The 127,862-nt window shown below is 39.1% G+C and overlaps 2 protein-coding genes and 3 long non-coding RNA genes across 10 annotated transcripts; 4 read left to right on the forward strand and 1 right to left on the reverse strand.

Moving 5' to 3' along the window:
- The first annotated feature begins 4,375 nt into the window (after positions 1 to 4,375).
- LOC137238137 (uncharacterized) lies at positions 4,376 to 5,631 on the forward strand. Its single transcript, XR_010949118.1, has 4 exons — positions 4,376 to 4,591; positions 4,648 to 5,088; positions 5,147 to 5,273; positions 5,346 to 5,631. It is a non-coding gene; the product is annotated as an uncharacterized lncRNA (long non-coding RNA).
- A 114-nt stretch (positions 5,632 to 5,745) lies between these two features.
- LOC137238136 (uncharacterized) lies at positions 5,746 to 9,730 on the reverse strand. Its single transcript, XR_010949117.1, has 4 exons — positions 9,614 to 9,730; positions 6,854 to 9,553; positions 6,623 to 6,795; positions 5,746 to 6,569 (listed from the first exon to the last, which is right to left on the reverse strand). It is a non-coding gene; the product is annotated as an uncharacterized lncRNA (long non-coding RNA).
- Positions 9,731 to 23,417: 13,687 nt separating this feature from the next.
- On the forward strand, positions 23,418 to 25,688 carry LOC137244876 (uncharacterized). Its single transcript, XR_010951219.1, has 3 exons — positions 23,418 to 23,681; positions 23,735 to 24,001; positions 24,064 to 25,688. It is a non-coding gene; the product is annotated as an uncharacterized lncRNA (long non-coding RNA).
- An 18,730-nt stretch (positions 25,689 to 44,418) lies between these two features.
- On the forward strand, positions 44,419 to 74,890 carry LOC137238138 (ribonucleoprotein RB97D-like). 3 transcript variants are annotated; one of them, XM_067762782.1, is made up of 6 exons: positions 44,419 to 44,603; positions 44,660 to 44,892; positions 60,188 to 60,432; positions 60,647 to 61,336; positions 61,415 to 61,606; positions 74,683 to 74,890. In XM_067762782.1, the coding sequence occupies exons 1-4, from the start codon at positions 44,526 to 44,528 to the stop codon at positions 61,333 to 61,335; spliced, it is 1,245 nt and encodes a 414-aa protein (XP_067618883.1). In that variant the 5' UTR covers positions 44,419 to 44,525; the 3' UTR covers position 61,336; positions 61,415 to 61,606; positions 74,683 to 74,890. The 3 variants fall into 3 exon arrangements, with proteins under 3 accessions (XP_067618883.1, XP_067618882.1, XP_067618881.1); XM_067762781.1 differs by lacking the exon at positions 74,683 to 74,890 and adding an exon at positions 62,837 to 68,541 and having other exon boundaries at positions 60,647 to 61,360; XM_067762780.1 differs by lacking the exon at positions 74,683 to 74,890 and adding an exon at positions 62,837 to 68,541.
- Positions 74,891 to 91,431: 16,541 nt separating this feature from the next.
- LOC137238141 (ribonucleoprotein RB97D-like) lies at positions 91,432 to 115,369 on the forward strand. 4 transcript variants are annotated; one of them, XM_067762790.1, is made up of 7 exons: positions 91,432 to 91,467; positions 92,566 to 92,666; positions 92,733 to 92,965; positions 94,476 to 94,720; positions 94,781 to 95,359; positions 96,122 to 96,258; positions 97,006 to 103,624. In XM_067762790.1, the coding sequence occupies exons 2-6, from the start codon at positions 92,613 to 92,615 to the stop codon at positions 96,223 to 96,225; spliced, it is 1,215 nt and encodes a 404-aa protein (XP_067618891.1). In that variant the 5' UTR covers positions 91,432 to 91,467; positions 92,566 to 92,612; the 3' UTR covers positions 96,226 to 96,258; positions 97,006 to 103,624. The 4 variants fall into 4 exon arrangements, with proteins under 4 accessions (XP_067618891.1, XP_067618892.1, XP_067618894.1 ...); XM_067762791.1 differs by lacking the exons at positions 91,432 to 91,467; positions 97,006 to 103,624 and adding an exon at positions 113,029 to 115,369 and having other exon boundaries at positions 91,480 to 92,666; XM_067762793.1 differs by lacking the exon at positions 91,432 to 91,467 and having other exon boundaries at positions 91,480 to 92,666; positions 97,090 to 103,625.
- Positions 115,370 to 127,862: the final 12,493 nt, after the last annotated feature.

Here is a 127,862-nt window from a genome sequence, read left to right on the forward strand (position 1 = left end):
TTATTTTTAAGTTTTCGTTCTTTGCTACACAATATCACTACCAAGGGTTTACATTTTTTGTTCCCATTAGACTTTGAAAATTTTTTGTTTAATTTAGTGCGGTGCATATATTGTGGTGAATGTTAGCAATTTCGGATGCGTCACTGTGCTGCTAGTAAATAGATGGTACACAACAACAGTAAGATATATACACACATAAATAAAAGGCAACGAAAAATATTTCACATACAGCGAAGAGAAAATTCCACACACAAATAACCATCAGCTAGCAGTGAAGAGAATACACACACACGTAGACGGCAATTAAGTGTGCATATTGCCTTATATAAACTACAGATATACATGTACGTAGCCAAAGCCAATGAGAGGTACAGAAACGAGTAATTAATAACCAACAAGTCTAGACCCTGGGAGAAATAGGTGAACGAGGCGAACTGAGAGTATAAGAGCAACGCGGTGCAATCTATGGAATCCATGGCGCAACGATACAAGGTGGCAGCATGGAACAGCTGATTATAAACTTTTTTTATATGATTTGATACATCAACTTCCGGCGCAGTACGATTTTGACATTTGTCCATCGAATTTACAAAAACAAAGTACATGGAATTTTTATTTATGTTTGTAGGTATGTCACCATGCTGCCACCTTGTATCATTCCGCTATGATGGAATCAGTATCAAAGATGACTTGATACGAAACTCTCTAGTTTTTTTCTCTCTCACGAGGGCGAAGCGGGTGCCAGAACAAAAATGTGCCGGCTAAAACGAAAAACGGGCCAAATTTTCGGTAAACTTTAGTTTGACCTACAACTGTAGAAATGCGTTCAAAAATTATGGGAAAAAAGATAAAAATACTTGTTTTAGTGTAAATATTATTGGTTCAAAGGCGGATGGTAAATATTATTTCGAATTCAAAAGTTATCACTAAAAACAGGTTTTGTAAATATGAAGTCCCGATGCAACCAGTCCATTTTGATAACAGAACCTGGAACGTCAGACATGTAAGATAAGCCCTATCTACTAAATGATGTTAACTATTATATCCTAGATCCGATTTACTCAAATTTCGAAAGAATATTTGGTTTTCACTGTGAGTTAAGTGCGTTACAATATTTGACTAATTAATTTAATCAAAATGTAAATTTTACTTAGATTTGTTTATATTTAACTCTAACTAGTCGTATTATTGTAAAATAAGTTTAAAGAAAGGAATATTTTCGACTATCATTTTATTAAATGGTTGAAACTATAAAATCGCCGAAATGTATGTCAAAAATCCCCATAATCAGATCTATTCATTTTTATTTGGAGTGGCATCATTGACAAAAATGTGCATTTTGACAGCGCTCTCTCGAACCAAAGAGTCGCAAATCCATTCATCCATGGCGGAACGATATAAGGTGGTAGCATGGGACAGCTGATTATAAACTTTTTTATTTGATTTGATACACCAACTTCCGGCGCAGTACGATTTTGAAATTTACAAACAAAGTACATGGAATTTTTATTTATGTTTGTAGGTATGTTACCATGCTGCCACCTTGTTTCGTTGCGCCATGCATTCATCTATGATCAGTATGATTTTAACACGCTATACGTGAAGTGCGCGGGTATTGTAATTGTGAAGTACTACTACTACTGAAGAGTTGTAAATAAAGGACATTTTGCTATCGGTACTGAATATTTGAGTTATTTATTCGACAGTTCAGAGATTCGAACTATAACAGAAGGTGTAGAAAAATCAGGAATTCGTTACAATATATAACAGGACAGCCTCTATGCCAAATCCTCAATGGCTTCATATTTACAGTCTGCAAAATTTTACATTTTCTTCCCTAAAAAATTTACCAAGTTTCTATTTTTTGTCACACAGTCAAGCAGCAAATCATATTGCGTCACTTTATGACTAATGAATTATAGAATTTTTTCGATATGGGTTTTATTTAAGTGGGCGTGGTCGCGAACTGATTCCGGTTATTTTCTAATGTTTTTTTATAATAGTTAGTACAACCTTTATGCCAATTTTCAATATGATATCTTCAACGGCTTTTAATTTTTGGCTTAAAAACTTTTAAATATAAGTGCAGTGCCAGGCCCATTTTCTAAGATGTTACTTATTTCTAATTTTTCTTCATAAAGTCAACCAACATATCAAGTTTCGTCCTTTGTCTATCTTTGGTAACAATTTACCGCATAATTGCCATTTTCGATATAATTTTTTTTTAAAGCGGGCGTTGTCCCCAATTGTTAATTTTTATAAAGTGAATGTATAATAGCAAGGACAACTTTTCTGCCACATTTCAACATGAAAAGAAGGAAAAAACTCCCTTTCGTGCGGTTTCTTTAACATAATGCCTAACTGGCCTTGACAAATGCGCCGTGCGTTCTGCCTTAAGGGTTAATTAAACTTCCTTAACTCTAACGCCATATTCGTAACCATAACCATCTCCAATGTGATCGATTAATGGTGCTTTAACCTAAAAATTGGGAAAATTTTATAAAAATGAAGAAAACGCAAAAAATACAAACATGTTACACCAAAATAAATCCCTTAGTAATAACGTATCCAAAACAATGAATAAAATCTACAAAAAGTTATTAAATTCACCAACTCAAATATTTTTAGGTTATGGATATGGCGAGAAACCAAGAACCAATTGGTTGGCTATGGCGTTAGCGTTATGGTATGGCAACATTAATCGATTACGTTGATTTCCATAAGGTAGGTTCGATCAGCTGTTTTATCTGGTTATGGTTATATGGTTATAAGTCACCATTAATTGGTCCTTTATATGGACAAGATAAATAGGCAAAAAATGATGTTCCTGCGGTAAATGGTAACAAGACGAAGTACTTGCTGATAACCAAGAAACAATCGGCGCGTTCGCCCCTTGGCAATTACGTCACTGTTCATGGATATAAATTCGAGGATTCCGTCTATTTGGGAGCCAGTTAATGCCGTTAATGCAATAAAACGCCAGCTTAATCATACGAAGAATAACTCTTGTCAATAAGTAATCCTTTGGGCTGAGACGGTGTCGAGAAAAGATGAGATAGCTCTTGAGTGTTCCATAGAAAAGTTCCCCGGAAGATTTATTGTCCTGTCCGTGCTGCCGACGGTGAGTATCGAATATGGCATGACGATGAGCTGTATGAGATTTATGCAGATACGAAGATAGTGCAGGGAAAAGCTTTGCCGACTAGGGCATGTTATGCGAATGGACGAAGACGCTCAGTCTACACCACAGCTTGGAAATCGCTTAGGCGGTTTAACATCAATTAATGATTACTAAATTTATGACTCACTACATTCATGCATCTAAAAGAAACGATATATCGAAAATATTTTTCAAAAATTACCTATGTATTTCAGTATTTGTTTAAAAACGCCCTATACAATTTTTTTTTTTCATAAACGCCCACCCAATGTTAAAGAGTATTGATTTTAATAACAGGTAGGGCGTTTTTGAAAAAAAGGTCCTAAATAGGGCGTGCTTTACCCGAATTCTAAGTTAGAAAGTTTTAAAAACAAATTTTGAAATAGGGCGTTATTTAAATGTTTCTGAGATAGGGCGTTTTCGAAGTACAACCGAGAGAGGGTTAATGTTATATTCAGCAGTCGATATGCTTTATGCATGGCGGAACCAGGAACAGGTGGGCCGCCTGAAATAAGCTGATTGGTACTTTTTTGGTATGATTTGACACTTTAACTTCCGGCGCAGTACGATTTTGATATTTGTCCATAGATTTACAAAAACAAAGTACATGGAATTTGTATTTATATATGTGTGTATGCAGTGGCGTAGTGAGGAGGGTGAAGCGAAGGGGCATCTTGTCCAGTGCGCTACTCACAGGGGGCACCAAATGGTCCGCAAGGCAGAACTTCCTGTATAATTTGTATTTTTATTATAACTGATTTTTGGAAAATATTGATTTCTGGAAAAAAATTTGTATACTAAAAACACTTGCGACAGATTGTTAGAGTAATTGAAAGCTTATCATGCCTATTACGGTATCCGACGAATGCCACTCACGCCATTGTGAATGATGACTAAGTGTGATATCTTCTGCATAAACGCAAAATTCCAAAGGGATCAGATCACCTGATTTGTAAATGACTATCGCTGTCTCATTCTGTATCTCTTTCTATCACCCACTGAAAATAGGCGCCGCCATATTGAACAGCCTGTCAAAACGCTGAAAAGTAGCCATATTGAACAGCCTGTCAGGCAGTTGACAGATAAGATAAACACTTAGTCACCATTCACAATGACTCACGCGAATGCCATTCGATTCGCACTCCCCTCACTTGTTGAAATTCATTTCATTCTCATAAACGTCGGATGACTGCTTTACCCACTCACATAGCGGAATGTGTCAAAAGCTGTTTGACATTTCTTTAAATAAATCAAAATTGTTTGTTGCGATTAAATTGTGCGTGAAAAATATAAAATAGAAATATAAAATAACAAAGTATGGATTCAATTGCTTTTTATTTTGACATAAATGAAGCAGAAAACAATACCGCATGCGTTAGATCTGTGAGAAATAGGGCACCGGACATTTTTGAGCTGGCAGACATAGATTAAGTAGGTAAATTAAGACAATTTTAATACACATGCGAGTGTACATTTTTTATTTAAAGGTTTGTTAAACAATTTCGAGTCAATAAAAACGCTTATAGAAATCTGTTAAGCATATTTTGCAGTAATATTCCTTCCGTGATTAAATCCACAGCAATAAGTCGCTAACAAAAGCTTTCTTTATGTCTGCAATATTAGCCGAAGGAAGCTAACAGAATGCAGTTGGTAAAGACTACATGGTAGGAATGGCTCAACGAACAGTGTCGAAGGTGTTTTCAGATGTTCTTGCAATTATGGAAAGGGAATTGTGCGAAAAGTGGATTAGTTTGCAAATGAATGACGAGGAGCAAATGGAATCCCGAAGTAACTTCTTCAACAAATCCAAAATTCCTGGTATTGTTATGTGCATTGATGGTACGCACGTAAGGATAGCAAAACCTTCACGAGCGAACTCCCATTTATTTTATAATCGAAAAGGTTTTTATAGTCTTAACGTACTGGTTGTAAGTGTGCTAAATATTTATTGTATTACCCTTAATCATAATATTTGATTATAAACAGCGTATACGGTACATTAACGCGAAATAACCTGGGTCAACACACGACTCATTCGTTTGGTCTAACAGTGACGTATAACAATTCTTCCAAGCTCAGTACGAAAGCGGAAATAGAAGTCTTCGTCTATTAGGTATAAGAAATCTTTATAATAATTTACTGTTCAACGATAACTTTATATCAAATATATATATATGTGACGCAGGATACGGTCTTGCATCCTGGCTTATGACCCCTTTTCGCAACCCTGCACCTAATACTCCTCAAATCCGCTTCAACAAATGGCTGGGCGAAACATTATAGAGATAACTATTGGTGTTTGGAAGAACTGGTGTAGATGTCTTCTGTCTGCACCGCAACTTCACTACTCTCCTGAGAAGGCTGTGCAAATAATCAATGTAGCTGCAGCACTTCACAATTTACGCATTCACTACAATATTCATGATGAATATCTCGATAACGTAAATAATGAGGAGGACGGAGAAACTCATTTTCAAGAAATTGAGCAACCGGAAAGGTATTATAGTGAAGCAGTTGAATTACGAAATCAAATGCTTCAAAGTTTTTTGTAAACAATTTATGTTATTATAAATAAAAATACTGCCTTCATGGCCATGTAAAATATTTACTATACTTAAATTATAGTACATTGCAAATTTTATAAATTATGCCCGTTTTTTGTCTATTTTCATTAATTAAAAAAATTAATTTCATTATAAATAAAAATACTGCCTTCATGGCCATGCCAAATATTTTATACTATATACATACTTTTTTTAATACTATTTTTTAAAATTTTATTGTACTAGGATGTGGAAGGGAAGGTCGTAGTAGCGCACTATTCACTCTTTCAAGCTCCAGTTGCAAGAGTGGCCCCTTCACTTGAGTCTTGTCCCGCAATAATGTTTCAGTTGCAAAGTTATGCCTTTTAGTTTCTGCAACTAAGTCCGCTAATACCGAGCAGATTTGTTGAGTGTTCCTGTTCAGGCTGCTTATATTTGTTTCAATATTTTTCATGGTTTTGGTCAAATCGTCCACTTTTCTTTTTTGTGACCTCATTGCAGATGACACGTTATCGTGGAACTTCTTCTGCAAATCAATTTGCGTTTTTAACAACGTCATCTGGCTCCTTCTTTGTGGTGTTCTCTGCTGTGGCTGCGAAGAGCAAGCTGCAGGAGTGTTTTGGTTGCCGTTTTCTTCGTTCCCTGCAATGCCAGTTTCTGCGTTGCTCACCGCGGCGCAGGTTCTGTTGTGTGCCAAAGTGTCTGCCAGAAACTTCTGCTATGGCGTCACCAATACATACCAGCTGCGCAACTTCCTCTTCCAAGGCAGTCAAATTTATTGTGGTGTTTGGTCCACCACCTGTTGCTAGCATTTGGGTGCGATTGTGGGACATTTTCTTAATGGAAGATTTGGAATCTGACAATACCTGAAATTGAAATGAGTTTAACAAAATTTTTTATATGTAAAATATTTTCTTACTTTTTTCCACTCAGCAATGGACTTTGTTGGAGGTCCCAATGCATTTAAGTTGGTGCCTAGGGATGTCCAAAACACTGTCTGGCGGCTGCTTGGACATGTTTTTGGCGATGTCCTCGTTGAGCTTCATCCTTTCAACCATCAAAGTAAACTGTTCGCGATTTGTGTTGCGACTTCTGTTTAAAAATATAACTATTACATAAATTTTACTAAAAAATATAAAAAATAACTAACCTTTTATTGAATTTTATTATATTTTAACTTTATTGCGCGTTATGTAAAATTTTTCTTTTCAATCCGCAACAGTTGTTTAGCGAATGACACTTAGAGCAAATGACAGCTATTGCGTTTCTATTGCGGTTATCGGAATGCAGGGAATCACCGAACTGCTTTATCTACAAAGTTTTATTCGCGAGCTGCATTGCCGATCGGTTATGAGAATACCAGATCTTCTCAATTCGAATGGCATTCCCCGCGGATAGGGGTGTATATCTTTTTTTCTCACCTTCAAAGTTACGATGGGCAGGCCCGACGAGAGGGGAGGGGAAATGGGGGATTCCCCCGGGCCCGGGACTTCTCAGAGGGCCCGCGATTTAGAGGTACTAAGACATTTTTTTAATTCAGGAGAGTTTTTAGTTGTTCCATGTTCAAGTTTTTAGCCGAATTTCAAAAGCAACGAATATTGATCATGATTTTTGCCTGGGCCTTCGAACAGTGAGGAGACAATAAAGGCATCAAACAAAAATGTATGTTTACATGAATCCGAAATCGTAAAGTTTTCGTGGTGACACTGATTAAGGTTCATCTTCAAAAAGTCTTCCAACAATACCACCAACTCGATATCAAAGTCCAGATTATTTAAACGACTTCGATACCGGTACCGTGAATAATGAGTTATTGCGACCTGAAGAAGTCAACGAAATAATTCATCGAGGTCACCAAAAGTGTCCTGTTATTTTTCCACGTGATTTTCGTGAAGAGGTATTTCCTACCTCGTTGGTAAACAGAAACTTGCCAAATGGAGAGAAAGTGGAGAGAGACTGCCAGCAGCAATGCTTTTAATTGCCTACCATGTCATCTGTTAAGCACCAATACTTTAAGTCGACCTAAAATTTGTTGTCCTAGCGGATATTTGTAATTTCAGGTATGGAAGAAGCTATAAGATAAACTGCCATCACACGAAAATACTCAAGATCACATTAAATGTTATATTCAATGGCGATCTTTACAAAACCTAATTCAAAAGGAGGCTACAATTGATATACTTATAAATGAGCAGCTCATCACTGAAACTCAAAAGTGGAAAGAAATTTTATATAGAATTTTGGACACTATTTTATTTTTGGGTGAAAGAGGCCTAGCTTTCAAAGGCGAAAGTATACATCTTGATGAACGAAACGATGGACATTTTTTGGGCATCTAAGATCTCATAAGCCAATATGATCCGATACTTAGAGATCATTTGGAGAAGGTAGGATTTCACAACAGCAGCACACACGTTTACAAGTTCATTATCTTTCCCCAGACATTCAGAACGAGTTTATAGAAATGTGTGCAAAGCACGTGAGGGCAACTACATATATTAGATCAAGGCAAGAGAGCCAAGTATTTTGCTATTATCGTTTACATAGATGCCTGTTGCTAGTCACGTGGACTACGTTCATTTTGCGCAATTCGAAAGCAACAAATTTTACAATTCAAGAACGGTTTTTGGCTTTCGTGAATTGTAACCAAAACACTGGTCAGAAAATCGCTGATCTAATTTGCCATACTCTAGGTAAACATGATATCCCATTAAAATATTGTCGTATGAAAGAAAGCACTACGTCACACTCTCGACAAAAACTCGAATGCTGATTACTCGCCTTGTGCAACCCACAGCCTCAATTTTGTGGTATTGATGCTGCAGAATGTTGTACGGCTGCAATTACTTTCTTCGGAGTTGTACAAAAATATTTTACTATTTTCAGCAGCACTCCACAACGATGGGACATCCTCAAAAAAATGTACCGAACTCTCTTCATAGTCTTTCAGCCAAAAGCCTAATTTGACTGCGCAAGCATACGAAGATGTTACCGTCATTCTGGAGTATATCAGCAAGCTCGAATGTATCTTGCTGTCCTCAATTTGGTTAAAAATACTGACTACCATTAATGAAAGAAACGTGGTCCTCCAAGCTAGAGATCCGACGTCTAGAGGCTTTATTACCTGATTTGATTTCAGGGTCCAATTGAAAACAATTTTAAACGAATGCAAAACAGTTACTATTCAATTGAACATTTCGCCAAAGTTTCCGGACATTCGAAAGAGAAACCCCAAAAGACGTTCTGAAGATAATTTAAATGAAATGATTACGGATGATTCAGAGTCTGATTTTAAAAACAATACATTCCTGGTGATCGCTGATTCGGTTATCAGTGGCATTACTGAACGATTTGCAGCTTTGAGAAATTTGAGCGAGACGTTTTCCTTTTTGCGGCAATTTGAAGACATGGATGAAACTACGGCTTGGGCGTGCGCAGCAAAATTTGTCGAAAAATACAAGTCGGACATTTCTCAAAGCTTAGAATACGAAATAATTCACTTGAAACATATTTACGAAGCAAATTTTGATAAAGGTCTGTCACCATTGGAATTGCTAAATGCCATCTACATATGTTCAAAATCTGGACACAATTTTCCCCAATATTTGTGTTGCTTTACGTATCTTTTGCGCTATACCTGTCACTGTAGCTAGTACACAACGTTCCTTCAGAGTCCTTTCAAGAATCAAAAACTATCATAGATCGTGTTCATCTCAAGCGCGAGTTTCAGGTCTTGCCACGCTTTGTGTTGAATCCGTTTTGGCAAGACAGTTATACATATTTGTATATTATTATAAAAAATTTTGCAGCGAAAAAAGCAAGAAAAGCCACTCTTTGATATCCGAACCTTCTATATTGAATAATTAAAATTTATAATCTGTTGTGGTAATTTTTGCTTTTTGATACTCACGAGTGGACTGTATACAAAATTCAGAACTACGCTGGTTCAATGTTGGTTGAATACTTTTTCAAACTCGTCTTTTATTTCTGCTTTCTTACATTCTAAGAATACATTTTTACATATCTGTTGGCGTCTATTTTATGCAAGGTTGTATTGATGAGTATTATAACTTAGGCACACTGAATTCATTATTCGAATTAGATAGTTAATTCATGTATACTTGATTAATTTCATATTAGATTAATTGAATGTACTATAAACAATGACGAATGCAAACATAATCATCATTATATTTATCAGAAATGTATTAAAATGTTACCAAATAATTAGAAAATATTATTTGAAACAATATGTGGCTGATGAAAGAGAATTTTATTTCAACGTTACAATAAAATAGTATAAATAGTAAATATTCTGTGTTAATTTTATTTTCAGCTCTTATTCCAAAAATCATTTAGTTGATGTGGCAATATTTTTTTTTATGTAATCCATCAAAAATGATTAATGCATGAGACGTCATTAATTCAAATTAATCAAATGTGGTAGTGGATTTTTATAGGGGCCCGTAAGTTGTTTAGTCCCGGGTCCGGATTTTCTCTCTACGGCCCTGACGATGGGAATTATTTAAAAATGCATGTCAAAGGTGAATCTGAAACACGATGGAGCGCCAAATTACAAGCGTCTAGAGAATGTGGTACAACACTTAGAACAATTAGCAGGGGATACTAACACCACATGTAATACCAGAAGCAAAGCTACAGTTCTGTTGCTAAATATGCAAAATTTTAGTTTCATAATATTAGTTAATTTCTGGTATGAAATCCTAAGAGGATTGATCGCATCCAGCTCAGATTACAAGATCCGTGGATGAATTTTAGAGAAGTGTATCATGATCTTACGTCATTGGGGACAGAACTATCCGAAATTCGAGACATTCTCTGTGAAGAAGCAATAGAAAAACAAAGCCTCTTTGTGAAAAATGGGAAAGCATCGCAAAAAGCTCGGAGAATCGGCTAGAGATGTTGGTCTTTCCGCAGAATGTGAAATGTGTCGCTTTATGAAAAGTCTTCTTCTTCTGATCATCTCCAATAAGATTTAAATGACTAAATTACTTTATTTTAGATCTAGGATTTCTCTTTGACGTTGGAAATTTGTTAAACAAGAATAACAACGACTTAGAAAGAAATTGTAAGTACTTGGGTGAATTTTATAATACAGATTTCGATAGAACAGATCTTTTTATCGAAATATGTGACTGCAAAATATTACTTCGCAGTAGAAAAGAAACTGAACCTAAAACTCCGTTAGAATTACTTACTTTTATAATCTAGTATGGAGAAGATAGTTTTCCAAACTTGCGACTGGCACTTCAAATACTCTTGACTATCTCAGTATCAATTGCTAGCTGCGAACGTTCATTCAGCGAATTAAAACAGATTTTGACATATTTACGATCAACGGATGGGGCAAGGTCGCCTAACTGACCTAAAATTATTAAAATACTTTTGTCTGGGTGCAAGGAAACCTCACTACACTACTTGTCCGTCATGGTTTTATTCACATACTGTTTGCTCAACTTTTGTTCAAAATTTTGTATATTAAAATATTATTGAATAAAATATCCCTCGTACTAGATTTGAATACGTCTTGGTTTTAGTGCATAACTATTTTTGTTTGAAAAGTAGAAAACACTTGAAGTTTTAATAGGAAACCATACTGTTAAAATTAAAACTACGTTCAAAGTGTTAATTTAACAAAAAATTTAGATTTTAAATTCAAACCGAATTTGGTTTAGTCATAAATGTAGTGCAAAAAGATCTTAAACTTAGGCTAAAATTTTTATACTCAGCTGAGCAGATCTCACAGAGTATATTAATTTTGTTCGCATAACGGTAATCCGTAACGGCATAAACTAATCGAGATATATATCAAAATGATCTGGGCGAAAAAAGAAATTCATTTAGCCATGTCCGTCCGTTTGTCCGTAAACACGATAACTTGAGTAAATTTTGAGGTATCTTGATTAAATTTGGTATGTAGGTTCCTGGGCACTTATCTCAGATCGCTATTTAAAATGAACAAAATCAGACTATAACCACGCACACTTTTTCGATATCGAAAATTTCGAAAAATCGAAAAAGTGCGATAATTCATTACCAAAGACAGATAAAGCGATGAAACTTGACCTTATGACGTAGAATAGAAAATTAGTAAAATAGCGATATCTCAAAAAGGCGTCCACCTATAGAACTAAGGCCCATTCCCTTTTAAATAATCATTAACACCCTTCATTTGATACCCATATCGTATAAACACATTCTAGGGTCACCCCTGGTCCACCTTTATGGCGATATCCCGAAATGGCGTCCACCTATAGAAATATGGCCCACTCCTTTTAAAATACTCCTTAATACCTTCCATTTCATACCCATGCCATACAAACACATTCCAGGGTTACCCTAGGTTCATTTTCCTACATGATGATTTTCCCTTATTTTGTTTCCCAAGCTCTCAGCTAAGTGCATTTATCCAATACTTACTCTTAGGCCGATTATGTATAAATAATCCAGAGAAAAGAGGGTGGGCCATACATAAGGACAGGTACTCAGTCCAAATAGGAATTACAACCAAAGCAAATAAAACTACTTAAATGGGATGGAAAATTAAGGCTTTTTTGGATAGTGGTCAGGAAATTCTAGTTTTGAGCCACTGTGCGCTGTCACAATGTTTTCCATTTCTTTTGATCGCTTGCGTGATTTTTTTCTGGGGTCAACTTAAATGTAAATATCATTGTATGTAGGCAGTGTGCGTCCAAAAGCTAAAAGCGTTATGGACAATTTGTATATAAAAATTCCAGATGCAGATTGTGGATGCGAATTAAAAAACACATATGTATGTACGTACGTGTATATGTATGTACATAGTAAATACACATCACTGAGAATCGCAACATATGCCATAGACCCGCTTGAAATTGTAGCGGGAGTGCTGCGGCAGTGGTGCCTCCATGAAAAGCTACCCAGCAAAAAAAAACATCGGCAGAGGCTTTGAGGGAGTGTTGCGGATGTGGGCATCCTTTTGCCGGATATAATTCCGGGAACGATTTTTTACCCCTTCAGGTCTGTTGATTTCTGGTGCCCTTTCAAACAGGCATGCCTACCGTGGAAATATTTTAAGCCGCTTAATTCGTGGTATATTTTTCACGATCTACCTCTCTTAAGGGTCTGCACGGTTCAATAAAAAATAAGTACATATTACAAATTATGTTACCACCGAAGCCTTAAAATTTCTGTGACGAGCTCACCGCGAAATGGTGCTGTGACTCGCACAGAGGAACACCCGGCACAACAGTTACGAGAGGCTGAAGGGTACCTCGAATACTCTAAACCAAAAGGGCAAGGGGAGGACAACGACGTCACGACGAAAGTGCTGGAGGGGGACAAACAGCCCAATGGTGCTGCGAGTCCTACATATAAACCTCCAACACAGTAAAGTGGCGTCGAGCGAACTCCTCCTAACCCTTGAGGAGGGTTCGTTTGACGTGGCGCTGATCCAGGAGCCGTGGCTCTCATCGGGAGGAAAGGTTTCTGGACTTAGCGCGCGCGAATTTGGCGTTTACTATGCGCAAACGGAAGGACGGTAAGGAAACAGCTGCATTCATATATGCTGCCTAATTACACTACTGAGGACCTCGTAGTGGTGGCCGTTAAGCAAAAGAATAAGCAGGCATTTATCCTGGCGTCCTGCTACATGGCCCATGCTGCGGAGGTTCCACGGATGGAGTGCAAAAGGCTAGTACAGGAGGAAGGGCGCAAAGGGCGGTTGGTCATAGGCGTAGATGCAAATGCGTACCACAATGCGTGGGGAGGAGCAGATACGAACGAGAGAGGCGAATCTCTTTTGTTACATCCTGCAACCCTATTTACAGATAGCCCGCAGGGGAAATGTCCCTACATACATTGGTCCAGCATCCAGCAATGTTCTGGGTATTACATTGAGCTCCGAGCGTCATATATCAAGGTATGATTGGATGGTTCTTGATAGACCATCCTTCTCCGACCATGCGTATATCAGCTTCAGCATCCCCCTTAAGAGGGTAGAGAAGGGAGGGGCCTTTAGAAACCCTAGGTCAACAAACTGGACTAAATTCCAGAAAGAGGTAGAAACAAAACTGGGACAACCCAAAGAGATTGCCAATGTGGAGGAACTGGAGGAGTCGAATGAATTCCTTACAAGGACGCTTATGACTGCGTATACCAAAGCTTGCCCTATAAGAAGATTCAGAGGAAAAGCAAAGCCGCCATGGTGGAGCAAAGAGCTGAGTCTTTTAAGAAGACAGGTAAAAGAAATGTTTAAGCTCGCAAGGACCGCTGAAAGCGGAGCGTGTCGGGACGAGTACAGGGATTTACTGAGGATCTACAAGCGTGAAATTTCCAGGGCGAAGAGAATCTCATAGAAAAGTTTCTGTACGGACATAGAGTGCTCCAGCGAAACAGCATGTTTGAAAAAGTCCTAGCAAGGGGAAACATAGTCCAGGGACTAATAACGAAAGAGTACGGGGAATGGTCACTTAATAGTGAGGAATCCCTTGAGGTGCTTTTTGACACACATTTCCCATCGGGAGACGGTTCAGAAGAGCCCGCAGACATCACTCACACTTCGATCACGGAGCGGGTAGTGCCGGGCTTGGTGACCGATACCAAGATCGAATGGGCAGTGAAGACGTTTTCTAAGTTTAAATCGCCGGGCCCAGATGGTATATTCCCGGCCATGCTACAAGTTTTAAGTATGGCGGTCGTGGAATGGCTTAAAATAATATTCGATGGGTGCATAAGGCTGAATCATGTACCGCACTATTGGAGAACTGCTCGTGTAGCTTTCCTACCAAAGGCGGGAAAGATCGGTCACGTTTATCCCAAAGACTATAGACCCATCAGATTAACATCATTTCTGCTTAAAACATTTGAGAGGCTGATAGATGTGTATATAAAGTGCAACGTGGATGAAAAGCTGCTCTCCACAACACAGCGTGCGTACACCAAAGGCAAGTCGGTAGACATCGCATTGCATTGGGTGGTAATAAGCATAGAAACATTTCTGGAATATAAGGAATATGCTCTAAGAGTCTTCTTGGACATTGCCAGGGCTTTCAATAATGTTTCTAAATGGGCGATTATGGATGGTCTTAATTACATTAAAGTACATCCAGCCTTAACCAGATGGATCGGCTGCATGTTAAACAGCAGGAAGATTACATCACAATGGGGATTGTACGAGGCCACGAAATCAGTGGACAGGGGAAGTGCTATCACCTCTGCTGTGGACCCTGGTCATCAACCAACTTACGGCTTACGCGGATGACGTGCCTTCCAACGATTAGCGCTTTGATTGATCGGGCGTTTCGGGATATTCATATCTGGGCATCAATTGTCGGGTTGAAAGTTAACGCGGATAAGACAAAGAGGTACAAGGTCCCAAATTAGATCAGGCCTAAGTTAGGAAGGGCGACCCTACAGGAGAAACTTTGCACAAAGTATCTAGGAATAGTCCTAGACAGTAAGTTGTCACGGAAGCTGAACGTGGAGGAGAGGGTGAAGAAGGCTTCAACGGCACTTTATGCATGTAAAAGAATGCTGCGGTACACGTGGGGCTTATCGCCCTCTCTTTCTCATTGGGTTTTTACAGCGTTTGTAAGCCCTATCCTATACTATGGAGTTCTTGTTTGGTGGAAAGCCACACAAAAAGCAACCTTCCTCAAAAAATTAAAGGGGGTATGCAGACTATCAATGCTTAGCATTACGGCAGCCATGAAAACAACCCCGACAGCTGCACTGTATGTCATTCCGCACATTCCACCTGTAGACTTGGTAGCAAAGAACATATCGCTAACAACTGCAACCAGGCTCGGTGCCTCGGGGCAGCTTGAGCGCCGACAATACGGCCATAGTAGTATAGCGTCATCAATCCCAAGACGAATAGACTACCTGATTCCTACTGGCTGCCGGATTTCTGTAGCGTTTTCCAAGCGGAAATAGTAGCCCAAGCTGCAATCGTGTTAACTTTTATATTGATAGTCAAGCAGCAATTAAAGCAATAATCTCGCATAGCACAGCATCTAAATCCGTGTTAGAGTGTAAGCAGTCCCTGGAGAGAATCGGGACAGGGATAAGCATACATCTATATTGGGTCCCAGGGCATATGGGAATAGATGGGAACGAAAAAGCGGACGAACTAGCTAAAAAGGGCGCACTCTTTGAAGCTTGCTCCATAGACGTCCCAATTAGACTGGGCGAAATTAAGCGAAAGCAAAAGGTGCTGACTGGACACTGCCTTCTGGCGTGACATGCCTTTAAATTAGGCTTGATCAGTGATAGCAGATGTAGGAAGTGCGGGCTGGAGGAGGAAACGATCGAGCACGTTCTGTGCTCTTACCCTGCGCTTGCCAGGCTAAGACTTCAGCTATCAGGAGTGATACAGCTGTCAGATCTAGAAGCAGCAAGTGGCTTAAATCCTAGGAAGCTTCTAGTATTTGCCAAGAGGGCGGAATTATTTTATAACATAGGTCCTGGTTTTTGATATGGTTTTTCAGTTTGGTCGTTAAAACAAACTTCTGGTAACACTACAGACTCAATCAGTCTATGTTAGGTCCTCATGGACCGGCCAGTTCAACCTAACCTAACCTCACTCCAAATAATACACTGAGGGAAATTTCCTGTCTGTCAATTTCGCTATTGATGACGTATTTCATATATATTTGTAAGTTATTCTAGAAGTCATCCCGGCGCAGAGATCCTGGGCCAGATAAATTATTTCCGAAGTAAATGCGAAAACAACGATTTAAGCCAGATAATCCAGATTGAAGTCTGGTTCAATTTGTGAGCCAGATAATTTGTTAATTCTTGCCTTTAGTTTGGCAGCGCTTCCTTTAATAGATCTACTTACTACGAGTATATTAGACTGGGTCGAAAAAAAAAGTTGCTAATGTCCGCCCCTAAATTTGAAGATTATGTTGAGAGAGTTTCGGAAAAATTTTTTTAAATTTTTTTTGATCCTTCGAAATACAGCCAAAAAGGTTTTTTCGTTGTAACTTGGTTATTTGACGTTCGATTTCGTAAGCCGATATCTATTTTTTGGAGGCTAAGTTCGAAAAACGGAGATAGTACGTTGTTTACTTAAGCCTCAATCTCTACAAAAAAGTAGGTTTTGTCCAATACCCAGAAAAAAAGTTGATTTTGTCGCATAGCGTTATTATTATAAATACGAAACAATAGGTTGACTCAATTATTTACTTTGACTTCCCCTATTCATGATATTTGGCATATCTTTATTAACTTTTCAATGCAAACCCTGCAATTTTTCCTCCAAAAATATCATGAGTTTCAGGTCTAAGTATAATAAGAATCAGATAAAATAACAGTTGCAATAAATATTGAAAGTGCTATAACTTCTTTGTTTATTATTTTAGTAATATGGTTTCAAAGCAACATTTTCTTCAATTTTTAAGTACTTTCGTTTGGTAAGGAAAAAAACATACATTAGGGTGGGGGGGGGGGGGGGGTAAAATTTGTTTAGCTGACCTAATCATGTGAAAACGACTTCATAGCTCAAAAGGACATTAAACGGAAATGTGGAGCTTCTCAAGGCCAAAATAATGACTTACCAATTTTAAAAATCGGACATCAAATAACCAAGTTACAACGAAAAAACCTTTTTGGCTGTATTTCGAAGGATCAAAAAAATCTTTTCCGGAACCCTCTCTACATAATCTTCAAATTTAGGGGCGGACATTAGCAACTTTTTTTTTTTGTATGGGGACCAACCCAGTCTAGAGTATATGCTAAATAAACACATGTGTATAATAAAATAATTTTAAAAAATGTTTACCTTTCATTTAATTGTCTGATCAACGCCCTAGATTGATGAAGAGTGTGATGACTAGTACCTAGAACCTACCTAATTATTTTCTAGGTTTTAGTATTATTATTACTTAATGTAAGTATTGTTTTCAATAAAACCTTTAACTTAAAAATGTTTTTTAATTATTTTATATTCAAGTTTCTAGTCTTTATTTAATTGCCTATTATTTCTCGTTCTATTTAGTTCATTTACAAGGACTCTTTCGCGACAATTTGTTACAATCAAAGTCCTCAATACATAATCCCTCCAAAGACTTTACTCGACTCAGCGCCACGTATGCTTGCCCCTCCTCGAACACCAAAGTATTTTGATGTCACTTCTACCGGACTGTATGTAATATTTGTTCCAAATACGAGCCAAATCGGACATCATAGGTCGCTTTCTATTCATGTATGTATTATGTGTTCCAAATATGAGCCAAATCGGACCACAAATACGATTTTTGTGAATATTTCGATCCTTGCGCCACCTAGCGGCGATTTTTTTCATAGGTCGCTTTCTATTCATGTATGTATTATGTCTTCCAAATATGAGCCAAATCGGACCACAAATACGAGTATTTTTAATATCGAATTAAATCAAGCAGATCCTTGCCGCACCTAGCGAAATTTTTTATTCATAAAGCAATTTCTATTTCTGTATGTAATATGTGTTCCAAATATGAACCAAATCGCAACACATATACGATTTTTTGAAATATTTCGATCCATGCGCCACTTATCGGAGTTTTTTTTTCTTGTTGTAACGATTTTACTTCCAAATCCTCTTATTTGCAACCCTCTGCCAAGTTCGAATCAGTAAACTGTCGAATAAATAACTCCAATATTTAATAATGCAAAATGGCCTTTATTGAAGTACTTCACAATAAAGAACTCTACTATTGCCCGACAGATTGCGCGCTTAATCAAAACTGATTGTAGCGCCTCTACCTTTGGTGCTTTTATACTCTGTGATTTCCTCGTTGCATCTTCTAGGCGCTTCCAGAATTTACTTAGTTACTGCCATATAATTATAACTACAGATGCACGTGTGTAGCTCTCATATGCGCGCGTATTTGTGAGCGACACTTCCACAATTACAATTGCATACTTTCGCGAGCATCTCAGATAAGATGTCTGCATGTGTTTCTTCATCTTCTCTCCGCTGCGTGTACGTACATATGTGGAGACATAATGATTGATTCGTTTATGTAGATACATAATGATTGATTTACGGATGTGCATACAAGGCGCTGCTTAGCATCGGCTTAGAGATGGCAGTACCCCTTAGTGTTGCTAATATTCGTAACACTGCCCTCCACCTAAGTCTGATCGTCCCGATCAGACAAATCTCCCGATCTAAACGCCGCTAACATCTCCAAATGTACCACTCTTCTACTCCGTGGTTTCCCAATGGTTTGTATGCGGTAGATGATATCATTGATATTCTTCACAACCTTGTATGGGCCTTCCCAACTCCACCGAATCGTCGATGGAACACCTTTCCGCCGGTGAGGGTTGTATAGCAGTACCAAATCTCCCTCCAAGAAACCTTCCGAATTAAAGTTCTTATCATGCCAGTGTTTGATCTTGCTACTCATTACCCTGGGCCGTTCCCTCACACTCTGTTGTTTGGCCAATGAACTACTTCGCAGAGCTTGCGCTTGACGGATTAAAAATAAAATAAATGTAAGGCGCGATAACCTCCAAAGAGATTTAAGGCCCAGCTTCTCTTCCAATTTGCGTCGTGCTCCTCTTGATTTTCCCTACAAATTGGCCATACGGGACCTACATGTTTTATGCCGACTCCGAACGGCATCTGCGAGGCAGATGAGTTTTCACTGAGAGCCTTTCATGGCTTTTCATGGCCAAACACTGCCGAGGGGCGACCCCGCTTAGAAAAATTTTCTTCTAATTGAAAAACCGTATTTCTAAAGTTTTGATGTTGCTTTGCCCGGGGTGTGAACCCAGGGCATACGGTGTGGTAGGCGGAGCACGCTACCATCACACCACGGTGGTCGCCATAGGCGCTTGTCGGATTGGCTTCGCATAATCAGTATCGTTCCTACGTTTCACAACAGTAGTGCCCTCCGGCTTGAAACTACCCTCGCATTTTTTCTGGGAAATTCGTTGCTTCGTTTTTGTGCGTCCATTAGGTTTTGTCAACGCCAGTGTTTCTCTCGCAGGTACTTTTGATTTTTCTTTATTTGGCCCATTCGATCTATCAACCTTTGCCTTTGACTTTCGTGGTCTTTGTCGAGTCTCCACCAGTACTCGATTACTACTGAACCCTTTCTGCAAACTGAAGTTAAGTGGTATATCCTGGTTCTTATAATGCATCACCCTTCTATGCATATCGATCTTGATGTCATGGTTAACCTAGAAGGCCACTCCCAATATGACTTCATCAACGATCTCCGCCACAAGGAATTTGTGTAGAACTGTGACCTTTCCAATCAAGACTTCACATACCACTTCTCACTGGACTTGGTTATACTCGCCAGCGACCGTACGCAACCTTGCTCCAGGTAACGTTTTTACTCTCCTGTTGACCAAGTCAGATCGAATTAAGGAATGAGGTGCGTCCGTATCTACAGTCAGTACACGTTCTTTGCCATCCACATTCCCTCTGACGGTAAGACTGCTCGATTTTCTACTAATTTGCGACACAGATATCACAGGACATTTAATAGCTGGAGCTAGCTCTCGACCTCTACATCTTACTCGCTCTTGCTCATCCCCTCCAGCTTTGTTATTAAGACCACCCATGCTGTTGAAACCACTAGGATCAAGACCGCAATGACGTGCAATGTGACCGGGCTTCCCGCATTTGAAGCACTTGATAACTTTTTCACTCTGCTTTTGCGCTCCTTTCAGCGCCTCCAATATTGCGTCTACCCAATCTGGCCTTTCTATTTCCACACGGCGTGCTTTGAAAACTGGCTTACACAGAAGCGACGCTGTTTCCTGAATCAGAGCCTGTGATACCGTTTCTGCGAATGTTGGCTTTTGGTTTGCGTATGTAGCTCGCTTTGTTTCGACGTCCCGTATGCATTTATAAAACTCTGAATCTTTACCCTTTCAGTGTATTCCACGGGTGCGTCCGCATTCGCTAAATGTGCCAGCCTTTCAACATCCGACGCAAACTCTTGCAATGTTTCGCCAGGCCTCTGGAAGCGGTTCAGTAACTCCATATGGTATATCTGTCTCCTATGCTCAGTTCCGTATCGTTTCTCTAGAGCGCCCATCAATGCTTCATAACAGTTCCGTTCGCCCTCTGGAATGGTTTGTAAAATCTCAGCTGCAGACCCTTTCAATGCCATGAACAGTACAGCAACTTTATTTTCAGCATTCCAGTTGTTCACTGTTGCGGTCTTCTCAAACTTAAAGACCTGGAAAGGAACAGAGCCGTCAAAGGATGGTGTTTTTACCTTTGGATTGCTCGCTGAAACTGCTGGGCGATTTAGTTGCAACTCCTGTATACCACCTCTCCACCTCGGCTTCGATTTTTTTCTCAAACTGCGTTATTTTCTCGTCCATACGCGCTTCGAGTTTTGATGATATACGCGCCTCTTGCGCTTCAAGTTGTACTGTTATGCGCGCCTCTTGCTCTTTCAGTTGTGTTTCCATCTTTGATGTTATTCGTGTCTCTTGGGATTCCATCTGTGATGACATATACGTTTTCTGTTCTTCCAGTTGAGTTTCCATCTTGGATGTTATGCGTATCTCTTGCGATTCCAGTTGGGATGCCATATATGTCTTCTGTTCTGCCAGTTGAGATGACACTGTCGATGTTTGAGCAGATATTGCAGCTAAAATCATGTTGAAGTCTGTGCTCGTAACTGTCTGAGATGTTTCATTTTTCTCTTTAACTTTTGTTGTCTCGTCGACATCAAGATGAAAGACATACTCTTCCACGTTAATTCCTTCTGCTTCCATTGCCTCTCGCTAGTCGTTCCTGAAGTTCGACTTTAATGCCGGTTGTATTCAATCCACGGCTCTCCAACTCCTTCTTCAGTTACTGGATCTTCAATTCACTGAACTTTGCCATGTCCTTGTTGTCCTTTGGAATTTATTCAACAATTCCTCTTCTGACACCAATTTTAACAATATTACTTGCAAATCCTCTTATTTGCAACCCTCTGCCAAGTTCGAATCACAAAACTGTTGAATAAGTAACTCCAATATTTAATAATGCAAAATGGCCTTTATTAAAGTACTTCACAATAAAGAACTCTACTATTGCCCGACATATTGCGTGCTTAATCAAAACTGATTGTAGCGCCTCTACCTTTGGTGCTTTTATACTCTGTGATTTCCTCGTTACATATTCTAGGCGCTTCCAGAATTTACTTAGTTACTGCCATATAAATATAACTACAGATGCACGTGTGTAACTCTCATATGCGCGCGTATTTGTGAGCGACACTTCCACAATTACAATCATATGCTTTCGGGAGCATCTCAGATAAGTTGTCTGCATGTGTTTGTTCATCTCTTCTCCGCTGCGTGTACGTACATATGTGTAGACATAATGATTGATTCGTTTATGTAGATACATAATGATTGATTTATGGATGTCCATACAAATCGTCTTAGATATGGCAGTACCCCTTAGTGTTGCTAATATTCGTAACATTATTATAGCGTGGTCATCGGGTTCCAAGTTTCAAGCTTGCAGCTTATCGGGAAGCTACTTAAATTTTAATTATAAAATTCATATACAACGGCCGGCCGATACACAGAGTCATGCTAAATAAAACCGTTTAAAAATAACACGAGCACTGCTTTTTAAGTCTCCCAAGGATCCAAAGCATTCCCGTAAGAATTAACGTGATACGGAGCTTGGAAACTTGCTGGATGATGGCTGATGTTGTTAAATCTTTCTTTATATTTTATGAAAAGTCAGTTCGCAAAACTTCAAAAAAAAAAAAAAAAAAAATCAGGACCGACCAGAAGTGACAACGGATAACCGGAGGTGTATTGTGCATAAAACAAGTGTGATATTTTAACCGTCAACAGCCTGACAACAACCCGTTTTGTAGCGAGTCATTCAACCACTGCCGCGAGTCTTCAATAATTGCAGCGAGATGAGTCTCCTAAACATTATTTGAGTAATGATAAGTGTTTTTAATGTATCAAGCTCACAAATGCGTTTAACGCAATCTTATGCATGATCAGTAGATTGTAATTCTATGGAAAACCGTAGATTGGGCGGCACTGGCACCATCTGACATGAAAAGGTAGCCAACTTCCAACTTTTGTTGCAAGCAATGCATAAGAAGAATTCGACACTTTCTTTGGCTAAGGTTTCACATTTTGCTACTGGAATTATTTTTCCCACTTGTTGGTACTTTTCTAACTTTTTCACCGTAAATAACTCAAATTTAACAAATGAAAAGGAAACAAAATATGTAAGCAAGTATTTTTCTTGTACAGTGAAAATCTTTGTATCATTGCTGCGCGAAATTATGTCTGGAAATAAACTCATATATATGAAAAACTTCATTGTAGCTCGGCCATAATTGATTAAACCATAGCTCGATAAAAAAACAAACATTTATCAAAAACCAAAGCAGTTTATAGGAGGAACTAGTGGAAACTGTTTTTTATAACTCTGGTACAGCATTAATATTACATTCACACAGACCTCAAATGCGTATTTCCAAATGAGTCATTTGAAAGCGTTTACATTGGCCTCATTCGCGCTTAACCTTCCCTGCAAGACTCGACTGCGAGGACTCCAATCCCCAGCAAGAAAATGATAATTAATTAAACAATATAAAAATAAAAAAAAAATAAAAATATCATATATACAAAGCAGTTTCTGGTAGATTTGTCAGTCTGACATTAAAAAAATTGTGGAAACTGTTATTTATAACTCTGGTACAGCACTAAGTCGTTTAACCATTCCTGTTCTCACCGGGTTTCTTTTAGTAAGAAAATGTGAAAGCGTGTGTAGATCGCTTTTGTGGATTGCCATTGCAGGCAGAATGCGATCAAATGATTCATTTGGGAAATGCGATTTGTATGACAAAATATGTCACATTTACAATTGCTCACCCAAAATTACGCATTTGGTGCTGTGTATGTGGTTTTTCCGCCTATACCCCTCATTCGGCCGACGATTTTTACAACTCATTTTGGTCGACGCAGTCACCCCGGTGAATGTTTAATCGAAGGTAAATATCTACATTTTAGGTGAAAATATGTACTATATATTTATGCTATATAGAGCATTATCGGATGCGGATATTGAGACGCTGCTTCTTGGTGATGACGATAATGTTGAATTTGGCGATGTCAACGATGGTGAAGGTGATGAATGGCTACCAGGTGGCGAAATTGCATCGGATGCTGAGACAAGGGATGTGATTGACGAAGTGGGTGATTAATATTATTGGGTCGCAATTAGTGTATGAAGCGCCCGATGGAACTCAGTGGTCTCAGAATCCATCACCAAGAGGTCAAACTCGTAGCCACAATATACTTAGACAAAGAGGTCAGCCAATGAAGTATATATTATGTGCAAATAATTTTTTGTTTGCTTTTAATTATGTTTAGGTGGGCCTGCTTGCCAAGGAGCTATGAGCCGCTTGGATGGATTTAATTTTTTGTTTTCCGATGTTATGAAGGATATAATAGTACGCTACACAAACAGAAAAGGCGAGCAGCTGGCTTAAATATGGAAGCGGAAACATCAACTGTCGCCCCCAAAAATATAGGAAAAAACTGTCAGTATTGAAATGGATGCATTTTATGGAATTTTATTAGCTTGTGGTGTCCATAAGTCTAGCATCGAGACGATTGATGATTCATGGACTTCTTATTCATTCCACTATACCGTGCTGCGATGAGCAGAAATAGGTTCAAAGCTATTCTCCGCACTATTCGTTTTGATGATAATAGAATACATGAGGCTCGAAAGGAAACTGATAAAGCAGCTCCAATATCGGAAATTCGGATGGTTATGAACGAAAACATGCAGAAGCATTATCGACCCCACAGTAATATAACAATTTATGAGCAACTTGATCCATTTCGTGGTCGAGTGGCGTTCCGTCAATATATCCCCTCAAAACCAGTAAAATATGGCATAAAAATATTTTGGGCGTGTGATGCGGAAACCAGCTATCCCTTGTATGGTATATTATATTTGGGGCCGCAACCTGGGCAGGCAACATCTTCTAATTTAGGTGAAAAAATTGTGCTTGAGTTGGTGCAACCATGGAAAAATAGCGAACGAAATGTTACCACGGACAACTTCTTCACTTCATTGTACCTTGCCTATGAGCTAAAGAACGTCAAGCTCAGTTTAGTTGGCACTGTCCGTAAAAACAAGCGCTTAGTTCCTAGAGAACTGCAGTTTGATAAATCTTCGCCTTTGGGTGAATCTAAGTTTGCGTTCCGCAATGAAAATGTCCTCCTGAGTTACAAAGCCAAAGCCAACAAACATTTTTTTTGCTCTCTACCTTGCGCAATAATGCATCAATCGATTCTGCCTCAAACAAGCCTGAAATAATTCTCGAATACAATCGTATAAAAGGTGGTGTCGATACAATGGATCAAATGCTCGGAATTTAAACAAGCAAAAGAAAGTCTCATTGGTGGCCATTGACTCTATTTTTCAATATGTTGGATGTAATGACATTAGGTGGACACATTATTTATAGGGATAATTATGTAAAGAGTCATGTTAGTATCAGCCGCCGAACTTATCTAAAAGAACTTTCTCGTGAATTGATCACTGGGCCTATCAATGGGCGAGCATCTAACCCCCGAATCCTGCAGCATTATCACATACTTACCGCTATGGAGGATGTTCTGAATACTCGTTTATCTCTGCCGTTTACATCGGAATCGCAAATTGAGCAACGTGACGAAACAGATCGAATGAAAATCAAAGGCTAGTGTTATGTTTGTCAACAAATGAATAAAAGACAACGGAACTCCCGGAAAGTTTGCTTAGTTTGTAAAAAGCCAGTGTGCCAGAAGCGCATTCAGCCCATTGTCAAATGTGTTCAGTGCAGAGAATAAAGTTTCTATTTTTTATATAACTATGTTCTCATAAACGATCCTATGCCAATAATATTTTCATATGTACATATCTTGCCTGTAATTGGTATTTACTCGTGGTCACACAGGTGACTACGTCGGCCAAAAAAAGAATAAAAGTTTTCAACCCGTGACAGTTGTCTATGACTAAAATTATGAAACCTTATTTTGTATTTTTCCTACTTAAAATTCATTAACTTAGGATGTTACGGAAAATGAGTTAAAAAAATTTATTAAAAATATGTTTTTTTGAGGGGAGAATATTGAATAGTCACCCCGGTGACGCGTCGGTCGAACTAGGGTTACATGCCAACCTAATAAAACCTCACTGCGTTTTTTTAGCGTACGCAAACAACCGGCGTTTTTAGCCCGAACCCAAATAAGCTGGCGTTTCGACAATGTAAAGCATGTGTGCAAACGTCAAATCTAAATGTCACGCAGAACAAAAGTTGGAAATCGAGTTAGGTTTTCACGCAGCAAATTCAATTTGGGTTGCTCACATACAAGTTGTATGTGCATGAGACATTTTTGACAGAAAATGACTTGCGTGCGTTTATATTAGGTTGGCATGTTAGCCATCATCAAGTGGGTTACGCTTCCCAAGGCAGTCGGTTCTATGCACCGGAGCGACTCGGGATTTTTCCCGACCAAGGACTGTCATTTCAGTGTAACCCCATTTAATTTGTTGCGTCCCTCCCACAAATTGTCATCCTCCCAGCAGCTCCTTGCAGCGGGACTGCTCCATATTCTCTTGCTCCGGGAAGGTATCGAATCCAATCCGGGTCCGTCTCCTGACCCCTGAGACCCCTGAGAAATGGTTTTGTTGCATCTGCCGGAAAGAATCTTTTTAGGACGGTCATACTCTGTTCAGTGTGTCTCGTGTAAGGGATGGTTGCATCGGACAGGTTGTTCTGGGCTTGATCCCAAAACCCGACGTCGACGTAACTTTTATAAATCTTTTGTGGCTCCTTGCTGTTCACGCCCAAGGGCGTCCCGTAGAGTACGCCTAAGCGCCCCCCCCCCCCCCCACTACCTGCCAGCAGCCCCCTTGCTCAGAAAGCCACAAAGAGTACCTGCTGCTGCTCGCGCCCCACGGCGCCAATAACTCAAACAGCTGCCACCACTCATAACTACTATCTTCGTAGTAGAGTCGGTAGCAATGCTGAGCATCAGCCCCTGCCACCGTCTTCTTCCCCTACTTTTCCGGAAGCAATCATGTAGGTCAGGGAAACAGACTATTAGTCCCTACCTCCGTTTGCACCGTTTGCCAGCACAGAATATATATGTTTGCGACATCCGCCCAAAGCAGCTCCTGCCTTGGGTGGTGCCACTTTCCTAGATGTTCTGGTCTCCGCGATGGCAACCCCCCGACGGGTTTCAACGTGCCATGTTGCCAGGTCGCAAACCCAAATCATCCGGGTACCCCAATGCTTGCCCAAGGACGCCCAGTCTCAGAGCCACAACAGCAATTGCGTCCTAGCCCTCCTCAACCCAGGCGTAGTCACTCGTCACTTACCCCCAGAGTGGCGACGTCTCCCCCTATGCACTTCAGAATTCTGCAGTTAAACTGTAATGGACAAACTGGGAAGATTACGGAGATAGTCGATTTCATGAAGCGACACAACATCCGCATTGCTGCGATTCAAGAGACTAAACTCACAGCAAGATCTGCATTGCAGACCTGCTCTGGGTATAATGTCCACAGAAAAGATCGCGAGAGCGGAAATGGAGGCGGCCTTGCGTTTATCATACACCACTCTGTGCAATATTATATATTTGATCCTGGCATCGACCGCAGGGACAATGTCTTAGAACGTCAGGGCCTATCTGTCCGGTCAGGCGATGCAAACCTAGAAATCATCAACATCTACATCCCTCCTTCCACCTGTTGCCCCAGTGGATACCGCCCTAATATCAGCGCCTTACTCACTGGCAACAATCGCATTATCTTAGGCGATTTCAATGCCCATCACAATCTATGGCATTCAAATTTTCGGGCGGACAGTAGGGGTGAGATGTTGGCGGATCAAATAGAAGAAACGACGTTCTGCATAATAAACGGAGACGCCCCCACACGTATGGTAGGAAGCTGTCACAGTTCGCCAGATATCTCAATCGTGACCACAGAACTCGTAAACTGCGTCAACTGGCAGCCGATGGTAACATTGGCATCCGACCACCTGCCTATATTTATTTCGCTCGACCGTACCGCCGACTTCATCTTCACAGAAAAACGCACTTTCATAAACTTCAAAAAAGGAAAGTGGGACGAATATAAATCTTTTACAGACAACCCCTTTGCTGCCCTCCCTATCCCGACTGATGCCCGCCAAGGAGAGCGTGCCTTCCGCAAGGTCATTGAATCCGCCTCGGCACGTTTCATTCCCGCTGGAAGAATTCCCGAAATTCGGCCCCACTTCCCGGCGGAGGCCGCAAACTTAGCGAGAGAACGTGACCTTATAAGACAGCTTGATCCAGGCGACCCCCAAATAAGGGATATAAACCAACGCATCAGATTGCTTGTGGATGAACACAAGCGGGCGAAATGGGAGGAGCACCTAAGAGGTTGTAACCTCTCTACCGGTGTGGGTAAACTTTGGTCCACCGTAAAGTCCCTATCGAATCCGTCTAAGCACAAAGACAAAGTTTCCATAGCCTTTGGCGATAAAGTGCTGTCGGATGCAAAAAGATGCGCGAGCGCTGCCGACAATATATAATGCATTCTACGGTCGACAAAGATAGACGGAGGGCCAACAGACACGTACATAAACACAAATTGAGAACTTCACCAATCACCATCACCGCTAAAGACGTTGAGGACGCCATTGGTCACGCTAAACCATCCAAAGCAGTGGGCCCAGACGGCATAGCCATACCGATGCTTAAAAGCCTAGGGAAAGAGGGTCTCAAATATTTAGCGCATGTCTTCAACCTGTCTCTTTCCACCTTTGTCATACCCGAAAAATGGCAAATGGCCAAGGTGGTCCCGCTACTAAAGCCTGGGAAACCAGCTAACATAGGAGAGTCGTATCGTCCGATATCTCTCCTATCGCCAGTAGCAAAGACGCTTGAAGCCATTTTGCTCCCCTATTTCCAAGCAAATTTGCAGCTAGCCTGTCATCAGCATGGCTTCAGAAAAATCCATAGCACTACCACCGCGCTAAATGCCATTAGCACCCAGATAAATTGCGGTTTAAATCAAAACCCCCACCATAGAACAGTACTCGTAGCGCTAGACCTATCAAACGCTTTTGATACGGTCAACCATGGGTCGTTACTGCAAGACCTGGAAGGGTGTACCCTTCCCCCATGTCTTAAAAGGTGGACCGCAAATTATCTGGGTGGTCGGCAGGCATCGGTGTAATTTAGAAACGAAACATCAAAACCAAGAAGAATTAAAAAAGGGGTGCCACAGGGTAGTGTCCTTGTAGTTATTGAAACTACGTTTTTATTTTATAGTAAAAATTTAAATTATATTTTTTTAAACCGCCTAAAAGTATACGTCAATATTTTTTTATTTTTTTTACAACAACCAAAATTTTTGAAAATTGAAAATCATTATTGAAACTTAAAATATTGATAATACATTTAAGAATTAAAAAGTTCAAAGTAACTAAAATACAAAGTCCCTCGCGAAGGGCAGACATCTTGCCGCGATGCGAGGGCTTAGTCGCTGACCACGGGACTATGCCACCCAGTAGGATGCAGGTTCACATGGATCTCCATGGCTGCGGTGGCCTAGTCCTGGGGTGAGCGATGACCAAGATCTGTCCCCTCCCAATCCAGGGTGTTATGCGGCACCGTGCCCATTGGATGGTTTGCAGCCGGGAGGTTAATCTGGCTGTATTTGTACGGAGCCTCTCTGACACCGGGCCGCCTCAGAGAGTAAAAATGGTCTTACCGCGGTAAGGGGCTCTGCCGTGGCGGACGACACTTTTCCCCCTTTCAATAAGGTGACCCTAAGCTGGCCTCGTCTAGCAAGGGGTCGTACGAACAAGATGAACAACAAAAATATAAAAAAACAAACAAATGATAATCCGTTCTCCTCCACAGGGAGAAGGACAACAGCATTGGCATCCATACGCCCTAGTGAACGAGGGAGGGCTACCAATGGTACCAACGCTAAAGTGAAGAGCGACTTGGTGGGGGGCGGCAATAGTATGGCGGCGAAGGGAGTTGCGCTGGTAACGGCGAACCCTGACGCGCCTGCTGTTGTCGGACACCGACCAAGCGCCGGAACGGCAACCTTTTTTCCCACGGCTGTGGCAGGGGTCTCTGGACCTGGCCACTCCGAGCCAAGGGAAAACGGGGCCGCAACAGCTACTTTAACCGGGGGAGCGACTGCGTTGGAAACGACGGGTCGGCTCCCCATGGACGACAAGAGGGCAACCTCAGTCAACACAGTCTTAGGTGATCGGACGGGGGCAAGCACCAGTATGGCGGCGAAGGTAGTTGCGCTGGCAACGGCGAACACTGACGCGCCTGCTGATGCTGGGCGCCCGTCTGACGCCGGTATGGCGACTGTTCTCCCCACGGCTGTGACAGGGGTCCCACGATCTGGTCACACTGAGCCAAAGGAGAAAGGAGCCATAATGAAGACATCATCCGGGGGTACGACCGCGAGGGCAACTACGGGTCGGACCCCTTCTCAAGAAGATTCCCACAAGGGATCGTTCCACAGGAACAAAAGAAGGGCTGCCAAAGTCCTGTCAAGATATGAGGGTGTTCCGCTGGAAACGCTGTCAGAGAACGCCAGGAATTCGGTGGAAAGGGCGCGAGCTCTACTGCCGAATTTTCGGAGTTCTCTGCCAACAAGCGCAACCCCATATAAACGTCAAAGGTCCGATGAGGATATCAAACCACCGCCGAAAAGGCACCAGAATCACCCCGCGGTAGCCAAACCCAGCTTTGCCGAGGTAGCCAAGGGCCGGATCCTTATAGGAATCCTGGACCGAGGGAATGACCGTGGTGCGATCCCTAAAGACCAGTGGCCGTACGTCCGGAATGAAATCGGCAACGCTGTTCTCGACGTGCTGATGGAGTCTCCGGGTAGTCCGCCGCGAGGTTCTGATGCAGGATGGTACCAGGGCCAAATCAAGGTACTCGCTTGCGAGGACGCAAGGTCTGTTGCGCTGTACAAGGCAGCAGCCGCAAAGCTGGGACAAGTCTATCCCGGGGCGATTATCGAGGTCGTTGACTGGAAGGACATTCCGGCTCGGCCAAGGGCCAGGGCATGGGTTCCAGCGGTTCCAGCAGAACCTGAGAGAATTCTCAGGATGCTGCAACTGATGAACCCGGCTCTCCCAACGCAGGACTGGAGTGTCATCCAAGTCGAGGACGCTGTAGGACCTAGGAGACAGGTCGTGTTAGCCCTGAATAAGGAAGCTCTCGAGCCCCTTAGACGGAGCAAAGGAAGAGTGTTTTACGGCCTCGGGGAGGTCGTAATTCACGTATACCGTGGGGACGCACAGCGCGCATCCCTTTCGAGTGCCTCTTTCGACACGGACATTGAGGCACCCGAAGTGGAAGCGGAAATCTCCGACGCCGAAAGCCTGGTTTCCGCCACGTCAAATTGCGCAGGGGCTCTGGGCAATTTGTCGATGGAGGATGCTCTGCTGGATAGCGACGGAGAGGATCCCAACATCACGGTGATGGAGGCAGGGGAGTCTGAGCAAGCTCATGCTGAGGTTGCTCCAGATAAACCTGCACAAAAGTAAGGCAGCCTCGGCTGCTCTCATCAGTCACCTTTCTAAAGGCGACGTCGAAGTGATCCTTATCCAAGAACCCTGGGTGAACAACTCAAGGATTTGCGGATTGGGGGCCACTGGGTTTAAGCTCATCCGAGCTGCAGATGAAGGTAAAGTGAGAACATCATTTTAGTAAAGTCTGAGCTAAATATCTTTCTCTTGCCTAATTATAGCAATGGTGACATCACAGCGGCCAGTTTGTCAAGCGGAGGCACCCAATTAACGCTAGCCTCCGTTTATATGCCGTACGACGCAGAGGAACCTCCTCCGCAAAAGACGGTAAAGGATCTGGTGGCCGACTCAAGCAAAGGCCATCTGTTAATTGGGACAGACGCAAACGCCCACCACGTGCAGTGGGGTAGTTCCGACATAAACACTCGGGGTGAGTCACTTTTTGAGTACCTTTTAACAACTAACCTTGTAGTTTGCAATGTAGGTAATGAACCAACTTTTATTACTAAAAACCGTAGAGAGGTTATTGACCTCACTATTTGTAGCGAAAGCGTTTATGGGTGGGTTAAAAAATGGCGTGTTCTTGAGGAACATTCCTTTTCAGACCACCGCTATATTGAAGTAATGTTAGAGTTCTTCGTCGATCAGCCCATTGCGAGACGTAACCCACGTAATACAAACTGGGAACTACATAATGAGCTGTTAGCAAGAGAACTACCAGAACTGCCCCCACAAAGCCTCTCATCAACGATGGAGCTAGAGGGTCTGGTAGAAACCTTCACATCGGCTTTCTCAAAAGCCTTAGAACAGGCCTGTCCATTGCCAAAACCGCGCGGTAAGCGTAAACCTCACTGGTGGTCCCATGATCTGGACCTACTTCGTAAATCCTGTAGAGAACAGTTTAACAAAGCCAAATTCTTCGATAACGGGTCACAATAGCTAGAATACAAGGACAAACTAAGAACCTACAAAAAAGTTCTGAGACAAGCGAAGAGAACTTCATGGAGAAACTTCTGCACTGGAGTCGAAAGTGTCGTGGACACATCCAGGCTACGGTGCGTGCTTTCTAAGACGCAAACAGCTATTAGCTTTCTGCGGAGACCGAATGGTACCTGGACCAGCACAGAAGGGGAAACTCTAGAGCTGCTCCTGGACACACATTTCCCGGGAAATATGACAATATACCCATCACTGAATATACCCATCACTGAGGAGAGAGTGAGGAGAGCAGTCAAAAGTTTTAAACCTTTTAAGGCTGCTGGACCAGACGGGATTGTACCCGCTCAACTTATCTATTCTTTGGAGGTATCAGTCAACTGGCTGCGGCACATATATACCGCTTGTTTGGCTATGAACTATATTCCGTGTGCATGGAGGAGCGCCACGGTCATATTCATTCCTAAGGCAGGCAAAGCCTCTCATTACGAGCCGAAGGACTATAGACCTATCAGTCTTTCATCCTTCGTACTCAAGACCCTAGAGAGAATAGTTAGCGATTTTCTCACTACAAGCATTGATAGGAATCTCATTTCGGACTATCAACACGCGTACACCAAAGGTAAATCTACGGAGACTGCGCTACACAACCTAGTCTCTACTATAGAAACATCCTTGTTCGAAAAGGATTATTGTCTTGTGGCCTTCCTAGACATTGAAGGAGCATTCAACAACATAAGTCCAGACGCCGTTAACATTGCTTTAACTGATCTGGACGTAAATAGACCCCTAGTGGGATTAATTGATCAACTGCTCAGGGGAAGGAAAGTGCTCTCCTCACTGGGGAAGGTTGAGGTAACACGATTTGTCGCAAGGGGCACGCCCCAGGGTGGTGTCCTTTCCCCCTTACTATGGAACCTAACGGTAAACTCGCTATTAAGAGATACTAGTTGGGGGAGCGGGAAGGTCGTGGCATATGCTGATGACCTAGCGATTATCTACAGAGGCAAGTTTCCTCAAACTTTGTGCGACTTGATGCAGGTAGCATTGCGAGAGGTTTCCTTGTGGGCTTCCCGATGTGGACTCAGCGTCAACTCCGATAAAGTAGAGCTTGTCTTATATACCAAACGATACAAAATACCATCGTTGAACCTACCTGAACTAAATGGGGTGCGCCTAAGCCTGGCAGATAAAGCCAAATTTTTAGGCGTAGTTTTAGACAAAAAGCTGAACTGGAAGGACAACGTTATCCAGCGACAAAAGAAAGCGTACATTGCATTATATACGTGTAAAAGAGCCATTGGCAAAAAATGGGGACTCACCCCCAACATATGCAGATGGATTTATACCGCGATTATCAGACCCATACTGCTGTATGGGGTAGTCGTATGGTGGCCAGCCTTGAGCAAGGCGTCAAACCTAAACTTGTTGGGTAAAGTCCACAGATCCAGCATGATAAGCATAACCGGGGCTCTAAGAACAACGCCTAGCGAAGCTCTTCAGGTCATTCTTGACATCTTTCCACTGGATCTGGCTGGTCATCGAGCAGCGGAAACGTCAGCCCTGCGTCTAAGGGAGTTGTCGTGCTGGAACAACAGGACCACAGGACAATCAAGTATACTAAACAAATACAGTTTTCTCCCTCCTAGCACGGATCGCTGTGCGACCACAACAGTTGCGGAAACCAACTTTAAGATAAACATACCCAGCAGGGATGACTGGACGGAGTCGGACAAGTGCTTTGCTATGAGCAACAGCATTTCCATATACACGGACGGCTCCAAGCTAAACGGGAGAGTTGGGGGTGGAGTATACTCAAGGGACCTTGACCTCCAGCTCTCATTCAGACTACCCGACCACTGCAGTGTATTCCAGGCAGAAGTTGCAGCCATAATGGAAGCCGCAGCTAGGATAGGGACATACATTGTCGGAAAGGAAATGTTTATCTTCAGCGACAGCCAAGCTGCCATAAAATCTCTGGGCTCCCACTCGTTCAATTCTGAACTAGCACTAAACTGTCGCCGTGTACACCTCACATGGGTCCCTGGACATAGCGATATCGAGGGAAACTGTATTGCAGATGAACTCGCTAGGCAGGGTACAACCAAGCAGGTTCTTCCTGGACAAGAACGCTTAGGTATGCCCCTGTCCACATGCAAGCTAATGCTAAAAGAGCACATCTACCGTCAAGCCGACGAAAGATGGCTACAAACACCAGGATGTCGAACGTCGAAAGAAACCTGGCCTAAATGGGATCCTAAAAGGTCCCGTCACGTTTACAACCTAAGAAGGGGTACAATTTCCACACTTGTAGGGGCACTAACGGGTCATTGCCTCATAGGTAGGCATGCAGAAAGGCTAGGAGCGCCTTATCGTCGTTGCTGTAGGAGTTGTAAAGAAGATGAGGAGGAGGAAACGGTGGTTCACCTCATCTGCAACTGCCCAGCGCTAAGCGGAGCACGGCAGCGCTTTCTGGGAGCTCCATTTCTTGATACTATGAGTCAGGTTGTGGAGCATGACGTCAAGGACCTGGTAGATTTCATCAGGTCCTCAAAATGGTTCGAAGAGGAGAGGTAACGGTGTTTCTCGTGGTATCACAACGGGCCTAGTACTACTGGCCTAAGTGTGCCCTCGGGCAGCCACCCCAACCTAACCTAACCTAAAATACAAAGTTGAATAAAGATTATAAGAACCCTACATTACTCCCGTATTTAGTGTTTTCTTGTGTAATGTTTTTAGTACTAAATTGTGTTTCGGCATGAATAAACCATGCTTCCGGACAATTAGTCCAAAATTGTGGTAGTTTTACTGAAACTGCCAAAATTTCATTTTGAGTAACATTTGTATATGGATTTGTAATTTGTTGTTGAGGAGTGTCATTTGGTGTATTTATAAATGAATCATTTAGTTTATTAGAAAGTGTAGATGTTTGTGTATTATGTTGTGGTGAACGAAACATTATTGAATTAAATGAAGAGAGTTCACTAGCAAAACACTAAAATTAACTAGTAATTCTATGAAAAGAGAGTTTACAATAATAATAATAATAATATATCTATATTTTAGTATACATACATAAAAGATGATATTTTTATTCAAATACTTGCGAATATTTAGTTTGTTGCCGTAACTGATACTTATGCAATGGCTTTTGATGGTGTTGTGCTTGCAGTTGTTCCCGTTGCTACTGCTTCTCCTTTAAGTTATTCGAGAATAATAATTCCTTTGATTGTTTTTTTTAAACGTTTGAAGGTTTTGCCTATGAATGATGATGATGTACGGTAGCAATTGTTTGAAATTGGTTGGATGATAATGTTTTGACGCCACTTGAGTACTTTTAAATTGTGTTGGCTGTTGATAATTTCACAATGGAATTGTTGATTTTACATTTAGCTTATTGGATTAAAGTAACTGTCAAATAAATCTTCCAACTCCTTATCTTCTGGCTTTAATTCCTCAATATCATATCACTTCTGCTAAATAATCTCTTTATTTACTCTTCTTGTTGAGTGTAACCGTAGCTACGAAGCCAAACGAAAGGCTAAGGGACAAAACTTACATCTGTGTATATTATCACCCAGATGTAGACGTAAATGCGGATTCAGTGCACTTTTTTGTAATATTTGCATTTATATTGTTTTTCACCGGTATGAATACGCATATGCTGGTTTAAGTACGCAGCATATATAAATCGCTTATCACAAAGATCACATTTATTGGCCTTTTCTCCGCTATTATATAGTTTATATCTATTTAAAACCGACTTTGTTTTAAAATTTTTGCACTGGTATTGGTATTGTTCGTTCTTTTCACGTATTTTTTTGTATCCTATTGTGATTTGTTAAAATGCAAAAATTTAACTGCACTGCAATGTTTTTGTTTCACAGACTGGCAGGATCGCCAATTGTAGTTATTGAAACTACGTTTTTATTTTATAGTAAAAATTAAAATTATATATTTTTAAACCGCCTAAAAGTATACGTCAATATTTTTTTATTTTTTTTACAACAACCAAAATTTTTGAAAATTGAAAATCATTATTGAAACTTAAAATATTGATAATACATTTAAAAATTAAAAAGTTCAAAGTAACTAAAATACAAAGTTGAATAAAGATTATAAGAACCCCACAGTCCTATCCCTACTTTTGTTTAATTTCTACATATCTAAGCTACCTTCATCACCGGAAGGAGTCACAATCGTTTCCTACGCCGATGACTGCACAATAATGGCCACCGGTCCAGGCCCACAGATCGATGAGCTATGCAATAGAATAAACGGCTACCTCCCTGATCTCTCCAGTTTTTTCGCCTCGCGAAACCTGGCATTATCACCGACTAAATCTTCCGCGACCTTATTTACAACATGGACGTCCCAAATGTCGACCATTTTGAAAATCCACGTCGATGGCACTACGCTACCGACTGTCCTACACCCCAAAACCTTGGGTGTGACGTTTGATCAGGGTCTACATTTTGGTGAGCACGCAGCCGCAATTGTTCCGAGAATTCAGAGCCGTAACAAAATCCTCAAATCCCTCGCTGGCAGTACTTGGGGAAAAGATAAAGAAACGATCATGATTACATACAAAGCAATTAGCCAGCCGATTACGTGCTACGAGTCACCCATATGGTCGCCAAGCCTAAAAATTACCCACTGGAAGAAGCTACAAGCCTGCCAAAATACTGCTCTCATAATCGCCACGGGCTGTCTTCTTATGTCCCCAGAACACCGTCTGCATAATGAGGCGAGAATATTCCCCACCAGGGAGAGAAATGAGATGCTGACCAAACAGTTCCTGTTGAATACCCAGAAACTTGAGCATCCCAACAGACATGTGATTGATGAACCAGCATCGCCTAGGGGCTTAAGGAGTCATCTCCGTAAGCATTTTGAGGAAATACGGCACCTGAGAACCCAGCCGTTTGAAGCGAAAAAACACAAGCAGGTCCTTGGTGAACTCCACAAACAGGCGTCGGACCTTTATGCCGGGAATTGCCCGGTGAATCCAGTACTCAAAGAAAAGTATCCAAAACTCGCGGAAGAGGAACGCATACTCCCCAGGGAAACGCGTGTCACTCTTGCTCAACTTCGTTCTGGATACTGTAACAGGTTAAACTCTTACCTATCCAGAATCAACCCCGACATGCAAAATGTATGCCCCGCTTGCAATGTGTCCCCACATGACATCAACCATCTCTTTAATTGTAATGTGAAACCAACGCCTCTATCACCCCTTTCCTTATGGTCCACCCCTGCTGAAACAGCAAGTTTCCTTAGACTCCCGTTAGAGGATATTGATGACAATTGATCGGTCGCGGCTGTTAGGTGGGGCGAAGCACTGCTACAACAACAACAACAACATCAAGTGGGTTATCTACCTCCGTATCTCGCCCAATTCATAGTGTACCTATACCAAGTGTGTTCACTAAGCGATAAACGTCAAAACTACAAACAGCCTCGCTCACCTGATGGAAATCTCAGGTCTAGAGTCGCATTTTTAGTCTCAACGACAACATTTTTGACTACCAATCGTATGGACTTTTTCAATTTTTCAATCATTCGGAGCATTCGGTAATGGTATCCATTTTGAATTCGCTGTCATTCCGAATCCAGCGAGTGCCTGTCAGAATGCTTGACAGATAAGTCAACACACTTGTACTTGTACACTATGGCCCAATTCTCACGGGTATGCTCTGGATCATTGGGGGACTTCAGAAACAGAGGTAGGAATATTTATGTACACATGAGTTATGATAGGCAGATGTCGATGTTGTGTTTCATTTAACACATAAAGGGCCAATTAAACTTCCTTAACCCTAACGCCATAGTCGCATCCATACTCATATCCATTACCATCTCCGATGTGATCGATTAATGGTGCCTTAAAGCCAAATTAAACTTCCTTAACCCTAACGCCATAGTCGTAACCATACCCATATCCATAACCATCTCAATGTGATCGATTAATGGTGCCTTAACCTAAAAATCGTGAAAATTTCATAAAAATGATGAAAACGCAAAAAATTACAAATATATTCCACAAAAAATAAGTATCTGAGTCATAACGTATCCAAAACAATGAAGAAAATCTAAAAAAAATTATTAAATTCACCAACTCAAATATTTTTAGGTTATGGATATGGCGAGAAACAAAAACCAATTGATTGGCTATGGCGTTAGCGTTATGGTATGGCACCATTAATCGATTACATTCCTTTCCATAAGGTAGGTTCGATCAGCTGATTTATCTGGTTATGGCTTTATGGTTATAAATCACCACTAATTCGCCCTTTAATCTAAAAAACGTGAATAATTCATAAAAATGTAGAAAACGCAAAAAATTACAAACATTTTCCACAAAAAATAAGTCTCTTAGTCATAACGTATCCAAAACAATAAATAAAATCTAAAAAAAGTTATTAAATTCACCAATTTTTTTTAGGTTATGGATATGGCGAGAAACCAAAAACCAATTGGTTGGCTATGGTATGGTTATGGCGTTAGTGTTATAGTATGGCACCTTCAATCGATTACATTGATTTCCATAAAGCTGGAGTCATTGGTGCCGTATGTCGTATCGCTGTATCCGTATCCCTAACGTAATCAGCGGTTTATCGTTACGACGGTAAACCAAAACCCAATTGGTTGGCTACGATACGGTTACGACCTTAGCGGCACCAATAATCGATTGCATTGATTCTCATAAGGTTGGTCGAATCAGCTGTTAAAAGGTTACCGATAAAGCACCAATGTCTCCAGATTAAGACACCCTCCAAAAACGCTCCACGTCATTTTACTAGTCATTTTACGGTCATTGTGACTTTCTGCAGCGGTTATATTCATAGTCATTTTTGCATGGGCGGATTAGGTTTTGTGACGAAATTTTCCGTTTCGTTCCTATTAATGTGATCGTGCATTCCGCTCCCACCTATAGGATGTGAGCATAGTACTGTGCTGCTCACACACGTCACAATGCTCGTCAAATGGCGGTCATTTTTCCGTCATTTCACTCTACATTTTCGAGTCATTTGACAATCAATTTTACTGCGGTTTTACCATTTATATAACCGCCATATAACGTGAATTTTACCTGCAGATTTACTTTACGTGGAGCAGCCATATGAATAAAATATGAACCAAAAAAAATTGAATTTTCAATATTTATTATTTTCAATATTATTATATATGTACATGAAATTGGAACTTATATTAATCCAGTTCATATAAAACAGAAGAACTTTAATAATAAATAAACTCGCTTAATTGGTTTTTGTTTTCCAATTGAAATCTCTTCTAAGCGAGCAAAAAAATAATATTAAGCTTTAGAAAAAACTCCAATTATTTGAATAATCTACAACTTAAAGCTTAGTAGAAATTCAGATCAAGAATATTCAAAGGTGTCGTGGATCCGATTGCTGTCGCAATTGAAGAACTTAAAAATGTACGACTATTTATTGAATTAGACTTATTATTGTTAAAAATCTAATCATTCAAGCAACAATTCTGCAATCCTTAGCAGGAGTATTGATTGGTTTCAAATCTAATTCCGACAGCAATCGTATCACATCCCTTATTATATATGTACGTGATATTGCAACTTAAATTAATACTGTTGATATAAAGAAAAGAAAATACTTTAACAATAAATAAACTCTCTTAATTGGTTTTTGTTTTCCAATTGAAATCTTTTCCTGTGCAAGCACATCGCTAACCTGTGTTGGCAAAAGATATGATTATACTGTCTTCGATAGATAGTCGGACGAGCCGCTACTCGGCGAAGTAGAGATGACCGTTGTGTCGGTGGCAGCTGTTACAACAGCAGTTTCTAACTTTACACCATCCGTACAGTGTTATGAATGCTTCACTGCCTTTTCCAATTGCTTGGCGCCAGCAATTTTGCTGTTTGTAAAGCTTTAGCTGTAATGCAAATATATAGATGGGTTAAAGTGGTTTTCGTATGTTATTCAACAACTCACCCTATACCATCATCACAGCCTCCTCATCGATTTTGAATATGTGTACTGTTTCAGTATTCAGACCCAGTTCGTGCAACCGATTCATTCATATACTGTGGGTATTTGAGCCGTAGACGCAATGGAAGATATTTTGATTCTTTTTGAAGTGTAACATTTGTAAACAGTTGGGTTTCTCTGCTGTCACCATCACCACTAGAGAGCTATTGAAGAAACGCTCGACCAAGATAATATGTGAGATTTACACGCATAGATTTCTTCCACCTTTTCACAGTTATTGAAGGAGAAAATGCGAAAGCCATATTTACCATCCAATATCGAAATAGAACTGTAGAGGAAGAAACATTTTATAAAATTTAATAAAATCAAAAAATGATAGTTGTGCTAAAATGGGGTAACGTATTGTATGTTAAAGTATAGCGAAGTCTCAGCGGCTTTGTCCTGGTGAAAATTGAGTTTGAATAGGTTTTATTCTTCATTCTTAGAAACATGTACGAGGGTACCTGGTAAGATATTAAAAATCCTCAACGCTTTTTTTGCTATAACTTAAAAAAACTCATATTCAAACTTCTGCTTAACTTCTACATTTCAATAGCTACCTTTACCACCAGTTGTCGCTAATGCTTCTACGCCTATGCTATTGTTTCCTACATCGATGAGCTTTGTAATAAAATAAACAGCTATCTCCCCAATCTCTCCAGTTTTGTCGCCTCGCGAAACCTGATATTTTCACCAACCAAATCATCGGTGACCTTATTTAAAACATGACCGCGCCAAATATCGACCATATGGCATTACCCTACCTACTGTCTTACACCCTAAAATTTTGGGTGTGACTTTCGATCAGGATATACATCTTGGAGAGCATGCACTAGCAATTGTAACGAAAATCGTCGTTGGTGTGAGGGCTTAGCCGATCTCCATAGCGCCCGACTATGAGGAGGAGCTGTTTAGGACTGGCATCTACGCCGTTTCGCCTCATAGGAGGGCGGCGGGATGTCGGTGACCAAGAACTGCCAACCCCCTAATCCAGGGTGTTATGCGGACCGTGCCTATTTGACGATTTGTAGCTAGGGGATAAATTCGGCTGTATTCGAACGGAGCCTTCCCGATACCGGACCACCTCGGGAAGTATTGATGGCCTTACCACAGTAAGGGGCGCTGCTGTGACTGACGGTTCTTTCCCCGTATATAATACTGGACCGCTGAGCCCGCCTTGTCGGGCTGGTGGTCGTACGACCAAGCTGAACGACTCATTACCTAATTTTCATAAGGACGATGATAAGAAGAGGACTGAGCCGCAAGCCAAGGACGACAAATACGCATTAAGCGATGAGTCGGACTCGGGGAGCGAGATTAGTGCTAATTCAATGAACTCCGTGTTGGAGAAGCACACAAATGAAAAAGGAGTAGAAGAGTGGAGAAGGGTACGGAGCAAAGAGCTCTCTCGAAGTACGGTGCAGTACTAAGAATTGTACAACGCTTGGGAGCAGTGGTGGACCCAACGAAGAGGAGATCGAGCGCTTGGCATGGGCTCATGAGGCGGTAGAAGTAGGTCGAAGGCAGTTCAAAAGGTTTGCTGCGAGAAACCCTCGGTTCTGCAACCGGTATGAGGAGGAAGAAGCGTCGAATGGCAGAATGAAAAGGCAACGTTCGGCGGAAGGCGACAAGCCTGCTTTCAAGAGGCAGAAAGGGCCCAGTCCCAGAGCCGCGACGCAGGGCAGTCCCATAGACAAGACAAGTAGGCCCAAAGCTGTAAGACAGATGGGCCCCAATAGCGAGGTAGCAACTACCTCGAAGGCTGCGAGTCAGAGGGAAGTTCCAACTATGGAAGTAGGAGATAAGCCAAAGGGAGATAACGCTAAGACTCCGACTTTCTCGGAGGTACTAGAGGGAGCTAAGACTCCGGCTTTCTCGGAGGTGCCAAAGGGAAATAACACTAAGACGCCGGCTTTTCCCGAGAAGATGAGTGATGTGGCAAAGCAGTCACTGACTGTGGCGCTGGTTGATCGTAGCAGACCTTTCGAACAGATGACTAGTGAAAGGTGGAGATCTGTATAAAAGGAGCTTATTAGCTTAATGCTTAAGATGATGCTCCGTCCAACCTTTGATTCGGGGGATGGTATAATGGTATGAAGATGATGGAAGTGGTTCCAAACCTCCAAAGGCAGGGCACGAACGCACGTTTTGAGATGGTGGATAAAGCGCAAATCCCCAAGGTACCAAAAGTTAAGGTATGGATACCATGCGTGATGAAGTCGGAGGATACACTGCGACTTTTGCAGAATCAGAATCCGAACATACCGACACAGGATTGGAAGGTACTTACTGTATCTCGGCCTACGGAGGAAGGTCAGTTATACATCTTCCAAATAAACAAGCAGGCGGAGGATATATTGTACGCGCAGCTTGGAAAAATGTCCTTAGGTACAGGCAAAATTTATATGCGACTCAGGAAAAGAAGTCGCGGGTATTAAAGTCCTAACACGCTGGACGTGGGCGAAGTCGAAAAGGGCCTCAAAAGCCTAAGGGAAAAAAGACAGGTGGAGGTAGCCCACGTCACCCCGAATGTGTTAGAAGGGGACTAACAGCCAGATGGTGCTGTGAGTCGCACAGAGGAACACCCGGCACAACAGGTACAAGAGGCTGAAGGGGGCTTCGAACACTCTAAACCAAAAGGGCTAGGGGAGGACGACGACGTCACGATGAAGGTGCTGGAGGGGGACAAGCAGCCCATTGGTGCTGCGAGTCCTACAGATAAACCTCCAACACAGTAAAGTGGTGTCGAACGAACTCCTCCTCCTAACGCGCTGATCCAGGAGCCGTGGCTTCCATCGGGAGGAAAGGTTTCTGGACTTAGCGCGCGCGGATTTGGCGTTTGCTATGCGCAAACGGAAGGACGGGTGCGAGCTGTAGTAATGGTAAGGAAACAGCTGCATTCATATATGCTGCCTAATTACACTACTGAGGATCTCGTAGTGGTGGTGAAATCGCCGGGCTCAGATGGTACATGTCCGGCCATGCTACAAGTTTCAAGTAGGGCGGGTGGGATGGCTTAAAATAATATTCGATGGGTGCATAAACTGAATCATGTACCGCACTCTTGGAGAACTGCTCGTGTAGCTTTCCTACCAAAGGCGGGGAAGATCGGTCACGTGTATCCCAAAGATTATAGACCCAATATCTTAACATCATTTCTGCTCAAAACCTTTGAGAGGCTGATAGATGTGTACATAAAGTCCAACGTGGATGAAAAGCTGCTCTCCACAACACAACAGGCGTACACCAAAGGCAAGTCAGTAGACACCGCATTGCATAGGGTGGTAATAAGCATAGAAAAAGCCCTGTAATATAAGGAATATGCTCTAGAAGTCTTCTTAAGCATTGCCGGGGCTTTCTAAATGGGCGATTATTGATGGTCTTAATTACGTTAAAGTACATCCATCCTTACCCAGATGGATCGACTGCATGTTAAACTGCAGTAAGATTACATCGCAATGGGGATTGTACGCAGCCACGAAATTAGTGGACAGGGGCACTCCGCAGGGAGGGGTGCTATCACCTCTGCTGTGGACTTTAACACCAAATAACTTTTAAATTATAAGTTTGCGCACTTTAAAATATATATATATGTGATCTGGAGAACTCTCTCTTAATTTTAAATCTTTCCGGAGATATTCCATTTAAAACTCTCAAAATTGAAAAAATTTTCGACCACCAAATGTTTTGCTGTCTCTGCTAAATTAGAAATGGCGGATTTTTTTGCACGCAAAAATGACGTATTTTGCTATCCCTATAAAAATAATAGGTGCGAGAGAGCACGATACATTGTGGGAAAGCTAAATTTGTCAACATGCTATTTCATCTGTCTGTGTGCGTTTTTGGTCACACGATTTTTGCAGGGTAGGTTCAATCAGCTGTTTTCTCTGGTTATGGTTTTATGGTTACAAGTCACAATTAATTGGTCCTTAAAAAGGCTAAAAGCTGTGTAGCGGCATCTATTTTTGAGTTAATAAGGGTAGTATTGCCAAACAAAAACCAAGGAATTATCAAATTATTTGGTTCTCAAATTAAATCAGACTTCTATCTGGATTTATCGGCTCTACTCGTTGTTGTTGCATTTACATGCAAAATTGTTTACCTCGCGCCGGATCATTACGACAGGATGATGACTTTTGGTTGCATGTGAACACGTGGCAATGACCTCATATATTGACAGTTCCAAAAATATTTGTTCAATCTGGCAGCTTAAACAACCATTTTGTTCAATTTAGTATCGATAGCTGAATTTTTTCCAGCATTGAATTTGAGATATTTTAATAAATCTTTCAAAAGAATTAAAAATTAAAATTTACTTAAAATGGCTGTAAATATAAAAACAGAAACTGTAGACCTTACGGCGGAGATAGTAAACAATTTGCAACAGCTGGAAGATGAAGTAAGTTTCTCAACATTTACATACAAAAGTGTACAAATTATTGAATTTTTTTTCAGAGTGAAATCAACGAAATGGAGCATTTGCGTAAGCTATTTATAGGCGGGCTGGCTCCACAAACTACCGAAGATAATCTCAAACAGTTCTATGGACAGTGGGGTAGAGTTGTAGACGCAGTTGTAATGCGTGACCCTTTAACAAAGCGCTCTAGAGGTTTCGGCTTTATTACCTATGTCAAGTCGGCAAGTGTTGATGCAGCACAGAAAAATAGGCCACATAATATCGACGGAAAGTAAGTACACGTTTTATTTAAATCGGATCCATCATAAAAGCGGTACTTTACGTATTATTCGGTTCGATACGGACTCGATAATTCCCATATTTGAGAACATAAACTCATGGTAGATCACCATACTGTGCAAATCGCTTTCGGCCGCACTCTCAAACATCACATTCGGCCGGTAAAATACCGGCCGCTCGCCCATCGATCATTGTCTGCGTTTGCGCGGGTCACGGCAAAGCTTGTGGGGTTTTAGGAATTAAAAAAAAAAATGTGTTAATTTTAATCGAAAACTATTACAGCAGTGTGTTTATAAAATGGTAGGACTATCCAACTTCTTACTTCGTCCACGTATCTCTGCTATGCGTCAAAACAACTATGATGAGAGACTTCTAACGCATGTTGTTGGTGTTATTGTTGTTGTAGCGGTAAGGTTGCTGCCCGAAGGCTTTGGGGAGTGTTATCGATGTGATGGTCCTTTGCCGGATACAGATCCGCTACGCTCCGGTAACAGCACCATTAAGGTGCTAGCCCGACCATCTCGGGAACGATTTATATGGACACATTAAACCTTCAGGCCATACCTCCCTCCCCACCCTCAAGTTCCATGAGGAATAACATTTTAGGCAACAAAATCATAAATCTTGAGAGCATGTTGTTGTTGTTGTTGTTGTTGTTGTTGTTGTTGTTGTTGTTGTTGTTGTTGTTGTTGTTGTTGTTGTTGTTGTTGTTGTAGCGATTAGTTACTCCCCGAAGGCTTTGGGGAGTGTTATCGATGTGATGGTCCTTTGTCGGATACAGATCCGATACGCTCCGGTAACACAGCACCATTAAGGTGCTGGCCCGACCATCTCGGGAACGATTTATATGGCCACATTAAACCTTCAGGCCATCCCTCCCTCCCCACCCCCAAGTTCCATGAGGAGCTTGGGTTCGCCAGAGCCTCGTCTGTTAGTGAAACGGAATTCGCCGCTCGAAGGTGAGGTTGACAATTGGGTTGGAGAAGCTATATATTGCGCTACACAACCCCTTGAATCCCGAGAGCATAATAATAACTAGCTTATCCAGAATATGAACAAGTATACAACAAGTTTTTTAGTTCAAACAAGGAAACGAAATCTCAATTTACTATTTCAATATGTTTTCAGTGGAAAATGGGTGCAGAACTCAAGCGTTATTTATTATAAAAAACAAAAATTAAATATGCCTGTAAAATAACTAAATTTATTTAAAAACAAGGTCGCAGGCCAAAATTTGGAATAAAAAATCTCCCGTTTATTCCAAATTTTCAGTTCTTTTTTGTAAAATAAATACGGGCGTTATTGCACGGCACGTGAAAAATTATTTTATATTCATATTTCATATTTATTTATTTAAGTCTATGATTACAAAAATCTTACAGACTAGATTCCATATGGATATATGTGTACATATGTATATGGATAGTACTAAACTATTTAGCTTAAAACATAAAATAATATTATTTTAAAGCAAGTTCGAGATATACAAAAGTCAATGCAATGATTGGAATTAATAGAGTTGATTACACTTAGAGCGAGTGTGTTTGGAGCATTCATCGCATAATTAGATCTTAACTTTTCAATAGTAAACACATTATGTTGGCGTAAGTTACGTGTTGGCACATGAAAGTTCAATAATGCAAGAAGTATTGGACAATCGATAATGACATTAACGATATCATAAATGAATATAATAGAAGAAATTACCCTTCTACTCTCTAATGTATGCAGATTAATTAATTTACACCTGGATGTATATGAAGGGATCGGCAGGTCAAAATTTATGTCAGATAAGCAATATTTCATAAATACTTTTTGAACACGTTCAATCCTTTTACTGTGAATCTCATAATATGGACACCAGATTATAGAACCATATTCCAGCCTTGATCTTACAAACGCATTATAGTATATTATTTATTATATGGGTCTCTAAACTCTGAGCCATTTCTTTTTATAAATGCCAATAAAGAATACGCTTAGGGATTATAAAATTTAAGTGTTCAATGAACATAAATGGTGAATCAAATACGATACCTAAGTCTCGAATTTTATTGACCCTTACCAAAGGTATATCAGAAACGTAATAAGTTGAAATCAAATTCTTATTTAATTTAGAAAACGTAACATTGTAACATTTACTGACATTGAGAGCAAGCCTATTCCTGTTGCACCAATCATTAAAAGCAACTAATTCTGTTTGAAGTGCAAGAACATCAGACTCATTTTTTATTTTGAAAAATATTTTCAAGTCATCAGCGTAAAGAAGATGACCGCTCTTTTTAAAGCAAGCACTGACGTCATTAAAAAACATTATAAAGAAGAGCGGACCAAGGATGCTTCCTTGAGGCACACCCGAAGTAGCCACATATGGCGCTGACTTTACATTATCGATAACAACAAAATTGATTCTATTGGATAAATATGAACTTATCCATTGTAAGAAGGTGGAATAAAACCCCCAATGCTGTAGCTTAGCCAATAATTCTCGATGAGATACTCTATCAAAAGCTTTGGATAAGTCAGTATGTATGTATGCAGTCGACTTGGCAACCATCTGTGTACGCTGAAATGTAGTAATTAGAAAATACTGAGAGATTACCGCTTCCCAAGGCAGTCGGTTCTATGTACCGGAGCGACTCGGGATTTTTCCCGACCAAGAACTGTCATTTCAGTGTGACCCCATTTAATTTGTTTCGTCCCTCCCACAAATTGACATCCTCCCAGCAGCTCCTTGCAGCAGGACTGCTACATATTCTCTTACTCCGGGAAGGTATCGAACCCAATCCGGGTCCGTCTCCTGACCCCGGTCCTGAGAAATGGTTTTGCTGCATTTGCCAGAAAAGAATCTTTTTAGGACGGTCATACTCTGTTCAGTGTGTATCGTGCAAGGGATGGTTGCATCGGACAGGTTGTTCTGTGCTTGATCCCAAAACCCGACGTCCACGTAAATTTTATAAATCTTTTGTGGCTCCTTGCTGCTCACGCCCAAGGGCGTCCCGTAGTCTACGCCTAAGTGCCCCTCCACTACCTTCCAGCAGCCTCGCTGCTCAGCAAGCCACAACAAGTACCCGCTGCTGCTCGCGCCCCACGGCGCCAACAACTCAAACAGCTGATACCACTCATAACTACTACCTTCGTAGTAGAGCTGGTAGCAATGCTGAGCATCAGCCTCTGCCCCCGTCTTCCCCCCCCCCCCCCCCCCCCCTCTTTTCTGTCAGCAATCGTGCAGGTCAGGGAAACAGACTCTTAGTCCCTCCCTCCGTTTGCACCGTCTGCCAGCACAGAATATATAGGTTTGCGACATCCGCTCAATGCAGCTCCTGCCTTGGGTGGTGCCACTTTCCTAGATGTTCTGGTCTCCGCGACGGCAACCCCTCGACGGGTTTCATCGCGCCATGTAGCCAGGTCGCAAACCCAAATCATCCGGGTACCCCAATGCTTGCCCAAGGGCGCCCAGTCCCAAGGCCACAACAGCAATTGCGTCCTGGCCTTCCACAACCTAGGCGTAGTCACCCGTCACTTACCCCTAGAGTGGCGGCGTCACCCCTCATGCACTTCAGAATTCTGCAGTTAAACTGTAATGGACTAACTGGGAAGATTACGGAGATAGTCGATTTCATGAAGCGGCACAACATCCGCATTGCTGCGATTCAAGAGACTAAACTCACAGCAAGATCTGCATTGCAGACTTGCTCTGGGTATAATGTCCACAGGAAGGACCGCGAGAGCGGAAATGGAGGCGGCCTCGCGTTTATTATACACCACTCTGTGCAATATCATATATTTGATCCTGGCATCGACCGCAGGGACAATGTCTTAGAACGTCAAGGCCTATCTGTCCGGTCAGGCGATGCAAATCTAGAAATCATCAACATCTACATCCCTCCTGTCACCTGTTGCCCCAGTGGATACCGCCCTAAAATCGAGGCCTTACTCACTGGCAACAATCGCATTATCTTAGGCGATTTCAATGCCCATCACGACCTATGGCATTCAAACTTGCGGGCGGACAGTAGGGGTGAGATGTTGGCGGATCAAATAGAAGAAACGACGTTCTGCACAATAAACGGAGACGCCCCCACACGTATGGTAGGAAGCTGTCATAGCTCGCCAGATATCTCAATCGTGAGCGCAGAACTCGTAAACTGCGTCAACTGGCAGCCGATGGTAACATTGGCATCCGACCACTTGCCCATACTTATTTCGTTCGAGCGTACCGCCGACTTCATCGTCACCGAAAAACGCACTTTCATAAACTTCAAAAAAGGAAAGTGGGAAGAATATAAATCTGCAACAGACAGCAGCTTTGCTGCCCTCCCTATCCCGACTGATGCCCGCCAAGGGGAGCGTGCCTTCCGTAAGGTCATTGAATCCGCCTCGGCACATTTCATTCCCGCCGGGAGAATTCCCGAAATCCGGCCCCACTTCCCGGCGGAGGCCGCGAGCTTAGCGAGGGAACGCGACCTTATAAGACAGCTTGATCCAGGCGACCCCCAAATAAGGGATATAAACCAACGCATCAGATTGCTTGTGGACGAACACAAGCGGGCGAAATGGGAAGAGCACCTAAGAGGTTGTAATCTCTCTACCGGTGTAGGTAAACTTTGGTCCACCGTAAAGTCCCTATCGAATCCGACTAAGCACAAAGACAAAGTTTCCATCGCCTTTGGCGATAAGGTGCTGTCGGATGCGGAAAAATGCGCGAGCGCTATCTGCCGACAATATATAATGCATCCTACGGTCGACAAAGATAGACGGAGAGCCAATAGACACGCACATAAACACAAATTCAGCGCGTCACCAATCGCCATCACCGCTAGAGAGGTTGAGGACGCCATTGGTCGCGCTAAACCATCCAAAGCAGTGGGCCCAGACGGCATAGCCATGCCGATGCTTAAAAACCTAGGGAAAGAGGGTTTCAAATATTTAGCGCATGTCTTCAACCTGTCTCTCTCCACCTTTGCCATACCCGAGAAATGGAAAATGGCCAAGGTGGTCCCGCTACTAAAGCCTGGGAAACCAGCTAACGTAGGTGAGTCATATCGTCCGATATCTCCTATCGCCAGTGGCAAAGACGCTTGAAGCCATTTTGCTCCCTTATTTCCAAGCACATTTGCAGCTAGCCCCTCATCAGCATGGCTTCAGAAAACTCTATAGCACTACCTCCGCGCTAAATGTCATTAGCACCCAGATAAATTGCGGTTTGAATCAATACCCCCACCATAGAACAGTACTCGTAGCGCTAGACCTATCAAAAGCCTTTGATACGGTCAACCATGGCTCATTACTGCAAGACCTGGAAGGGTCTACCCTTCCCCCATGTCTTAAAAGGTGGACCGCAAATTATCTGGGTGGTCGGCAGGCATCGGTGCAATTCAGAAACGAAACATCAAAACCAAGGAGAATTAAACAAGGGGTGCCACAGGGTGGTGTCCTATCCCCACTTTTGTTTAATTTCTACATATCTAAGCTACCTTCACCACCGGAAGGAGTCACAATCGTTTCCTACGCCGATGACTGCACAATAATGGCCACAGGCCCAGGCCCAGAGATCGATGAGCTATGCAATAAAATAAACGGCTATCTCCCTGATCTCTCCAGTTTTTTCGCCTCGCGAAACCTGGCATTGGACTAAATCTTCCGCGACCTTATTTACAACATGGACGCCCCAAATGTCGACCATATTGAACATCCACGTCGATGGCACTACGCTACCGACTGTCCTACACCCCAAGATCTTGGGTGTGAGGTTTGATCAGGATCTACATTTTGGTGCGCACGCAACCGCAATTGTTCCGAGAATTCAGAGCCGTCATAAAATCCTCAAATCCTTTGCTGGCAGTACCTGGGGAAAAGATAAAGAAACGCTCATGACCACATACAAAGCAATTAGCCAGCCGATTACGTGCTACGCGTCACCCATATGGTCGCCAAGCCTAAAAACTACCCACTGGAAGAAACTACAGGCCTGCCAAAATACTGCTCTCAGAATCGCCACGGGCTGTCTTCTTATGTCCCCAGAACACCATCTGCATAATGAGGCGAGAATACTCCCCATCAGGGAGGGAAATGAGATGCTGACCAAACAGTTCCTGTTGAATACCCAGAAACCTGGGCATCCCAACAGACATCTGATTGACGAACCAGCACCGCCTAGGGGCCTAAGGAGTCATCTCCGTAAGCATTTTGAGGAAATACGGCACCTGAGAACCCAGCCGTATGAAGCGAAAAAACACAAGCAGGTCCTTGGTGAACTCCATAGACAGGCGTCGGACCTTTATGTCGGGAATTGCCCGGTGAATCCAGTACTTGAAGAAAAATATCCAGAACTCGCGGAAGAGGAAGGCATACTCCCCAGGGAAACGCGTGTCACTCTTGCTCAACTTCGTTCTGGATACTGTAACAGGTTAAACTCTTACCTATCCAGAATCAACCCCGACATACAAAATGTATGCCCCGCTTGCAATGTGTCCCCACATGACACCAACCATCTCTTTAATTGTAATGTGGAACCAACGCCTCTAACACCCCTTTCCTTATGGTCCACCCCTGTTGAAACGGCAAGTTTCCTTGGACTCCCGTTAGAGGATATTGATGACAATTTGTGATCGGTCGCGGCTATTAGGTGGGGCGAGCATTGCTACAACAACAACAACAACAACTGAGAGATTAGAAATTGTTGAACGTCCTGGAACAAATCCATGCTGATTTGGGGAGATATGCCGCTGAACTAACGACATTAACTTTCCCATAACCACTTTCTCAAACAGTTTCGATATAACGGGCAATTTAGAAATTGGTCGATAATTTGAAACATCACTCTTATTATTACCATTCTTGAGAACTGGTTCAATATAAGTAATTTTCCAATCATCCAAAAAAATTCCTGACTTTAGGGACAAATTAAAAATGTACAACAAGGGTTCCGCAGCCGAAACCATACATTTCTTTAGAAAAGAGATGAAAATTGTTGATAGTCGCACTGCTTTGAACTCTTGATAGTCCTAATATTTATAATAATATCATCTATGTCAAGAACTAATGTTGGGAAGTTAAGACAAGATGATATGTTATTTGGCATAACACTATTGTCACTCGGAGCGTCACTAAAGTCGAGATTCGCTTTGAAAAACTCTGCGAACAAATTTGCCGAGTCATAAGTTGATGTTGAATTTATACCTTGGTAAGACACAGACCGCGGAATAGCTGAAGATGATCGCTTAGAACGAATAAAATTCCAAAACGACTTTGGATTGGATTTGGTGTTATTCTCGAAGTTATTAATATACTCATTGTATAAGAATTTATCAAGGCAATTGAACTCCTTAACGTACTTTAAGTATTCTTGCTTGGCGGAATATAAGATACACTAACATGAAGAATACCGGTTTTGCCTTTTATTGAAATTATTAATTGGTCTATAGCAGTATCCGCTATATTAAGAGGAACCTGAGGCGAATGTATTTCTTTCTTAACAGCTATTAAGACTCCTCCTCGAGAGAGAGACCAGTGCTTAAACTATTTCGATATTTGCGAAACACATTGTACATATTCTTATCAAAAAACTCATTATCATGAAAATCTTCAGTTAACCACGTTTCCACGAGAACAATTATATCATAACCACTCTTACAAGTAGCGGCATAAACAGTTGAAGCTTTAGTCCTCATTCCCGACTTGTTTTGAAAATAAATAGTCAAAGATTTCTTTGTAGAGCGAGCACTACTATTCAAACATGGAATAGTTGACTCTACACTTAGATTCACTTGAAAAGTTTTTTCACTATGCAAATCATCGTGCGTTATGGCTGTTAAAAGCCCCTGAGTATAAGAGGGCATAGAATATACCCCGACAGGTATGAATGTCGTAAGAGGCGACTTAAATACCCAAATGATTTTTTGTGTAGCACAACCAAAGAGAATAAAGATAAGAGGCCCCACGACCCCTCCGAACAATTACTTTTTAATAATTTTTACACATTATAACTTTATGTATACTGACCTTGACCCATATTACAAACTCGAATGGGTCAAATAAGTCGAGGGCTTACAAAGTGAGCAGTGCCACTCTCCGCCGTGTCACTTCCGGGATCATTTCTGGATGGTTTTCGCGATCCGTCCGGGGTAATTTCGGGATCTTTAAGGGATCATTTGTGAATAGTTTTCGGGATCCCGTTGTTGTTGATGTTGTTGTTGTTGTTGTTGTTGTATGAATGATAAAGACACTCCCCGAAGGCTTTGGGGTGTTATCGATGTTGATGATCCTTTGCCGGATATGGATCCGGTTCATTCCGGTAACAAAGCACCAATAAGATACTAGCCCGACCATCTCGGGACCCCCAGCGAGTTAGGGGATCAGAATATACCCGCGGTAGGTAAGCCTGTCGTAAGAGGCGACTAAAATACCAGATTCAAGGGGCTGTGTAGCGCAACCCTTCAGGTTGCCAGCGCAATATATAGCTTCTCCAAACCCAATTGTCAACCTCACCTATCCGCGGCGAATCCTGTTTCACTAACAGACGAGGCTCTGGCGACCCCAAGCTCCTCATGGATCTTGGGGGTGGGGAGGGAGCGAATGGCCTGAAGGTTTAATGTGGCCACATAAATCGTTCCCGAGATGGTCGGGCTAGCGCCTTAATGGTGCTATAGTACCAGAGCGTACCGGATCTGTATCCGGCAAAGGACAATCACATCGATAACACTCCCCAAAGCCTTCGGGGAGTAACCTTCTCGGTACAACAACAACAACAACTACCATCTCGGGATTATATGACCACATTAAACCTTCTAGGCCATTACGCCCTCCCCACCACCTAGTTCCATGAGGAACTTGGGGTCGCCAGAGCCTCTGCTGTCAATGAAACAGGACTCGCCACGGGTAGGTGAGGTTAACAATTGAGTTGGAGGAGCTATATATTACGCTGGCAACATCTTGAGAGGGTTGCACTACATCAATTTGGTATTTTAGTCTTCTTTTACGACAGGCATACCTACTGAGGATATATTCTAATCCACCTAACCCGCTGGAGATCTCTGCCATCGCGTGGGGGTTATTTTGGGACTTTTTTGGGAATAGTCCGGGATCATTTGGGAATGCTTCCGGATCACTTCTGGATGGTTTACGGGATCCCGTCAGGGTCATTTCGGGATCATTTAGGAACCCTTCCGACATCATTTCTGATTGGTTTTCGGGATCCGTCCGTCATGCTGTCGGGGTAATTTGGGGACTTTCTGGACTGTTTTTTATTTATTATTACGGTCTTTCAGACCTAGTTTAGGTTAAAATAAGAGATTAACATAAATACACATGTCACATTTAGTGACGTACAATATAAAAAGAGTTTTTCTTTGAACTTACTAATATTTTCACAGTCTTTCAAATCAGAAGGTAACTCATTGTACATTTTATACCCTAAATATTCAAGAGACCTTTTGGCGAACTCAGTTCTTATTCTAGGCAGTCTTATATTATTGCAATTTCTATTTCCATAATTGTGGATTTCATGATTATAATGTATTTTACTACTCAGGTAATTCGGTAACATTCCTAAACTAAGTGTATAAATTTCAATGTGAAATAACTAACTGACTGTTTAATACTAAGCCAGTTTAATCTCTTGAGCATTACAATTTTTGGCGTTCTTGGAGGACATTTTAAAATAAATCGCATTGCCTTGTTTTGCTGTATTTGAAGTTTCTTAATATATACATATATTATTACTTAATAGCAGAATAGTAGGACAATAAATAAAGTGTGGTTCAATGATTGAACGATATACCAATATTTTATGACTTTTGACTGATATGTTTACATGTTCTATACATGAAGCCTATTTTCTGTGCAATTTTCCTTTCCAGATAAGTTACATGCTCTCCAAAATTTAGATAATCATCAATCAAAACTCCTAAATACTTAATTTTATCTACTCTTTGGATTTCCATGTTTTTTACCTTCAGCGTAATATTATTAAAACTATTGTTACCTATGATATTAGTGTTTTTACAAAATATCATGAACTTAGTTTTTTCGACATTTAATTTCAGTTTTCTAAGGCAGTTTCTTGTACTTTCAGCATGGCACATTCTGCATATTTTTCACTTATGATAAGCAATGCATCATCCGCAAATAGACGTATTTTACAATATTTTAAGCATCTTTTGATATCATTGATATACAATGTAAACAATATTGGCGCCAAGGCCGAACCTTGTGGTAAACCAATGTTAACATCCACCACTGATGAAACCTCCTTTCCAATTATCGTTCTCTGTTTTCTGTCACCCAAATAACTCCGCAACCATTCCAACGCCTTTCCTCTTATACCAATTTTAAACATAACGTCCAATAGCTCAGATCTATCGACAGTTTCAAAAGCCCGTTTTAAATTCAAGAAGACAGACACCGTAAATTTTTTGTCCGCCATGTCTTCTTTCCAATCTGCAATTACCATATTCAACGCTGTTTCACAAGAATGGTTCTTCCTGAATCCCGATTGTTCTGGGATAATCACATTGTGCTTCTCTAAGTATGCCACAAGTTGATCCTTCACCGCTGGCTCCATAATTTTTTCATCTGTAGGTAACGTGTTAATTGAACGTAGTTCCTCAGGTTTCATTGTATTTTTTACTTTTTCCACAGGTATTATTGTAGAAATTTTCCAGTAACTAGGTACAATGCCGCTGTTTAAGGATTCGTTAATTATATCTTTGTAGAAATTAGCAGTATATGCCATGGCATCTTTAACGACACCCTCCGATAAAACTTGTCGCCGCCATATTTGTTTTTAAGTGATTTTGTGATAATAATAATATCGTCCACTACAATGTCAGTAAATTTAAATGTTTCAAATGGATTACTATGATATGCGCTTATTTCATCCCCATTTACAATTTCTTCGATGCTATCATTAATTTCAACAATACTTTGTAAAAAAAGTTATTTAGGGCATTAGCTATATCATATTCATTTTCCAGGCATTCACCGTTAATTACAATTTTAGTGATATGTTTTTTAACATCATACGGACGAGGTCTTTTAGACACTTCCACATACGTTTCATATCGCCATTGTTATTATTTACTCTATCTTCCATGTATTTCTTTTTTTTTATAAATTATGGTTCTTTTATATATTTTTCTTAATGACGTAATATTCGTCCCAAAGTCCAGTATTTCGAGCAGTTTTATAAGATTCTATTTTTCTTTTATGCAGGTTTGTTAATTCTCGGTCGTACCACTTATTTCTTATCTGTATTTGGGTCCTCTTTATATAAGTCAGTGCTTGCATAGCCTCAGTTAAAACGTCGTTCAGGGCTTTTATTTTAGTTTCTACTCCGGAAATTGACATAAAGCTGAAATCGCATGTTCGTAGCAATGTTAAAAGATTTTCAGCACTATAGTATTCCCAACATGTAACAGTAGCACACCTTCTCATGTTACAAAGCTTTGTTGTTGGCACTTCGAAGTGAATTGTCTCATGGTCAGAAATGCGATGTTCACCTATATTCACTGCTTTAACTTTATCATTGTTACTGAATAGCAAATCAATTCTTGTAGACGAGTACTCTGTTATCCTCGTGTCGAAGTTTATGCTTTGTATCATTGCCATTTGTGCAAATAAACTTCTTAGCTGGTTTGAGTATGTTGACGATACATTTACATTGATATTAAAATCACCAATTATTAAATTATTATCCGCCTCCTTGAGATGTTCAGTGATGATTTCATTTAGATAAGTAATAAAGGTGGAGTCACTGCTACTTGGTGAGTGATATAGTACACCGATTTTCCATTTTAACGCGCATTTGTTTATTTTTACAATAATGCACCACACATTCATGTTGACAGCTTTATTACAAACTATGCTAAATTGTATATTTTCATACACATACATGACAACACCGCCAGTATGCCTACTTTGAGAGTCGCAACGAATGCATTTGTAGGTCGGAATACTAAGTTCAGAATCCAAGATATGTTCTGTTGTACACGTTTCCGTACATAACACAATACTTGGTCTTATTTCAATAAGACGTTCCAGTTCGATTTTATTTGCTATAATACTACTAATATTAAGATAAATGCATTCCAAGTTGTATATATTGGTATCTCGATTTAAATAATATTTTGACTTTTGCACTGCAGTAAAGATTTTCTTTGGTTGCTAATAAACAACTTTCCTTTTCCTTGCATCTAACTTTTGTTGGTATACGGGACAAGACGGACTTGTTTGCTCGTATGCAGTTAATGCACTTGTTTACTGCATCCTTTATGCATTGTGTATGTTTATGCTCACCCAAGCATTTTGTGCATACTTCCCCTTCCTTGCAGTCAGCCGCTTTGTGATTGAAGCCTTTGAATTTAAAACAACACAATACCTGCACTGCATCATATACTCGGCAACGTTCCCAACCTACATTAAGCCTCTCTCCAGCTAGTACATTTGCGAACGCTTCAACATTCATTTCTATCACAACATTATAATAGTTTTTCGCGTTCTTTTTCACTTCATATTGCTTAACAATTTTGATGTCCGTTTCACTTAAACAAATGTTTTGTCGTTTAATTCTTTGCACCAGTTCCTTGTCGCTATATTTGAAATTTATACCAGTCACCATGACTGCTGGTTTCACTTTTTTGGGAATCTTAACCTCATAGTTATTTCCCAGATTGTTCTCAATGGCATTTTTTATTTTGCCACGCTCATGGTCATTTTCGCTTTCAACAATAACAACTCCGCTTTGCCTTGCTACTATATTAGTTATTTGCAGCCCTTTAGGATCAATTTTCGAGCTTAGGTTAGTTTTGGTTATTTCTATAGTTTGCCTTTTATTCGGCTTGACAATTAAGGGATGATTCTTTCTAATATCTGGCAACACTTCTTTTTTTTGTCCATCATTTTTTGTTATTCTGTCGCTAAATGCAACTTCCACTGCTTTTAAAACTTGCTTTATTTCTCTTTCATGTTTCTTGAGAGCATTATCAAATTCATTCCTGTACTCAGATAATTGTTTGCCATTTTTGCTCACTACCATCTGCATATCTTTTAAAATGTCATCTACGTTATGCACATACTGCACACAATCAGTACACATAAATCTAAGCATCTCACATTCGTCTAATTTATTAACACTGTATTGGTCTATGCCAGAGCATTTTGGTGCTAAATGATAATATTTCCCACACACCCCTTCGCAACGAATTTTTGAGACTTCTCCACGTATTGTACTTTCGCACTTGTCGCATTTACTCTCCATTTTTTATATAGAATGAATATATGTATATGTATGTATCACACTTTGTAAGTGTATGCGTTTTGCTTTCTTTATTTAGTCACTTTCTCGCAAATATATTAAATTTAAAAAATCAAACTTTATTTGGTATAATATTCTTGAAACCAACTTCTGATTCCGCTTTTTGAGTCTCTGTCTCACACATTATTCTTAAAAAGTATTTGAATATAGTTTTACCATTTTAAAATGTAAAATTCGAGGAGCAGAAATAAACACAACCGTACCGGTTTGCGACCGATCAATTAACCGACTGTTTCGGGATAACTTGCGGACTCTTCAGAGATTAATTCTGGATGGTTTTCGGGATCCGCACGGGATCCCGTCGTGGTAATTTCGGGACTATTTTGGTATTATTTTGGTACCCTTCCGGGATCATTTCTGGATAGTTTTGGGGATCCGTGCATGATCCCGTCGGGATAATATCGCGACTTTTTCTGGACTATGTCACCCTCGGCATAATTTCTGGATGGTTTTCGGGATCTCGTCAGGGTAATTTCGGGACTTTTTGGGGATCATTTCTGGATGGTTTTCGGGATCCCGTCGGGATCATTTTGGGACCCTTCCGGCATCATTTCCTGAAGGTTCTCGAGATCCCGTTAGGGTCATTTCGGGTGTTTTCGGGGTCATTTGGGGACCCCCCGCATCATTTCTGCATATTTTTCGGGATACCGTCCTGTCGGAGTAATTTCGGGATTTTTTCTGGACTATGTCGGGGTAATTTCGGGATCATTTCTGGATGGTTTTCGGGATCCGTCCAGGAGCCCGTCCCGTCGGAGGAATTTCGGGATTTTTTGTGGACTATGTCGGTAATTTCGGGATCTTTTCTGGATGGTTGTCAGGATCCCATTAGGGTCATTTCGGGCTATTTTGAGACCTTTCCGGCATCCTTTCCGGATGGTTTCCGGTATCTCGTCTGGATCATTTGGGGGCTATTTTGGGATTATTTTGGAACCCTTCCGGGATAGTTTCTGGATGATTTACGGGATCCGTCCGGAATCCCATCAGGGTTATTTTGGAACCTTTCCGGGATAGTTTCTGGATGATTTTCGGGATCCCATCAGGATAATTTCAGGACTACTTTGGGATCATTTTGATACATGGGGGGGGGGGGGGGGGGGGGGGGGGTTAGCACCAATTCGATTCAAGCTACATACATATGTAGTTAAAAAGTTTTAATTCTGAATATCGAGTGGCAACGTTTAAGTTTTTGCTATGTTTATTGAAATCCCGTTATAGGTCAAGAAGCAGCTTATGCGTTTCAAAGTTCGGTTTGCAAACAATTTCGCGGAGTTGTTGAAAGTGTCTACACGATCTGACTGGAATATTGATCTTAATTTCGCCAAGCAAAAATGGGCTAGAAAGTGTTCCTCTTATGATTTTTACTATAAAAATTCACCAAGCATCTTTCTACGGCGATGTTACGTAGGCATCTGCAAAGATTTTAATCGGAGTCGATGGGGCGGAAGATTCAGTGACATATGCCAAAGTAAGTGTAAAGAAAAAATTGATTTTGGACCGATTCCAGTTTATCACAAAGATTATCGAAGAATACTCCAATATAAGCCTCACCATTGATGTACAGAGGGGTGTAGTAACGTATGGATCGTTTAATTGTCTACATCATTGCTCCAATTCGTTTGAAAAAGCCATATAAGCTTTGCCGGAAACTTGATGCACGCCGATTCTCCCTTTCGTTGGTTTTCTTCACGGTTTGGGGGTTTATTGAAGATTTTTCGGTAGAGGATTTATTATTATTAGATCTGGCCCCAAAAAAATTGGTTTTACTATGAAGAAAATCTTTTAAATATGAATCTGAATTTGAAATCTGAAATTATTCATCTCAGATGCGCCAAAACTGTATGTTGAAATGAATTTCTCTACCGGCCCCTTGTTCGTCATTATTTTCCGAAACCAGTAAAAGTTACATCAAATTGAATAGTTTACCAATTCCTATGGCTTCCTTATAATGATAGAAAAAATTTACTCTTTTTAGAACTGTAGATTCCAAACGTGCACTACCACGTCCAGAACGCGAAAGAAAGGAAACAAATATTTCAGTTAAAAAACTGTTTGTTGGAGGTTTAAAGGATAATCATGATGAAAAGAGTTTAGAGGATTATTTCTCCAAATTCGGCCATGTTGTATCGGTCAAGATACTAACGGATAGAACAACTGGAAAACGTCGTGGATTCGCATTTATTGAATATGATGATTACGATTCTGTGGACAAAGCAGTATGTAAGTATATACTCGTATCCTCGTATTAATAAAGTTCATTAAGAACAATGTGCTAACAGATAAGTTGGTAAATCCAGTGGTGCTAATAATTTTCCCAGGTCGAATCGGTCGATTTAGCTGATTTTCTTTTTTTAATTCAATTTAATTAAATTTAGTGCTGAGTGCCAAAATAATATTTCTTGGTATGTTTTAATGTTTTATTATTTTCCTGCAGTACAAAAAGTTCATACAATTAAATATGCTGTAATTGATGTTAAAAAATCAGTATACACCGAAGAAAAACAAAACCAATATTATAACAGCGATAAAACTCTGACGAGTGTAAATGGAGCAAAACCGCAAACTAGTTTTCGTCCACCAAGAGCACAGCAACCGAATACGCAATACCAACAGCAACAGACTCCTGCAGCAGCATATCAACAACCTGCATATAATTATTGGGGACAACCACAACAATATGCAGCGCCAGCGCCACAACAATATGGCGCATATCCACAACAACCACCCATGCCTGCAGCAAATGGTAATAGATATCCAGCGAGTACATGGAATAATGCATGGACAGCAGCTCAGCCTCAAGCAGCGGCCAATACCTGGTATCCACAAAATCAATGGCCACAAAACCCTGCACCTAAACCAGGCCCACGAGCACCACCACCAACTGCTACTGGTCCAGCACCACCTGTAGCAAGCTGGAATGCACCGGCAGCACATGTTCCACCAGTGGCAGCTGGACCTCCACAACCGCCAGGTGTAGTTGCAGCAGCACCCCCAGCTACCTTTGGTACAGGTTATCAACAAAATTATGGAGGTGGTCCTACTAAGCCGCAACCGCCATCAGCCGCCATTTCAAATCGTATGCATCCATATGGGCCACCTCAAACTACTAACTATGGTTTGTAAGGTAAATACGGATCCTTCATTTTATGTACGCTTGTTTATAGGAGTGTACATATGTATTACTAACATAAGTCTATTACAGTGGGTTCTAAAAGCTAACAACTACCAGTACCACCATACAATATCTACAACCACCATCCCCACAACAGGGCTATAACGGTTATGGCCCATAAAAGCCATCGCATGCGTCTGTGCCAGCTGGTGGTGGTGTAAATGCGTTGATGGAATTTGGAAAATCGCTAACAAATTGAGCCATTAACTAGTTTTTCTACAGGTAATACTTTCTTTAGAAACATACTTTTATATACTGTTTCATATACCATGATTGCCAACTAATTAGAAATGCCCGTTTTATGTGTGCATCGACAAGTAATTTATGTATATAATTTAAGTGGTCTTAGGATTTTTTGCTGGGAATTCCATATGAGAGGCCGGAAACTCGTGTATGCCCTTATATTGCCATTCCCCATACCTTTTCAAAATTTAAAAAAATACTCTGACCCGGGCGGCATTGAAAAAAAAAGCATATCTCAAAATCAACAACTCGTCTAAGTAGGGAATAAATATCCATAGTAACGGTCAAATATGAGGAAAATTTAATACAGCTAGAGCGTTTTCTTCTTTCATCTGAAAGGAAAAATATATCTTTGCCTTCCTAAGGAAATGTTAAGTTTTTATACTTTTTCAGGAGATTTAAAAAAATTGCTAAATGTGGTAGGTCTCAAACCACCCCTACAACCTTAAACATTTATTTTGGAACACAACATCAACTGAGAAGTAAAACTGCATTTTCAGATTGGTGTTGTTAGTTAGTTAGTTAGTTAGTTATAATGAGTTCCTATAACCTGTAATGTGTCAATGAAAACTGGGCTAAACGAAAGTGACTATTCGTTCTGAATTTTCTTTCTAGGCTGTCTGGAAAATTTGTTTTAAATTATTAAAAACTAAACTAATACAAACTTCCAGACGAATAGGCGACAAATTATTTGTCCGAAATTCATATATAAGTAGAACACAACTTAAGCTCTATTGCGGCTGAAGCGTTAATTTTATTAGGTTAGGAACACAAATTTGATTACTGCAGCCCTCCACTTGTGGAAATACCTCTAGACTATAATAATGGCCCGAAATACTATGTGTGCATTCATATTTGGTTGCAAACAGGATACACAGCCCCAAGAAACCCACTTCTTAAGCATATCTGATATTTTTGGATCTTTTCTGAAACGTTTTTGAGAAATTTTGTAATTTGGAAAGAACTCAAGGCAAGTGCGCTGCTTAATTAAGTAGCATCTTGTCTGCTTCTTAAAATGGGCAAGCGCATGACTAGAACTCGATCGAAATTTAAAGGACCTATAGTAAATGCAAAAATTTAGCTCTATATAAGCATCAAGCTCGATATAAGCATAATACCATATAATTTTTAGTAAATATACTGTACATGCATTTATTAATAATATATATATATATATATATATTAATTTACTCTTTTTTTCAAATTTAGGTATAATTTAACAAAAGCTCAATATAGAAGAAATGCTTTACATATTATAAAAACACAAAGGGCTTACTACTACATGTCTTGTCTATCACAATAATAGGTTCATATGCAAAAAAGGAGCATTATTTTTAAAATAAGATACGTATGTATATCAGTAATATGATATATTTTTAATCTAGATATATGTACATACATATGTGCTATTATGTATAATATACATCAAAAAACTTTTGTAGTATTTAACACTACATCTTAGTTCTAATTAAGTAGTTTCAACCATTTAACAATTATGAGAATCCTTTATTTAAGTATACTTTTTTTGCACTAATATACGAGTATATAGTACATACACAGACGGATGAGTTGCGAGGTGAGCCTGAAACGATTTATGGCAAAGCAATTACAGATTGAAGTTTGAAAGTTATAGAAAAAAGCAATTTAGTCCTAAAATCAAAGTCGCAACGAATTTGTCTCCATTTTGTTGGCATTACCTTCGAAAAACATCAGTCGGAGAACATAATAGTCATGCCTATGTATGCTTTTACCACTCAATTCATAAAAAAAAATGATGTTTATAAAGCTCTTATAATTAGACATTTTTTTAAGAACAACGGTATAGGGTAAATGTATTGAATATATTTAACTTTCTTTAAAAGAAAGTTGCGCGTCTTTGGGGTGATGCTAAGCAATCAATTATAATCGATAATCACGGCACATTTACTCTCATACTAAAAAGTATATTTTGCAATTCTATCCTTTTTATACTTAGCTGCACTATACCTTTTCCAGTTTAAGTTCAGAAAATTACAATTCAAGTTCAGAATTTCCAATTTAAATTCAGAAATTTACAATTCAAGTTCAGAAATTTACAATTCAAGTTCAGAAAATTACATTTTAAATTCAGAAAATTACAATTCAAGTTCAGAAAATTAAAATTCAAGTTCAGAATTTTCAATTCAAGTTCAGAAATTTTGTCGGGTATTTTTTTTTCATCCAATGGAAATAAATGTATGTAAGATGGTATCTATGTGTTAAGGAAGCATTGGACATCTTAAATCGATTTTGCGAGATAGCGAAGAAAAAAACTCGCTCATAAGAAGCAATTTCAATGCCATCCATCTAATATTCTTAGCGTCACAACCATTGATCTGCACTGAGTATGACAGCAGTGATGCCGAAGATATGACCACTTAAACAGTCAACGGAGCGTCCACGCTCCTGGAAGTAACGTATAGGTACTGTCTGCATAGATCTTGGCGCCATATGTCAAAATATCTCAACTTATCCGCCATCATCATCATTCATCATGAATTGGCACTTAATCGCGACTTTGGCAGTTTCGTAACAAATCATGGGAGCTTTCCCTGTTTTGCGGTAACTGACGGAGATTGGGTGCACCATGAGAAGTCAAGTCTTCCTCCACCTTCGCAACTCTGTAGAGGTCTCTCCCTTCCATTGCTTCCAAACTGCTGTTTCGACTGAAGTTCTTTCTTGGCCGTAGCGTCATCATGCACCTGTTGGAAAGAATTATCCTCCATTTGATTTCAAGGTTCGGGACGTACACACCTTGAAGAAAACTTGGGGTACACTATACCCAAGCCACCATTTTGGCGAAGTCTAAAATTAATTAATTATAATAACTTTTGAAAATTAACACCCTACTTATAAATTTCTGAATTCGAACTATAATTTTCTGAACTTGAAATGTAATTTTCTGAACTTGAATTGTAATTTTCTGAACTTGAAATAAAAATTCTGAACTTGAATTGTAATTTTCTGAACTTGAACTGTAGTTTTTTGAATATAAATTGGAATTTCTGAACTAGAATTGTAATTTTCTGAACTTGAATTGGAAAATATAAATTGAATTGTAAATTTCTGAATTTAAATTGGAAATTCTGAACTTGAATTGCAATTTTCTGAACTTGAATTGTAAATTTCTGAACTTAAACTGGAAAAGGTGTAGTAATATATCACATCACAGTAAATGTGGATCGAGATATAGACATCCATATTCAAATAGAAATCATAAACAAATTTATCTCTTCAGTTATGCCTGTCCAATTTCCGCTTATATGCAATATATCTCTAGTAATAATAAATTATACTTTTTAATATTTTCGGCGTTTTTATTCAAAAATACTCAACGGTGTTAGGTTCTGAGAATATTATGATCAAGGTGTATGCAAGGCTTGCTATATTCATGAACTACGTCGGCTGGTTCTTTTAAAAGGAGCTTAGGCGAATAGCATATGGAATGTCTTCGTCTTGTTGTTGTTGTAGCGATAAAGGTGCTCCCCGAAGGCTTTGGGGAGTGTTATCGATGTGATGGTCCTTTGCCGGATGTAGATCCGGTACGCTCCGGTACCACAGCACCATTAAGGTGCTAGCCCGACCATCTCGGGAACGATTTATGTGGCCACATTAAACCTTCAGGCCATCCCTCCCCCTCCCACCCCAAGTTCCATGAGGAGCTTGGGGTCGCCAGAGCCTCGTCTGTTAGTGAAACAGAATTCGCCGCGTATAGGTGAGGTTGACAATTGGGTTTGGAGAAGCTAAAAAAAGTTATCCCTTATTGAAAAGCCAAATGCTCAACCTTATTCTCGAATTTAAATCTTTCATCCCATCTGAAACAGGACAACCACGGAGTGCTTTTGAAAATTTTTTATATTAATAAAAGGACTTGAAAGTCTCAGTTAAAAAAAACACAGTTTTAATTTGAGCGCTTAAATATGCTCGAAGTTTTAGGAATTCCAATAAAAAGAGGTATATAACTCAGCCCTTGCTCGTCTGCGTAACATCGCGCTTAGGCCTATAGTTTTTTAAATATTTATAAAAATGAAATTAACTTTTTACAAGTGCAAATTAGTGAAAAAAAATTTTTTCCAAGAAAAAAAAATGTAATTAGTTAAGGACAGTTTTATTGGGTAAACTTCAAAATTTATCTTCTTGATGGTATTCACCATTAGTGTATTCACCATTAGTGTTTACCGGGTAAATCAATTTTGAGGTTTCCATGATAAAACGGCCCTTGATTGCTTGTTTCAAATATATAATTTAATGCAGTATCCCCCTTAACATATGTATTTTAGGTTGAAAATGGATTTTCTAATTACGAAATTACTATATTAATCCAAAACTATTATTGTATTTAGATGCATACATGCATACAGATGTTTATAAGTGTATGTATACGTTTTTTATTTCGAATATAACAAAAAAACATTAAAACGACGAATATTCGGTGCATACATTTTTAAAGCTGGTAAAGCCTAATCACATTAGCTTATACGTTTACAGTTAGTTGTCCACAAATAATAGGAGTGCGGGTATGAAGTAGGGCTGGGACTATCCGCATATTCGAATATCCGGATATCCGTTGACACGGATAAAATCCGGAGGGCATGTATATCCGGTTAATATTCGTTTGTGTAGCTATCCGGATATCCGAATTTACGAAGATCTGGTTAATAACATTAATAGCATTAAATTCGTGGGGCATTTAAATCAATTAACAGCGTTTTTTACAATATAAACAAATGGCACTGTTCTTATTTTCACTTGTTTGTAAAATTGTAGCTTTTTAATTTTTCGATGTTTGCTTCGTTCAATTCTGATATGCAGATATTCAACTTATATATTCCAGTATCCGGACATACGGATATCCGGATTTTCCGTTTACGTATCCGGATAGCCGAATAGCGGAAATCCGGATTTCCCATTTATGAATCCGGATATCCGAATTTTTTGCTTAGCTATCCGGTTATTCGAATATCCGGTTTATCCGAATAGTTAAAAAATCCGGATGCAGTTCACAGCACTAATATGAAGGGCTTATGTCGCTTCGTATACTTTTTAGAATACGCATAAGTGGCGCATCACAGGCGGGTACAAGTACCCCAATACTAGGACTAAAAAATGTAAAAAATATTATCGTAAAAAAAAAACCAGCAAAGCGGTATAGCAGGGACTAGTGCAAGCGCAGTCACCTGGCCTGAACGCAATAGAAAACTTGTGGACTGATCCAGCGATAACCAACCAGCGCTTTAAAAAATTTGTAAAGATCTCATTACAGCGATATAACAGTGCTTTTTTAAATTTTGTAAAGTTGTAGAAGCATTTAAAATTAGAATTTTAACTATTACATATAATTTGATGTGGCAACCGTTTAATTTTTAATTTGATATTCAGTTAGATTTTTAAATTTGTTTAAGTTTGCGAAACTTTGATGATTAACCCTATTTTTTCGACCTCAGGTTTCTTTGTACCTTTTTCCGGCGCTGAATTATTAAAAGCAGTTAATTCTTTAGATAGGTTAGGTTGCAAGGGCTGAGCTGGACACTATGGTAACAGCTCACTACTTAGGCCACTAATGGGCCTAAGCGCTGGACAATGACAGAGAAGGTGTTGGACACTATCCTTCTCTTCTGTACATCTGCAGCTGCGACAATAGTTGAAGGTCGTTGCCCCGATTCTATCACCATGCGTGCCTATTAAACAATGCCCAGTTAAAACCCTTATCAGGGACGATAGAACTGATTTATTTAAAATCAGAAGCGCTCCTGTGCGCCCCTTGTCATATGAGGGCTAGTTTAGCCTGGATGTCTCACACGATGATATGGCTGGCCATAGTCCATTTGCAATTCTTATAGTGCTTGTGTTCACACGAAGCCCGAAAGTGGCCATGGGTATACCTACTGAATCATTTCCGGATGGATATGGTCGGTGGTGCCTCTTCTGGCCATCTCGTCTGCTCTGCAGTTGCCTTCAATATCCCTGTGCCCAGATACCCATATAAGGCTGATACTGAAGTGCTGAGCCATCTCGTTAAGAGATCTGCGGCATGCAGTGACCTACTTTACGTTGTCGACGTATGAGTCCAGGGCCTTTAGTGCGGCCTGGCTGTCTGAGAAAATAAACACCCGTTTACCATCCTTAGGCATAGACCAGAGATGATTCGCAGCCCTGTGTACTGCCAGCATTTCCGCTTGGTGAAGTCCAGATCTTGGGGCTCTGATGGCTTCTCACAACAATATCCAGCAAATTCTTATTACTCAAAAATGTTTCATAAGGAAGATATGCAACGTTAACCGTTTTCACCACATTATGGACTTATTCAAAGAGTTGAAAATTCTTCCGGTAAAACGCATGTACTATTATAAAATCTTAAAAATATCTTTTATTCGCTTTGGGTATTTACACAGCCTTTTCTCTGATAACGTATAACTTTAGGCAAAACTCACTCGGACTTGTTGTTGTTCCCACTTCTTGTACTACTCATTTTAATAACTTCTTTACTATCGTTTCTTGTAAAGTCTTCAATAAGATGCCTTCGACTATGCGTGTCATTAGGAATTTGCGAGAGTTTTTAAAAAATGTTAAATCATTTTTATTAGAGCTGTCACACGACGACATCAAACATTTGCTGAACCCTGTCAGTGAACTGAAACCAAAATTGTTATTTTTAATATTTTATTATTTTCATTATATATCTCATTGGACTTATGGATTATCTCTACATTCACCCCACACATATCGTACATGTTCATTAATCTTAATTTGTGACGGCATTCAACACTAAAATTGCATACCATTTTACTGAATGCCTTACTTTTCTTTCATTTATTACTAATTTTATTAAGTTAAGTTCTTATTTTATACCTATATGTAAAAAACTTATGAAAAGAAAATGAATAAATCTAATTTAATGTAAAAAAAATCTAATCCAATCTAAAAAAAAATATCTAATCTAAAAAAAATCTAATCTAATATATAATATGTGGATGCAACACATGTAAAGAATTTTTTCTTAGAATAGAAAGTTGATTGTTTTCTTTGGAAGCACTCTTATTTTTTCTGGACAACTGATACATACAGTAGTATTTAAAACATATGTATAACCCTAAGCCCTAGAATAAAATAAGCTCAGCACATATGTGTTAAATTAAAAAAAAATATATATATATTAAAATAAATTTAAAGGATTACGTCTCAATTCGAACATGCTACAAAAAAAAAAAACATATGTCCTATATAAGAATAAATAAGAGAGAGTACATGTTTTATAAAAATAGAAGTACCCTAAAACAGCTTAAAAAAAGTCTTGTGTATTTTCAATAATAGTCGTATGTATAACATAAGTATGTACATATGTATGACTTACTTAGTTTTATCAAATAAAGTTAAATTAAAGCAAAACATACTAAAATTCGTATCTATTTAATATAGCATATATAAAATAGCTTAAATCATAAGCTTTTTTTGGTACACAGGTAATTGAAATTTATAGCGTTTTCTTTTCTTTTTTTTTTTTTAAGGGATTCCCTGTTGTTCTAGCAGTGGCAAGATATCCACTTCGACAAGTACTTTCTCATGGCCTATTACCATATCTGTTATAAAGCCTCTTCGGTGGACATTTCTCAAGACATTTAGTTGGCAACGTTAGGAATGTTGCGAAAGAGTGTGTCACAAAGTCTGCAGTGTGACTTTGCTGTGAGAGCAAAGGTGTGACGTTACTCGTGATCTTTAATTTGCTACGTATGACAGGACCTCACCTCCTATGACATGACATTGCTGAAAGTCCATAGAATAGTATAGGCTGGGGTAGCTTTTGCTTCACCGGGTATAAGAATTCTCATGCCTACTGGCATACCTGAAGAAATAGTTGTGTGTTTTACGCGCAGCCGTTTATAGGATAAATAACAATATAATCCATGCCTAAAAATCCGGCTGAAATACTGCTGCAAAGTTTGTAAAAATATGAAAGTTATTTTTACAAAACAGTTGAATTGTGAATATGGTATAAAAATAAAGTAGTGAGTGGCCAACATTAAAAATGAAGAATTAAAAGTAAATCTGCTTTGTTGGTGAACTACCTACAAGCGATTTGTTGGTTTCCTATTTCCCTCTATGCGACATTTTGGACTAGTCCTACTTGCGTCCATTGTGTGGTTAAAACAAAAAACATGTGACTAAAGAAGTGTCAACCATGAAGTCGAGCCAAACGACTGGTAGCTAATTCAAAACATTTTTCAAAGCCAATATACGATTTAAGGAATAATTCCCAGCGGGTTTGGGGGTTAGAATATTCCCGCGGTAGGTATGCCTGTCGTAAGATACGACTAAATACCAGATTCAAGGGGTTGTGTAGCGCAACCCTTGCAGGCTGCCAGCGCAATATATAGCTTCTCCAAACCCAATTGTCAACCTCACCTATCCGTGGCGAATCTTATTTCATTAACAGCCGAGGGCTATGGAGACCCCAAACTCCGCATGGACCTAGGGGGTGGGAGAGCGGGATGGCCTAGAAGGTCGCATGTGGTCATAACGAACCGTTCCCGAGATGTTCGGGCTTGGCACCGGAACGTACCGGATCTGCATCCGGCAAAGGACCATCAACATTGGTAACACATTGTACATTTCATTTCAGATAAATTACTTTTCTACATAACACGTGGCACCGCCCGTTTAAAAAAAATTTCTCCCCATTTCCTCTTACAATAAAACTTGATAAGTGAAATATCCTTGATTCAAAACTATTTTTTGCTAAGTTATAGGTTATTATTCTAGTCCACGACCCTTTTAAACTTGTTTTATATCTAAGTTGCCGTGGTCTTTAACCGATCCCGTCCATTTTTTCTAGAAATATTTCCTGCTATAGGGAAAAGTTGTGTACCCAATTTTATCACGATCCGTTAATTTTTCTTCGAGTTATGGCTCCGGAAACATAGAAAATTGCTTAGTCATAAAAGGGGCGGTGCCACGCCAATTATAAAAAATTTGAAGTTTTTCCTATTTATTGTTATAAATCCACTTGGGAAATGAAATACCATTGATATAAAGCTCTTTTTTTGCAAAGATTTAGCTTATTTTGTTCGTCCACGGCCCATTTAAAAATCTTATATAAAAGTGGGCGTGGCACCTAACCGATTTCGTTAATTTTTCTTCAAAGCATTCCTTATAGTAAAGCCAACCTCTGCCGAATTTTGTTACGATAGGTTTAACGATTTTAGATTTATGATTAATATTTGATTTATCACAAGTGGCCGGTGCCACGCCCATTTAAAAAAATTTTCAAATTTTTATCAAGAGTCTCAATATCAGTCCACATGTCGAATTTCAACATTCTAGGTGTATTATTTACTAGATAATCAGGTTTTTTGTGTTTTCCAAAATTTTATATATATAAAAAGTGGGCGTGGTTATCATCCGATTTCGCTAATTTTCAATACCAATCTATTCCGGTCCAGCTAAGCTCGTGTACAAAATTTGGCGAAGATATCTCAATATTTACTCAAGTTATCGTGTTAACGGACGGACGGACGGACATGGCTCAATCAAAATTTTTTTCGATACTGATAATTTTGATATATGGAAGTCTATATCTATCTCGATTCCTTTATACCTGTACAACCAACCGTTATCCAATCAAAGTTAATATACTCTGTGTGCAAAGCACGCTGAGTATAATAAATGTTTTGTGGGGATTTTTGGCTGTTGCTTACAGTTGAATTCAGTAAGTAAGTGACTAGAAACAACATTGAAGACAAATTGGAGCAAAAATCATCAATTTGCTATTCTGTAAACTGTCTTGCGTCTCAATTCTCGCAAAAGCGGTCACTAATTTATGAGCTGGGTCCGCGCAGATCATAAATATGAAAATATCAGCAAAGTATTAGAGCTACTTGCCAAAAACGCTTTAAGGATTATAAGGGGTATTCTCTCTGCTTTGAATCCATAGAAAACTTAGATAGTTTTCCATTTTACTGCCAAAAGTTTACACGCAACAACTAAATACATTTGTGAAAAATTGTCTACGGTTTCTACTTTTTTATATTCAAACCCATGTATATTTGAATAGAAAATTTATAAATGTGAAAATAATGTTGAGACTGATTTTTTCATTAAAAAGAGACAATTTTCTTGCGCGGCAGTCTTGTAAACTTTTTGAATGCATAAAACATAAGCTTTATAGTAACTTTGGGCGCTTATGCGGAATCAGGGTGAACGAGGCTAACTGAGAGTAAATAAATGAAGAAAATGAAGACCATTTTGCCATACTGAATATTGGAGTTGTTTATTCGACAGCTCAGCGATTCGAACTTTAACAGAAGGTGCATAAATAATCAAAACTTCCCAAAATTCGTTACAATAACTTGTTAAAAATTTCAGAAATAGTTTGACAGTTTAAATCACTGATGTTGTTGTTGTTGTAGCGATAAGGTTGCTCCCCGAAGGCTTTGGGGAGTGTTACCGATGTGATGGTCCCTTGCCGGATACAGATCCGGTAGGCTCCGGTAACACAGAACCGTTAAGGTGCTAGCCCAACGATCTGTATATTATACATGTATATCTGTTCTTATTCTAGCTATATGCGTGTGTATGTGTGAGTAACAACTTCTGCTCTTAGCTGTTGATAACGTGATATATGATTGTTTCTCTTTCTTCTCCGCTCTTATCTGCTGACTGCATATGTGTATGTGAAATAATCTCTTTGCTTCAAGCTGCTGGTTATGGGTGGGGAATATTCTTCGTTGCCTTCTATGTATGTGTGTAAATGGCCTACTGTCGTTGTGTTTATTTGTTACAGCATAGTGATGCTAGAAATGCAAATATTCGCCACATTATGGATCTAACGAGTACTATTTGTCGCTAATTCGCATATGCCGTTAATCCGATCTACCATTTCAGAGCCCTTGTGATTTAACCCTTTCGATCCGAGAAGCCTGTGAGGTAAACAGAACTTGTTAAAGGTGTTCAATCGTTACAGTGGGCAAAGTAACAACATTCTATCACATCAAGATGAAATTCTTGTAAAAAGGGGCGGTGGAAGGGGCTGGGACACAAACGTCCCGTCAGTATTTTTGTATGGGACTTATTTGTTCTTATTTGGCTCAAAGTTATCGCTACTGCCGTCTGAAAAATCGGCACCCTCCTAGATGACCCGGAACATATTAAAAATTTCATCTCAATCAAGTTACTTTGGCATATTAAGTCTATACAGAAATAAATAATAATATCAACACATTATGATATATTTCTAAGAAATGGGCATATTCAGTCCTGACTGGGACATTTTGAGCCCATCATGAATACTGATGGGACACATACATCCCAGTAATATAAAGGTGCTAACAGTTTTTGAAATAAACAGAAAATCTGATAATTACATACCTCAATGTATAACGAAAACATTAGCTCAATGATTAATATACTTTTGTTTGATTTCAAAACTCTATAACCACAAAAACTCGCAAAAACCGCGTGACTTACAAAATTCGTGTCCAAACTTGCGATCTTATTTTAACTAAAGAGAACGTGTTTACCATTAAATGTCAAATAATGGAAAGAAATACCGTTAAGAATATCATAAACTACGAAATGGGATCAGCTAAGCCCATTTTAGTCTCTTAATTTCCAGGCTAGGCATCCTCAAACATATACCGGGACACATAGGACCCGTTCGGATAGAAAGGGTTAAAAAATGAGTTGTTTCATTTCTAAAATTCAGAATAAGCAAAGAAAAAATTAAAAAACAAAGTATTTCTAAATAATCAAATGCAATGTGCGCCTCCATTTAGATTCGAACTAACGCACTTTGGGACTTTCGAAAGAGAAATGGGAGGGGTCCTTTAAAGCTCATCCACAACGCCACAAAATGGTGAGTCGCCAAAATGCAACGTTATATTATTTGTTCAATGCATGAGTAATTGTCTTTTTGGTGAACTTTGTTGACATGGTGAGTTTTTTTCGTGAAATCATCTCAAGCCACAAAAGTTCTCTCTAATGGAAAATCTCAAATTGGAGACCTGAGATGAGACCGAATCACAGAATTCAGCCGTTAGATAGCACACTGAATTCGATTTTTTTTAAATATTTTGTTTTTTTTTTATTGGTGATTTGAAAATTTTCAGAAATGAAACTATCTTTAAGCGTTTTTATCAAATAATTTTCACAATTTTCTGAAATTTTCATGTTCGTGATCTGCCCCGGCCTTAGTGACTGTTTTTGTGAGACTAGAGACGCGGGACATCTTACAGAATAGCAAATTTGTTCAAAACTGATTTTCACCCCAAATTAGTGATTAGAGACTAGGGCTGGGACTATCCGCACATTCGAATATTCGGATATCCATACCGATATCCATTAACATGGATAAAATCCGGACGGCATGGATATCCGCTTAATATTCGTTTGTGAAACTATCCGGATTTATGACATTTATTTTGTAGCGTTTTTTCACAATATAAACAAATGGCACTGTTCGTATTATCACTTTTTTGGAAATGATCCCAAATCTTTCCGACCATTTTAGCACTCATTATTAGTTTAAATATGACGCTTTATAAAATTGTAGCTTTTTAATTTTTGACGTTAATTTAATAATCTATAAACATATTTTGTGAATAATTTTTCGATGTTTGCTTCGCTCAATTCTGATATGCAGATATTCAACTTTTATATTCCAGTATCCGGATATCCTGATTTTCTGTTTACGTATCCGGACTTTCCATTTACGAAACCGGATAGCCGGATTTTTTGCTTAGCTATCCGGTTATTCGAATATCCGGTTTATCCGGATAGTTGAAAAATCCGGATTCAGTTCGCAGCCCTACCTGAGACGGCTTACTTAACTCAGCTGTTAATTTGAGTGTATTCTGTGAAATCGGTCAAATATTTTTTCAGAGAAAAGAAAACGCTATTAATAACCTTACATACACATTTATGTATGTATGTATTTAAAAAAAATAATAATTCATCAGTACGATTTTCCTAAAAAAATGTATGTTATCAACTAATATCTCTCTTTTATTCTGCTGGGTCATCTCGTTTTATGAAACCCGTTCAAGTGCCCGAGAGACCAAGATTTTGGGACATCATCAAAAGTCTTGAACCACAGTGAGTGAGGGAGACAGACTCTTTTAACAGAGATAGCGCTTTGTGGTAAGTTTTGTACATAACTTTGAGCATGAAAACCTTTGGAAATATTGAACACGTATGTTTTTGAGAAACACATGAAACTAATAAAATTAGATTGAAGAAACGCAAAGTAAGTAAAGAGAATTTGATTTTGAAAGAAATCTAGTAGGATTTTTATACTCAGTTGAGCAGAGCTCACAGAGTATATTAACTTTAATTGGATAACGGTTGGTTGTACAGGTATAAAGGAATCGAGATAGATATAGACTTCCATATATCAATCATCAGTATCGAAAAAAAATTCGATTGAGCCATGTCCGTCCGTCCGTCTGTCCGTTAACACGATAACTTGAGTAAATTTTGAGGTATCTTGATGAAATTTGGTATGTAGGTTCCTGGGCACTCATGTTGTTGTTGTTGTAGCGATAAGGTTGCTCCCCGAAGGCTTTGGGGAGTGTTATCGATGTGATGGTCTTTTGCCGGATACAGATCCGGTACGCTCCGGTACCACAGCACCATTAAGGTGCTGGCCCGACCATCTCGGGAACGATTTATGTGGCCACATTAAACCTTCAGGCCATCCCCTCCCTCCCCAACCCCAAGTTCCATAAGGAGCTTAGGGTCGCCAGAGCCTCGTCTGTTAGTGAAACAGGATTCGCCGCGGATAGGTGAGGTTGACAATTGGGTTTGGAGAAGCTATATGTTGCGCTGGCAACCTGCAGGGTTGCGCTACACAGCCCCTTGAATCTGGTATTTTAGTCGCCTCTTACGACAGGCATACCTACCGCGGGTATATTCTGACCCCCTCTAACCCGCCTGGGCACTCATCTCAGATCGCTATTTAAAATGAACGATATCGGACAATAACCACGCCCACTTTTTCGATATCGAAAATTTCGAAAAATCGAAAAAGTGCGATAATTCATTACCAAATACCGATTAAGCGATGAAACTTGGTAAGTTAGTTGAACTTATGACGCAAATAGAAAAATAGTAAAATTTTGGACAATGGGCGTGGCACCGCCCACTTTTAAAAGAAGGTAGTTTAGAAGTTTTGCAAACTGTTATTTGGCAGTCGTTGAAGATATCATGATGAAATTTGGCAGGAACGTTACTCTTATTACTATATGTCTGCTTACTAAAAATAAGCAAAATCGGAGAACGACCACGCCCACTTTTAAAAAAATTTTTTTTTTAAATTCAAATTTTAAAAGAAAAGTTAATATCTTTACAGTATATAAGTAAATTATGCCAACATTCAACTCCAGTAATGATACGGTGCAACAAAATACAAAAATAAAAGAAAATTTCAAAATGGGCGTGGCTCCGCCCTTTTTCATTTAATTTGTGTAGGATACTTTTAATGCCATAAGTCGAACAAAAATTTACCAATCCTTGTGAAATTTGGTAGAGGCTTAGATTCTAAGACGATAACTGTTTTCTGTGAAAAAGGGCGAAATCGGTTGAAGCCGCGCCCAGTTTTTATACACAGTCGACCGTCTGTCCTTCCGCTCGGCCTTTAACACGATAACTTGAGCAAAAATCGATATATCTTTACTAAACTCAGTTCTCGTACTTATCTGAACTCACTTTATATTGGTGTAAAAAATGGCCGAAATCCGACTATGACCACGCCCACTTTTTCGATATCGAAAATTATGAAAAATGAAAAAAATGCCATAATTATATACCAAATACGAAAAAAGGGATGAAACATGGTATTTGTATTGGTCTATTGACGCAAAATATAACTTTAGAAAAAACTTGGTAAAATGGGTGTGACACCTACCATATTAAGTAGAAGAAAATGAAAAAGTTTTGCAGGGCGAAATCAAAAGCCCTTGGAATCTTGGAAAGAATACTGTTCGTGGTATTACATCTATATATATAAAAATGAATTGCTGTTCGTTAGTCTCGCTAAAACTCGAGAACGGCTGAACGGATTTATCTTATTTTGGTCTTGAATTATTCGTGGAGGTCTAGGGAAGGTTTAAAAGGTGAGAAAAATTCGAATACTTGCCGGGAAAATACTCAAAATCTAATATATAAAATTCTTCTGTCACGGTTTTAGAGGCTGAACTCCTCCGAAATGGCTGATCCGATTCTCATGAAATTTTGTGAGCATATTGGGTAGGTCTGAGAATCGGCCAACGTCTACCTTTTTTTTCGCCACGTGCCTAGGGTCTTGAGATCAAAACGTGGACCCGGGTACCCCTGGAATGTGTTTATACAATATGGATATCAAATGAAAGCTGTTGATGAGTGCTATAGTGCAGGATAATTTTCATACAACTGGGGGGCTAGGGTCTCGAGATATAGCCCAAAACGTGGACCCGGGTACCCCTAGAATGTGTTTATACAATATGGATATCAAATGAAAGCTTTTGATGAGTGCTATTGTACAGTATAATTTTCATACAACTGGGGGGCTAGGGTCTCGAGATATAGCCCAAAACGTGGACCCGGGTACCCCTAAAATGTGTTTATACAATATGGATATCAAATGAAAACTGTTGATGAGTGCTATAGTACAGTATAATTTTCATACAACTGGGAGGCTAGGGTCTCGATATATAGCCCAAAACGTGGACCCGGGTACTCCTAGAATGTGTTTATACAATATGGATATCAAATGAAAACTGTTGATGAGTGCTATAGTACAGGATAATTTTGATACAACTGGGAGGCTAGGGTCTCGAGATATAGCCCAAAACGTGGACCCGGATACCCCTGGAATGTGTTTATACAATATGGATATCAAATGAAAGCTGCTGATGAGTGCTATAGTAAAGGATAATTTTCATACAACTGGGGGGCTAGGGTCTCGAGATATAGCCCAAAACGTGGACCCGGGTACCCCTAGAATGTGTTTATACAATATGGATATCAAATGAAAGCTGTTGATGAGTGCTATAGTACAGGATCATTTTCATACAACTGGGGGGCTAGGGTCTCGAGATATAGCCCAAAACGTGGACCCGGGTACCCCTAGAATGTGTTTATACAATATGGATATCAAATGAAAGCTGTTGATGAGTGCTATAGTACAGGATCATTTTCATACAACTGGGTGGGCTAGGGTCTCGAGATATAGCCCAAAACGTGGACCCGGGTACCCCTAGAATGTGTTTATACAATATGGATATCAAATGAAAACTGTTGATGAGTGCTATAGTACAGGATAATTTTCATACAACTGGGAGGCTAGGGTCTCGAGATATAGCCCAAAACTTGGACCCGGGTACCCCTAGAATGTGTTTATACAATATGGATCTCCAATGAAATCTTTGATGAGTGATATAGTACAGGATAATTTTCATACAACTGGGAGGCTAGGGTCTCGAGATATAGCCCAAAACGTGGACCCGGGTACCCCTAGAATGTGTTTATACAATATGGATATCAAATGAAAGCTGTTGATGAGTGCTATAGTACAGGATAATTTTCGTACAACTGGGAGGCTAGGGTCTCAGATATAGCCCAAAACGTGGACCCGGGTACCCCTGGAATGTGTTTATACAATATGGATATCAAATGAAAGCTGTTGATGAGTGCTATAGTAAAGGATAATTTTCATACAACTGGGAGGCTAGGGTCTCGAGATATAGCCCAAAACGTGGAGCCGGATACACCTAGAATGTGTTTTTGCATTATGGGTATCAAATGAAAGCTGTTGCTGAGAGCTCTAAAGTTCATTGTGATATTCGATTTAGTCGCATCAACCTGGCAAAACTGATAAATATGCATGCGAAGCCGAAATAAAGACAAGAATTAATAATACCCACATACCTATTTACATACGTCCTATTCGATTTGCCTGAAATTTCGTATATAAATTTGCCTATATTAGTATTTACGATGCTTTTTTCCGGGAAGAATACCAGAGACGGACTGGGACTGGGATTAGGACTAGGACTAGGACTGAGACTCGGAGTGGAACTGGAACAAAATACATACCACCCTCTGTGACTGGCAATAAGAGATGAAGAAGAAGGAGAAAAACTAGAGAGAAGAGAAAAGAGAGAAGGAGAGTGAGAACGAGATAGAATGAGACGAAGATGGAGATGAAGCGAAAAAGACGGAGGGAGGAGTGAATAAAAAGATTAGGAAAAGTGTAGAGAGATAGGGCAGAGTTAGACAGAAAAAGCTTATTAAAGTGTATGCAGGTAGGCCAAATTTAGGGCAGAACAACGTCTGCCGGGTCTGCTAGTATATAAATAAATTAGCGGTACCCGACAGATGAAGTTCTGGATCACCCTGGTCCACATTTTGGTCGATATCTCGAAAACGCCTTCACATATACAACTAAGGGCCACTCGCTTTTAAAACCCTCATTAATACCTTTAATTTGATACCCATATCGTACAAACACATTCTAGTGTCACCCGTGGTCCACGTTTATGGCGATATCTCGAAAAGGCGTCCATATATAGAACTAAGGCCCACTCCTTTTTAAAATACTCATTAACACCTTTCATTTGATACCCATATCGTACAAAAAAATTCTAGAGTCACCCCTGTCCCACCTTTATGGCGATATCTCGAAAAGGCATCCAGCTATGGAACTAAGGCCCACTCCCTTTTAAAATACTCCTTAACACCTTTCATTTGATACCCATATCGTACAAAAAAATTCTAGAGTCACCCCTGGTCCACCTTTATGGCGATATCTCGAAAAGGCGTCCACCTATAGAACTAAGGCCCACGCCCTTTTAAAATACTCATTAACACCTTTCATTTGATACCCATATTGTACAAACGCATTCTAGAGTCACCCCTGGTCCACGTTTATGGCGATATCCCGAAAAGGCGTCCACCCATAGAACTAAGGCCCACTCCCTTTTAAAACACTTATTAACACCTTTCGTTTGATACCCATATTGTACAAACGCATTCTAGAGTCAACCCTGGTCCACTTTTATAACGATATTCCGAAAAGGATTCCACCTATAGAACTTTTAAAATACTCATTAACACCTTTCATTTGATACCCATATAGTACAAACAAATTCTAGAGTCACCCCTGGTCCACCTTTATGGCGATATCTCGAAAAGGCGTCCACATATAGAACTAAGGCCCATGCCCTCTTAAAATACTCACTAATACCTTTCGTTTGACACCCATATTGTACAAACGCATTCTAGAGTCACCCCTGGTCCCCTTTATGGCGATATCACGAAACGGTGTCCACCTATGGAAATAAGGATCACTCCCTTTTAAAATACTCATTAAGACCTTTCATTTGATACCCATATCGTACAAACAAATTCTAGAGTCAACCGTGATCCATCTTTATGGCGATATCCCTAAATGGCGTCCACCTATAGAACTATGGCCCACTCCCTCTTAAAATACTCTTTAATACCTTTCATTTGATACACATGTCATACAAACACATTCCAGGGTTACCCTCGGTTCATTTGCCTACATGGTTATTTTCCCTTATGTTGCCACCATAGCTCTCAACTGAGTATGTAATGTTCGGTTACACCCGAACTTAACCTTCCTTACTTGTTTTTATTTGAATCTATAAGAATTTATTACATTGTGGATAAGACAAGTGTGATAAATTCTGCATAGACATCAAAATTACAAATAGAATGGATCACCTGATTTGTAATTGAGTATCGCTGTCTCATTCTGTATCTCTTCCTATTACCCGCCCTGTGCGCCGCCATAAATGCTGCAATCGCAACAGACTGCCAAGACGGCTATCGCAACTCGACTCACACCTGCTCGTTGAGACCACAAGTCAATCCGACGGAATGCATGAGTAATTGCCTCACGATTGGTACGCTGAAGAATGCCGCATTGCAACCAAAATAAAAGACGCTGCCTACAGGACTTTTCAAGAATAAAAAAGCAGAGACAAAAAACGTTTGTGGGAGGAGCTTGAGCTGCTAGCTACCAGGAATAACGATCGCAAATTTTACCAAAAAATTCGGCAAAGGACGGAACGATTTAAGTAGCGGGCAAACTCCTGTAAGAAGGAAAACTGCGACCTTCTACCCAATTTCCAAATTATTGCGAAGAACAGCAAAAAGCAACAAAACGGCGACGAGGAGTTGGTAAGTCGCATACAACAACTTCCCTGCAAAATTTGGTCGCACGGGTGCATGCCTGACGATTCGATTCTCAATGTTCTTTGCTCAATCCACAAGAAGGGGAATGCTGCAAACTGCGCCAACTATCGTGGAATCAGCCTTCCTAATATTGCATACAAATCCTGTCAAGTGTATTGAGACAGAGATTCAAGCCCACCGTAAATCGGCTGATTGGACCTTATCAGTGCGGCTTCAGACCTGGTAAATCTACCATCGACCAGATCTTCACAATGTGCCAAGTCTAGGTAAAACCCACGGAAAAGAATTGACGTACATCACCTTTCATTGATTTTAAAGTCGACTTCGACAGCACGAATGAATTTTGTTTCTCCGCAAAACTTATACGTTTGTGCAAAATGGCGTTGATCAACACCATCAGTTCAGTCAGAATTGGGTAGGACCTCTCCGAGCCGTTCGAAGCTAAAGGAGATTTCAGACAGGGTGACCCCTTTCCTGTAAAAAAAAAAATTATGTAAGGCAAGATAACCTCCGAAGAGTCTAAGGCCGAGCTTCTCTTCCAATTTGCGTCTTGCTTCTCGGTTTTCACTGAGAGCTTTTCATGGCAGAAATACACTCGGAGCGCTTGCTTCTAATGGAAAAACCTTATTTATAAAACAAGCTGAATTTCGTTGCTTTGTTTTTATCGGCCTATTGATAAATGATTCAAGGTTCGATTCGAGCCCAAGGCCAGAACAATAATTTTTTTCTAATGATAATTATTGTTATTTTTTAATTTTTCTAAATTTGAAAATTGTATTTTGTTTTTATAAAATTGTTGATCTTATTTATAAAATTGTTAATGTTGCTTTGCCCGGGGTGTGAACCCAGGGCATACGGTGTGGCAGGCGGAGCACGCTACCATCACATTACGGTACAGCGAACAACGGGACATTCATATGGCTTAGCAGCTAAAGCGCCAAATACACGACACGAACATTTCCGCGAACATTCCCGTTATGTCATGTTTCTGCGACCTTTTCTGTCGTGTATGGTGGTGTTTTCCAATTTCGTTTAAAATTGGGCTGATAATTTATTTTTGATTAATTACTCTTCATTACGGCTATCAACCAGGTGATGATCTCATTTCACCTTCTAATGAAATCGTAAATTTTTTGCTTTCACACAGAAGTAACCGCTCGATTAGTATGAAGGATGAGACAGACAATCATGGCGGAACGATACAAGGTGGGAGCATGGTGACATACCTACAAACAAAAAAAATGCCATGTACTTGTAAATTCGATGGACAAATGTCAAAATCGTACTGCGCCGATAGTTGATGTATCAAATCAAATAAAAAAGGTTATAATCAGCTGTTCGATGCGGCCACCTTGTATCGTTCCGCCATGCAGACAATGATATTGGCTTTGAAAACTAAGAAGCGGAAACGGAAGAGGAACGCTGCCAACAGAGTTGCATTGTGCTTTTGACTTCATTAGGCATTCGATTAGCTACCCAGCAAAAATCTAGTGACCAAAGATGGCGACCAACAACAAAATATCCCACATTGTTCCACAATTGTTAGTATGACAGAATGAGATAGCCTAATTGAAATGTCCGATCCATATATGCTTGCCTTTTCTTACATGCCATGGTCCCTCAAATACTTCACAAAAATTTTCTGCGAATCCGCCATTTGTTATTTTCAGCTTGAAACACAAGCGCAGCAATAGAGTAATAAAAATTTATTTACAAATAATTTCGGATATAATAAAAACTAAATTTAAATAAAGTGTTGTGTGCGCTACGGTATTTGCATTTTATATTAATAATATATTTATATTTTCCACAAAGGAACCAAATTCAAGTAAGTTTTAATGGATGTAGGTTCCCAGCAAAAATGTGCCCGTAAATTGACTAGGAAAATGACTAACAGCTGTGTCGATGGAACACGTAAATCGCTAAGTAGCATTTGTACAGGGCAGCAGTAACATTTGTGACCAGTCCATTCCGTCGTACCTATTTATGTGATTGTCCATACTGCTCACACATATACGGTTTTAGGTTATCGAAAAGTAAACAAACTATAGTGCTGTACTGTTCTTACATTCACGTTCTGGCAATCATTTTTTGAGTTATATACCTGTAACTTTACGAGTATTTTTACGTTAATATGACCGTCTTTTTACTAGTGTTATGACCGTTTTTTTACTTGGATTATACTGCTATATAAATAAAATATTTCTTTAATTCAAATCTATTAACATTTCTTTTATTAAACATTTTTACAATATATTACATTATTTATAATAGTTGTAAATTATTAACTATAAGTCTTAAGGAATAGTTTTTCAGTCTTGTTGGTGACCCATAAATACAAATTTTATTGTATGCGATTGTATGCATACAAAGTTAAGGGAAACTTAAATAAATTAATTAATGATATAGAAAACAAAAGAAAAGAACTAACAGAACTATTTGTTGCAGTAAACCATCAAATCGTGAGTAGGCAATTCACAATTTGGGTAAGTTGACTTGTAATTCGCCAATTTTAATGCTATAACTTTTTTATTTTAGTTCAGAAAGCTGCAATTGAGGTTCAAAAGTTACAATTGAAGTTCAAAAATTTCAATTCAAGTTCAGAAAATTAAATTCAAGCTCAGAATTTCAATTTGTAGTTCAGAAAATTAAAATTGAAGTTCAGAATTTCTGTTTGTAGTTCAGAAAATTATAATTGAACTTAAATTGTTATTTTCTGAACTTCAGTTGTAATTTGCTGAACTGCAGTTGAAATTCCTGAGCTTCAATTTTAATTTACTGAACTTCTATTGAAAATTGTGAACTTCAATTGTAATTATTTGAACTTCAATTGAAATTTCCGAGCTTTCAGAACTTCAATTGCAACTTTCTTTTTTTTACATAAAATGAACAATTTAACATTTTTTTGACAGTTAAATTGGTGAATTGCCTACCAGTGGTTTGAAACCACTTACATTCGTATCGGCGCTTCTCTATATCATTAATATAACAATATCTTTTTAATAATTCAATTAATACACAAATATAAATTTTTTCCCTTTACATTTTAGAACTGTGTACAAAAATATGTAATTTTACATATCACAACCTAAACCAAAAAGTATTTCAACTCATAATCAGAGAAGATTTGTGTTGAATGTTGATTTATACCACGAAAATAACAAAATTGGTAACAAAACCAGGCTAAACGATAACGTTAACTACCAAAAAAAAAGTTATTTCACGATGCTTTCATGGATCGATTTACACTTAAATACCGATCTGAAATTTTTTTAAGTTTTCATAAAATGCGATATATGCATTCTGTGGCATAATTTTAGATTGAATGTACTTCATGCAATTTTCTTTCTTCGTGATTTTGCAATAATAAACGTAGGTACTCATAGTAATTTTTTGTTTTGAATTATGTGATTACAATATTTATAAGGACTATTTAGTTGATGGTATTGGTACTGTCAGTTAAATTCATCAGCAATTATTTATATTCAAAATATTTTTTTGTTATACATCTATTTTATAAATTTTGGTTAAAAATTATTGACAAATTCGTTGCAATTAGATTGCTTTAAAAATCTTTGCAAACTTTGTGCGATTGTTGAATATTATTTTAATTAGAGCATAAAAAGCTTAGTAACGTAGGAAAAAACTTAGAATTATTTCAGTTAAGTTCATCACAAATATTTATAGTCAAAATACTTTTTTCTTATACATTGCATTTAAATTGCTTTAAAAATCTTCGCAAACTTTGTGCGATTGTTGAATTTTATTTTAATTAGAGCATAAAAAGCTTAGTAACGTAGGAAAAAACTTAGAATTATTTCAGTTAAGTTCATCACAAATATTTATAGTCAAAATACTTTTTTCTTATACATTGCATTTAAATTGCTTTAAAAATCTTCGCAAACTTTGTGCGATTGTTGAATTTTATTTTAATTAGAGCATAAAAAGCTTAGTAAAGTGAGAGAGAAAAAAACTAGAGAGTTTCGTATCAAGTCATCTTTGATACTGATTCCATCATAGCGGAATGATACAAGGTGGGAGCATGGTGACATACCTACAAACAAAAAAAATTCCATGTACTTGTAAATTCGATGGACAAATGTCAAAATCGTACTGCGCCGGTAGTTGATGTATCAAATCAAATAAAAAAGGTTATAATCAGCTGTTCGATGCGGCCACCTTGTATCGTTCCGCCATGCAGCCAATGACATTTGCTTTGAAAACTAAGAAGCGGAAACGGAAGCGGAACGCTGCCAACAGAGTTGCATTGTGCTTTTGACTTCATTAGGCATTCGATTAGCTACTAATGAAATAATAATAGATTCGAATTTTGTAGGGAAGATTGAGCTCAATAAGCGTCTTAATGTAGAAAACTGCCTTTATTATTCAATAAGCCGTCTGTGTGAAAACAGTATTAGCCATCTCCAAATGGAAGTACGAAATAAAAGAGAAACGGGAAAATTTGACAGTTTATACAGATTTATTGCAGATTAATGCGTGTGTAAATGTCGTCTAAGAAATCCTTTAAAGTAAATGGAAGTTATATGTGAGTGGAAATCGATTGCATTAACTGGAAGCTCTATAAGGGCCAATATTAAAAAAAGGACCAGCGGATCTAACGGGATCGAAGAGGACCATTTTTATCCCAAATTGATTAAAGTGATAGTCGTGGTTGAAAGTTGTGCAAAGGATGTGCGGAGCTTGGTTACATTCGGTACAGAGATATCGGTATACATAATTGTCGTCGATAGTCTTCCACCTCTAATTAGGTCCCATAAAGGGCCCATTACTGACACAAATCACACTCAGAAGATTGCGCATTTACGAGTTCAAAATTGCTTCGTTCTGCACATCTACGTCACACTTGACTGCTTGAGCGAATAACAGAAAGAGAGAAAAAACAAGAGCTAAAGGAAAATGACGTAAAAATTGCCCACAAAAAACAGCTGATCTTTTGTTTACATGCGCAAGGCGCAATCTTGTGTGTGCGATTTGTGCATTACTGATACATAGTATCATTGTAAATTTTGCCAAGTAGCGCAACTAACAGCTGATCGGTGAAAATTCGCACATTCACACGCACAGTTTTCGACTCAGTTTCAAATAAAAACTTTAGATTATTTAACTCAAATTTTAAAGTGAGATAATCCTTACGAATTTATGTATATAGAATATATAAGGCGTTTTTGTTGTTATTAAAACAATAGTTTTATTTATATTAAAGCTTTTATCATTTTTTTTTTAACTTTAAAAAACTCCGAACACTATTCCTTCATTAAATGACATTCGACTGTCTAGTCCACTCCCTTCCACTCTATTCGCAACATAACCTCTATTTAAAGCTGCAGACATTGGTGCTTTATCGGTAACCGTATCGGTAACCTTATAACAATTGATTCGACCAACCTTATGGGAATCAATGCAATCGATTATTTGTGCCGCTAAGGTCGTAACCGTATCGTAGTCAACCATTTGGTTTTTAGCGGGAGTCATTGGTGCCGTATGTCGTATCGCTGTATCCGTATCCCTAACGTAATCAGCTGTTTATCGTTACGACGGTAAACCAAAACCCAATTGGTTGGCTACGATACGGTTACGATCTTAGCGGCACCAATAATCGATTGCATTGATTCTCATAAGGTTGGTCGAATCAGCTGTTAAAAGGTTACCGATACGGTTACCGATAAAGCACCAATTTCTCCAGCTTTTGGTTTACCGTCGTAACGATAAACAGCTGATTACGTATGGGATACGACTACAGCGATACGACACAGCACCAATGACTCCCGCTTAAGCTGCCCAACTATATAGTAAACAATGCTTAGCATAAACTTGACTTGACTTGGCGTAAACTTGGCAACTTAGCCACGATTACACTCCACTTAGCGCATACAATCTGGCATCATAATCGTTTGTTTTCCAGCTGTCATTTTATTGTGAAAAAATTGCTACAAAATTAATTTTGAGTACTACAATTAATTTATGAGTGTAAAAATTGTTTAAAACAGTCAGTAAATGTCAATTTGTATGACAAAATGTTAAAATGAAACGGAAACAAACAAATGGCATCTCAAAATGTAAACGTTACTTAGAACTTACATAGAAAATCAAAATTCAACAGACTTCTAAATCAAGTTAAGTGTTGCTGAGTTTTTAGTAATCAGTAACATGCAATGTTCATTTAACAGAACTGTAAGTGACAGTTCTCAAGTCGCTTCCCAAGGCAGTCAGTTCTATGTACCGGAGCGACTCGGGATTTTTCCCCACGAAGGACTGTCATTTCAGTGTAACCCCATTTAATTTTTTGCGTCCCTCCCACAAATTGTCATCCTCCCAGCAGCTCCTTGCAGCGGGACTGCTCCATATTCTCTTGCTCCGGGAAGGTATCGAACCCAATCCGGGTCCGTCTCCTGACTAGAGATATACGCCGCCGATTTTCGTCGTTTTTTGCACGCCGCCGCCGATTGTAAAAAATATCGGCGCGGCGGCGGCGGCGTCGGTACTATATTTTCTACTCAGTTAAGACTGTCTAGGTCATTTATTGTTCATGTCGAAAATTGGACGGATATGGTCGAAAGGGGTATCAACGGATGCGCATCACTGCCAGTTATAAGAAACTAATTGCGAAGTTTAACTCTTTCTATTTGTTCAAAGTTGTTTTAAAAAACGGGTGCTTTCGATGTCAGCTTAACAGGGACTTTGCATCACACAATTCACCAAGTTATTAAAGCAAACCACTAGAAGAAAAATTATATAAAAAATTGAAATGCTCACTTTGCATAATTTAAAAAAAATTAAGAAGAAACAATGAATTCAAATAAAATTACCCAAGTTGAACAAGTTTTCAAATTGTCCTTATGTTGTTAAAAAAGTAAATAATAAGCGAAATCAGTTATGCAAACTCCTTTAATAAGTAGGTCCCAGGGGTTTAAACTCTCATTTGAAATAATTCTCACCTCATACTTAAGTTGAAGATAGAAGGGTTTGAAAAATCACTTGGCCTTATATTCAAACATTTGTGGTTTATTTCCAAAACTTTAAAATAGCATCTGATGTGTTAATTTTGATTTTCACACTTTATAATTCAACACACAAGTCTCCCGTTTTGACATTTCCTAAAGTTGGAGGCCCTATCCCAACTAGTCCCTTGGAATGAATCACATTGGATATAGCCCATCAACCCTTTTTAAATATAACATACGCGTAACGGCTCCTTTTACAAATGTGAATACGTAGGTACATATATTTACCAGGTGAGGCTTTGTCCTTCGCAAGAACACTAAAAGTGGTGAAGCAAAAGTTTTCTCCAGACAGTGTAACAAATGATCGGGTGTGCTACTACCCTAACGTATTGGACAGTCGAACTAGTTTGAAAACTAAAGCTACGCGGTTATTCATAATGAATTCTTGTATCAAAAGGCCGGAAAATAACAGTTTGAACTGAGCGTATAACCTTAACATCTTTCAACTTAAAATCAGTCAACTTTCATTCTACAATATCGTTTTGGTTTAGCGAACCCTATTGAAATCAATGTTTCGTACACAAAAGTCTGCACATTTTGGTCTACATTAAAAAAAAAGGTATCCAGCGTCCTTGTAAAATTATGTAGGATTATACTATTTCACCCACGAGTTACAATAGTATCCACTTGGACTGCTTATGATTTCGAGGGCGGCATCCTTGGCCGAATAGTTACTCCTTGTTTCAAGGTTTTTCTCTGTAGTGCTCGGCAGTATAGCGCGACAAAAGTCTTCGGAGCTATACATAGAGCTTCTAGTTACAGATATGAGTTCAAAGTCAAAATCCTATAGCTTCTGTGCGACTGGTGGACAGGATTGCCACTGTTCGCACTTCGGGAATTATAGCTGTTAAAACAGCCGAAAAAACTAGATGCTCCCTTTGGCGCCATCAACAATAGGCCAGCGTTGGTGCTCATCGTTAAAACTGTGTCATGAGAGCCATGAGTATTAAAAGACCATTAATGTGGTGATGTACATATGAATGTATCAATGTTGAATTTATTGATAGAATGTTTTAGTGTATTGAAATTATAATGTTAATTTAATGATTTCAAATGAATTAAAATGTTTAAAAGAAAATACAAAGATAATATAATGAATATGATTAAGAATTTTACAGCTCGCGTCATTTTCGTCTTTTATATTTGCCGGTCAAAATACAACTCCTCTCGCTTTTTGTTCATCTCTCTTCGCTGTTGCCACTTATTTGCCACGTCTGGTACTGACTAACAGAGATGCCAGACCCCTTCCCACATTAATAGCAACCGTAAGTCGCCTTTGTACGTGACCAGCAGGGGTCACAAATAATTTAAAGAAATCGTGTCGATAACGAGTATTAGAAGTTAGATCAGAACATCTCCTTCAGTGAAACTACACTTTGTACGAGACATACAGACAAAAGTGTGACCAGCAGCAGTATCAGTCCCTTAGACCGGGGCTAGGTTCGAAGCGCCCCTGGATAAGTGAATGAAGGACAGTTCCTCCGCAAGGAGCTGCTCTTGAAATTTTTTGAACGATCCGCGAGACTTTGAGGCAAAAACCCTGGATCTTTCCGAAATCGAAATACGTTGATTCCCTTAAAAACATACAAACAAAACCTTTGCTAAATGTTATTATTTTTAATATAAAAAACTTTTTAAAGCAAGAACACCGGCGTACACCGGCGCGCCGCCCACACCGCCGCCGCCGATATAGTAATCGACGTAAACCTCTACTCCTGACTCCGGTCCTGACAAAAAAAAAAACAGTTCTCAAGTCAAGTCTATGCTAAGTATGAGTAATGGGCCCTTAAGATTTGTGTTACATCATTGTGCGCTGACAGATGAATAAATTGCACGTATTTGGACAAAGAGGATAAATACAATAAGAGCCGTCGCTCGTTATTTTGTGGCGAGTATCTCGCTGGAAATTGAAAAAATTGATGCCGAATGTTTTCTGAGAGGGACATTTTTAATAGTCTTGCATTTATCCATGCCGTGTAGGCCCCTTGTGCAACTGTGATTTTTGGAAAGAGAATTAAATAAATTAATTAAATACAGTCAAGAAATAAACACAAATACCCCACGAAAATGTATAGAAGACATTTATAAACATTTCGCCCAAAAAAAAAATAGCGACTACCTCTCAGTTTACATCGAGTAAATGCCAAAAAAAATAACGAGTGACGGCTCTTATTGTATTTATCCTCTTTGATTTGGATGGAGGGCGACAAATATCGCCATCGGACATACCAAATTAGCCAACTATCAACTGTTGTTACACGCAAAACATAAGAAGAATTTGACATATATTTTGGCTATGGGTGTTGTCGGACTTTGCAAGTGTAACTTTTTTCCTACTCGTTGGTTTCTTTACCAACATTTTAACAATTAAAATTCGCATTTAAATGAATGAATAAAAGACAAAATAGGTTGGTAAGTATATTTCTTGTACAATGAAAATGTTTATAACAGTGCTTCGCGAGCATTTTTTCAAAGAATGGGCAGGCTTAAATGACTTTCAACTACTAAGTCTGAAGTTTTTTATATTTATGAACGCAACATCTTGCGGCGATATTACTGGCATATACAAGACTTGGTTAAAGAAACTAAATGAAAAACTTTATTATGGCTCGGCCTTTAGCTCGAATAGATTGACGTGGCAACCTTGGTTGATGGTTATGCGGCAGTTACTCACGAACGTACGTACCAAAAACGTGTCAGCTGACACGACCTATCTTATGAGTGTGCAATGTAAACGAAAACTCACCGACGTGCAACGTCCGTACGTACGTAGCCCGGAACGTAGAAATCAAAACAATTTTGATTTTTTCCGTAAGAACGTGTCAGCTGATCGCCCTCTCACTAGAGAGAGTTGCCTAGTAAACTTTTGTGCGCTAATTTTTGACCGTTTGCAGTTTTATGCAAAAACACCTAATTAAAGTTTGAAAAATGGTGAAAATAATTCGAAATAATTATGTAAAAGTGCAGATTATAAATATGTAATATATTTACATTTATTTAATATTAATTCCAGCCTTTTACAACATCAAAAATTAAATTGGAAAAAGTTGATGTTTCCATAAGCTTGCATTCAAAATGGTCAATGGCAACAGTGCTTATCTGTAAACAACACACACACAAATATGTTATGTACATGTACACAGACGCACACATTGATTCCTACGGGCTTGAGGGCATTGTGAATGATGACTAAGTGTGATATCTTCTGTATAAACGTCAAAATTCCAAAGTGATTGGATCACCTGATTTGTAAATGACTATCGCTGTCTCATTCTGTATCTCTTTCTATCACCCGCTGAAGATAGGCGCCGCCATATTGAACAGTCTGTCAAAACGCTGAAAAGTAGCTATATTGAACAGCCTGTCACGCAGTTGACAGATAAGATAACACTCTTAGTCATCATCCACAATGCTTGAGGGTTCGGTGAAACGTGTTTCGTACGGCAAACGTCCGTACGTATGGCACACGTCGGTGGGTAATTGCCGCTTTACTCAAACGATGTGTGGAGCGCGATTACATTCTGTACAGAGATATTGATATACACAATCATAATCAATAGTCTTCCACCTCTAGTCATCATCAATCCTCAAAGTGAGCAAGGTTTCTGTGGATTTTAAAAAAATTCACTTCGTTTTCTGACGTCGTCGCGTCAAGTTCGGTTTTCCCCACAACTCAACCGCGTGCTATCAAGGGGCTTTACTCACGCGGTTTGAGAATAAAATGGCGGATAGTGCGGGAGTCGAAAAGACAATATTAATTAAAAATACTTACAAATTGTGCGCTGTATTGTAAAAATATGCAAATTGTGCATATAAATAACAAATGAAATTGATAACCTGGCGTGGGCCACATAATACCAACTCGATTTACGTAAAACTGTCGTAACGGGAAAATCATTGAAGACACTTGGCAACAAGCCACTGAAAATTAATATTTTTACATACATACAAATGGAAATAAAATTCTCGGAAATAAACGGGACAATTTAACGGAGTAACTAAAATGTACAGTCATGTACACATAACCTGAATAAATATAAAATATAATAACGGAAAAGACGAAAATTACCAAAATTGGACAAAAACAACAATGGAATGGACTGGGGAATCTGTATATATTAAATTAAAACTTACAAAATACACAAATTAAATAAACGAAAAATAATTACCAAAATTGGACAAAAACAACAATGGAATGGACTGGTGGAATCGAGATAAAACTTACCGGATTAGACAAATTGGATTTGAACATACAACCAAAAAGTGATATTTAAACAAAGAAAGTGGACAAAAATACCAACTCAAACTGAAAATTAACAAAAATTGAAACTATTGTGATATGAAGATTTGGAAAATATTAACAAATTAAAGACCTTTACCAAATTAAATTGGACATAAACACAAATTTTATAAATAATCAAACATACATATAACTATAATTTGAAAATAACCTGGCGTGGTGCCATGAAAAAACCAGTTAACAAAGCACATAATTAAATACAAATAGCAAGCTACTACACATGGTTCTGGCCAGTTGGTATTACCATTGTGTATTAGTGGAGCCTAAATTACTTACATACTATGGAAAGTTAATCCAGAAATTAATCATTTTATGCATTGGACAATAACCTGGAACTGGGACTTTCAAATATAAGAAGGTCCTCCTCCATGCAATCAAATCCCAAAAAAAAAAAAAAAAAAAAAAAAGGATTTTAAAATTTTTTGGAGTTATATTTAATAATAATTAGGCAAAAATGTCTAACGATCAATCTACATCTGATAATACATCACAGCAACAACAAGATGAGGTAAGTTTGGTTTATCCAAATGTTTTAATTTGATAATTGATAACATATCTCGCGTACAAAACTTAGAACGAAATCTGTGAGTTGGAACATTTACGTAAGCTATTCATTGGAGGTTTAGCACCTGTAACAACTGAAGAATCACTTCGTGCATTTTATGGAAAATGGGGAACAGTTGTTGATGCGGTGGTAATGCGTGATCAAACTACTAAACGTTCGAAAGGTTTTGGATTCGTCACTTATGTGAAAGCTTCAAGCGTAGATGCAGCACAGAGCAGTAGGCCGCACCTTATTGATGGCAAGTAAGTAGAGGCTCCCCCATAATATCTCACATATATCTGACGTGTAATGTGTCCCCACATAACTTTTTTTTTTTCAATTGTAATGTGGAACTTATTGCTATAACACCAGTGTCCCTATGGTCCAGCAATATTTTAACTGCTACTTTGCTTTGACTTCCGTTGGAAGATATTGCAGATTAGTATTTTCACCTTTTGCATGGGGCGGAGAACTGCTACAAGAAGAAGTGTATTTCTAGAATATCTTCTAAACAAATAGAAAATATACCTAGGGATCGGCATAAAAATGTGCGCAAGTTTTTGAAACTACTGAATTTTTGCATATGGAGTCATTGCACACGTCTACGACCAAATTTGTAACTCCCATTTAATTTGTTGCCTCTCTCCCACAAATTGTCAACCTTCGAGCAGATCCTTGCAGCGGGACTGCGCCATATTATTCTGGGACGGTATAGAACCCAATCTTGGGCCAGTACCTGATCCCAGTCCAGAGAAATGGTTTTGCTGCGTGTACCGGAAAATAATCTTTTTAGGACGGTCTCACTATTGCCATTGGGCCCCATGTACGAACACCCGGCCCGGCCCACGACCCGGCGACTTCCAAATAAGGGACATAAAACAGCGCATCAAATTGCTTGTGGATGAACACAAGCGGGCGAAAAGGGAGGAGCAAATAAAGAATTGTAACCTTTTTGCCTGTGTGGGTAATTATAGTCTACCGTAAAGCCCCTATTGAATCCGACTAAACACACAGACAAAATATATATCGCCTTCGATAAAGCGCTGTCGGGTGCGAAAAAATACGCGACCGCTTTGCAAAGAGGGATTAACTATCTAGCGCGTGTCTTCAACTTGTCCCTGTCCACATTCATCATTTCCGAAAAATTTAAAATGGCCAGGCTGTCTGCGCTATTAAACCTGGGAAACAGAAAATGCCCGGCGAGCCCAGATCTTAAAGAAAAATACCCAGAACTCGCAGAAGAGGGACGCACTCTCCCTGGGGAGACGGGCGTCACTTCAGTTCAACTTCGATCTGGGGACTGTAACAGGTTAAACTCTAACCTATCCAGAACCCACCCCGACAAACATAATGTCTGTCCTACTTGCTATGTATCCCCACGAGACACCAACCATCTCATTAATTGCAATGTGGAACCAACGCCTCCAACACCTTTATCACTCCCGTTAGAGGACTTTGATGACAATTTGTGAGTGGTCGTGCCCATTGAATGGGGCGAAGCACTGTTATTATAACAACGACAACAACAGTAAGATGAAGAAGAACTAATTTTGTTTTCTTCATAAAATCAAAAATTGCCTGGAGTCAAAAACCTCAGGATTAGGTAATACCGAAGTGTACCGGATTCATATTAGGCTAAGGACTACCCACACAGGTTCAAGAAACTATCTTATCATACCCAAGCTCCCAAATCGGTGGGTATAATCTTGCCCATGTTCCTCAATGCAATGCTCTGAATTGAGTTTTAATAAAACTATTAAATTTCGTTTCTAGACCTGTTGATTCGAAACGTGCACTACCACGCCCTGAACGTGAAACTAAGGAAAATAATGTATCAGTTAAAAAACTTTTTGTTGGCGGTCTTAAGGATAATCATGATGAGGAAAGCCTAAAAGAATATTTTTCGCAATTCGGTAATGTTGTGTCGATTAGAATACTTACTGACAGGGCTACTGGAAGACGTCGAGGATTTGGATATATTGAGTACGATGATTACGATTCTGTAGATAAAGCTATACGTAAGCATTTATTGAAGATTAATATTTTTGTAATTAGCTATTTGCTCATAATTTTTGTAGTTCAACGAGTTCATACCATAAAATATGTTGTCGTTGATGTAAAAAAGTCGGTATACACCAAGCCTAACGCAACAGAAAATAATATGACTAACAACCCAGCAAATGGATTAATGCCACCAGCTAATACATATCCACCGGGCCAGCAACAACCGATGGCACCTTACCCACAAGTACCACCAGCACCATATGTACAACCTCCATATAATTATTGGGGACCGCCACAATATCCAATGCCACCACAACCAAATACCGCATATCCACCACAACAACCAATGCCACCAAACAGTTGGAATGGTTGGAATACACAACCCCCCGCACCGGCACCAAACTACTGGTATCCGCAAAATCAGTGGCCACAAAATAATGTTCCTACCACTCCTGGTCCACCACAACAAATGGCACCAAACGGGCCGCCAGCAAATTGGAATGCAGCACCTCACGGATTTCCACAATCTGTACAACCAACCGCAAACCTTGGTACAGGCTATCAGCAAAATTATGGTGGTGGCCCCACAAAACCGAGTCAGCCCGATACAAATCGTATGCATCCATATGGAGCTCCACAAAACTCTAATTTTGGTTTGTAATAGTTTTGTATAATGCTTTGAAGTGAAACTTCTTAAGGGATTTGCATATGGCTGCACATGTCCATACTTAAAAGTCCATTTAAGGTATAATACTGAAATGTTTCACAAATCGTCATTTCAGGTTTATATTTTATTTAACTTCACTTTCGAAAATGCAAGTTCTGATAGTTTATCGGGTTGACGATTATAGTCAGTTGAAGTCGTATAGATAGATAGAAAGATAATTAATTGAGGATCGCACTGCGACCATTGGTCTATTGTGCCCTAAGCAACTTCACAGCACCTCAAGCCGACATCTCTGATGAACCCTAGCAGTTCACCTGGCTTGAGGGATTTGATGTGAGAATACTCTGGCCATGGTGAGCCCATAAACTTAGCCCTACGTCTTGAGATTGCGTCACACCCCAGATCATATGGTCCGCCGTCTCCGCTGATCGACCACGTATATAACCAATGTTGGTTGCACTTTGATAAGCTATTTTCTAATGCCATACATTTTGTAACGAATGTAGTATTTTGTCTTTACCACAAATGCATGCCGGATATCAAAATAGTTTTTTGTATGATTGCCACTTATCAATAAATATATCTAATCATACCATATACCATTTGGGTTCAGTTAGTTTAGTACTTGCTGGATGATTAGTGTTACTAGTAGAATGTCAGATTGAATTTTTCCAATGAAGCTTCACTTCTGCGCGTATACTTGATATAAAAGAACGAAAACGTACGTTATAATTGCTTTATTTTGTAGGAAATCAACAACCAACGCAACAACAAGGTTACAATGGTTTTGGCTCAAATAATCAACGCAGTGTACCGCAAAATGTGGCAATGAGCAATAGTTTCAGACGCTAAAAATGTATGCTTGAGGAGCTAACAATTTTAAAGGTAATTTAGTCCTTAAAATCCCATATTATTCACATTTTTGTGTTATTAACCTAGCAAAAGCAGACTTTGCAAACATTTTCGTCAGCTCATTAGATAAGTGGCATAGGTTTTGTTTAAACATCATTAACAAAAAGTGGTGGGCATTAAAATTAATTTCATTTGAAAATAAGATCACAATTGGTTTGGAATACCATCATTATCGCAATTGGAGATTTTTATATGTCCCACTTTATTTAAGATCGTTAAGTTACTTCAGTGCTTCCCTAGTTGTCCCTAGAGACAATCGAACCTGTCTTGATATCGCATCTTTCGCCAATCACTTCGCTGTATTTAGTAGACACGTTTATAGGGAGGTTCTCCGAAAAAATTTAAAATATTGTATTGTATATTTATAGTTATTTTTCTTCCTAATTTAAGTATTCTATTCACTACAGTAGCAAGATATCAACCACATAGGTATACACATATCGAACCCTATATCAGTAAGAGTCAAAACTCAAAATTAGACGTACTGATTCATTGATGATTAATGACTCTGAATAGCTCCAAAATAATTAACTTAAAAAAGGTTGACGATAAATAGTTCTTTAGTTGAAGAGTATTTTCGTTGAAAAAAAAAAAAAAGCGGGTGACTTATTTCCTGTTGAATTTTTTTTTGATTTGTTCTTTTCGATATAGGGTGAGATATATTAAATTGAGAACAAATGTAATCTATTAAAAGTTTTAATTTTATTCTTTTTAATTTAGGTACATAAAAGAAGCTCAATATAAAAGAACTAATTAACTATAATTAGTAAACATATAAACAAATATCTATCCCACTATAACTAGCTCAATTTATGCAGAGGGGCATTGTTATATTTTAAGTTACTTTATCAACAACATATGTTATATTTACATATATAAGTATGTAAGAGCTAGATTTATTATCAATTATATATTATAACGTACGTAATACGTATAAAATCGTAGACATCGTATTAAAAGTCGTAGAACATTTGTGTATCCAACCTTTATGCATACATATATATTGTATATAAAAGTAATTGTATGATTATTTGAAATTACCTTTTCATATGTTCGGTATTATAAACAAATTGTAAGCTTTTACGAAAGGACGTATGTATACACATTCACTTGAATTATATTGTTTACTTCTTTATTTATAATTAATATAAGTTGAAAAAACACTGTGTGGCAGAGAAACAAATTTGATACATTTATTTTGGTAAACGTTTTCGCCATTCCGCCAGAAACATGAATGTGCATTTTTTTGATTTTTGGTTTAAGGGTTCTCTGAGTTGAACATTGAATATTACATATATGTGACCTGGAATCATGAAGCGACCCTCTTGTACACGAAAATACCGTTGTTCAGTTTTTGATGGATTCTTATAGGAAATTTAACGCTCTTTCCAATGGAACAAACCGCAGTTTTCTTTCTTTCTTAGTTTTTTCACAAATCGGACAACAAATACGATTTTTTGAAATATTTCGATCCATGCGGCACCTATCGGAAATTTTTTTTATTATTGCATTGTCATCGGGTTCTGAACTATATTCCAAGTTTCAAGCTTGTAGCTTATCGGGAAGTTACTTAAATTTTAATTACAAAATTCCTTCACAACGGCCGGCCGCTACACGGAGTCAAAAACTTTAAACGCGTTTTTCTCGAAAACTTGTTTTCGCACAATAGGGTCGTTTCATGATTCCAGGTCACATATATATATATAATTAAAAACCTGAGTATCAAGCAAAAATGAAACCACGCCTTTTCACAGTCTAAATAAGATGAATGGTTGATCGCCGTGGTGGTAGCGTAGTCGCCTATCCCACAATACGTCCTGGGTTCAAATCTCGGAATAAGTAATATCAAAATACTTCGGAACGTTTGTCTAAACGGGGTCGCCCCTTGGCAGTAATTTGGCAAACACTCCGAGTGTATTTCTGCCATGAGAAGCTTCTCAGCAAAAATAAATTTGCTTTCAGATGCCATTCGGCATAACACAACTAGGCACCGTCTAGCCAATTTTAATTTAGCAGACTAGTGGCTCTTATTATATTTATCCTCTTTGGTAGTACAATTACACTTCAATATGACGTACCTCACAACTGCGTGTTTTAATCAAAACTGATTAGTTATTACTCAACTTGCGCTGCTTTTATACTCTGTTGCCTCGCCCGCACATTTCTCCAACTGTCTAGACGTTTCACCTTCTAGAACTGTTGTATCCCCTGCTTAGTAATTTAGTTATATGCACGTGTATGTGTGAGTAAGAACTTCGGCTGATGACTGCATTTGTGTGGGTGAGATATCTGTTCGTTGCCTTGTACATAAGTGTTGCTAGCTTTAATGTGTACATGTACATAAGAGTGGCTCCTTCATGTTTTTGTTGTTGCGTGATTATTTACTAACAGCCTAGTGATGTCAACGTTCGCCACACTGCCCTCACCTAAGTGTGATCGTCCTGATCAGACAAATCTCTCGATTCAACCGCTGCTAGCCTCTCCAAAAGAACCACCCTTCTATTTCGTGGTTTCCCAATTGTCTGTATGCCGTAGATGGCATCAATGATACTCTTCACAACTTTGCAAATCTTCCTCCAAGAAATCTTCCGAATTGTTGTTCTCGTCGTACCTGTGTTTCATCTTACTTATCATTATCCTGGACCGTTCCCTCACACTCTGTTGTTTGGCCAATGAACTACTTCGCAGAGCTTTATCTTGACGGATAGACCTTGCATCCTCAGTATCGACTTGTCGGTTCACAACAGTAGTGCGCCCTGGCTTGAAACTACCCTTGCATTATTTCTGGGAAATTATTTCCTTCGTCTTAGTTCGTCCATTTGGTTTTGTCAATACCAGTGTTTCTCTCTTGTTGTTGTCAATACCAGTGTTTCTCTCGCAGGTATCTTTGATTTTGCTTTATTTGGTCCATTCGTTCCCTCAACCTTTGCCCGATCTACTGCCTTTTACTTTGGTGGTTTTTGTTTAATCGCCTCCACCAGCAATCGCTTACTGCTGAACCCTTTCTGCAAACTGAAATTGAGTGGTACATCCTGGTACTTATACTGCATAATCCTTTTCTGCATATCGATGCTGATGCCATGGGCAACCAAGAAGTCCACTCCCAATATGACTTCATCAACGATCTCCGCCACAACGAATTTGTGTAGAACCGTGACCTTCCCAATTAAGACTTCATATACCACTTCTCCCTGGACTTGGTTATACTCGCCATTGACCGTCCGCAACCTGGTCCCGCTCCAGGTAATGGCTTTACTCTCCTGTTGACCAAATCAGATCGGATTAAGGAATGAGATGCGCTCGTATCTACATTCAGTACACGTTCCTTGCCATCCACATTTTCTCTGACGGTAAGACTGCTCGATTTTCTTCCAATTTGCGAGATGGCTATCACAGGGCATTCAATAGCTGGGGCAAGTTTTCGATATTTACATCTAACTCGCTCTTGCTTATCTCCTCCAGCTTTGCGTTTACGACCAGCCAAGTTGGAACTACCAGGACCGGTGCTGCAATGACGTGCAGTGTGACCTGGGTTACCGCACTTGAAACACTTCAGAACCCCGGCATTTCTCTGTTGTGATCCCTTCAGTGCTTCCAAAATTGTGTCTACCCAATCTGGCCATTCTACCTCCAAACGGCGTGCCTTGAAAGCTGGTTTACTCAATAGTGAGGAAGTTTCCTGAGTCTATGAATGTGATACCGTTGCTGCAAATGTTTCTTTGCGTTTGCGTATGTAGCTCGCTTTGTTTCGACGTCCCGTATGCCATTTATAAAGCTCTGAATCTTTACCCTTTCAGTGTATTCCAAGGGTGCGTCCGCATTTGCAAAATGAGCCAATCTTTCAATATCTGAAGCAAACTCCTGCAATGTCTCATTCGCTTTTTGGTAACGGTTTTGCAACTCAATTTGGTATATCTGTTTTCTATGCTCGCTTCCATAACGTCTCTCGACAGCGGCCATCAATACTTCATAACTGTTCCGTTCGTACTCTGGGATAGTCTGTAAGATTTTCGTTGCAGGCCCTTTCAATGCCACGAACAGTGCAGCAACTTTATCTTCCGCATTCCAGTTGTTCACTGCTGACGTCTTCTCAAACTAAAGCTTGAATACCTGGAAAGGAACAGAACCGTCAAAGGATGGAGTTTTTACCTATGGATTAGACGATGAAGTGACTGGGCGGTTCAATTGTAATTTCCGGATCATATATTTCAAAGCATCCATCTCTGCCTCTATTTTATCCTATCGACCAGTGAAGCCTTCATCAAACTGGGTTAGTGTTTCTTTCATATGCGCTTCCAATTTAGATGATATACGGACTTCCTGCTCTTCTAGTTGTGTGGAGATCTGAGATGATATATGTGCTGAAATTTGTGCCGACATTTCGGAAATACGCGTCTCCTGTGCTTCCAACTTCTATGTTATGCATGCCTCCTGGGATTCTAGTTGTGTTTCCATCTTGGATGTTACTGTCGACGTTTGTGCCGATATTGCAGCTAATATCATGTTCAAGCCTGTGTTCGCCATTGTTTGTGGTGTTTCATTTTTCTCCTCCCATTTTGTTGTCTCATCGCCATCAAGATGAAAGACATACTATTCCACGTTAATTTGTTCTGCTTCCATTGCCTCTCGTAGTCGTGCTTGAAGTTCGATCTTATTGCCGGTTGTATTCAATCCACGGTTCTCCAACTCCTTTTTCAGTTGCTGGCTCTTCAATTCACTCCACTTTGCCATGTACTTGTTGTACTCTGCAAATCTGGAATTTATTCAACAATTCCACTTCTGACACCAATTGTAACGAATTTGGGGAAATTCCGCTTATTCCAAATCTTCTGCTAACATTCGAATCGCTAAACTGTTGAATAAATAACTCCAATATTCAGATATGCAAAATTGTCTTTATTAGACTACTTGGAGAGTAAAGTAACACTTATACTTCACAACCAATAGCGTGCTTAAATCAAACTGACTTGACTACTCAGCTTGCTCTGCTCTTACACTCTCTGTTGCCTTGTCCGAATATTACTCCAAATATCTAGGCGTTTCTCCGTCTAGAATTCTCTACTTGGTTACCAGCTATAGGCGTGTGTATTTGTAGTTTATGGCACCTCTCATATGCATATGCGTGTGTATATGTGAGTACTACTTCGGCTGATGATTACGTGGGTTTATGAGTATCTCTCCGTTACCTTGTATGTATGTGGGTAAATAATGATTAATGTGTTTATGTAGCTTGCTTTAATGTTTTTGTTGTGAATTTACTTAGTGACAGCTTAGAGATGGTAATATTCGTCACACAATGTTTTCTCTTCTCCGTTGTAAGTATTCATGGAATCGTTCCGTATAAACCGTTCATTTAGAGTATTTGGAACATAATGCTTTGAATCATTTGATATACCTCCTGCGGTCCGAATATTCCAAATATATAAATAATATTCCAATAATAAAAACAATTCCACAAATACGTGAAAAGTGCGAATGTTCCGAACACGCTCAGCGAATACAACAGAGATTTTCGTGTTTTAAACATTTGAAGTGAGATAACATTTTTGTTGTTCTAGTATTTGACACATTTTCTTAATATATATTATATTTCATATCTTATAATTAACATAGTGTAACGAATTTAGTGCAATTCCGCTTATTCCAAATCTTCTGCTAATGTTCGTTTCGCTAAACTGTTGAATAAATGACTCCAATATTCAATAATACAAAATGGTCTTTATTACACTACTTCACAATAACATTATACTTCACAACCAATTGCGTGTTTAAATCAAAACAGATTGCTCAGGCCTCAGCTGGTGCTGTTTTTATACTCTTCGGTTTCCTTGTTCGCATACTTCTAGGCGTTTCTTCTTCTAGAATTTACTACTTAGTTACCAGATATAAAATTACCAGCTATAAACTACAGATGCACTTTTTCTCGCATAGCAATATGCGCGTGTATATGTGACTAATAATGATTGCATATTTTTGTGAGTATCTCAAATATATGCATGTGTTTGTGCATATCTCTCCGCTGCTGTATATACATATGTGTAGACATAATGATTGATTTGTTTATGTAGATACAAGTGACTGCTTAGTATCGGCTTAGAGATGATAGTATGTATGCCTTAGTGTTGCTAATATTCGTCTCAATAGCTTTTATATGGGGAAGCATGCTATATGTAGGAACTTAACTTTTTTTTAAGAGCAAAGCTTTAGATTTTGCGTTGTCACGAAGTCAGATATAAAAAATATTTGGTGTGGGTATAAAACAACTTCATTCAATTGAGCTGTTTTACGCAAAAAGGGATCTTCTACCCTTGATACATTTTTGCACGCCACTCCTCAATTGTTTGCCTCCTATTTCTATTATTTATATTTTTCATAAATTTGAAATGAAACACCACAGTCAATGAATGTCAATTCAATTTGGGAGCAAGATGGTCAAAAATCATGTTAACCGATCAAACAATGATAAAAACACAAGGTATAACCGTTTCTCTTCTGGTCGGCCATGATTTATTTCTTTTTGCGCAATATAAAATTTGAAAATCAATCTCCAAACAAACGAAAATCAAAAAATTTAATAAAGTAAAATATTCAAATATGTTGTATGTATGGGTGCAATTGGCGGCCGCCGTGGTGTGGTGGCTGCGTGCTCCGCCTACCACATCGAAGATCCAGAGCTCACGCACCGGGCAAATCAACATCAAAATTTAAGAAACAAGTTATATCAATTTGAAGAAAGTTTTTCTTAGCGAGGTCGCCCCTCGGCAGTGATTTGACAAGCACTCCAAGTGTATTTCTGCCATCAAAAGCTTCACAGTGAAAACTAATCTACCTTTGCAGATGCCCTTGGGAGTCGGCAAATATTTATGTATTTTTTTTTTTGCTGACATTTAAATTTCTGGAATATGCTAATAAAAGAAAAAGAGCAGCAAACAATTATGCCATCGCCTACTACTAAATCAGACTTAATTTATAACTTACATTTGTGGTATTCAGTTCCAAAAATATTTTATAAAAGTATTTATTCTTCTTACCTTAAAATTAAGAAAATACTAATTGAAAGGATCTAATGAGCCTATGTTATGTAAACACTTCACATATTTTATTAAAATAAGCCTTACTTGATATACAGTACATATGGATATATATTGTATACATTTTTAAGAATGCCTGAGTTTATAAAAATTGGTTATGCTATGATTAGTAATATTAAATAAGAGTGGATATTTTATAAATAAAATCAATATAAATAATATGAAGGATATATGTTTATTGATGCATTATGTTATGTAAACACTTTAATTTTATCAAAATAAATTTTATTCAACAAAAAAAGCAAAAATATCTTAATTAAATATGCAAACAGGTAATTAAATATTAGTACATACCTTTATTAATTTTATGCCATTTGCCTTAGTAATTATACATGTATAGTGTATGCATGAAATAGGTTATTCCGTTTTTTCCAAATTTTAGAGTTGGGATTGTACCGAGTATTAACCATTTTTATGGGTAATTACGAGGAAAATAGCCGGATTATTCCTTTTTTGTATCTTTTTTTGGGTATTTAAAAATCATTTGAAGCGAGGCTGCTTGGAATTACAACTCAGCAATTAAATTTATACGTCATTTGAAATTAAAAAATTTTCGTTTTGTTTTTAAACAAACAACCCAGTAAACACTCGGAGGCAACAATTAGTCCGGAAGGAGTCCAAACTTTGGATCGTTTGCACTCGTTATGAACTCATTTAGGAGCCTCTAACATAAGTCTTATACAGGCCTCCTTCCGATATCATATATGAGCCTTATTGACCTCATATACTGCTAATTTTGAGTTCTTTAATGACACTACTTCAGGGCTTTTAGGAAGACATTTTTACCCATATCCGAAGCCGCAAACATAGGAGAGAAAATTATTGTGATAAAACTCCCATGATTATAAGATAGATGTGAAATCCATAACTATTAGCTGAATTATTTATTTAGAATAAATTGTCGCAGAAAAACTAAGTTTTTATTCCGGAGCTGCCTAGTTTACGGATTTTAATATTTTTCGTTTGTTCATAATTTCATAAAATTGGAGTCATAAAAGTCTCTAAGGTGATAGCATTATTGAGGCTGATATTTTTCACCTATTTCGGACCCATGTTGAACTCCAGAACTGTAAGCGCTTTAAGAATGTTTATAGGATACACATATTTACGCAAACAAAGCTACCCCTCAAACATGCTCACGACGCTCATAATTTAAGAATCCGAAACGAGTTCAAAATAAGTGGGCAATGTATGTATCAGAAAAGTATCGAAACGCGTAGGAGGGTTAAAGAAAGAAATTTTAATCTTAGCCTTTTATTTAACGGCCTAAAACTCCTAACCTAGCATGCAAAAATTGTCAGTTATCAAATATTTATGTTCGTCTAAACGAGTTTGGAACAAATATTGATACTTTGTTACGAGAATTTTTTATTTTAATACAAAATGAATTACATTTGTACATTATTGTTACCCTTGCTATTCTTTTTTTTTGTATAAGCATCGACGTTTTTCCCCTTATGGACGCTTCTCGACATTTTTAATGTGACCGCAAAGCTGCTACGCTCTGACCAGGTGTGTCGAACTATATATGACTTCAATAAGCGCTGACGATGCCCAATAAATAGGCCATGTAGGTGTCAGATAATCAGAGTTTATTAGAGTTAAAAATGACCACGGAGAGGTTCAATAGAGTATAATATGAGTTGTTTAAAAGCCTTTTAAAACTCATGTCGGACTCTTATTTAGGCTCAAATGATATATGTACGTTAATAGGCTCATATAGGACGACCATTGCAAGAAGGGAAATACATTGGTTTCGGCCACCCAAATGAGCTCATACCGACTGTAAACGCTCCAATTTAGATATTTTTTCCGACTCTTTTTTGACTTAAAATGGTTACTGGGCAAACTTAAATTTATAACGGCATGTATTATTGGCTAAATATTTTTGAAAAACGCTGGATTACTGATTAGAACTAATTCAACCGATAGCGTAATGGATAACTACCCACCAATATAGGACAAATTGGGTACATTTTGGATTGAATTTGTGTGTTTGTTTCCCATATTTTCCAAACGACTATTTTTACTCTTCTTTTCGGTAAATATTTGGGTATTTACCCATTTTCACCATATATAACCAATTTACCGGGTATTTACCATTTGGGTATTTACCCCTTTCCCATCTCTACCAAATTCTCTTATTTTCTAACGCCCCAAAGTTGAGAATTTCTCAAAATCAAAAACTTCAGTAATAAAATTAGTTCCAATCTAAACAAATTAGTTAAATGGAAGAAGTGTTTTAGAAAAATTTGATTTCCTTTTTACTAATATTCAATTGTAAGGAGACAAACATCCAGCATATGGCGTACTTTGTTACTTTGCTTCGCCTGCCAGATTAGTACAGTGTCTGGCATCACCAATATCTTGCAACACAAAGTTTGTGAATATAAAGATAATGAAATGATTCAAGGGTTTGTGTAGTGCAGCGCTTTCAAAGGGTAGCCTGCGCAATTTATAGCTTCTTCAAACCAAGTGTCAACCTCACCTACGCGTGGCGAATCCTGTTTCTTTAGCACCGAGGCTTTGGCGACCCAATTTCCTCATGGAACTAGAAGCTGGGGAGGGATGGCTTAGAAGGTTCAGCGTGTTCATATTGAATGGTTTTCGAGATTTTCGTACCTTCCTTCTTGCCACTTAATGGTGCTTGTTACCGGAACGTACCGCATCTATACCGGGGGGGGGGGGGGGGGGGGGGGTATAGGAATTCAAGGGGTTGATAAGCACAACACAAAGCTTTAGAGCTTCAAAGCTTCCGCAACCCCATTGTTAACCTCACCCACGCGAGGGAATCCTGTTACAAATATGAATGTATCATACACATATTAAGCAGGCAAGGCTTTGGCGACCCCAAGTTTCATGAAAGTAGGGGTGGGGGTGGCCTAGAAGGTTTAATATGGTCATATTAATCGTTCGCGAGATGGTCGGGCTAGTACCTTAATGGTGCTTTATTACCGGAATGTACCGGATCTATATCTCGCAAAGGACCATAAACATCGACACTCTAAAAACCTTCGGGGAGGGTCTTTGCCGTTAATACAACAACAACAACCCGGTAAAGCACAATCAACATGGATAACACTCCCAAAAACGTTTGGGAGTGTTTTTATTGCTACAACAACAACAACAAAGGTCCAAGCATTTCACATGATGATTCTAAGTGGACAAAAGCTATCTCTCATTACTAGTTAGTTTCCTCCAAGCTTTTTGTTGCCGATATCGGTTACGCTGCTAGATCGAAAAATTTTTGGTTTTCCTCATTATAAAGTACAAGAAATTATCAGAGACATTTGAAATTCAAGCTCGTTTAGGTACAAGCAAACCGAGATAAGGTGGAACTCATTGATAAGACTAGCTTTACCCGGCGTACGTTTTAACGCCCGAGATCGAATGAATGTTGCGTTATTTTTTTTTTCTGTTTTGTTTGTTGATAATTTTGTTTATTGTTCTGTAAATTGAATTGAAACTTTTTATAAGGAAAATTTTAGACTCGTTTGCTCTAAGATTTCATTTTTCACTTGAAATAAAAAGACATACCGTTTTTGGATGAATTGCGTTGTGAATAGTTTTGTCTTCAATTCTTAATACGTACGTATAATTCGTTAAAAATTATTTGATTTGTTTGTTATTTGTGGTTTCTGTATGAATTAGAATGAGGTTGACTCTGTAAGCAGAAAAGCAAAGTCCGGTCACATGAAATATTTCTTCCGAAGTTAAAAAAAAACCGAGATTGAAAAAAAGTTTAAATTTAAAATTTTTAATTCTGAAATATGAAAAACCTTCTCGTTGATCGAAGGAACCTATAACCAATATTTGGTTATGATTGAAGTGTGGGAAATACGTTTCCATAGCGAACATACACACACACATAATTTGATTTTTATATATATAGATGTGGAAATTTGTGATAGGTAGTTTATTGTGTGATTAACATCATTTAAACACAGAGTTATTGCCATCACACTGTGCATCCATACAATTTATTTGTCTTCTATTCTACAATCCAAAGTACATAATATGTAATATTCCATTCTTCTTATTCTTTTCATTATTAGGCTAATAGTCTATGCTTCCCTAGTTTGGTAGCAGAAGGCCACGCAAAGAACGGCAACAGCAAACTAAGCAAACTGCATCGACTAGTTTGCATTGGCATAACGGGTGCGATGTGAACGTCCCCTGCTGATGCACCTCCCTTCCCTATTCTGATAGAGAAAGAGGCAAGAATAGGCGCACTAACACTTCCAAATATTTCAGAGTTGAAGCCAGGAAACATGATAGGGCATATGAAAGTAATAAGAAAATTCATAGGAAATCCCACATTACAACTAGGCTCAGAGTCTCACGGTACTTTGAAGTGCCTATTGTGGACAGGACCCACTGGAAAATCCTATAATGACCCTGACTCAGAGTTCTGGTTCACGGATGGATCGAAATTCGATGACGGAAAAACGGGAGCTGGCATCTATGGGTCGAACTTCAAGAAATCGATACGTATACGCAAGCGATACCCACCATATTTCAGGCAAAAATCCATGCAATAGAAGTCTGTCGTAGAGAATGTCTGCGGAGAGACTCAACATGGATGAGCATCTACATACATTGTGTCGGACAGCCAGGCGGCTCTGCGTGCCTTGCAATCCTACACAGCTACATCTGAGCTAGTGGATGACTGCACTGAAGTTCTTAATGATCTGGGAGCCAAAAGCAAGGTTTTGTTAGGATGGGTTCCCGGACATCTCTGCGAATGCGTCGCTCTGGCTAGGCAGAGACTCCCATCTAGGTGGTGTGACTCTTAATCCCTATGTGATGTGGGGTAAAAAGCCTGAAGAGGTACTTAGATACATCAAAAGCCCCCAGATACAAAATTAGGCTGAAAGGTCATGCACAATAGATCTGCACAAAGGTCGCAGTGCCTCCAGGCCTAGTAATAATAATATTATTTTCTATATCGTTAGCTTAATGTGAAAATGTGCTAAGTCAACTTTAACGAATTTTACAGGAGACGAAAAAAACTGAATAATTTTTCAAATACCCTTCTTTTTTAAAAACTGTGAATGAGGATACCTTAATTGCAATGCTTTTGAAGGTGGAAGCTTTGAAACAGATAAATAAAAATCATGTATGCCAACCCAGCAGCTATTTTATGACTTATCATAATTTCCGCACTCAAAACAAATTTTTTCTCCTGACTTAGCACTTTTTACTCAATATATTTTCCCATCACTCCTCCCCTTTAATGATTGAAATATAACACTAAAACTATATATTTCACCAAAAATACTATTTATTTGTCAAACTACTTCTAACAGTTCTGATCTGGACTCTTTTGGCGGATGGTGCGCAGACAATAATTTGTTTTTAAATTCAACCAAACAAGACAACACAGCAGTCTTACTCCAAAAAAAAAAAAAACTGCTACATACTTTATCTACAAACTAAATGCTAAATCTCTTAATCGTTGTCAAGAGAGTAAACACTTGAGTGTAATTTTTGACTCCAAACTCTCTTTTTCTAGTCAAATTGACTCCATTGTTTCAAAATTTGTTGCAATGGTTGGGTTCAGTAGACGTAACACCAGTGACTTTAAGGACCCTATGACGTTGAAGGCACTTTATATACCCTTGGTCAGAAGTGGTCTTGAATATTATTGCTCAATAATATGGAATCCTTTCTATGAATCTAACTCCTATAAAATTGAGGGAGTTCAAAATTTTTTTTACAATAATTGCTTTACGTATGCCTCACTGGCCAGACGGCCTCTCATCACATACCAGCAGGCGCAAATTGCTTGGACTTCAGGCTTTGCATGGCAGAAGAACTTTTATCTCACTCATGCTTGCCTATAATGTAATAAACTTTAGCACGAATTGCTCTGATTTATCTAATTTGTTCGTTCCATATATTCCACTGCGTGATCTTCGGCATAATATAATACACAGGCCGACAGCATCTCAGACCCAGGAACCGGGCTATATATTTTCGAAGTATTTTGATGCGATGAATCGAATTGTGGCCTCAAAATTGCTCTATCAGCTCTGGTTTTTAAGATATCCTAACCTAAAGTGCAAAAAACACAGTTTTTGCCCATATTTGAGGTTATGTAGCTTTGCAGATGTTTTCTTTCACCAAATTAAAGGATGGCATCTTTGAATACAAGTCTTAATTTTTCAAATGGCGTTGAGTTTGCTCAAATATCATTTTTTTCGCTGAGATATCGTATTTTGAAATTTTGAGGTGTGGTAGGAGTTTTTCTAGGGGTTAGGGGATACGGAAGTTAATGGGTGTGGTGTGAGATATCTAGATAAATGAGACTTATTTTAGGAAAAATATGCGAGTAAACGCTGTTCCCAGGGCTAAGTGGGTTAGCCTGCTTTCCGTATGATAGGGGTGGTTTCTAGGGGTTAGGGCTGTGTGTGACTTGGTACCCGAGGGTTATATAGAGTAGGGGTGTGGTGAGTTAGCACACTTATGGTTTGAGATAAAATTTTAAGAAAAGCAAGTAAGGAAGGCTAAGTTCGGGTGTAACCTGGAATGTGTTTGTATGACATGTGTATCAAATGGAAGGTATTCAAGAGTATTTTAAGAGGGAGTGGGCCATAGTTCTATAGGTGGACGCCATTTAGGGATATCGCCATTAAGGTGGACCAGGGCTGACTCTAGAATTTGTTTGTACTATACGGGTATCAAATGAAAGGTGTTAATGAGTATTTTAAAAGGGAGTGGGCCTTACTTCTATAGGTGGACGCCTTTTCGAGATATCGCCATAAAGGTGGACCCGGGGTGACTCTAGAATTTGTTTGTACTATATGGGTATCAAACGAAAGGTGTTAATGGGTATTTTAAAAGGGAGTGGGCCTTAGTTCTATAGGTGGACGCCATTTAGGGATATCGCCATTAAGGTGGACCAGGGTTGACTCTAGAATGCGCTTGTACGATATGGGTATCAAATGAAAGGTGTTAATGAGTATTTTAAAAGGGGTGGTGGTAGTTGTATATGTGAAGGCGTTTTGAAGATATCGACCAAAATGTGGACCAGGGTGACCCAGAACATCATCTGTCGGGTATCGCTAATTTATTTATATATGTAATACGAACAGTATTCCTGCCAAGATTCCAAGGGCTTTTGATTTCGCCCTGCAAAACTCTTTCATTTTCTTCTACTTAATATGGTAGGTGTCACACCCATTTTACAAAGTTTTTTCTAAAGTTATATTTTGCGTCAAAAAACCAATCCAATCACCATGTTTCCTCCATTTTTTCGTATTTGGTATAGAATTATGGCATTTTTTCATTTTTCGTAATTTTCGATATCGAAAAAGTTGGCGTGGTCATAGTTGGATTTCGGCCATTTTCTATACCAGTACAAAGTGATTTCAGATAAGTACGTGAACTAAGTTTAGTAAAGATTTTTGCTCAAGTTATCGTGTTAACAGCCGAGCGGAAGGGCAGACGGTCGACTGTGTATAAAAACTGGGCGTGGCTTCAACCGATTTCGCCCTTTTTCACAGAAAATAGTTACCGTCATAGAATCTATGTCCCTATCAAATTTCAGAAGGATTGGTAAATTTTTGTTCGACTTATGGCATTAAAAGTATTCTAGACAAATTAAATGAAAAAGGGCGGAACCACGCCCATTTTGAAAATTTCCTTTATTTTTGTATTTTGTTGCATCATATCATTACTGGAGTTGAATGTTGATATAATAAAACTATATACTGTAAAGATATTGAATTTTTTGTTAAAATTTGACTTAAAAAATTTTTTTTTTTTAAAAGTTGGCGTGGTCGTTCTCCGATTTTGATAATTTTTATTAAGCATACATATAGTAATAGGAGTAACGTTCCTGCCAAATTTCATCATGATATCTTCAACGACTGCCAAATTACAGGTTGCAAAACTTTTAAATTACCTTCTTTTAAAAGTGGGCGGTGCCACGCCCATTGTCAAAAATTTTACTCATTTTCTATTCTCCGCCATAAGTTCAACTCACCTACCAAGTTTGATCGCTTTATCCGTCTTTGGTAATGAATAATCGCACTTTTTCGGTTTTTCGAAATTTTCGATATCGAAAAAGTGGGCGTGGTTATAGTCCGATAATCGTTCATTTTAAATAGCGATCTGAGATGAGTGCCCAGGAACCTACATACCAAATTTCATCAAGATACCTCAAAATTTACTCAAGTTGTCGTGTTAACGGGGAGACGGACGGACATGGCTCAATCAAATTTTTTTTCGATACTGATGATTTTGATATATGGAAGTCTATATCTATCTCGGTTCCTTTATACCTGTACAACCAACCGTTATCCAATCAAAGTTAATATACTCTGTGAGCTCTGCTCAACTGAGTATAATAAGACTCGATTCGAGAAAATTAGGAATCGACTATATCATGTCTATGTTATCTCAATCGATTTTCAGGTGTAGGGAAATTTAGAAACATAAAAATTTCAAAATGCGGTATCTCAGCGAAAGAAAATGATATTCGAACAAACTCAACGCCATTTGAAAGATAAGACTTGTATTCAAAGATGCCATCCTTTAATTTTGGTGAAAGAAAACATCTGCAAGGCTACATAACCTCAAATATGGGCAAAAACGATGTTTTTTGCACTTTTAGGTTAGGATATCTCAAAAACCAGAGCTGATAGAGCAAGGCCAGATTTGGATTCAGCGCATCATATACCTTCGTATATATATAGTTTGGTTTCTGGGTCTGAATAAAGGTTGCATTTTGTCGGCCTGTGTTATTTATCGAAATAACTCATAAAACGAATTATGCTATGAATGAACCTATAACTAGGACTATACATCTACATAGCAAATAGATTCAGTAGTGTTATTAATTTTAATAACAGCTTATATAAGTTTAAGCTTGAATTGTATTCTATTTTTAACTAGTTTGTAAGAAAGCATGTAGTTATCGACATGTAAAAATTGAAGTAGATAAAAGTCAGCGCAAAGCATTTATCAAACACCAAAGGCATGTCTCAATTGGGTGAATCCAATTTCAAGGGATTGTGTTCGCAACGCTCTCGAGGGATTGCCAGCGCAATATATAGCTTCTCCAACCCAATTGTCAACCTCACCTACCTCTGGCGAATCATATTTCATTGACAGCCGAGGCTCTGGAGACCCCAAGTTTCTCATGGAGCCAGGGGGTGGGGAGGGCGGTATGTCCTGGAAGGTTTAATGTGGTCATATAAATCGTTCCCGAGATGGTCGGGCTAGTACCTTAATAGTGTTTTGTTACTGGAACGTACCGGATCATATCCGGCAAAAGACCATCAACATCGGCCCAAAGCCTTCGGGGATTGTCTTTATCGTTAATACAACAACAACAACAATGCATGCACTTTTAGATTGAATGAATTAAATAAGTAAATAATATGCGCGCACAAAGAAATGACTGGTAATTCAGATTGATATTATTGACTGGTTGACTTAGCACATTTTTTTTTGAACAGCTGATGACTTAGCACATTTACACATCATTGCCCACAGCACGTAAAAATTTAAAATTAAATTTTCTTTTTTTTTTGTGATCGTTGTACTTTGAATTCAGTTTTAAAACTGCATTAAAATACAATTTTTCAAAAAAAGTGACTTAGCACAATTTCACATTAAGCTAACGATATACTATATCCTACAGTGTAGAAAATATTAGAAAACTTGAATGCTGCAACGAAATGTGCAAAACGTGGCAACGAATTGTAAGGATCAACGAAATTGAAAGTTTGGAAGGTGTTTTCTATCATCGCTCTGCGCGTGCAGTCAAAACAAACATTTTAGGACAAAATCATAGCCCTATTTCTGGGGTTTATATTTCAAATCGGTATGTATAATCTGTATATAGAAAAAGCGATATATGTATCTGTATATATATATGTATGTAGGTATGTTTCAGGAAGCTTATAGACTCCGATTTTGACTAGCTTCGTAGCAACCAGGATATTGTTTCTGTGAACGTTTTTTTTTCAGGAAGTAGAGCAGTGACCGACCTATTCCAAACAAAAACTTATTTAATGTGCGATTTGCTTAAACTTTGGTATAGTAGTACCTCTTTCATTACTTCAATATTTTCTCAATTTTTCTTTCCAGGCAGTGGACCTTGTCCGGGAAACCTTATGTTTGTCCAATTGGTTGTAAAACTTTGTACTCTTTGACAAGCTTAATATTTAATATATTGTCTTTCAGGGAAATGGATCAGGGACCGATCCATTCCAAAAAACCTTATTTATGGTCCGATTCACCTAAAAATTTTTACAGGGTATAACATTTGATCAAAATCAGCGCGAGTGCTTTCGAAGTCTATAAGCTTACTTTATACATATTAGACTGGGTCGACTTATTAACCGATATCGCGCCATCGATTTTTCGATAGGATTTGGGCTCAGGAAAAAAAGTTCCACTACGCGAAACTTCATTTTTTTGACTTTTTTCGACTTTGATTTTTAAGGTTTTTTCATGACCTACTAAAAAAGAATTTCCATTGATTGTAAAATTTTCATGTTTTTTTTTATCAAAAAACTGTTATCGACAACGTTTTTTGCGAACATTTTTGGGTCGGACATTTTTTTGTAGGTCATGAAAAAAAACTTAAAAATCAAAGTCAGTGTAAAAAAATGAAATTTCGCAGGCTCGAAAATTATTTTTTGGGTATGCGTAGTGGAACTTCTTTTCCTGAGCCTAAATCCTATCGAAAAATCGATGGCGCGATATCGGTTAACTTTCGTCCATACAAATCGACCCAGCCCAATATATATATATATATATGTATGTGCGTACATACATATGCATTGTTACGATTTTAGGAATTCTTGATTATTATGTACCGGTTAACGTTCGAATCTCTGAACTGTGGAATAAATAACTCCAATATTCATTATAGCAAAATATAAAGACCATTTACATTTACTTCACAATTACAATTATCGCGTACTTCACTAATAGCGTGTTGAAATCAAAATGATTGATTATTCCTCAGCTTGCGCTGCTTTTATACTCTGTTGTCTCGTTCGCATATTCAAGAGTCTAGACCCTTCACGAACAACCTTCTCGAAAAGCTGCTTATTTATTTATCCTTTATGTAGTAATATTCACCTTTTTTCTCCTAGTTATATGCGTGTGTATGCGTGAGCAATAAATTCTGCTCTTAGTTGCTGCCTACATGTACATAGTATATATATGAAATATTCTCTTTGCTGTTAGCTTCGCTGTTTACATGTATGTGTGGCCGCTTGCATTGTGCATTTATTTAGTAGCAGTATAGTGATGAACCGAAATGCTAATATTCGACACAGTATATTGCTAGTTTAGGTTGAACTAGCCGGTCAATAAAGACATCACATAAACTGAATGTGTCCATAATGTTACCCACCTATCCTGCTTGATGGATCATATGCAACTCCTGTTTCGTTTTGATTTCTCCAAAATGGATTGGGACGTGTACCGTCTATGACCCATGTAGTCTGTTCGCCCTATGTAAGATGGCTCTATGCTGCTATGGCTATACGGCCTGCTATATTTCGGGCCATTACGTGGCATAGACAGCAGAACAGCTGTCGGGGTAGTTTTTAGGGACTCCGTTATGCTAGTCATTGATGAATGTTCTTACTATGTATATTTTTAATACATATTTAAAAAAAAAAAAAAAAAATTTAACAAATTTTGTTAATGTTTACTTAAATTTTTATCTCTTCCATATATGTACAAAATTTGTCAATCTAATTTTATTGCACGAGTCCGAATGTGCGATGTGCACCAGACAAGAAAATTAAATGTAGAGTTTCTACATTGAATGACAGTGTAGGACGGTTTCAGGAGTTGTGATGCCAACTTGAACCCATGTGCCCTCTTTACCGGCCCTCAGAAATGGGCATTAAATGCACGTGCTTCGAGGTAAGTTTTGATCACTACAATGACTAGAAAGATAATTTAATTAAAAAAGTAAAATAAAGAATAAATTATCAAAAAAAAAAAAAAAAGCAAATACTTTTATAACACTGGTAGTTGAATCCAGGGTAAGTGCATTTCTTGAAAAATCAACAAAATTTTAGACAGCAGGGACCTAAAATCGGATAATAGTTATTCGGACAGACGGAGTTGTTTTTGAATATTATAATAACGTATTTGTTAATGAGTAAATTTGAAGTATATACAATTATTTTAGTTCTACTAAACTAAGGTCATATAAAATAGGAAATCTGTAATTAAGTATACAGAGAATTTAGGAGCTGTAATTTATGGCAGAGCAAGGTAGTTTATAGTAGTAGAAGTAGTTCAAGTAATGGGTAAGAAGGAATGGATGTAAAAATTTTCATATCTTTATATCTTTCATATTATCCAGCACTATTTTTTTCTGATCTTATGTGTCATGCAATTTCTGGGTGGCGAGGCCAGAGTCGTCATGATATTTATGAAGAATTATTTGAATTTTATCGCGATTTGTCACCTGTGCATAACTTCTAAAACTAACGCAATTATTTGATCTTTGAGAACTTGGGTACCTATTTTTATTTTTAAATTTGGCTACTGCAGTATATATTATTATTTATCACCAATTTGTCCCTCAGGACAACTGTGTTTTTTCAACTCCTGGATTGGCGGCATTTGTACATCGTGTGTACAGTCTGATAAGCAATTGTCCTAAGGCAGTTTTATCATCAACAATCAGGTTGCTTGTATTTCTCACGCTACCATTTTTCTATCCTAAGATGAAAACGAGCGCGACATGTCTTATTGTTGCAAATTTATATAGCGCTTTATATATATACGTTTCCCTGTGACTTTTCTTCATTTTTGTTGTTATTATGGGCTGGTTTTCTTGTATTTTAGTGCTTTGCATACTTCCACTTATAAAAAAGCTTTTTAATCAAGCAATGCTTGTGAAAAATTATTGTTTTGTCAGGGCTGTGGTCTAAATTTTCTACTTTGACGGCCTTGATAACTTCCATAGGAACTACTATTGTGAAGCTTCCTGATTATCTTTGTCTTCAATGATATCAGGAGCTTTCAAAGAAATTATGCAAATTCTTGATTTGCTATTGAACTTTGGCAGGGCTAATGAGTCTGCCTTCACTGTTGATTGCGACATTTTGAGAGTTACTATTTGAAGGTGTATTTTTAATTGTCTACTGCTCTTCCTCAGTTTGGGTAAAAAAAATTTAGATACGGTCTTGTACGTTTTTCAACTGCCTATATTTGTGCTTCGTATCATTTTTGAGCATCATAGCTATTGTGATGATCAATAGCATGAATGCACAAATTAAGACTGCTAACCAAACATCTGGAATGTTTGGAACATTTTTCGCATCTACTTCTACTGGTGGCTCATATTTGACCATTCTATTCTCTGATATTTCAGAGTTTTCTTTCCCTAATTCGTATTCGGCTATCGCTATCATGATGCCGTGCGCAATCTTTGTCCACCAAGACATTTTGAAGAGAAAAGAAAATTCCTTTTAACTGTTTTCCTGTTTCTTACAAAAACTAATTTAAAGCTTTATCTAAGCATTCCATTTTACTTATGACCTTTATTACCTTTTTTCTTTTTTAGTTAACATTATAAAAGTTATTATTTAAAAGTTTATTTCTAAAGATTTTGTTCTTAAAGGAAAAATTTGTTTAATTAAAATTTTTTAGCATTTCAATATAATTTAAGTTTTTTTTTTCTCAATTTACAAAATATTTTAAAAATTAATTTCTATGCCATTTTCAATGATGGCGTTAAATTCATTTTTTTCTTTATACCGAAGGTTTTTCTCTTTTTTGTTTGTAATGTTTGTAAAAAAATTGTCCTGGTTAAGCAGCTGAGCTTCCATATTTGTTCTAAAACTTAACCTATTTGAGTACGTAAAATGATTAAATATAAAATGATTAAAAGTCGCTGCCAGTTTTGTTGCCAGTCTAGTGTGCCGCCAGTCAAAATGTTCTTTTCAGGTAATATTCTGCTTCTTCTCTGTCAATATTCTGCTTCTTTTGTGTATTTGCTGCCAGTCATTTGGTGGTTGTTACTGTTCCTTGAGACCAATGGCCAAGTCTTCAGATATTATTGAATGTAAGGTGCTCATATCGATATGTTCAATCATCTTCGATGGGCTCAAAAATAGTTTAACCCGTCTTTTACAAGGAAATATTTGATAATTTTTTTCAGGATTTAATTTTAATTTTTTAACCGGGTCTTCCTCTAGGATGATTGTTTTTAGCAGTTTTGCTTATTAGCAAATTTTTTGCTACCTTACCGATCAAACTGGCAGGATCGCCATGAAGTATATAATATTATTTGATGAACCATCAAGTTTGAATCTATAAATAACAATCTGTTCTTTATTCATGAAACACTTTCTTTTATACAAAACTAGCAGACCCGGCAGACGTTGTTCTGCCCTAAATTTGGTATATCTGCATACATTTTAATAAGCTTTTTCCGTCTAACTCTGTCCTTTTTCCTAATCTTTGTATTCACTCCTCCCTCCGTATTTTTCGCTACATCTATCTCCATCTTCGTCTCATTCTATCTCTTTCTCAGTCTCCTCCTTCTCTATTTTCTCTTCTCTCAAGTTTTTCTCATTCTTCTTCATATCTTATTGCCAGTCCCAGAGGGTGGTATGTATTTTGTTCTAGTCCCATTCCGAGTCTTAGTCCCAGTCCCACTCCGAGTCTCAGTCTCAGTCCCAGTCCTAATCCCAGTCCCAGTCCGTCTCTGGTCTACTTCCCGGAAAAGAGCATCGTAAATACTAATATAGGCAAATTTATATACCAAATTTCAGGCAAATCGAATAGGACGTATGCAAATAGGTATGTGGGTTTATTAATTCATGTCTTTATTTCGGCTTCGCATGCATATTTATCAGTTTTGCCAGGTTGATGCGACTAAATCGAATATCACAATGAAAATTACTTAAAAGCTCTCAGCAACAGCTTTCATTTGATATCCTAAATACACACACATTCTGGGGGTATCCGGGTCCATGTTTTGGCCTATATCTCGAGACCCTAGTCTCCAATAGATATGAAAACTACCCTGTAGTAAAGCACTCATCAACAATTTTCATTTGATATCCATATTGTATAAACACATTCTAGGGGTGCCGGGGTCCACGTTTTGGCCTATATCTCGAGACCCTAGTCACCTAGGGGTACGAAAAATACTCAGTGTCAAAGTACTCATAAACAGCTTCCATTTGATACCCATATTGTACAAACACTTCCTGGAGTTACCCGGGTCCATGTTTTGGCCTATATCTCGAGACTCTAGTCACCCGGTATCAAAGTACTCATTATACAAACCTTCCCCGTGGAAAGATACATATATATATATACCAATTTTCATAATAATCGGTCCAGTAGTTTCTGAGTTCATCGATGACATACATACAAACATTCATTTATATATATATCAGGCATGCTTAACGAACGAAACGATATCATTTCGTTACGATAATCAACGTTATTAAACGAAACGAAGTCATTTCGTTTCGTTTATTAACGTTAAGAACGACAAATTAATGTTAATTTGACGATCTTAACGTTAATAAACGAAACGAAGTGATTATCGTAACGAAATGATATCGTTTCGTTCGTTAAGCATGCCTGATATATATAGATGTTTCAAATTACTACTACACATTTACACTAATAGTTACAAACTAGATGTACATAAATTCGTAATAATCAATAGCTTAGTCAGCATACCCATTTAAGCATATACATATGTATGTGGTTCTACAATCAATTTGACTAAAGGGCACATACATATGTCGGTTGGTGTGACTAATCGACATATGTATGTGTCGGTCGATGTGACGGGTTGGCAAATGTAAACAAACTCATGCTGGGTTCAAGTGATTATCTGGGTCAGTAAAATATGACCGCTTGGGGAATCTATATATGTGTGTATATTTCATATCGTTAAGTGCATTCGAAGTGAGGGGCATTCCAAGTAACACTACAAATTGCCAAACAAGTTTCCTAAATCACAGATACCGGCTTGGCCAGATATTTTCTCGAGTTTAATAAAAAAAATGTTGATCGAGCCTTGCTTCCATGTTTTCTATTTTCAAATTGCTAAAAATGGTTTCAAAGACGCTTTCTGTTTGAATTTCCAAATAAAAAACAAATATGGTATTTTGCTTAATTCCGCTCAGACTTTAAGGACCCGTTTACAACCGAGCATGTTTTAAATAACATATATCTGACAGACAGCTAATAAAATCAGTTACCTTAAGACTATTTTCACAAACTTGAGATGAATTTATTAATACAATCTCATCATAGCTTTCTGCCCTCGCTTCCGTCCGTTTAAAAACAAAACGGAACATTTTGTTGTCTTCGCTGTTAATACACGTACCGCAATTTACATACGTTCTGCTCGTTTTCATAGTTCCACCTTCTATGATCTAAAAGGACTTGTAAGAGCATTCAAGGGGTTGATAAGCACAATACAAAAAGGTTCAATGTGGTCATATTAAATCGTTTCGAAATGGTTGTGCGTTAAAGGCGTTTCTTACCGGAACGTACCGGATCTATGTTCGGCTAAGGACCATCAAAATCGATAGCACTGCCAACCCTTCGGGAAGTGTCCTTATCGCTACAACAACAACGACAACATGGAATTGTTATTGACGTGTTCTATGTACCTACCGAAGCGACTCGGGATTTTTTCCCGACCCACGGCTGTCATTTCAGTGTAACCCCATTTGATTTGTTGCGTCCCTCCCACACATTTTTAACTTCGGGCAGCTCTTGCAGCTATAGTGCTTCATACTCTCCCGCTCCGGGAAGGTATTAACCCAACTCTGGTCCTAGAATGTAGTTCTGCTGCATATGCAGGATATACCTCAGACTGCGAGCGTGTCACGTGCAAAAGCTGGTTGTATTTTTCGGGATGTTCTAGGCTACAATCCAACGTTCCTCGACCCGAAATTTCTACAAAACTTTTGTGGCTGCCTGCTGCCGCGTTCAAGGACGTCCCGCGGATCACGCTCAAGCGCAGCAATGCTACCCAAAAAGCCACATAAACTCCCGCTGTTGGTCGCTCCAGCTAACAACTATCAACTCATTCAACTATTCATGGATAGAAACAATGCCGAGCACCAACCACTGCCCCCGTCTCGTCCGTTCTTTTCCGGCACACTCTCTGGCGGAACTCCTAGTGCTACACACCACGTGCTCCATATGTCGGGTAGCGGTGTTTTCGTTTCTAATTAAAATGCTGCCCTCATGTTGCACTGTTAATTTCTAACTTTTGAACTAGGCCACCTGAAGCTATGCGAATTGGCTCTTTTGGGGTAATGAGACCCATATTCTTGCTCAGTGAAAAATATTTTATTAAAAGAACTCACAAGCTCACGAGAGAGCTTATTATAACCAACGGGGCGTTCAAGGGGTGTCCACCCATCTCTAACCCCCAGAGTGACGACTGTCCGCCCGTTACACTGCAGAATTCTCCACTTACATTGTAACGGATTAACCGGAAAGATCGCGTTGATTACATAAACCAAAATAATATCCGTATAGCCGCAATTCAGCAAACAAAGCTAACACCCAGATCGGACCTCTGATCTTGCGATGGCTACAACATCCATAGAAAAGATCGCACAAAGCGTAATGGTGGAGACCTTGCCTTTACTAGCCATCACACCTTGATCTATTTCAACCCAACATCAGTCGCAGGGAAAAAGCCTTAGAAAGTCCAGACCTTTGTAATAATAAGTAATGTTGACCTAGAAATAACTAACATCTATATTCCACCTGCCATCTACTGTCAAAGTAGTTATCGCCCTGATATCAGTGCGCTATTTAGTGGCGAGAACCATCTTGTTCTTGGCGTTTTCAGCGCACACCACGAGCTCTGGCATTTCCGCGTGCTAGTAGACACCAGAGGCCGGGAGATAGCACAGCAAAAAAAGACAACACGACTTTCTGCCCGACAAATGGTGAAGCACCCACTCGAATCGCAGGAAACTAACAGCTCGCTGTACATTTCCATTGTCAGCGCAGGACTCATTAACTGCGTGGAATTGCAGCCGATGCTTACCTCTGAATAGCGGAGTTCTATTAATTTCAAAAGAGTTGACTGGGAAAACTGTACAACCTTCACAAATCAATCTTTTGCTGCTCTCCCCATTCCGACCGATGTCCGGCAAGACGAGCGCACGTTCCGCAAAGCCATCGCTTCAGCATCATCACGCTTTATCCCGGCCGTTCGAATACTTGAAATTATACCTTATTGACCTTAGTGACCCTCATATAAGGAATCTAAACTTTGATACTATGTCTTTGGCGGTAAAACTATGAAGGATTAGAAGAAATGCGCGAGGACTTTTTGCCGCCAATTTGTAATTCATCATTCAGTAGACAAGGCCAGACGTCGTGCAAGCAGACGGCCACATAAAAACAAACACGACGTGTCACACATTGCCGTCAGCCACACAAAGGTTGAGGAATCCGTTAAAAAGGTTAAGCCCTCTAAATCAATAGGCCCAGATGTAAAAGCCATGTCAATGCTAAAACACCTTGGCGCTAAGGGAGCAAGCTACCTGACGCACGTTTTCAACGTTTAGTTGAAGTCCTTTGTCATTCCCGAACAATGGAAAATGGCACGGATAATTCCACTACTAAAGGCTGGCAAACCAGCAAACGAAGGTGAGTCATATCGATCGATATCACTTTTTTCGTCAGTAGGGAAGACATTGGAAACCGTCTTGCTCCCGTCTTGCGAATCTTCGCCTAGCCACCCATCAGCATGACTTTCACAAAATGTATAGTCCTCCAATCGCTCCAAACTCCATAAACACCCAGATACATTACGGTGTTGGTGGCACTTGACCTGTCAAAGCTTTTGTCGCAGTCAACCACGACACGCTACTCCAAGACGTAGAATGGTCACACATTCCCCCTTGCCCAACAAAATGGGCCGCAAATTATCTGAATCGTCGGCAAGCGTCGGTTCAATTTAGGAACGAGAGCTAAGCAGGGGGTACCACAGGGTAGTATCCTATCCCCGCTTCTGTTTAATTTCTACATATCAAAGCTTCCTTCCCCACAGGAAGAAGTTACTATCATTTCCTACACCGACGCGTACACGATAATGGCTTCAGGACCTGTCCATCCAATAGACTAATTATTTTCTAGAAAAAACAGCTATCTCTCCAGTCTTTCTAGTTTCTTCATTTCGACCTTATACTTTCACCGACCAAATCCACTGCAACTCAGTTTACGACGTGGAAGGAACAGATAAGAAAGATTAGTCGTTCATGTCGATTGTGTTACACTACCAACTATCAGCCACCGAAAGATCTTAGGGGTAACGTTCGATAACACTCTCACCTGCTAAGCATATGACACCAAAATTGTATCCAAGTACAAAGCCGCAGCAAAAAGCTCGGCCTAGAATCTCTTCGGAGGTTATCGCGCCTTACATGTTTTTTAGTACATGGGGAAAAGATAAAGAAATGTTGCTAACCACGGGCCGCACATGTGCTAAACGTTACCAGTTTGGTCGCCTGGTCTCAAAAAACAAACTGGGAAAGGTTGTTAGGCCTGCAAAAATGCTGCACTCAGAACTGCCACGAGTGTCTTCTTATGACTCCTGAACACCATCCACATAATGAAGTGAAAGAGCTCAAAATTAAAGAGCCCAACGAAATGCCCCGCATCCAAGAGGTATAAGGGAACATCTCCGTAAGCACTATGATGAGACCCGGCACCTGCGTACACAGTCTATTGACACAAACAAGCACAATATGGCCCTAGGCAAAATCCCCACAGAATCGGTAAACGCCTTTGCTAGGTCTCGCCTGGTAAACTCCGTTATCTAACATCAACTTCCCTCTAAGTTTTTGAGGAATGCTCTTTTTTGTGTGGCCGTCCACCACAACAACTGTCAACAAGGACTCTATAGTATAGGATTAGCCTGGAACCTTGTATCTCTTAGTAAACAATACAATATTTGTCTTCTCCGTGTTGGCGGACAACACTACATTATATGTCCATCAAAGAGCTAATTGTAGGAAGGCGCTTTCCATTTGTGATAACTGCAACGTCATCTGCATAAGTCTAGAGTTTGACGGATCCGCCTGAGCAGTTGGCTGATCACCAGCGTCCACAGCAGAGGTAATAATATCCCGCCTTGCGGCGTGCCCTGTCCACTGATTTCGTGGCTTCATTGAACCTCCCATTGTGAAGTAATCTTTCTTCAATTTAACATGCAGCCGATTCATCTGATTATGGCTGGATGTACTTCAATATTTCTAAAACCATCCATGATCACCCGTTTAGAGACATTGTTGAAAGCTCCAGCAATGTCTAAAAAAATGTTCAAGGCATATTCCTTATATTCTAGGGCTTTCTCTTCTAACTTAGAAGAAGGCGTATCCGTCACCAGCCCGACACTACTTGTCCGTTATCGAAGTGTAAGTGCTGTCTGCTGGCCATTTCAACTGCGAACAACTGTCAATATTATGCAAATGCTTCTAGAGAGAAACTTACGCTCACGGCGCTCACTGCTCTTATGACTTTCGTGGCACAGAAATCTGTCATATCAACAGCCACTGTTATTTTAATATTGATGGTCTAATTATACTTACAGCGCATTGCATGACAAAACAGTACATAGCATGTGAAACATAGACTTGATTATACTTTACGTAGCGTACATAGACTATCGCTGAAAAGAGCAAACACACACAAATAATGTTAGTATGTAAAATATACACAAACATGAGCAAGCAATATGGTTTACTCTGAGAGTGAAGCTCATTTTTCCACTCTTTGCAATAACAATGTTAACAGCACGAATAGTGAGAGAGTCGCGCGCATAGCGCGTACATGGAAATCAAAATTCAACAGACTTTTATGCAATGCAATGCAATGCACTGCGTAGTCTAAACGAGTACGTGCAAATCCCATTGAACAGATATTGTTTGTGAGAGCAATGTTGCTGTGCCCTGCAATGCTATGTAAGTATAATTGACCCTTGACAGAAATCTGTTATTTTAACAGTTTTCATTGGTGTATTTAGGGTGACATTAATAATTGTTAGTTACACCTACCATACCGAAGAACTTGGGATCAAGCACCGGACAAAATAACATCGAAAATTTAGAGAAAAGTTGTTTCAATTAGGAAAAATTTTTTTTTTAGCGCGTTCGCCTCTCGGCAGTGATTTGGCAAACGCCCCGAGTTTAATCCTGCCATGAAAAGCTTCTAAGCAAAAATTCATCTGCTTTGTAGATTCCGTTTGGAATAGGTATAAAACAAGTAGGTCCCATCCCGTCAATTTGTAGGGAAAATTAAAAAGGGCACTACCCGAAATTGAAGTGAAGCTCGGCATAAATCTCTTCGGAGGTAAATTGCTCCAAGTATTGATTATTTTTTTACTTTGTTCGTTAAGTTTCACGTTAGTCAAAAAATTTCAATCGTTTACGTTTAAAACATTTGCGATTATTATTGTTAAAGCAGTTATCAAAATAAATTTCATTTCGTTTTCAATGAAATATCGGTTGAATCAACCCACAATTCGGTTGATTTTACCAGCTTTTTTCTTTCAGTGAGAGCAGTGTTAAATGATTGCACAACTATAACCACAAACAACATCGTAAATAATGCTAGGTAGGTAGGTTGAACTGGCCGGTCCATGAGGACCTCACATAGACTGATTGAGTCCGTAGTGTTACCAGAAGTTTGTTTTAACGACCAAACTGAAAAACCCTATCAAAAACCAGGACCTATGTTATAAAATAACTCCGTCCTCTTGGCAAATACTAGAAGCTTCCTAGGACTTAAGCCACTTGCTGCTTCTAGATCTGACAGCTGTATCACTCCTAATAGCTGGAGTCTTAGCCTGGCAAGTGCAGGGCACGAGCACAGAACGTGCTCGATCGTTTCCTCCTCCAACCCGCACTTCCTACACCTGCTATCACTGACCAAGCCTAATTTAAAGGCATGTGACGCCAGAAGGCAGTGTCCAGTCAGAATACCCGTCATGAGTCTACAGTCCTCTCTTTTTAATGATAGAAGCAACTGTGTTAGTCTAAGGTTGTAAGACCTACACATAATCTTCGACACTTTACAGCCCCGCGCTTGAACCCACGCCTTTTCTGCTTGGTCGATCATGTGCACCTCTCGCCTTCGCTTAATCTCGCCCAATCTAATTGGGACGTCTACGGAGCAAGCTTCAAGGGATGCGCCCTTTTTAGCTAATTCGTCCGCTTTTTCATTCCCATCTATTCCCATATGCCCTGGGACCCAATATAGATGTATGCTTCTCCCTGTCCCGATTCTCTCCAGAGACTGCTTACACTCTAACACGCATTTAGATGCTGTGCTATGCGAGATTATTGCCTTAATTGCTGCTTGACTGTCAATATAAAAGTTAACACGGTTGCAGCTTAAGCTATTCTCTTCCAGGGTTTCTACTGCTTTGGTTACGGCTAATATTTCCGCTTGGAAAACGCTACAGTAATCCGGCAGCCTTTAGGATCTGCTTAATTCCGGATCAGCGCAGTATACCGCAGACCCTACTCCTTCCACTATTTTGGAACCATCGGTGTACACATGTATCGCCTCGTCCGCCATTTGCGCACCCTTGCGCCAACCGTCCACGTCTATTGTGGCCTTAAGATCTCCCTCAAAGTGCAGGTAGGGAATCATGTAGTCTGTTCGTCTTGTGACTGAGGACGCTATACTACTATGGCCATATGGTCGACGCTCAAGCTGCCCCGAAGCATCGAGCCTGGTTGCGGTCGTTAACGCTTTGTTCTTTGCTACCAGGTCTACAGGTGGAATGTGCAGAATGGCATACAGTGCAGCCGTCGGGGTTGTTTTCAGGGCTCCCGTAATGCAAAGCATCGATAGTCTGCATACCCCCTCTAATTTTTTGAGGTATGTTGTTTTTTGTGTGGCTTTCCACCAAACAAGAACTCCATAGTATAGAATAGGGCTTACAATCGCTGTAAAAACCCAATGAGAAAGAGAGGGCGATAGGCCCCACGTACACCCCAGCATTCTTTTACATGCATAGAGTGCCGTTGAGGCCTTCTTGACCCTCTCCTCCACGTTGAGCTTCCATGACAGCTTACTGTCTAGGATGATTCCTAGATATTTTGTGCAAGGTTTCTCCTGTAAGGTCACCGCTCCTAACTTAGGCCTGGTCCAATTTGGGACCTTGTACCTCTTTGTAAACAAGACCATATCCGTCTTCTCCGCATTGACTTTCAGCCCGACATTAGATGCCCAGGTATGAATATCCCGAAGCGCCCGATCCATCAAAGAACTAATCGTTGGAAGGCATTTTCCACTTATGACAATTGCAACGTCATCTGCGTAAGCCGTAAGTTTTACGGGTCCCTCATCGAATTGCCTGAGCAGTTGGTTGATGACCAGTGTCCACAGCAGAGGTGATAGCACCCCTCCCTGCGGCGTGCCCCTGTCCACTGATTTCGCGGCCTCGTACAATCCCCATTGTGATATAATCTTCCTGCAATTTAACATGCAGCCGATCCATCTGATTAAGGCAGGATGTACTTTAATGTAATTAAGACCATCCATAATCGCCCATTTTGCAACATTATTGAAAGCCCCGGCAATGTCCAAGAAGACTCCTAGAGCATACTCCTTATATTCCAGGGATTTCTCTATGCTTATTACCACCCTATGCAATGCGGTGTCTACCGACTTGCCTTTGGTGTACGCATGCTGTGTTGTGGAGAGCAGCTTTTCATCTACGTTGGACTTTATGTACACATCTATCAGCCTCTCAAAGGTTTTGAGCAGAAATGATGTTAAGCTAATGGGTCTATAGTCTTTGGGATACACGTGACCGATCTTCCCCGCCTTTGGTAGAAAAGCTACACGAGCAGTTCTCCAAGAGTGCGGTACATGATTCAGTCTTATGCACCCATCGAATATTATTTTAAGCCATTCCACGACCGCCCTACTTGAGACTTGTAGCATGGCCGGGAATATACCATCTGGGCCCGGCGATTTAAACTTAGAAAACGTCTTCACTGCCCACTCGATCTTGGTATCGGTCACCAAGCCCGGCACCACTAGCTCCGTGATCGAAGTGTGAGTGATGTCTGCTGGTTCTTCTAAACCGTCTCCCGATGGGAAATGTGTATCGAGAAGCACCTCAAGGGATTCCTCACTATCACGTGACCATTCCCCGTTCTCTTTCTTTATTAGTCCCTGGACTATGTTTCCCTTTGCTAGGACTTTTTTCAACCGTGCTGTTTCACTGGAGCACTCTATGTCCGTACAGAAACTTTTCCATGAGTTTCTCTTCGCCCTGGTAATTTCACGCTTGTAGATCCTCAGTAGATCCCTGTACTCGTCCCGACACGCTTCGCTTTCCGCGGTCTTTGCGAGTTTAAACATTTCTTTTACCTGTCTTCTTAGAAGACTCAGCTCATTGCTCCACCATGGCGGCTTTGCTTTTCCTCTGAATCTTCTTAGAGGGCAAGCTTTGTTATACGCAGTCAT

This window comes from Eurosta solidaginis, chromosome 1 (genome assembly GCF_040869045.1).
Source record: "Eurosta solidaginis isolate ZX-2024a chromosome 1, ASM4086904v1, whole genome shotgun sequence".
Taxonomy (NCBI): domain Eukaryota; kingdom Metazoa; phylum Arthropoda; class Insecta; order Diptera; family Tephritidae; genus Eurosta; species Eurosta solidaginis.

What these genes read in the sequence shown, in the direction of transcription:
- LOC137238141 (XM_067762790.1), top strand. Translation starts at nt 92,613, where the DNA reads ATGTCTAACGATCAATCTACATCTGATAATACATCACAGCAACAACAA. An exon ending in CACAGCAACAACAAGATGAG is followed by an intron (nt 92,667 to 92,732) that starts GTAAGTTTGGTT and finishes TACAAAACTTAG; the next exon opens with AACGAAATCTGTGAGTTGGA. An exon ending in CCGCACCTTATTGATGGCAA is followed by an intron (nt 92,966 to 94,475) that starts GTAAGTAGAGGC and finishes TTTCGTTTCTAG; the next exon opens with ACCTGTTGATTCGAAACGTG.
- LOC137238138 (XM_067762782.1), top strand. Translation starts at nt 44,526, where the DNA reads ATGGCTGTAAATATAAAAACAGAAACTGTAGACCTTACGGCGGAGATA. An exon ending in TGCAACAGCTGGAAGATGAA is followed by an intron (nt 44,604 to 44,659) that starts GTAAGTTTCTCA and finishes ATTTTTTTTCAG; the next exon opens with AGTGAAATCAACGAAATGGA. An exon ending in CCACATAATATCGACGGAAA is followed by an intron (nt 44,893 to 60,187) that starts GTAAGTACACGT and finishes TACTCTTTTTAG; the next exon opens with AACTGTAGATTCCAAACGTG.